Genomic DNA, 114,863 nt, shown 5'->3' with positions numbered 1-114,863 from the left:
AAGAGCTGCTTACCTTTGGAAGGCCTCAGCTATGCAGGGATCTCCAGCAAGAGATGCCCCCACCTCCACCACCAACCCTTAAATGAGGGCTGGGCAGGGGTGGATCCTGGCTCCATCCCTTCCATCACTCAGTGCATTGCATGCACCTGAGCTCCCCTGGGCTGGCCCTGCCTTCCCACCATGGCTCCATCACTGCTTCAGGCCATAAGTTAGCATTTCCACTACAGGAGTGCTGTTCTCTGTAGAAGCCTTTTCCACCTGGGAATTGTGCCCTGCAACTTGGTGAACTGAGGGGCGCAGAGCTGGGAGGGTTTCCAGCCTGCTGAGCCTCAAGGAAAACATGGAATTCTCCTTCCTCTCTGAATCCAGCACAGCCATTGCTGCAGCTGCCCTTTAAGCTGTGCTCAAGGGCCCTCAGACTGGGGACCAGTTCCCCCTCTGGTCTTATGTCTGTTACTCACCTACATCTCTCAGTTGAAGATCCCCACAAGGGCAATCCCTGTTTGTTACTTGTCATCCTCAAGACTTTATGACATTGCTGAACACCCTACAAATAAAGGAGAACAAAGAGCCAAGGGTTTTTCCTTAAATACAAGTCTCTGCTCATGTTTGTATCTGGTGGTGTGATGCTGTAAACACCAAAGGTCAAGGTAACATTCCCCAGATCTTTAGGACAGAATAGGCACTGATCAACAGCTGAGCCCCAAACAGTGACCTCAGTTGTGCCTCCCCCTTGTTCTGGCTCAGCCATCCATGGGGTCAGCAGAAGGAAGGAGCTGTGTTTTCAAGCACTCTCCTCTCAGAATTGCATTCTGGGGCTGTAGGGAAGGAATATCCCAAAGCATCCTTGAAGGCAGTGCCATTCTTCACCATAGATTTTACTTATTTACCAACAGCTCGTTGCCCTTGCTTGGATTGTCCGCCTAGAATTAGTTAAGCAGCATCCTTAACCAGCAGGGAGCAGCCATGTTCACACCTGTTTTACTCTCCTCAAATGCAAAAGCCAAGCAATAACAGGGAGGAGGCTTTTCAGAGCAAACCCTTTGCCTGATTCTCACCAAATTGCTTGCAGAGGGACAGTTTTCTTCTGTGCATGAGCCACTTTTAGAGCCGTCTCTCCCAGGTCAGTTCACAGCACTGCAAAGTGAAGAGCTTCTGCTATGACCATTCAACTCTGGGAGTCTCATTTTCAGAGACAGGTAAACAAAAAGCCACAAGATGTGGGGAAAATGGGTAATGAGAGAGGAGTCAAAGAGGTAGATCTGTCACATCAGCGATGAGCCCAAAGAGGGTTTGTGAAGCAGAGGGTAATGACAGCAGCCTGCCACAGTGTGGAGAGGACTGATTGTGAACATGGGGCAAAAGAAATAAGGGAGGATGTGTCTGAAGGGCTGCAAACCCGTAATCCTTACAGAGCATCAGGGACACTGCTGCCCTGCACTGTTGTCCAGCTAATTCAGATCATGAAGAGGCACCTTTCACACCTTGAGGCGTTTGCGATGGCAGCGAGGTTTGCAGGCAGCTAAGGTAAAGCCCTCCTGCACCATCTTCTCTGGCAACATCTCACTGATGGGTGCTGGAAGACACCTGAGGGTGATGTCAGGGTCCAAGTTTTCCCATCTTTTGCCTTGGAGGTTGCCTGCATTGGTCTGGGGAAACAGGGCTGTGGGTGCCCTTAGCAGCCTTCTGCTGGCTTTCCTGCCCTGGCAGGGTTAGAGAGGGAAGATACACGCAGCAGACCTTGGAGCCAAGCACATGGTTTATTCCCTCTGGATCCCTTGCTGGATTTTGCTCTGGCTCCCAGTCCTGAGGAGACTCCTCCAGCCTAGCTGATCTCACAAGACTGTAAATTCCAGCTGCAAACTCAGATTGCAGCACTTCCCATTCTAAACATTGTCAGTGAATTGCCACCACCCCACCACAGCCCCTCCTGCCAGCCTGACCTCTTTGCACCCCTCAGCTAATTACAGCACTTCCCCATCTCCCGCAGGACACAGATGGAACCCAGCATCCCACTGCTGACCGCCCCTCCAGCCCTTCCCTGCTGGGCCTGCAGCAGAATGCAAGCAGCAAGAGGAGGAGAAGGGCTCTGCATATTCCACCCTTGACCCTGCAGAAATTCAAACGGGACCTCTCCAGGAGGGGAATCAGGACATCTCCCCAGGGCGCTCCTAGCTATTGTGACTCCTCTCCTCCACCCCAGGCAATGTGTGTTTGCAGTTACCAAATGCAAATCACATTTCCCACCCTCCTGGTGGAATCTCTCCCTTCACAGTATCCTTCCCCTCTTTTCTTCTCCCCAGCTCGTTTTGCAATGCTCTGAGGAGTTCGCAGCCCCTCCCAGCTTCACCTCCCTGTGATCTTGCGGTGTGGGGGTGGCTATGGGGAAGGTATTTAAGCAGTCCTCCTAATTAAGTACCTGCATCACCTCTGTACTCAGGTCCTGGGTTGCAGCTGAAGCCTCCCTTTCCGAGGAATGCTGGTGACTAACTCCTAATTGCATTTTAAAAGACAAACAGGAGATAGCTCCTCTGCCCTTGCAGCTGCAGCGGAAGCCTCCCAGCTGTGGCCTTCCCGTGGCTCTGGGAAGGCAGTATGTCAGCAGCCAGACCGAGTCAGTGCTGCACTAACAACTGATAATGATGGTTAACTCACTTGGTTAGCCATGTGAGCGCATGCTTCACCCCTGAGGATTTGGGCTTCCAGCTCCCAGCCTTGTTTCGAGCCGCCTCGGACTCTCAGCTCTTACTCACTGTTCATAGAGAAACCTGGAGCACATTAAGTGGAGGGGATAGTTTACAACAAAAGCTTATGAATTGATTCTGTGACCCAGCTGAGGCTGTTAAAAAATGATTGAATGAATATGGAAATGAGTAATCTTACAGCTGGACTCAGGGCTGAGCACAACCAGCTCCATTCAATGCAAACCACAAATTACACAAGGCGCACGCAAGACTGCCAGAGCCTCTATGTCGTGGTGGGAGCTGCAGGAAGCCATCCTGGGATCTCAGGCACATCTACCTGCACTCCTTGTGCTGTGGGTTCTCCTCAGCACACACGTGCTTAAATTCACCCCTTCTCTCCAAAGGCTGCACGAACTGGAATCTCATTCTATGCAAGCACTTCTCCAACTCTCCTGCTAAAAGCAGTCATGGCAACTGAGGGAAGGATGAGGTGAATCAGGACCCTGTCCTCGATGCACACTGTGCTCCAACCCACATACATGCAGATCAGAAAATGAGCCCCAGCTGCCTCTGTTTCCAGCTACCAGAACCTTATACACTGTGCTTCGCGCTCTCCTTCCAGCCTTGCTCTCTCTGGGGTCAGCTGAATGCCAAGGTGGGAGGAGGTGACACGTAGTTCTGTCACAGAGGCATGTATGGTACATTTATTTAAGCAGCACGCACCGGAATCCCACTGACAGTGAGTCTAAAGAGTTATGCTTATTTCTTCAGGAGTCCCGTCCTCTCCCCAGGCCAGTGCAGCACACCTGGGGCCAGGGGGTGGAAGGAGCAACTTCCGTCAGCCACAGCTGAAGTCTTGTAACTGTGAGACCTGCAGCCATCTCCATGTGGGTCGTGGAGGAAAGCGATGAGTTCCATCTCCTGGAGCCGTCACTGACTCTGCCTCTGCTCTTTGTTTCAGATGCTACAAAGAGCTCTGGAACAGTGTTTGCCCGTGAGGAGGAACATTCAGTGGTGTTGGGTGAATCCACAGCAGAAACCTGGCTCCAGAGGGTCTACCAGGACCCCCTCAACCTCAGCGGTTTTCTTTCTGCAGCCTTCCCCCCATGGACAACTCTTTACCCATCTTCTCATCCATCACTCCTGGCTTTCAGGCCACTGTCAAAAGCCTCCTGCAAAAGGACAATGGCAGTGCAGAGTCCCCATTCACCCCTGGAGAACAGGGCCGAGTGATAAATGGTTGTCCCCAGCTGGAGACAGAGGGCCAGATGCTGATCCACTGCAGGAGGGCAGCCCTTTGTCTCACTCTGGTGAGACAGAGGTCGTCCTCTGGTTTGAGGCTTCCCATCATCACCCAGTTTGAGGTCTTCTGTTGTAGTTCCAGAGTCCAGGCTTGCAGCACAATCCCCTTCAGAGCACTGCTTGCAGATGGTGCCCGTTCCCCAGCTGCACACTGGAGGACTCAACACACGTCCTGCTGCCTGCTGTGATGCCCCACACTATTTACAGACATACCTCTCCACCGGCCGCCGGCATCTCTTGCACAGCACGTAGCAGCACCAGCGGTACTTGCAGTGACACCTCTCCACCACCTCCTCCACGTAAGCGTTGTAGCCGCGGCCACAGCACAGCAGGTCGCAGCCATCACTGCCCGCAGATGTCTTGTTGCACTGCCTGCCAAGGGGGGATGCATGGGTCAGAATGAGGCAGTATGCCTCCCACCCACAGTGCTGGTGCCCACCTGGGCGGCTCTTAGAGCATATTTGCAGCTGGTCCTTACCTGTCCTGTGTCCCCACAGACCCCAGGTGGACATTGGGCGTGCAGTAGTCGGGGGAGTGAATCAGATAAACCAGGTCTGTGTCTCTCATCACCCTGATGTCTGTTTCCGTGGGCTTCAGCTGCTTCCTGCGCCCCACGAGGCGGTGGCTCACCCTGATGGCTGCCAGGTACTTGGATTTGAGCTCGGAGGCAATTTCAGCCAGACTCGGCAGTGCCTTCCAACAGGTCTTCACCAAACAGGAGCCTGAAACACCGTGGCATTTGCACTTGGTATCCAGGGACTCACTCAGCACCTGCAGAGGGTGGAAATAAGAATTTAGTGGCTGCTCCTGGTTCCCACTCCACTGACAGGTTTGTAAGAACATCCATGGTCACTTTCAAGAGATGGGAGAGCTGAGCTGCTTACTGCCACCAGAGAGACTTCTCCTCTCTCATTTAGAGGCTGAAGACAGTGGTGCTGTTGGGACATCCAGAGAGTGCCTTCTTTCAGTGGAGCAACCGAGGACTCATCCTGCTTTGTTCCCTTTGTAATAAGAATCTGACCCTTGGGAAGTGCCCTGGTGGAGCTTGCAGTGGGGTGGCAGCTTCCCCAGCTCTCACAAAGGCTCAGGAACTGTGTCCTCCTCTGGAGCCTACCTCCTTACCTCAGGCACCTCTGCACCCTGTGTCACAGAATCATCGAATCACTGAGGTTAGAAGGGCTCTCTCAGATCCCCAGCCCCAGCCCATCCCTGCCACATCCCTCAGTGCCACATTCTCATGGTTCTGGGTCACCTCCAGGGACAGTGGCCCCATCACTCCCTATGCAGCTGTGCATCACCACTCTTTCCAAGAAGAAATTTTTCCTAATATCCAACCTGAAGGGGCCGTGGGCCGTACCCACCTGCCTGCCTGCCACGTTGTTATGCCAATTCACGGCCCTCAGAGCCTGCAGTCCCAGCTTGTTAGATTTTAGGGGGCTGTCAGCAAAAGCAGCACCGAGCTGGAGGCCGTAGTGCAGGTTGTCCCCGCAGCCACCCCATCTGAAGTCCGGTCCAGGGAGCTCGGAGGGGATGGAGCCACAGGAGCAGAGCGGGAGTGACCCTGAGGCACAGGCTTGGGCAATGGAGTGTGCGATGGCGGCGGCGGAGAGTGCATGGACAAAGGCAGATTCCCTGGTCCCTGGAAAGAAAGGGGGAGATGTCTCATCTCCTGCAGATCGAATGGCACACGATTAACACCGGTGTAATGGCAGCAAGTTTTCTCTTCTTTACCTTTCAGCAGGTCAGGACCGAAGCTGGGGGCACGCTGGATGGAGGAGCAATTCCACCTCATGCTGGAAAAGGTCTTCTGGCAGATGCTCTTGGTTTTGCTGGCAGCCTGAACGATGCTGTGCATGACCTCCAGGTTCCTGCGGCATATCTGGACCTGGTCGGGCACGAGCCCAGCCAGCAGCCGGCAGTGGTGGATTCTGTCCCAGGACACTCTGCTGCCGTTCTCTGCCAATGCTCTGTTGAGAGAGGTTGTGTTGTGAGGGGACCACAAGCACAGGGATGGGGATGAGCGGACGGGGATGATGGGCACTGGGATGGGGGTGAGAGGTTGGGGTCTGCAGGCATTGGGATGGGGACCCAGGGAATGAGGGATGGGCAGACCCCAGGGAACTGCTGCAGGGGACACCCAAGGGATCCTCCTCCTGTCCCCCAGTTGCTCTCCATTACTCACAGCCACTGGATGGCCATGGCGAGCCCCAGCTGGCAGAGCAGCACTGCAGCAGTGAGCACAGCGATGAGTCGGCCCATGGCTGGGGATGGGACTGGGAGCAGGGCTGTGAGCAGGGCCTCTGCTCCCTTTATACCCTCTGGCCTCCGTCCTGCCCACTGGGGAGGGGAACAAAGGCAGTTTTGGTGCCATTCACAGCTCACAGCTGTTGGGGGAGGATGGAGTGGCCACCCCCACTGCCTGGCTCTGGTCCCCAGTCTGGGTTCTCCTGGAGTGGGATCTCACTGGTCAGGCACCCCACTATTGCTGCGGTCAGTTGCTCCTGAAAGAGTTGCTCCTCAGGGAGCACAGAGCAGCTTGGTGCAAAGGGATATCACCTTCAGCTGCTCAAGGAGAGCCATTTGTTTGCAAAGCAAGCACACACTTCTTTTCTCAGCAGATGAAAACTTGTCCCCATAAGCAGGAGATGTAGACTAGTGGGAATCAGGCAGCAATGACATTAGTAAGGGACAAAAGAGATGGCAAGGAATGATACTGATTTCTGGATTATTTTTTTTCTTTTTTTTGCTTGCTGTGAACTCCTCCTAAACACAGCACAGCCAGCTTCCCAACCAGCACGGCCCTGGAAACCTCCCAGCCTGGTACTGTGGGTTGCCTGCATGAAGCTCTCAGTTGCACAGGAGCCGGTGCTGGGTCTGCCTGGATGCTCTGCAGGGCAGCAGCTGGGCTCATGTCTGGCACTTCTCCTTTGGAATTGTGCTTTCTCCCTCACTGTGCCACTTCCCTTCTAGCAGGAGGTGCTTTCCCTTTGCAGGACGTCTGGTGAGCACCCCCTGACCTCCCACTGACTCGCTGTCACGTGAACCAGAGCTGGGATGCACAGTGTGGATGGCTGACCTCCCCAGAGGGCTCTATTGGGATGGAAAGGCCACAGTGCTTTGTGGGGTCCTGCTAGGAAAAGGCTGGCATCACAAATCCCAAGCGTAAGTACAAAGGGCTGAACAAAAAGAGAAAAAAAAAGAAAGGCAGAGAGAGACTGCTGCCACAGCCTCCATGATCAGAGCAGAGAAGCACTGCAGGGCCAGAGGCCATTCCACAGCTCCAGCTCGGCTGCTCCCTCACCAGCCCAGCACCTCCTGCAGCATCCCTGCTGTCTGGGGCAGATGCTGCTTGCTTTGCTCCTTCCACACCTCAGGCTCAGCGCTGCCGTCCTCTGTAAAGTAAACCCACTCTGGGCCATTGACTCCAATCCCAGGTGCTGAGTGGCAGAGAGGAACCATCTGTGAATCCCACCCACCTCTGCCAATGGCTGTGAGGGGACGCATTGCCCCTGGAGCCCCTGCCGTGATGGGTTTGCCATGTAGACACCGCTGCACATGAAGTCTTTGGAAGTCCCTGATATTTCTTGTCTTCCCACCTTCACACCACGGCTTTTGCAGATCCTTCTCTTACCTTGGCCAGAACCAGGTGCAGCATCCACACTTCTCCCTCCTGTGAGCCCAAACGGGCCTTTTGCTCCAACCCCAAAGATTCTGGCGTCGTGACATTTTTCTCTCCGTGAATCCCCTTTTTTCAACCTTAAGGAATGGAGAAATGCCTTGTGCCTGGAGGGGGACATCGGGGGGAAATCTGAGCAGCTTCTGGAGGAATGAGGAGTTTCTTGAGGAGGAAAAGCAGCTTTTGTCAGTGCTGGGAGGTGCTCGGGTGCTTTCTGCTCACCACGTGCTCAGCCTGCAGCGTCCCACCAAGCACACGGGGCAGCAATCACTCAGAAAGGCCAGCAGCTGCCCCTCACAAACATCTGTCAGCACAGCTGTGCTGTGAGGGGATTTGGCCAGGAAGGGCAGCAGCGCCCACAGAGATGGGCAAAGCGCATCCTAACGGGGCGCTCAGTGCCAGCCCCAGCCGGAGGGGCACATTGCCACCTTCTGGCCAACGGCTTTGCTGTTAGGGCCGCCCCTTCCCCTCGGGGTCTCTGCCTTCTCTCTCCTTGGGGCCAGCAGGTCCCACCCTCAGCACTTTGTGCCCCCGTTGGCTGTGTCACTGCCAGGAAAATTGCTTGGGGTGCGGATGGTGTCGTTGGCTGGGATCCGGAGGGGTGACAGGTGGCGGTGGGATGGCACTGGTTGGGCCCTGAGCACCCACGTCTGACATCAACCTCCTGCCTCCCCCTCGCTGCCTCCCACCAGGTGATTTCTACCAACCCCTCTTCACAGAAGTTTTGCGATGACTGAGTAGTAGGAAAGAAAGGATTCCTTTTAAAGCCAAAGCCGCCCTTCGTTTGATGTCACTTCCTCTTTCATGCCTCATCCATGAAGTGAACGCAGGGCAAGTGCTAAAAATACCTCTTCCACTTCCATGTGGAGCTGCCTTGAGGCAGGAGGAGGTGAGGAAGGGGATTCCCAGCCTGGGAAAGGCGTCCCCTTCTCTGCCTGGGAGAAAGTGCAGTGATGCACAGCTGGGGACAGGTTTGGTGTGAGAGCAGAAGGGGGACATCTGTGAAGTGTGGCCTCCGCCCCAGCCCCCGTGCCCACCTCTGTCATGTCTTGGGGTGCGGCTGGTACCGGAGGTGCCCCTGTGCTGGTGATTGTGACAACTGACTTCAGCCAAGCCACCTCCTTCCTCTTTCCGAGGTGTCAGTGACCTCAGCACAGGACGGATGCTCACACGGCTGCGGGAGGCAGCGACCTTCCTGAGGTGCCCATCAGCTGAGCTGCTGGGACACTGACACACAGTGATGATCTGTCCCCGCTTCCCACGGCACTCGCTCAGCTCTGCCTGGGTCGGCGGCACCTTACAGCTGGGGACAGAGACCACGGGCGTGCGGCTGCTGTGGGTGCGGGAACAAAGGGAACAGAGCACATGGGGACATTGCCATGGGGTGACTGTGACAGAAGTGTCCCAGCACAGACTGAGCTCTGCTGCACGCCCTGTCCCCAGGGCACCAGGATGGAAGGTGGCGGGGTGGGGGCACCCAGCTGCACAACAGCTGTCTGCATCTGCACGGCTGCCCCTGAGAATGAGGCAAGGGATGCCTGGGAGCTGCCTTCCCTCTTTGCTCGCCAGCAGCTCTGTGGCTGCCAGAGGGAGGTGCAGGTCCCTGTCTGGCCAGAGCCCCAACAAAGACGAAAAGAGTGTCATGCATGACACGCTCGACCTCACCAATGAGGCAGGAGTGGCTGGCGGGGGTGGCACTGAGTCACGCAGCAGAAGCGGTGGTAGGGAGTGATAATGGGAAGCAGCGGTGGCACCGTCCTGCGGGAGGGAGGGCACAGGGCAGAGGTCCTGGAGGACGTGCAGATGGGGACGGGACGGGGAAGAGGCACTGCCATCAGCCCCGGTCCCATCCCGAAGCCACAGAGCGAACACCACAGGTGCTGGAAACATAAATCCCACCTGCATGCAGTAGGGGGGTGATGGCTTTAAGATCAGCAGCAGCAAAAACTCAAAAGTAGGGACAGCTCCAGCAGCAGCTCTGCCTTCGTGGCCGTGCGTGGCTGTGAGAGTTGGGTGCAACACAGAGTGGGAGCACAGCAGCCCCAAGTGTGTGTTATCCTACAACAGAGCTGGGGGAGGTGTGGGCTGAGCTGTGCCCGTCAGAGGGGCAGCACAGGGTGGACTCTGCCCACTGCATCCCACAGCTCCCAGCCAGGCTCCTGATCCCATGGAGAAAAGGGGGCAAAGCTCAACTGTGCCTTAACTCCAGTTAGTTGCAGACAAGGTGATTTCCACATAAGTTAGCAGAGCAGCCAGTTGGGAACTTCTGATAAAATCTCTTTTGCTTTGAAAATGGCGTGATTCAGTGACATGTGAAAGGTTTCCACTGGAAAGAATTAGTTTTGCTGGATTTCTCAACTGATTCTCTAGAAAATCTGTAATACCAGGGTCTGCCAGTGCCAGCGCTCCTCTCAGACCAGGAGTCGCACTGTCCCACAGCTGGGCACAAATCACTTTGACGCAGCATTTTGACACAATCATTTCAGTTTGGTATCAACCAAGAGAAAGCTCCTAACACCAAAACCATGGGGCTCTCCTGGGAGCAACCGTGGGACGCAGCCCGGAGAGCTGCTTGTTGAATCAGATGCAGATGCAGAGGACCGTGCACCGTTTCCCTGGATTGATTTCCACACCTCAGTCCCTCTTTGTCCTTCTTTGGTTGCTGTCCTTTATTTCTCAGCCCCTTGGCAAAGCCAGCACCCATCTGCTGCCTCGTCCATCCCTTGCTGACCCTATGGGTGCCAGCTGGGAGCCAGGCTGCCAAACTCATGGTGGTGGCACCACGTTCCTGGCTGCAGGGACAATTCCTTTTCCATGAGCAGAGGGCAGAACCTCTCCTGACACTGCTCATGGCCCTGCAGATGAGGCATCTTCCTCCCTGCAAAGAATGGGCTGCAGGGACCCAGCTTTGCGTGCTGCCTATCCAGCACTGGATGTGTGCTATCAGATCTGCAGAACATGCAGTGTGTTGGGAGAGGTGCCTGAAATATAACCATATTAGTAGTATTATTGGCAACACACAGCTGCAGTTGGTTCTCCTGGCTATACTTTGGTGTCGCTGTGTGCTGGCTCCTCCTCGGCCACTCTGTCTGCCTGGGGCCGTGGCAGCAGGATGCCCATCCTGTGGCCCCGCAGCCAGCACACCCTGCAGCCTGCACACAGCAGGACACCCAGCAGGGCTGCCAGCACCAGAGCTGGGCTGCCATCCCAGGGCTGTGGGCACGGCCACGGCGGGTGGCTGCCGAGTGGTGCTGTCCTGTTTGTGACGCTGTGGTGGATGCAGCGTGCGCGGTGCAGGTCGGGCAGTTGCACGCCAGCTGCCTGCAGAGCATCCAGCCAGCCCAGCTCGCAGCAATGGAAGGGGTTCCCTGCCAGGCACAATGCCTGCAGGCTGCGGGTCCACCCCAGCAGTACCTGCTTGGGCAGCGCTGGCAGCTGGTTATCGCTGACATCCAGGCTTTGCAGTGGGGAGCAGAACAAACCCGTGGGCAGAAGGCTTAGGCGGTTGCCCGAGAGGTCCAACACCCTGAGCTCATCCAAGCAAGGGATCTCAGCCCTGCTGTTGTCCATGTGGTTCCCCCGCAGCCAGAGCTGCTGCAGGGAGTGCTCCAGCCCCTCCAGTGCCACCCGTGGCACAGCCAGGCCCTGGTTCTCAGAAAGGTCCAAGGAGAGCAATGGGGTTTGGCTGAAGGTGTGGGGCAGCAGCTGGGTGAGGCTGTTCCTGCGAAGGCTGAGGTGCTGCAGGTGGGGGATGCTGTGAAAGGCGGTGCAGGGTTCTGCCCTTGGAGAGCCCCCTCCTGATATTTCCCCCATGTCACTCCCGCAGGGCTGAAGGCTGTTGGAGCCAAGGTCGATGGCTTCCAGCTGGGGCAGGGCATCAAAGAACCAACGAGGCAGAGCGCGGATGGCGTTGCCATGGAGGTCCATGGAGCGCACGGAAAGCGCTGCGTCCTCCTGCCACACAGCTGTGCCATTCCTGTCCCCATCCCCGTCCCTGGTCGGCAGCTCCATGGTGATGTTCTGGAGGCAGTTCATGGCCACGCTGAGAGTGAACAGGGAGCGCATGGCACGGAAGAACAGCAGTGGAAGCAGCTGCAGGCAGTTGTAGCTGAGGTCCAGCTCAGCCAGGCGGGCCAGGCTGGCTGCGGTGGCCAGCGAGGTGCTGAAGCTCACCATCTCCTCGTAGCGCAGCGCAAACTGGGCTGGGTGGTGTGAGCTGGGGTCCAGCGAAGTGATGGAGTTGTGGGAGAGGTTGAGGTGCACGAGGCGGTGCGCGGCTGGGAGCTGTGGGAAGGAAAGCAGTCGATTGTGGCTCAGGTCGAGCACCTGGAGCAGGTAGGGACCCCGTCCCTCCTCCCAGCCAAACAGTTCCAGGGCGTTGTGGCTCAGGTTCAGGACTTGCAACTGCCGCAGGCTGAAGCTGGAGAGGCAGTGCAGGGAGTTCAGGGCAAGGCTGAGCACCACCAGCTCCCGCAATGCCTCAAACGCTCCCTCCTCTATGTCCATGATGTAGTTGTTGCTGAGATCCAGCTCGCTCAGCCGCGGGGAGCCCTGGAAGATGCCTGCTGGCAGCTGGCTCAATCTGTTTCCGTGCAGGTGCAGCACCCGCAGTGCAGTGAGGCCACTCAGGAACCCCCTCACCATGTGGCTCTCCAAGCCGTTGGCCGACAGGTCCAGCACCTCTATATCCTGCAGTGCACTGAAAGCCACTGCATTGTCCTGATGGTTTTGGTGCAGGCGGTTGGAGCCCAGCAGCAGGGAGTGCAGCCGTGGCAGCTGGGCCAGCACCGACCCTGAGATGGCCTCCAGGCGGTTGGAGCGCAGGTCCAGGTGCTCGAGCTGCCCCAGTGCAGGCAGGCGGCTCTCTGACAGGTTCTGAAGGATGTTGTGGGACAGATCGAGGTGCTTCACTCCTTGGGGAAGGTCCTTGGGAAAACTGTGCAGCCCAGCAGCCCTGCAGGACACCTTTATGGGGCTCTACAGAGAAATGGGGAAACCCATCAGCAGCAGCCGGCACAGTTCCATGCAGAGGAGCTGCTCTTTGTCATCTGCTCTGTGCCTGCAATGGGAAGGGGTGAGGCCACCAGAAGCTGCTCGGGAGACCAGCATGGGGTGGGCTTTCTGGGTGAAGGATCTTGCTTTTCACATCTGTTTTTGTGCGTGGTGCAATCTGCTGGTTTGGGTGCAGGTCATTGCCGGCACTCCTTAGCCTTAAGCCCTGGAGGATAAGTGAGGGAGCAGAAGGCAAAGCCTGCCTGATGGTGCTCCTGGAGATGGGAGAAGCCCCACACTCTGGCCATGTAAGCTGTCCTCTCATGCAGTGAATGAAAAGTTAATGGCATCACTGACAGCGCTGCTCTGCAGAGCCCCTGTCCCGTCCTACCCCCTGGAAATGTTCTCATTGGTTTGAAAGTGACGGGGAGCAGCTGCGAAAGGCTGTGGGCAAACAGCTTGAAGCCAGGAGAGCAGAGGGGAGCAGGAAGGTGGAGAGACAGGACGGGTAGAAGTGGAGGCTGGGTGAGGTAAGTGCCGTGGGGGAGAGGCATGTGAGATCTCCCTTTTGCTGCACAGAGGGATGGGTGCTGTGAACCAGCGCAGAGTGCTGTGACAGCCTCGGGAAGCAGCAGCCTTACCTGCTGGCACGGTGGAGGCCTGGGCTTCGCCTCCCCACCAGCCTGGGTCCTGAGGATGGCCGGCAGCAGGCAAAGCAGCAGGCGTCCTGCCCCACGGACACTCCGCATGGTGGCACCGCCAGCCCTGCTCGCAGCTCCACCGCTCTGCTCCAGCCCCTGCACACAGCCCCATAAATAGGCTGTGGCAGGGATGGGGGAAGGAGATAGCGAGAGCGGGTGTCAGCAGCTGCGGAAGTGGGAAAGGAGACACATAGGAGCATGGAGGGGAAAAACTGCACAAAACCACAAGGAAGGGAAAGAGAAACCGCTGGAGTGGGGGGAGGCAGGGCTGCATGAGGGCTCAGGTGATCCACTGAAACCACCGTGGAAATGAAGCATCAGGAAGGAACGCCGTGCTTGGGAGAGCAGAGGGCTCTGCAGGACTTCTCCACATAGAGCTGCTCTTCCCCTGCCCTGTGCCGGGGATGTGCCCACAGCCTGGACACCCCAACTCCCAGTGAGGATCCCAGGACCACAAGTAAGGAACAAATCCTGCTCCTGTGCACCCTGAGACACAACCACTGTGCTCTCACTGCTCAGCCCTTGTGCGGGGGGGCACAAAGCAAAGCTCTGGGTGGGAGCCGGGGTGGACGCAGCCCTTCCCTTATCCCCAGCAGGGAGAGAGAGCTGTGCTCCTCAGTGACACATCCCCAGTGGGTCTGGAAGAGGCCCCTGGAAGATGCTGCTGTGTCTCAGCCCGAGCTGGGCTGCCTCTGTTATGGGTGCAGCAGCAGAAGGTTGCTTTGTTCCTAGATGTGCCTGGCAGAGTGATAGACAACATTTTCCCCCTACTTGCACATTCCATATATATGTGATTGTATCTAAAGACACAGCAGCCTGACTTTTCCTGGGGTTGCCCTTTGCCAGCTCATACCATGGAGAGCATTTTGTTGCCTCTGGGCTGCGGTTCCTCCTGGACAGACAGACAGAGGCTCTGGACCCATGCAGTGCTGGGGGCTCAGCCCTCCCCACCGCCCACAGTGGATGCACTCGGGCCAAGGGCAGCTGCAGCAGAACAACCCCTGATTGTTCTCAGCGCACATCTGTCCAGATGTGGAACCAGGCAGCTCCACCCAGGAGCCACCGGCCTCTGGCTGAACCCAATCATCCTCATCCCTCTGCACCGTGCATCCTAGGGAGCCCCAGCCATCACCCAAGCCCTGGGTACGGGTCTGCAGAGCACACAGGAAGAAGAAATCAGCCAAAAGTCCCAGATCAAAGGCAGGGACTGGTGTGGAGAACCCCCAGCCGTTTGCATCCTACGCCTGTGAACTCCCCACGTCCCGTCCCCTCTCTTCTGGGGCACTGCTGTAGGGCACAGCCTGCCCCGCTCCTGTCTGAGATGGGGCTGCCACACCACAGGGCCCAGCCCCTCCGTGCCCAGCAACCAGCTGATATCCAGGGACGCCCAGAGATCAGGAAAAAGCTTTATTTGCAAAGAAAATATTGACAATTTACATAAACTTACATCCTAAATTATATACATTATGTATATTTTATATACAGATAGTGTCTTGAATAAAGATGTCGAAGCACAAAACAGCATTGGAATATCTCTGTGCAGCTCAGATAAACGGGAGTGGAGTTGGGCATCTTTTCCCACAGCTCCTCTCCCATTCCTTTTTGGTTGGGGGGTGAGGAGGGGCTTCCTTCCACCCCTGGAAGCCATGAGGGTGGGCAATGCGTGGGGCCAGGCCAGAGGGTGCAGCACCCACACACAGCTGTGCCTGGGCAGGGGAGAGCCCAAGAAATGGGACAAACCCCATCCGGAGGGGCTCAGCCTGCAGTGCTGAGTGCTGGGACCGGTGCCTTCCTGCTCCCATGCTCTGAGCTGGGACAGCATGTCTGGATTTCGTTGGGCTATGGAAAGAGCTCACCTGAGAGCAGCCCCGGGAAGCACCTGCCCTGTACCTCTCAGCCTGGGAAATACAACGCTCAATGCTAAGAGGACAGTGCTGCAGCACTGATGGGCTGCTGGTGATGGCAAGAGCCCCTCAGCCCCCACCCTGGGTGAGGAAGGTGCTGGAGGAAGCACAGTCAGCACGTGTGGGTGCAGAGCCATGAGCTGAAGGGTGTGCTGGGGAGCATCCCTCCTACAAAGGCACCCCGAACACAGAAGCAGAGCTGGCTTCCATACGGGCTGTCTCTGTACTGGGAATCTTCAGAGGGAGAAGGATTTCAGATGCTGAGTTAGATACCAATCGGCTGCTTGCTACATTTCTGCAACTGGAGTCCAGCCGAAGGCTGAGCAGCAGATCTGAGGCACGTGGGTGAGGGCGAACTGAAGGACTGCTGGGAGTTCTGCAGGAGAGACACCAGAGGGAAGGATGCAGCGAAGCTTACAATCTTCCACACCAATGAACCCCCTCCAGCTGTCCTGAGCTGCTTCCAGGCCCTTTGGCTCCAATGACGGAAACGTGCAGAGGCCCCAGAGGCGGTGGCACAGAGCAGTATCAAACAGAAGCAGCTATACCACAGCCTGGGTAACTGTGCCACAGTACTGCATCCGTGAGAACGTGCTGCTGCAGCAGCCACAGGGTTTAAATACAAAGGACTCCACAGCTGCCAGGCGTGGAGCAGCGAGGAAGGACGGCCACCTGCAGCCAGCAGCACCTCCTGCCCTGCTCCTGCAAACATGCCAAGGGATCGTGGCAGCAGTGCCGGGGTGCTCACAGCAAAAGGGATTCTCCCTTTGCCTCCTGCTGCTCACAGGCACATTCAGAAGTGAACCACAGCTCCTGCCAGCGGGGGATGAGGAATGCCAGTGACATCCATCGCACTCTCCCAAGCCATCGTGTTATTTATGCTTGCCCCTAAGCCTCGCTGCTCAGACTGTATTCTAAAGCAATCCTGTTAATGATTTGCTTCATGTTCTCACTATAAGAAGCTGTCCCGATTCATTCTTGTCAGAGGAACATCTCCTTCTTAATTGATTTTAAAGGAAATAAACAACAAAGGCTGCTTCAGTGCCCCTCAGGCTCTCGCTAGCCCAACATGTTAAGGCTAGAAAGGAGGAGAACATATTGAAAAAGAAATAGCAGGCAATTTTTCATGCAGTTATTTTATAAACTGCACGCCTCCTGTGAATAGCAAGGCTGAAGCCAAAGCCGGGTGCCCCCAAGAAATATTTATCTCCCAATAACTGCAATACTTGGCAAGTGAGATCACTCGCTACGGCCGCGGAGAGCAGCGGAGCCGGGAGCACTGCGGGCAGGCAGAGCCTGCAGGGGCACAGCAGTGCTGGCTTACACCGCAGGTGAGCACGGCTGGGGCAGCCCTGGCTGTCACCCGGACCTCGGCTCCCCACGCAGCCGTTTGTGTTTGCCACAGGGGCTGCAATCGCACTGCCCTCCCTTAGCGAAGGCCGCTTACCCAAGGACACGAGCAGGCGCGCACCACCGAGCACCAGGGGCAATTCGTGCTCCGGCCTCCTCCTCAGCTCCAGCACAACTTCCAGCTTCAGATCTCAGCACCAGTCGTGGGGAGGTGACGGGAGAGAGTTGCTCAAGAAGCCAAAAGAAACAATAGCGTCCTCGCTCCGCTATTAGTCACCAGAAATCGAGTTAGGACTAGACCCAGCAGGGCTCAGAGCAAAGAAAAGCGGTGACTTCATGCTAGACCAGGCTTTTTAAATACACATTTTTGCTAGAGACTCCATCGCTGCTCATTGGAGCAATTTAGGTAGGAGGGTGCCAACAGGGACGGGGTGTGGGGAGGAAGGATGAAAACCACATCTGAGAGCAGGGCAGCTGCTATTAAAACAGAAAAAATAATTTCCTGTTGGAATATTTTATTCTTAAACATGACAAACTTCTTCAGAGTGTTCTCACAAGTACTTGTGTCTGCTCTGCGTGCCTCTGGGAAGCCAGTAGAAAAGTGTTCTGGTTTGCAAAATATTAATTAAAAAGACACACATTAAAAAAGCCCGACCCCCAAACAAAAACCACCGGCAGCTGTGACAGCAGCAGTGGGTGACGGCAGCCCCCGGTGGGCAGCGCACAGCTCCGGGGTAACGGCAGGAGCTGGAAGTAGCAGAGGCTCTGGAGCCAGGATTGTCTTTTTCTTTGGGACTTTGTGATTTCTGGAATGCAGAGGCGGTTCTCCGTGTGCTAAGCCTGCTCTAGTCAGCATCCACCTTCCCCTCCACCGCACCGCTCTCACCGCCTGCTTCCCAGCTCTGCCTGAGGCACTTTGCTCTCCTTTCTCCACTCCTGAGGATGAATGTAAACACCACTGACTCTCACCCACCTCCTCTCGCGCCGCGCGCCGCTCCAGTTAGAACTGAGAAGGCAGGAAAGCAGAAACCCCAATCCTCGCTCTCATCAGCGGGCAGAAGCAGGAGCGCCAGGTAGGGCCGCCTGGCTGGGCTCTCTCCTGCTCCTGCCTGGGATGATGCTCGTGCTTAGTGCAACATAAAAGCAGAGAGCCACGTCACTCCCAACAAGCCCCACGTGAAGATCACAGAGCAGAATATCAGTGCAGTAATACTTGAAATACTGAGACAAGGCGGACACAACAGCCTTCCTTCCTCACCACGCTTTTTCAGCTAGCTTTTTGATCCGAGTCTCCGTGCAAGTCACAGAAGACATTGTGCTTCCTGCATTCACATATAGGAATAAATAGCTCTGGATCAGCTTTCCTTATGGCCGGATTACAGAACCCCCTGAAATACTGATACGCTTATGAACAGCAGCACGGTGCAGTTCTGTGAGTCTCCTTGGATGTGCCAAGTTCATCTAGGATGCTGGCGCATCTCCTAGGCGGATGGCCCCAAAGAAAGTTGTGTGCTTGCTCATGTTGATGGAGATGTCAGCGTGGACCATTTTCACAGCGATCTTCTGCCTGGCTTTGAGGAGGCAGACCCCGGCTGTATAGCAGGTATTGAAGTTGGTCTTGCCGGTCTCAATACTCCGAGTGCATTGCAGGAAGGGTTTCTCATCCACCACCACCTCATAGCTGGCAAAATCTGTGAAGTTTATGTAGTATACCTGATGTGAAGCAGGAAGAAGAAAGATTATTAGGCAGCGTGTTTGTGAAGCAGGAACAAGCCCACGCTCCTCTCGGTGCGTATGTAGGCTCCCCCTGCTAACCATCCTCTCCTCAGCCCCCAGCCACACACATTCATGGGAGGCCGACTTGTCTGAATGACCCCCAAGCCAATGAGACATAAGGAAACTCCGTATTTCACTTCATCCTAATAAAAGCATGCAAGTGCCTGTGAATCCAAGCATCTCTATGGCTGAGCCAGGAAGCCTCATGCCAGACCCTGCTGTTATAGGGAATGTACAAACCTGTGCAGGCCTACTTACAGCAGTCTGAGAACAAATCTACCTGCCACAAACAGCTTTTCATCCAACAAACAAACAAAGTTGTTAACTGAAGTCCTCTTGCACTTACCTGGCAAGTCCTGCTTTCTGGGTCCCATGAGCCTCCTTTAGTGCTGACATCAACAATGCCCTAAGATGTACTGGGAGCTGCCTTCTTTGTAACTGGACTTGAGGTGCTCTCAAAGGCATAAGCTGTTACAGGGAAGACACTGTCCCAACCTCCACAGCTTGGAAGCAAATGACCTCACAGTATCTGTACTGATTTAACTCTTAGATCTGGTGACAAAGCCCCCAGGACTGTGCAGCTTGCTGGAACTTAACCATCTCCCACGTACTGATTCTGAAGAACTCCAGGATGCCTGAGAAAGGCCTGCACAGAGAGAAGTCCATCCCAGGGAGCTGCTTCTTCCTGATAGAAGGAAACTACTCAGTTTGGATGCGTCTGCCAGTTCTTCTTAGCCTACGCTGTGTGACCACAGAAGCTAAGCAAGGCTGAGTCCCCATTTTCCTTGATGGACTACAAACAGCAACGGCTTCGGTGGCCAGCAATGAGCACGAAGCACTTGGGAAACAACTGCACTTTGGCCCAATAGAGTTATTTTCCCTGCCACCATCCAAAGTGGACGCACAGCCGTGCCCACAGAAGAGCCCTGTCTAACCTGACGGCCGCAGCCCATCCTGCTGCTGCCATCCCCGTGGGGCTGCCCACTGAATGCAGCCAAACCGTGAGCAGGAGTGCTGAGATCTGTCCCACAGCCTGCACAGTTTTTCAGTCCTCAGGGGTCCGAACACCCTGGCTGCTGTGGAAGGGCAGAACGTGGCATTCATGCTCCGTGTCAAAGACTTGCAAGAAACCAGCAGCAAGGCATTAAATTGACAGAGCACCTCCTGCTTTTTTTCTTTTTTTGAATGGGAAAATTACAGAAATTGTGTCTTAATTAGCTCCATCCTAAGTCATAATACAAGCAATTTTTATTTTGTTCAGTCCTTTCTACATAAGCAGGTCTGTACACCCGCCATTGGTGCTGCCTAATGCAGGCGCTGAGCCATCCCACAGCCAGCAAGGCTGCTGGAGCACAGCATCAGTCTGAAATGTGGAGGCAAAATGGAATTACCTGGGCTGGGAGCCCTATGCTTACAAAGAGTGCCACGGCTGCCCAAACATCCCAAGTCGTGAGGGTTTTGGCACGACATCCCTCTTAAAGCACTGAGCCCAGCTTCCTGCTGGGGCTCTTGCTCTGCAATAAGGTTTAGATTTGCGGCTGAGTGACTGCACAGACAATGTGGAGGGGAAAAAAAAAGGCTCTGGTGGCACATGGGATTTGGTTGGGCTTCTGTGCATGTGTCGCAGTAACCAGGCTCTTGCAGCTGGTGTCGTGGCAGAACGTGTGACCTCGCACTTCCCAACTCTATTAACTTCTTCATCTGACACACATCTCCTAGAGCACGAAGTGGTTAAAAGCACATACAAGTTCTTGGCATTCTCTAGATGTCTGGAGCCCTCTCGTGGTTCATGCAAGGCTTCCATTGGAACACAAGAATAGGAGTTAGGCCTAGGACCGTACTCACTTCTACCTGACTATAGATGAAGTATGTGCCGTCCACCAGTACCTCCAGCTCCCCACTGCGGGCATGCAGCTTAAACACCTTGGGGTTCATAGTGATGCGAGACCAGTCATTGAGGACTCCACCTGAAAGATCTCAGTATGAGAAAACGGCAGTCACTCAGTACCCGTCAGGATGAGAAGCGCAGGAGCACACAAATACAGTCACATTGCAACACAAGCAGCTGACGCAGCCCCACGCGGGAAAGTCAGGGGAACTCGGTCAGAAAACCCCACAGTTAAGCACTGTGCTCTGTTGGCTCTGGCTCCTTCCCATGGCAGCAGCTCTACCTGCACCACCTCTTGCTGCTGTTTGAACGGGGCACCCGCTCTGCTCTGTGCACAGGATGAGCGATCCGATCTCTGCTCGCTTTTGGTTAAGAGCAATTCTCACCCTTGGGATGCAGTGCACGGCCCTCTGCTCGTCCCCTGGGTGCAGACTGACTTGTCTTCTCCCGATACAACCAAGTAGCTGAGCGATTCCCAGCCCCAGTAACATCAAAAGTGACTGCCATCATCCCTGCTGCACAGCAAGGACACTCTGGCACACAGAGACCAGTGCCAGTATTTCTAAACTATTTGCTGTGTTTTCTAAACTAGGCTAGGGTGAGAACTGCGATCCCTGTCCTTATGGGAATGGGACAAAACATGGCAAACCTGCCTGCGTGAAATGGCATCACGTCCCACCACATTACCCTGTGCTGAGATACATCCTCAGCACAGTCAGGGGCATGAAGACCCACCACCCACTCCTCTGTCGCTGAGCCAACTGAAAGCATCAGCAGACACATCCGAGGACATGCTCTGCTACGTGCTGAGGACAGCTTGCAGTCTGCAGGTTGTATCAAAAGCAATCTTTCCCCTCCCAGCCTTTATCTGCTGTTCTGCTCCCTGCCCCCAGCTGTGAGCCAGCCAGGCTGTGCTTTCTGCTCTCTGTCAGCTGGACAGCATTAATGTCAGAGTGCCCGAGGAAGGCAGGCTCAGCATAGCAGATTGTTCCCAAGCAGCAGGGAAGGACAGTTACAGGGTAATTCCCACTCTTAGAGAGCAGTGTATGCTCTGCAAACATAGAAGGGTCCCGTTGATAATGGAATAATTGCTTTTTAAATGTAAGCACGACAGCATCTTTTCCCCTGTGCTGTTGTTGGAAACAGCAGATTTCCTTTTTGCTGCTGGGAGCTTCCCCCCACCCTGCTATAGCAAACACATTCAGCTCCAAGACAGAATCGTGAGAAATGTCAGCTCCAGCAGCTCACGCCTGGTGAGAGACAAACCGAGCCTTCCTACAGGAGCCCTGGCCAGCCCTCACCATCCCACACATGGGGCAGAGGTTGGTGAACCCATTCCTGCAGCCCTGTCCCATTCTTGCAGCCCTGAACCAGAGCTCCCTGGGTCTGGGCAGGGGATGAGGCAGCTCCTCTCCAGTACAGCGAGATATGGCCAGCTGAGAGGCAGCAGCTAAGGAATGAGACCCAGCTGTTGGCAAAGGGAACGCGAGCAGAAATCGGAGATGGGTTTGGGGAGGAAGGAAAAGAGCAAAGAAGTGCTGGTGGATGTGAGATGGCTCGGCAGGACTTGGGGTGGGTATGGATGGGTAGGGATGCTCAGGGGCTGCATGCTGTGTGCCTGCAGCACGGCAAAGCAGGAGCTGGTGGCCGTGCATCTCTGTGTGCTCGCAGCTCCCATTACAGCTGCATTTTCTCCTGACATAAATTAATGGGGAAAATGGAGAAAAGAGCAGACTAACTGGGCTGAGGTGGGAAAAGGACACACTGCAGGCATAGAATAGGAGAAGAAAGAGACTGGGAAAGGAGGCGGCCAGCAGGGGACTCAGGAAAAACTGATGACTTTACAACAGGTGGGAGGAGGTGAAGGGAAAGTGAGATCCAGTAGGGCAGAACTAGTGGGAGATGCACAGAGACAAACCGGGGGATGAGTTTGACTGCAGGAGAAGTGGGAGGATGCTGAGCAGTGGGCTCCTCTGTGGGGTTTGGGCAATGGGAATGAGTCTGTTACGGTCAGCCAGCACCAACCCACATCACAGGGGAGATCTTAGCTCCACATATATGCCTGGGGCTGCAGGATGGGCCCAGTAAGTGCCAATAGCATGAGATCCTTACCATTCTTCACTTGGATGGCTGAGCCTTGGCCTTGAAGGTGGACCACAGCTGGCTGCAAACGAGATTACAGGGATTTAAAGTCGGTCAGAAACACCGTGTCGTCTTACAGTAACTGGGCATAGCTCCACAGCTCTGAGATCATTACTGCTCTCCACAAACACAAAAGAGCGGAGCGGCCAAGAACAGCATCAGCACTGCACAAGGAGTGAGAAACCCAGGGCAGAATAACACAGCCTGCTTCTGAGCAATGAGAAGAGTCAGCTCAGCCGGTCCTTTCGGGGTAGCTACAACACAGCACACACAGGAAGGGTGGGATTTACGTGTTAGTAAACACAGCAGATAAGGTTAGTCAACAAAGCTGGTAACCGGGAAGGAGGCCAACCAACCTGGGTGTCTCGGGAGCCGGCTTTGTCTGTGGCACCTGCAAAATGCAATGCACATCGTTGCAGGGTAAGCCTGAAAGAGCTGCAGTAACTATTCCTTCAGAGAAACCTCCTCTTACCCCACAGTAAGCATAAAAGACACGTTTTTAACAGGAGGACACCAGCAGCTGAGTGGGGTACAGCTCCGTGTCAGAAAGCACCGAAATAAGAAAACGCCTCATCCTGCTTTTTTCCTGTCTTAATCCTGTATTTCTGCCCGGCGTCACTGAAGCATCCTCAGATCACTCAACCAGCTTCCACTGGAAGGACAAACTGCAGCACTCTGCTCCTGGCAGCAGTGCCAACAGAGGCTCTGGGATGCAAACAGCGGTGTGAAGGCAGCAACGCAGCCATCTGCTGCACTCATGCTCTGCTGAAGCTTCTCCGAGAGCCAAAGCTCCGTGACAGAGGAGATGCTCGTGGGCACCATGCGGCAGCACTGAGGACCTGGCACTGCTGCTGGCCCGTGCTCCTGGGGGAGACTGACATCAGCTAAGCTTCCCCTTGATAGCTGTGTGAGCTGTGGGGGGACAGCCCCGGTTTCTCTGAAGAAGCCTTTTGTAATAGCAGCGCTCACCTGAGGGGCCCTGCAGCCCTGGGGGGCCCTGGGGGCCGGGTGGGCCAGGGGGGCCGGGTGGTCCCATCACAGTGGTCCCAGGAATCCCGGGGATGCCGGGGATGCCAGGGGGGCCCTGGGGCCCAGGGGGGCCTGGTGGCCCTTGGGGACCGTTGGGTCCTGGAGGACCAGCCTTCTTACCTGGAAAACACAAGGCCAAGTGTCAGCACACAGCATCACTCATGTCGGAAGAGCCCCCTCTGCTCCCAGCCCACCCAGCACCACATCCCTCAGTTTCACATCCCTCAGTGCCACATCCCTCAGTGCCACGTCCCCACGGCTCTGCAACACCTCTGGGGGAACCCACTGCTCCCCGGGCAGCCATGTGGGTGCGTCAGCACAGGTCATCACCTGCAGTGCAATTACACCTAAACAAGGACTGCACCTCAGGGCCACCCGAGGGACAGAGCATCTGCCCCAGGGGTGAGGATGTGACCGAGGCTTTTTGATGGAAAACAGTTGCAATCTTTCCCAGCTGCTGTATGCTGACGCATTATACATAAACCTTCAGCATCAGCATCACATCACCGCACACCGCAAGAATTTTCAGCTCGCGTGGAACTGGTGGGATACAACCTGGTGCACTGTGGCCACGAACCAGGGATGAGAGACAGCTGTGCTGCTCAGTGCCTCATGGCCATTCCCCACATTGCTGCTCCCTGCATACAACTCACCTCCAGCCTTGTAAATTCTCGGGCTAAAGGAAGCAGAATGTTACCTTCTGAATCAGAGAAGTAAACTAAACTAGCTATGCATAACCAAAATAATATGGCAGTAATGCCAGTATCCTATAAAAACAGGGGGACAAATTGTGACCTGCAATATCTCTGCCCAGATCAGCAGCTGTGCCTTCACACCTGAGCTGGCCGTGCACCAGGCCACGCCAGCAATGCTCCACCTCAGGATGGTGACAGCTCTTGGAAATGAGCAGCTCGAGTCCCAGCTCTCACCTATCTCCCCAGCAGCACGTTGCAAATGCCTTTCCTTCTACCTAGGCCAATGCTGAGGAAGGCTCACACATGGGGCCAGCAGTTCCATGGCTGGCTCCCCTTCTTTCTTTCCCAAGAGGATCACATGCCAGCTGTTTTAACCAATCCATCTCAGAAGTGGGGTCTGCAGCTCAGCGTGCTGCTCGTTCAGCAGCAAAACAACCACGCATCATTCTGAAGCTGCACAGGGATGTGCATTCTGGGCATTCTTGCTCCTTCGAGCAATTTCAACTCCCCCTCCTTTGTAATGGAATCCTGCTCACTGATATCACAAGGCAAAAAGTGGTTATTCACTAAAACACAAAGCTCAATTCACCTTCCAGCTGAGACCACTGCCAGGTGGGTTGCAGCACGGAGCAAGGAGTGCACTCAGCATGGATACACAAGAATGAGATGCTGCTGCTGCTGCTGCTTCCCCTTTCTCCTCTCTGGACTTTTTTTAGAGCCCCTCAGTGTGGCAGAGCTGCTGGTGGAGGCCCTGCTCCCAGGAGCCACATGCACTGCACAGGCAGCACGACCCAAGTGCAGCACAGTCAGCGTGTGCTTTCCCTAATTGCCATTTGCCAAACAATAAGCTCTAAGTCCAAAAAACGGAAATAAATTAAAGAAAATGTGACAACACCATAACAGAAAAATATTCCATGCAGCACTACAGCTGTATGTAATACAGCACTGCGAGATCCCTCAGCTGCTCCAGGACTGCACGAACACCACAGCATCGTTTGCTGTTAGCTCAGCTGATTTAGCAGGGTTTGGGCTTTCAGAGCTCTGTTAGGACAAACTTTGTGAACATGAAACGTGACGCAGCTCTGGAGCACAAACAGCCCAAGTTTCTGAGCACAGCAGCCATCAGCCGTGAGGCTGCATGCAAGGAGCAAGAGCAGAGCGCTGTGCTGTGCTGTGCAGGGGCTGCTGCAGCTCAGTGCCAGGGCCATGCAGCAGTGCAATGTGGCATCCTGGGTGCCCCATCCCCAGGTGCTGTCACAGCCCTGGCTGGCTGCAGCCCTGCGTCAGCAATGAGCACTGAGTGCTGCAGAGACGTCTGGGGGAGCCCCTGAGTTGCACACAGCTGGCACCTTCCTGCTGCTTGCAGGGCACTGTGAGCGTGTGCTGGGTGTGAGATGGGTGGGTGCTCTGATGGGTGCGAGGAGCAGCATGGGGCCAATGGCTGCACTCCCCTAAACCTAAAACCCTAAATGGCTGTTGCTTGGTTTTGAGAACAAGCCTACAAAGCAACCCAGATCTTTGGATTGTGTTCTGGTAGCAGATCCATGCACGACCACTGTGTGTGCCAAGGAGCCAGGCACAAACACAGATGGCACCAGATGCCCCACAAAGCACGGAATCGTGTGCCCAAAACACAAAACACTACACCTCCCCAGTCTGCATTTTGGGAAGTAGGTGCACATTGCAAACAGCTTGAGGAACGTGGTGAGAAAGCCAGGCATCACCTGTGGGCCGACCCACACTCAGCACGGAAACACAAAGCAGAACTTCTGCATTTGGTGCACACAGAAGCTGCAGAGTGCATTCAGAGAATCTGAAGGTCTGAAGGAGGCACCAAGCTGCAGCAGGACCCATGGCAGAGCAGAGGGAAGCTGGAGCTGCAGAGAGCAGGCAGCTTGCCACAGCTGGCACATGGTAGCACAGCTGTTTGTTATGGGAATCACTTCTATACAATGCAATTAAGTTCTCTTTGCTTTTAAAGAAGACTTCAACAAGCATCTCCAGCTCCACAGTGCTGCTGGGGGATGCAGTTCTGCCAAAGTAATGCTGGAGGCATGGGGAGCAGCCCCAGAGTGCTGCATTGGATGCTGTGCCCATTGCTGGGATGTGAATGAATGGTTTTCCCATTCCTGTCAGTTGGAGAACTTGTAGCCAGAACACTAACACAGGTGCACCAAGGGCTAACTGAGGTCAAATTACATTAAAAATCAAAACTTACCCTTTTTCTTGTTTTTTACTGAGCTTGGACCTGCAAAGAAAAAAAAAAAGAAAGCCAGTAAGATTCAGTGATCAATTAATGCTAAAAATCCCCGCTGCCACCCATAGCACTTGGGAAGAGGCTTCTGTCTGGAACAAAACTGGGAACAGAAGCGGTCGCCCAAGGCTGAGCGCCTCCAGCTCTGTGCAGGATGCTCACAGCACTGCCTGACTTCTGCACACAGATGTGCTGCCTGTATCCGCCGAGGTCGCCACTGCAATGGGGCACATTGAGCTTTTGGACAGCAGAAATCCTGAGCCTCAATCCCTGTAATGCAGAATGCTGTGCAGCCACTGCTGGGAGGTTGTGCAGAGCCCTGCTGCCTTGGTGACACAGCGAATGTCCTGGGGAGAGCAGGCTGGGGAGGGAACCCAGCTCAGCTCGTGGCTGAAACATTCCTAGAGAAGCTGAGGCAGGGCACAGCTCTTGAGCATGAGTGTGAAGCACACCCCACTGCTTCCCCAGCGATTCATGATGGATGAGAACGAGACCCCCAGGTGCCACCCTGCCTGCAGAACCCCCGGAGCCCAGGCACACGCATTGCATGTAGGAAATGTAGGGTATCATCTGACTTATCACCTCTATCAATCTGCTCTTTTAAAAAGCTATTTCTTGTGCATTCTGTACAAACATACACCCTCCTATCAGCCCAGCAGAGGCGAGCTGCCAGGCCAACACACCTGGCGGCCACTGCCATGCTGCCCACACCTGCCAAGCACCGCAACACCGTGCTCAGGGAAAGCAAACACTGCAGGGAACATCACCCAGAGAACAACCCAGGGCGGGCAGCACGAGGCGAGCACTGCCTCTGCGCCTCTCCAGACCTCGGAGTCACGAGAGTTTATTTCATGTTATATATATCACACCATTAGCGCCATAACCAGAGTGAAAGTACAAATAGCTGCGGCGAGCCAAACACATTGGGGATGGATGGAACCAATTAGCTTCAAAGATGAATGGGAGGAATGAGAACCACATGCGATGGGGATGTTCGCAGTCTATATTACAACACACGCATCTGTTCCAGGCACGGCAGAGAGAGATGTTATGGCTGTGCAAGTGAATCTTTTGACAAACACAAAAATACTTCTGACATGAAAAAAAACACAATATTATTAGCCCTGGGAGCTTCTGAGCCTCTGGGGTTTGCATCTGTTCGTCTCCCAACAGGGAGGGATGGATAGTTTAATTGCATGGGGAGCCATGGGGCTCATGGGATGCACCAGCAGCCAAAGCTTTGCTTGGTTTTGCTCAGAACTCATCGGATAGCTCTGAACTGACTGCGATGCAGTAACAGCCTCTCACTGAGTTTGGGAGGCACAGTTCCACCCCAGTACCTGCCACAGCACGGGGCTCTTCTGCATTTGTATTTGTGCTCAGCTTCCACTCTTCCTCCTCATAGCCCCACTTATATTCTCCCCTGCAAGCTTTCTGTTCGTGCTTGAGGCCAAACCAAACTGAGGGAATTTTATCCTCCCCTCTGTTTTGCTTCAGCTGAAATGAAATTTGCTCTTACGCTCCTATGCTGCTCTTCCTCAGAAGAGCTCACAGTTCTGTGGAACCCTTTGCTTCAGCAAAGCTGTCAAGAAGCACCAAGACAGAGAAAGGGGCAGCAGAAGGAAGGCCTTGAAGGTCCCAGGAGCGAGCAGGGGATGGGGTTCACTCATACAGGATGCACAGTCCTACAAATGACCCACACACATGGAGTGAAGATTGCTGCTGCCTGGTGGAGCTCCTCCATACAGAGCTGAGTTCAAACGAGAACGTTTTTGTAGAAAGGCTCCTGCCCAAAGGCAACCAAGCTGGAAATGAGGGGGCTATTCCAAACCTCCAGGAGAGCAGCACAGGTCTGGAGGGGTCTGCTGGCTCAGTGTGAACCTTCAGCCCCATAGGGCACTGCCAGAAAGGCTCAACAGTTCATCAGTCCTGTTGGAGAGAATTCTTCTCAAAGGCGCTGCAGGCTGTTAGCACAGAACCACGAAGCAGGCTGCTAACTTGGCTCAAAGCACCAAAGCCGGCAAGCTGAGCTGCTTCTACCACTCGTAATACCCTCCATAACCCCCAACCCAAACACGGCCCTCCTCCTGCAGAGGGTTGGCACAGGGGGGAAACACGGGAGGAGGTCTGGGGCAGCACCAGCAGAATCCCTGCGGCCGCTTCCCAACGCCAAGGGAGGGATTGCAGCAGGTGGGCCAGCGCTGTGCAGGGCAGCACATGTGGCCACGCAGAGGGCACTGCACAGTGCTGCAGGGATGGGGTCCCAACATCTGCTGCATAACCACCACGGGCTGCAGAGAAACCAGATGGTGATGCAACTCGAGGATATTACACATGACATGTTTTCGCTTATAAAGATTAAGAGAGTTTGCTTTTCCCCCCCCCTTGATTTTACTTTTCTGTGTGCTACACGCTGCTGTGATTTGCTATAAATACAAAAATACCCCCACAAACCTCTTTAGGTCATGTGCTGATATAAATAGCATATTTAAAATAACAAAAAACACAAACCAACCTGCGTTCACTTATTAGCTGTGTGTGTGGATTAACGAGAAATAGCTCGAATTCTTTCAGAATGGTTCAAACTGGTCTTACTGACAGGAACAGATCTTTGTAATTACGTTGGTTTGATGTAAAACCTGCAAAAGGCCATTGCAGAAAGCTGTCCCAAGGAAGACTGCTGAGCCACCCTCACCCCAAGGACAGGCAGAACCCAGACCCAGCGATTCCCTGTCCACCTTGCAGACACGTCCCTTCACTTCCAGCACAGTTGCAACCTGAAGATGAGAACAGAAGCAGGAGCTCGGTGTCACTTATCCAGCAGGCCCATCTTCCCAACGTTGTGCACTCCCAAAAACCTGCAGCCTCGTCTTTGAAGCGGGAGCTTCTGGCTGTGGTTGCAAGAGGAATGCCAGGTTTAACAACCGCCTCTCTCAACAGCGATGGGAATTTGAGCAAAGCACTTTTCCAAATCCTGGTAGCCATCTGGTTTAACAAAGAGATCGCTTGCTGGATCCCAGAGGGAGCTCTGAATGCTGCCTGACTCCACCAGAGGCCCCTGGAGAAGAGATGGTTTGCAGAACCCAATGCGCCCACCTGGCCACAGAGGGGAAAGCATCGCTAGAGAAGCAACCAACAGACATATGGCTGCTGGTCAAAGTCCTTCTTGACTTTGGTGTCCCAAAGAGAAGGCTGTGGCAGTCGGTATAACCTTGCATGGTGGACGCTGTCATTTCACAGCAGGTAAGACCACAAGGAACCATGATGATGACCAAGGATTAATGAAGTCCTGCCCAGTAAGCCTCCATCGAGCCCCGTATCCCTCTTTGACTAATACTGGGGGGAGTGGGGAAGAGACCAAGAAAGGCTCAATCACTACTCCAGAGATAAAGTTTTCAAGCAATGAGGAACCCATGACACGCTTTGACACGCTGCCCCAACGGATGAGATGGGAAGGCCCACTTCAACCTCCACAACTCCATCATTTCGTTTGCAGAATGGGTGCACCGATGTTCACTCCACTCACGGGGCTATGAGATATGTGAGGCTTTTCAAACATTTCCAAGTGCTGTGTTATTAATGCCAGACCATGGCGGAGCTGGGGAAAGAAGGATGTTAGCTCCCAACACATGCTTAATCCAGAACACGTGGGTTTGGGGAGGTTTTGAACCAATATGTTTTCAACATTTTCAGGAAATTTGGTCTAGCCAGATGAAAGCTTCTTGGACTCCGCTGAAATATCAGCAATACAAATACTGAAGCAGGATGAATTTTCCCCTTCCCTTGAACAGAAAGTGCTTCTTCACCAATTCCAAAGAGCCAGGCAGCAGCTCTCGAGGAGCAGCTCTTATTTGCTATTATCACTCCAGAAAATAGGATGAATTATAGATGTAGGAAAGCATCCAAGACATAAAACATACCATGCACTGCTCCAAACGTCTGGTATGCTTTGGCAGAGTGGGTTTTGGGGGTGGGAAGAGGAAGGGCAGTCTCCTGCTGGGAGCAGAGGAAAGATGCTGTCAGCAATGGCAGGAGGAAGGGGTGAACCCAAGCGTGGGATGGGATGTCCCAGGTACAAGGCCTGGAGTAACTTCAGTAAATCCACATACACTGAATGTATTACAGAACGGAAAGGGGAGCTCATTGTACAAAGCAGGGGAAAAGGATGAAATCGTGCTGTTTGACGCATAAGCACACAGGGCAGAGCCCCGGGCCATCGGTTATTCTCAGCCACCATTGTTGCCTCTCTCTGCTTTTGTTCCAATGATTTTTTTTAAGCTCACACATGGACACAGTCACCCTCCATTATCCTGTTCTCACTCCTTTGAGATGCTCCACGATGGCCCCCCGCACACCACAGGCCCCACGTCCTACACGTCAGGGGTCTTTGCTTACAAGACAGTGCCACCGTTATCCTGAGCCACACGTTGCTCAGTGCCCAGCCAAGGCTCAACCCCAACTCACATCTGCCACGGCTCCGATCCCCCACCCCTGTGCTGAACTGAACTGACACTCAAAAACCAGTTTCCTCAAGATGATGAGCATTTTGCAGCTCTCCGTGCTCTTTCGAGGCACTCCCTCGGCTCCATCCACTTTTAGGGCCATTCTTCATCTCCCCAGAGGACTTTTCCCACACACCTCCAGGGGAAGCATCCCACGCTGAGGTCTCCTCTGGCACTTCTGGGTCGCTGCGTGCTCGGCCACGAGGCTTTGAGAGCTTCTGCACCAGCGCCAAAGGCTGAAGATCATTTATCTGCTGGTGAATTCGGTACGAGAGCAGCTTTCTGCTGCCTCACTGCTCTCCTCTGAGCAATCTATCAGAGGACAAACCCACACCCATGTGCCGTCCAGATGATCGTTCTGCTCCGGGAGCCCCACGGGTAGCAGCCTGCTCCCTCCCTGCTGCTCTGAGCCCATGCACTGCTGTGGGAGCAGCCCCAGCTCCTTGTGCTCCCCGGAGCCGCACTGTGCTCCTCCTCAGACAGCCTCAGGCTGCCATGACAGCTCATCACCTTGCAGGTTTGTTGCTGTCACCATTGTTTCTCTCTCCTACCAGCGCTTCAGAGAGATTTCTGCCCGGTTTGATGATTAAGAAAGCAAGGCTCTCCACAATGGGAATAACTTGGTCGAGCTCATGAGTGAAAGGCAGGAATGCAGAGATGCTGGCTAACAGCGACAGGCAGCTGTGATGCACTTTACAATGGTCTTTAATCAGATTAAAGGGAAAAAATCATCAGTTAGAGCTGCTCAACTGAACTGAAGCGGAGCAGGAGTGCAACAGACAGATGTAGGAGAGCAGCAGCACAGCATGTGTCACATTGCCAGGTGCAAGCACCCCAACGCAGCAACAGGCCCAGCAGCAAGCCTGCAGGCAGCTCCCAGCTGTCCCTGCTGGCCGTGGTAACCCACCAAGCACTTTGCAACATCCCTCAAAACCATGCTGGGAGAACAGCTGAAACTCAAAGCTTTCATCACACCGGAGGTTCTCATTTGCACTGCTGCCTCGAAAGAACAGAAAAACTTCAGCAAACTGAAGCGTTGAAGGATTGGAGGCAAGAGGGGCCCCGCGGCTGGCAGCAGGGAAGAGCTGAGGTGGCAGCAGGCTCAACCCTCTGCGTGCACCTACAGCACCAGCACGGCACTGCCAGCACGAGGGGTTGTGCAGGATCCCGACCCCATCAGGTGGGAGCACAGCACGGTGCTCCCCAGCACAGACCCCGTCCTGCTCCCAATTAGCTGCAGAGCCACCGCTGCTGGCAGAACATCGCTGCGCCGGCTTCTCAGAACAGCACAGAACCAATCGCACATAAATCTCCGCCCCTCGCAGCTCCGCTCCCACACCATCGGTCCCAGCCAAGTTCCTGGGGCTCACAGCAGAACCTGCGGCCGTCACATTTCATCTCTCCGCACTCTCGCTGGCTATGGAAGAATATGATGTGCTTTTGTTTCCCTTCGGGCGCTGCGGGTGGATTCCAAGAGCTGGATCTTTGAGCCGAGCTGACAAACAGCATTACTATTTCCAATTCGAGGATCTCAAGGCTGCTTTTTGGCTGGCCGGCCTCGCAACGCTTGTTTTCTACACACCGCTGCACCCTATTGCTTACTTTATCAATACCACATATTTGAATGCAACTATTTAAAGCGTGGTATTACAGCTGTGTTTTTATTTTGTTTGTTTTATTCGGTTGTTGCTTAACACAAAACATTCTGACATTTTAAGTCACATCCCACTAAGATAAACAAGTAACATATGTCCCGAATTCCTGCAGGAGCGATTCCCCAGCAGTGCTGCTGCAAGGTTGGAGCTGAGCGGAGGGAAGATGCTCTGCAATGGGTCATTTCCAATGCACTCCAAGACAGCCAGGCCAGAGGAACCAGCGCAGGCAGGAGGAAACCCACCCAGCCCTCCTCTCTCTGCGCAAGCCGACATGGTTCTCCTTCTTCCTGCCTGCAATCTCATTGCACTGCAAACCTCTGCACTGTTCTGATGGTTTTAATGACGCAGAGCTGCGCAGGCTCTGCTGCTGATGCAAACATGCGTGCACGTGTGCTCACGTTTGGAGGAACCTGAAAAGGAGCTGAAAGAAACCCAAGGGAGAGACAGAGAGCGTGTTTTGGGAAGCCTGCACCTTCACTGACAGCATTCTGACCCAGCACAGCGCTACCTGGCTCTGCCCCACTCCATCCATTCACATCACCGCAGTCAGATGAATGAGCACTGAGCTGAGCCCTGCTCACAATCACAGCACCAATAGCTATACATCACAGCCAACAAAGCCCTAATGAAAACATGGAATTGTCGTGCCTCATTCACAGCTTTTTCCCCAAAGAGCTCCTCGCTGGTGCTGTTCTGCAGCTTTGTGCAACTTCTCCTATTTTATGGTGAATGTATCTGGTCTCGTATAACTGAGCGGGTTTTTAACGAGCGCACAGACAGGCCACAACTGAAGGCAGCTCCACAATTCCATCGCCAGAGCTGCAGCTCTGTCTTTGGCTATTCAGTCCCACCCTGACTGCCACGGACTGAAAATAAGTGCATTCATACAATGACAGAATGGCTCAGGCTGGAAGGGACCTCAAGGATCAGCAAGTGCCAACACCTCTGCCACAAGCAGGGCTGCCAGCAAACCAGATCAATACTATTCTGTCCCAAATCTGCAGAAGGCAGAGCGTGCAGTCGCCAAGCAGACCCTGAGCAGCATCCCCAGCCGTTTGGAGAGGTATGCAGCCAACAGCCAGCTCTCACAGCAGCACAACTCAGTGACCAGATGGACCACAGCACCACGCGCCTGCAGAGTGCTGCAGGGCCATGGCCAGCGAGCAAAGCGTGCACAGAAATCAAAGCTCAGCTGCAAACACTTCCCAAGGACAGACAATAGAGCCTCCGGCACACTGTGGGGAAGGAATCACCAGCCACCAGTCCAAGTCAGCCTTTACAATGCCTGGTACGTGGCATTCACGGTCCAGATGCACACATAGCTCAGATGCAATCACACTCCCGCCCTGCTGTAACATCTGTTCTCTTCTCATTAGCCAGGGCCATGCTTTGTAACAGAAGAAACTGAGATTCTCAAGCGTCAGCATTTGACCAGAGGCGTTATGAAAAGCCCCAGTTTTCACAAGTGGAGTTCATATGGAGTCACCAATTACTTCTAATGATACTGGTCCCTGCTCAACACGCAGCTTTAAGAGAAGTTTCAAAGAGTAGTTCAAGTTCCAGCACAGCCTGCTGCAGCACACGGCGCTGGGTTTGCGCTGAGGATCTGGGCAGGACAGGACTGAAACCCATCCAAAAGCTGAATCAGCACAAGGACCTGAATGCACGGCCTGGATGGAGTTCTGAGCACAGAATTCTCTCTCAAGCCTTCCAAGTTTCCTCTGCATCTCAGAATCTTTGCATGCTGTCCTCCCACCTTACCCACACCGGACAGGAGATGAATGGGGAGGGACCAGAGCAAGAGGACACACACACAGAGCTGCATCCTATCACAGCTTTGGGAATATTGAAGAAGCAAGGCTTCTTTTGGAACAGTGCAGGTCACAGCTGGAAGGGATGCTACTGGGTTAGCCATGCACCATCAGAGCTCAGTGAGCACTTTGTGGCTCCATTGGTTTGCAGACCTCCTCACCTCCGATGCAGTACAGCCTCACCCAAACACCACCAACACACACTGCTGGGATGCACCTCCCTGCTGCAGAAAGTGACTCCAAACCCTTTGAGCTGGCATCTCTGCTCTTCCCAGACTCCCGTGGAACATCCCTGAGATGATGCCTCTGCTGCAGGACGGCCAGGGCTGCCCGAGGGAGGCTTCAGCAAAGGTCATTAATGGATCCTGTGATGGATTTGGCCTCAAAGTGGTTTCAGAATTCAAGAGTAATTTCAGAAGAACTGAGCTCCAAGCAGTCTGAGCTGAGGATGAGCTAAAAATGTTTCTGCTGTCTGTGCACTGCCTTACATGTCACACCTGGTGCTAGAGGATTCCTTGAACACAACTTCCACCTCCGTTTGTTTGCAGCAACGGGTCGGTGTTTGTCTGCCACTGCTGCAAGAGAGCTGAGAACCACCACCTGGATGTCACTCTGAGCGTTCCAACAGCTGTTAAGCTTCTCTGGATGCGTCTCTGTGGAAACAGGAGTTAGAACAGCACAGACACCAGGCTGTGATCTACAATCAGGTTACTGCATTTGTAGCCACCAATCTTCCTGGCAGAGCAGTGCCTGAGCTGTGTGAGCCACAGGTAGCATGCCCCATTACAACAAGTGCAGGTGCACCATAGGCAAGGGGCTGTAAGGGATTTGTGGGCTCAGTTTTAACCGTGGTAATACAAAGTACTGACAGCGTCAGCACGGGGAGGTGGCGGCCCTCACACGTGAGGACTCAACGTCTGCTCTGGCATATCTTAACTCCTCCTGGTTTGGGGGAAATCACAGAGAAATTCGGGGGAAACCAGAGAAGATCAAGTGTGTTCTGGTGAGGTGGCTCTTCTGGGACCGTCTCCTCTGCTCCAGTATCCAGGAAATGCTCTTTATTTACGGAGAGCTCATCGCCATGGTTTCCGAGCACAATAAGGCTCTATCGCCCTTCATCCATCTGCGTTTCTGAGAATCCCTGGGCTGCAGGGAATTGCACGGGGCCGGCACAAAGGAACTGATTGTTCTGGGCTCTGCAGTCGGAGGGCTGCATCTTCCCTTTCCAACGGAGAGGAAGCGAGCAGGAAAAGTCCCTCTGTGACCTCAGTGCACAACAGAGCGCCGCGCCGCGCACCGACCTGCGCCGTAACCCGGGGACGGCTGGGCACCCTGCTGACCCTGCACTCTGCAGCCCTGGGTGTGAGTGCAGCAGCCAAAGAGCCCTTGGTATTTCCACCCCAGCAAAACCCACCAGCAGCACTGAAACTCGTTGCTCGTTGAGGACTTTCCTCGGCGGCAACGACTGCCAAAGCAGTAGGAACCCAAGTGTTGTCAGCTAAGGACAGTGCCCCAGCTGCCACGCTCCCCATCAAAGGGCAGGGAACAATCAGCCGTGTTTCTCACCAAGCACACTAGGAACAAACCTAGGAAAGGGATTAAAAAAACAAAGAAGGGCCAACCCCAAACCAAACAGCACAAACCAACCAGACCAGGAAAGCAGCACCGCAGGGATCTCACTGGGAACAGAGATGAAAGTAGGAGAAAAAGAAACTAGTTTTTTGTTGGTTGTTTTTTTTTTTAAGCATGTTTTTTTAAAGAGTCCTATTGACATCTGCTTTGTAAATGTTCTGTCATTATTTATAACCTCAAGAGCACGGAATTGTCTCTGTACTTACAACCATGCTACTCCCATATTCTGGCTTTGTTAGCAAAGAGCCAGCAGCGCTTTTACTGCAGCTCTGGGAATAGAGATCTAACATTTCATACACAGTTTATTTAAAAGTGGACTAATTTAACATTCTTGATGGTTCCTTTTAGCACAACTGTTGCTAATTACCAGCTCCAGAATGATTTGTCCATCTGGGAGCTGCAGCAGTTCCACAGCAGCATAAATACACCGAGATGGAAAGGACGGAGGGGAAAAGAGGAGAGGAGATGCTGCAGAGGGACGGGGTGGAGCAGGGTAAGGCAGGTGGAGTTGGTAGCACAGGGCACTGCGAGGAGAGTGCTGGGCTCCCTGAAGAGCAGAGAGAAGCAGCTGCAGCTCTCAGTGGTGCAAGCTTGATTTTGGCAGCACGAGGATGGGCATCAGGCCCACGGCCAGGCAAGGCAGCCCCATGGCAGCCTCCTCCCTAATCCTCCTCCTCCCAGGACATGAACCTGGCTTTGTCCAGGTGCTTCCAGGGCACCAACCAGCATTAAGCCCATGCACTCATCAGCCGTGAGCATCCCAGTTCCCTTAGCATCCCAGCCTCCTGCCCCAAGGACAGATGGGACCAACTCTGCCCCCTCCTCCAAATGCCCTGCTCACTGCCAAAGCCGTGGAGGCTCATTTTCCTAAAAGAAAAAGAACAACTTTTAGGAAAGCAGCCACATTCTCTTCCCAGTGTCACATCCCGTGTTCCCATCTCGCTGCCCAGTGCAGTGCTGGTGCAGTGGGAAGGGCAGCAGCTGTATGCCACCCTGCCCAGCGCTTTGGGCTGCACATGGCAAGGGGCTCAGAGGGTCCCCAGACCAATTTTGGACAAGTATTCTCAAGGCCTCAATGGCAGGCACACCCCCTTCCTCCTGGGATCTGCAGTGCATCCACTTTTATCTTCTAGGGGCTCTTTGGAGACCAAAGGTTTGAGCAGCTTTGCAAAACTCATGGAGAAAACAGTGATGCCATACCAGTATCATTGGCTTGTACATATATTTTCAAATGAGTCATTTTCCTTCTGTGAAAAACAGATTCCTGCACGCAAACCTAAAACAAACCCCAGCAATCACACAGGGTAGAATGCAGTTTTGTTTGTTTATTGACTTCATGGCTGTTAGCAGAACAGTCCCTTCCCTGGCAGCTGACACTTGTTAAGTGCCTCTCTACCCAATAAAACTGCGATAGCCAAACACTAGCTAATTGCTTGCTAATGTAACCCCTTCTGCTAAGCTCACCAGGACACAACCCATCACTATGGCAACTCTGCCCATCCCCATCACCTCACACAGTCAAAATATAACTTCCAAGCAGACACGGTGGGAGCACACTGCACTGCAGGGGTGGCTGAGCCCTGCAGCACACGTGGGAAGGCTGCAGCAGTGCTACGAGAGGGGCACGCTCTCACTTCGGCGCAACAGTGAGGGAAAAGCCTCCATCAGCTTTCAGCAGCTCCTGCTCACCGCACGGCTCTCTGCACATCTGTCAGCATGAAGCCGGCGTTCTGACAGCCTCGTGGACCAGACTCATCCCCCAAACATCTGCTGGCAGCACCGTGCACGCAGCTCACATGGAGTGGAAGCTGCTCCCGTATCACCCCATGTCCCACGCTCCAGCCCAGCTCCATCACAGATGTCAGCAATGGGCTCCGCCGCCCGTGGCTTCCAGGTTAAAGATTAAACGTGTGCTTTCAAAGATAATCACACGCTTTGAAGCCACCTGAGATCCTCCAGCGTGCTTGAAACCCTATTAGAGAACAGCTAACGTTCTGCGATGCAGATGTTCGCAGTCATTTGATAGACAGTGAAGAGCTACTTGATGATCTACAGCTAACAGACCAACAGAGCAACAAATATGGGCATACAAGTACAAACAGTTACCTGGAATGAGCACAGAGCCTCGAGTATTGTGGAAGAATTAAGGACAAGGACACCCAGTAGCACTACTTTGCACGAGTTCACTAGGCCTATGGACGTAGGAATAGGACTGCTGGAATTAGCACCCTGGAAGGCAATCAAAATCATACAGAAACTGCTATACACCACAAATGCTGTTTGTTTTCTCCTTTACAGACAGAATTCTGCGTATAACCATGATAAGAAGGAAAAGGCCCTTATGCTTGGTCCCTTGGTGAGAAGACAAGGAACACAGCAGGACTCACCATCTGGGCCCTCGCTGCCCTTACTCCTCTTGTTCCGGCGCACACGTCTGCCTTCTCCAACATGCAGCTTTTCTTCAGGGTGAAAGAAGTTCAGCAAGGCCAGCTGCAAGACAAGGACAAGGTTAAGGCTGCTGGAGAGCCCAGGCATGCAAGCAGGCGGGCACATCGACGCACAGCACAAGGCAGAAGATGAAGCTGGGCATTTCCCAACGGGGCTGAGCTGCACCAGAAGAGTTATTTCTGTTCCCTATTTGGTAACCCAGTAAAAACCACCTTGCTGCCCGCAGCCAACACGCAGATCATGGAGGGTCGAGCTGGAAATAAGCAAAAGCCCCAAACGCTGATGCAATCGCTTTTAATTATCCTTTGCAAAACTTGCTCAATCCTGGAGCTCTCACCAGTACTGCTCACTGCCAGTAAGTTTTCCTCTCCCGAGCTCCCTTCTGTAAGCCTCATTAGCTACTGAGATTCAGAGGTCTTCAGGGACCTTTAAATCCAATTCAGCATACCACATCATTAACACTTTAAACCTAGGACAAGTACATGGCTATAACACGGCTTTTGCCAAGAGGGAAACATTTCTCTGCAGCAATCTCCTGTTGGTGGAGAGCACTCACTGCCATCAGAGCCCTGTGATGGTCAGCAGCGCACAGCCCAGCAGCACAGCTGTGGCAGCAGCCCATTGCTGGGGGCATTCCTCCATGCGCTCCTGCTCCACAGAACAGGAGACTGCATGTCAAGGCCAGGCTGGATGGGGCTGTGAGCAACCTGAGCTAGAGGGAGGTGTCCCTACCTATAGCAGGGGGTTGGAACTGGGGTGATCTGAAAGGTCCCTTCCAACCCAAAGCATTCTATGTTTCTGTGGCAGCCACCTCCTTCAGCCTGCACTGCACTGCTGGTGACCTGGATGGGGTTTTCCTCCTCACGCTGAAGGAACTCGGTTGCATTTATTGATCCACAAACACACACCCACACCAAACCAACATGCGCCCATCTAAGGAAGGAACAAAGAGGCTTCCAAAAGCAGCACCAAAGCTTATCAGCACAGAGAACAAAACCCAGCGCATCAAAGCAGCCTTTAAATAGCAGGGAAGAACCAACCCCTTTCATGGATGAGCAGCTACAAGGGCAGTGTATGAAGCTACAGGCCACAAAAGCCCCTGCTAGGGTCAGTTTGGGACCCCTGCTGCAGCACACTGTGCTCACCCAGCTACAAGAGCAAAAAAAGGAAAAAAAAAAACAGTGATTATAAAACCCATTCAAAGTTTTCATTGCCCCACTCCTTCCCCCTCTTTTGTAAGCGTGTGATCTCCAGGGAACAACGCACAAAAGGGGACTGAAGGACAAGGAGGCAGAACAGCTAACCCTGCGGATCCCCTGCCCTCTCTCCATCACCGTACAAAGTCAGTCTTAGGAAAATAACAGAACTTATTGCTTATGGCAGCGATGGCAGCCACAGCAGCTGTGAGCAGTCTGAGAACAGTTCCAATGAAAGAAAGCTGTCTGGCAGAACTGAATGCAGCCTGGACTGCAAACTGACACAACTGGTGCAGGGAAAAAAGATGTACAGAGCAGCCTGGCCTGAGACTGCTTCTGCAACATTCATTAGTGCAAACAGCAGCACTGAGCTCCGGGAAGTGACACAAAGGGGCTTAGAGAGGTTTTCCTCGGGCTGGAGGAGGAACATCAGCACTGCTTTCAGTCACACTGGACATTAGGAACAATTTCTTCTCCACAGAGCGGTCAGGCATTGACACGGCTGCCAGGGAGCAGTGGGGTCACCGTCCCAGAGGAGTTCAGAACTCTGGGGATAGGCAGTGAGGGATGCAGGCATGGACGTGGTAGGGGGGTGAGGATCTGAGAGGGCTTTTCCAGCCCCAGCGATGCTCTGGTTGCACGGAGCTGTGCTCCCAGCAGCACACAAAGCATGGCACAGCCAGAAAAGCTCCAGCAAAAAAGCTGTCCAGAGCCATGCTCCCCATTGCCCCTACCCACCATACAGCTCTCAGACACAGAACTCACACCCACACGGGTGGAAACAGCGCTCGGGTCCAGCACAGCTGTGTGGGGCTGAAGAGCCAGAGATGCTCCTCCCATCCGCCACCCCTGAGATGTGACTAACAGCAGCACATGGCTCACGGGTCTGCAGCTCTCAGCCTGGCCGTTGGGCTGCACTCTGCCTCGAGTTAACCTCACCTACCCTCTTGTTTTCCACTTGTCTCCAACAGCAGAGGCTGTACCAGCAGAAAGTTGCAGGTGTTTGCCACCCAGCTTGCAAAACACAGCGCAGCCACTGGGACAGATGCAGGGAGAGACATCATCTCCAGGCAGAACACTCACCAGGACGGCGTCACAGCACAGATGTACTGCAAAGGACCCTTCCCACCATGAGCAACGAGGGTTGAACCATAGAACATCCAGTGTTGGAAAGGATCGCAAGGATCAGAGTCCAACCCTTGGCTCCATACAGGACCACCCAAAAAACAGCCCTGCAAATACACCTGCAGCCAAAGCAGCAGCAGCTCCTGCTGGACTTTTGCTACAGCTACACACAAAGCTGGAGGCATCAGCACTCCCATGCAAAGGCCTCAAACGGCCAACACCGTGTAAACCCATTATGACTCCCTATGTTTAATCACCAAGATCTCTCTGGGACGCTGAAAGGTCAAACAGCAAAGAGAGGAAAAACCCCCAGGGGAAAACATACCTCAAAATAACCTGCGGAACAATAGCCCAAAGCACGCCCTGCTGCAATGAATCAGTGATACCTTGCTTTCTGTCAGCAGAATAAAGCAAACACAAAGGCGTGCACACAAAAGCACTGGTTTGCTCTGCAGCAACATGCAGAACCTCTCTGGAAACACCAAACAATAACACTCTGGAATGCCATGAGAACACAATAGGAATTACCAAAATAACGTCGCCTGCAGTTACTCAGAAGCCAATCTGGTTTGTAAGAAAGGACTCTGCAAAAGGAAGAATAAAGGCATTTTATTGTATATTATATATATATTTATATACACACACATATATATATATATAAATACATTTTAAAGGTACCATAAATTGGAATCTTTCTTCAGGATATAAGACCCAGATGGAGCATCGTTAGGGCTGGATATATAAACTACAAGCAATATGGAAAAGCAAGGCAGCGCTGGGATATATAAATAATAGCAAAGGTTTGGGGGTTTAATTGCACCCCTGTGCAACACCACGCATCACATCAGAACAAAGACCCACTGGGCACCACGATCCAAAGGGTCAAACTGCTCCCAAGGGGGAAGCAGGGAGGCACCGAGCCCTCCTCATCCTCACCACCAAACGCTGCCCTTCTCATTCAATTCACGCTCTCATTTGCAGCTTTGCAGATCAGCGGCGTGAGGACGGGGAGCCAACGGAGCTCCTCGGAGCCGTTCCCTGTGAGCACTGCTGCTGCTTTTTGGCTCTGGAGGTCAGCAGGCACAGCCTGCGGTTCCAGCAGCAGCTCCCTGAATCGCAGCCCATTGTCCTACAGCAGGAATTCGCCCGTGGTGACACGTGGTGTCAAACCCGAAGGAGATTATTTATTTTCAAACAGGCTGGAAAAAAAAAAAAAAGTTTGGGGAGTAGCTTTGTTGTTTTTTTTTATACCAAAGAAGCCATTCAACATATTTTCGGCTTTGTTTTTTTGTCATCGTGACTCGTTCTTATAAAAATGCAAGGAGAGAAAGAGTAAACAATCCTCATTTCAACATGACAAAACACGACAAGAATTTACACACGCCGTGTTTGTCAGCCCGGCCCCCGAATGCAAAGTTCCTGAAACGTGAGCTATGCTGTGAGCCAACGCCTGGGCAGAGCTGAGCTGCCACCAGCCCACAGCTGCGCCCTGCCTGGGCTGGGGGCTCAGATCCTCCCCTGGGGGGCTGCACACAGCACGATGCTCCATCCCTGGAGCTGCGTCCTGGGCAGCCTGGGAGCTGCTGGCCCACTGCAGGGATGGAAACGGATGGGTTTTGGGGGCCCTTCCCACTGTCAGCCGTTCTGTGGCTCTCATCTCCTTCACAAAGCTTCAGTCACCAGCCTCCCTTGCCCAAAACCCTTCTCGCCTTATTGCTCCATCTCTCAGTGCTCCCTGCCATCCTTCCCCCTGCATGGCAGCTGGGTTGCTGTGCCAGCTATTCATGCTGCAGCCCGAGGTCCCACAGGCACAGAACAGCGGCTCTTGAATTGATAGGGGAAAAAAAAGGCAAAGAAAAACACAATTCCCTCTCGCTCTAATCTGCACATGAGGATCCTCACTGAGGCTGTTGGACTGGACAGCCGTCTTTAAACACTTCACCTCCCAAAGCCACGAGGCAAAGGAATTCTGTAAATAACATTTTGTAGAATCATAGAATTGGCTGAGTTAGCAAGGGAGCTTTAAAGGTCATCTAACCCAACTGCCCTGCAATAAGCAGGGATGTTTCCTACCCGTTTTGAGACATTCTGTGTGGGGCCTGGAATCACAGAATGGCCTGGGTTGAAAAGAACCACAGTGCTCATCCAGTTCCAACCCCCTGCTGCGTGCAGGTCGCCAACCAGCAGCCCAGGCTGCCCAGAGCCACATCCAGCCTGGCCTTGAATGCCTGCAGCAATGGGGCATCCACAGCCTCCTTGGAGCTGCACTTCACCATCATGTGGATCCCTTCCATTTTGAGACACCCCATGAACCACTTCAGGAGATGAAAGCTCCAGAGATGCCACTGAGCTCAGGCCAAGTGATCCGGGCAGACTGTGCTGACGGAGGGATGGAGCATTCCTGCCCATAGCTGAGCAGCCTCTCAGCACAGCACTGCGCAATCATGGCTTTAAACACGAACCCACCAAGTCCTGCTCTTGGGTCTTCGAGGCACTGCGGTAATATAAAGTGATTAGACAACAATAAAAGAGGGAGGGAGCATATTTTCCTAAGATTTTATTGGTATTTTAACTTCATTACTCGGGAAAGCTACTGCGTTTTTCAGCACAGAGCATTCAACAAAGTTGCCGGTTATCAGTTCAAGGCTCGTTACCAGCCAATACTCACACACAATTAATGGTCATTAGAGGCTACAACGCAGCTCATAAACTATCCTGCAGAGCTGAGCTAGGACCGAGCAGCCTGACTCTGCTCCTCCTCAGGGCAGCACTTACTGCACAGGGAGGAGATGGTCGGAACCCACTTGGAGCAGAGGGGCATCCCCACAGGGATCCTGACACCACTTCAAAGAATGGCTTTGGTTGGAGGGGACCTTAAAGGTCATCTCACTCCAACCTGCTACCCTGGGCTGGCTGCCACCCACCAGATCAGGCAGCCCAGGGCCACATCCAACCTGGCCCTGAATCCTGCAGGCATGGGGCACCCACGGCTCTCCAAGCAAAAACAGCCACAAGCATCCCTGTCTTCAAAGCAAAAGCACTTCTCCCTCCACAGTGTGGTGCTGGCTCATGGTGCTTTCACAGCTATTTCAGCTTTGCACAGCTAATCAAAGCGCCTCCTGCACATCCCATAAATTTAGCCGAGTTTAACGTGCAATGTCCCATGTATTTATATTTCTACCATTAACTCATTTCTACTTTTCAAACACAGCTAACTGCTAACTGTAGTTAATGGCACGCTCACGTTACAGAAGAGAGAACAGATGAATGCCTTCTGTATGACTCAGAGCTGCTCACCATCCTGCCATGCTGCAGAACCCCTCAGTGATGCCACAGTGGGGACGGAGCAGGGCAAGACGCTTCCATACCATTCACTGGACACCTCAGCCCAGGGTTTGCAAGTTAAGCACAGACCACTGAGGGATATTTCTTAGATATTTCAGGCTGAACGCCAGCAAGAGCAGCCTGCTGGAGGGCAACATTTGTGCAGCCCTGGGTGCAGAGGTGCCACTGGGATCAGCAATGGGAGTTGGCCTCTGCTGGCTTAGGAAAGCAGTCCAACCCTCCTCCTATGATGGCTCCTTCGTGGCCTGGAGGAATGCAGCTATGACTGCTCATCCATACCAGCAGTTGTTTTTACACAGCTTCAGCCCAGAGGGGGAGTGAAAGCCATACGGAAGCCTCAGCATTGCAACCACGAGCTCCACAGACAGCGCTGAAGGGAACGGACCTTGAGAGCTGCCAAGTGGAGATGGAAACAGACCCATGCCAGCTGCAGAGAACAACAGTGCTGCGAGTCCCAAGGCCTGCCCTCCAGGCGGTGGTGAGGTGATGGAGGCTGTGACTACAGGACCTCCATCCCCACGGGGACAGGAGCTGCTCTGGCTGGCACCTCCATCACTGCCTCTCGTGCTCAATGCAGGCTGGCTGTGCACAAATGCTGATGCTCCAGCCCCACGGCACGCTGCAATGTTGGGTTCTTCAATTGACTGCACCTGTTGGCACGGGAAGGGAAAGCTAAAAACACAACCCAGATGTTGGGGGAGAACGAGGTCAACGCTGAGTTTAACACCACGCAGGAAGACACCTGTGCTGAATTTCTTAATGGTAGCGGCTCTAAGAGGTTCCTGCTGCAGGCAGACCTGCAGAAACCCAACCCCGCTCTGGGAACACGCTGGTAAAAGGGCTGAGAAGAATCAGTGTCAGTGCAAGGTATGGGCCTCAAATCAGTTCCTTTCCTCTCCCAAGGAAATCAGATTTAGCTGTGAACCAGCGCCAGACAGAGATCTGCTGTCTATTAGCACGAATTCTCAGTTTTTCACATTTTAATTAGCCTTCATAGTCTTTTTCAGCCCCATTTTGAGCCAGCTGGGCTGTGTCCCCCTCCATATGGAGGTCACAGTTTCTCCTCTCGCACATCAATAGCAATGCTTTCCTCATCCTCCCACCAAAGCCCTCGCAGGCTGCAGAGCGCAGCGCCACCAACCCAACGCCACGCACCCTTCCCCATTCTGCCTTCCTCCATCTGCACTCTGCCTCCCCACCACTGCAGCCCCAGCACAGCCTGGAGCCACATCAGCTCCTCACAAACTCTGCATATCTTCAATGTCTCAACATCTTTTTTTTTTTTTGCTGTCAACTTTTAAAACTTTTATTTTTTCCCTTTGTTGCTCCGTAACAAAACAAAGACTTCCTGTTGGAGCGCATCTTTACTTTCAGCACGAGGGCTTTCAAACCCTATTTTCTAAATCTGGATGCTCAACCAGGCCCTTGGCTGTGATTAATTCTATGACATTTCACTGGAAGGAGAGGCAGAAGGGAAGGAAACAGGAGGAGGACTTCAAGTAGTCCAAGCCAAACAGTATCACCATAAAAGAAAACCAAGTGCACTGTATGTGTGGCAACCACCAAACACCCAGCCAGGAGCCAGGCCAGCAGCAGCACAGCAGCTGGGGCTGCCATCGGTGGCACCACTGCCCACACACCTCCAATGCAATCTGCACTGGGATGGCTGCAGAGCCACTGGTGTTGGCTGCTGCTTCTGACCCCCGAGGGGCACACAGCAGCTCAGCACATCCTTTCATTCCTTTATGAGACAGGGAAGGTGAACAGCCACTCCCACAGGGTATCGTGGCAAGAGGCAGCGACTGCCAGTTTAATTCTATCAAATTAACCTGCTAAAGAAATCACGCTTTGTTGCCTAATTAATCAGATCCATTGCAATTACTGTCAAAAGAGACTACAGCTGCATGCAAACACAACCAAGAGCTCTGACAGCGCTCACTCTGCCGTGGGGCACAGCAGTGCCAGCAAAGCAAATCCCCCAGCACCAACTGCACTGCTTTGGAGGCAAAAGGTCTCGTGCTTTTGGCAGCTCTCTCACCACAGGGCTGAGATTTGTGCATCGCAGAGAGGAGGGGGAAAGCACTTCCCAGTGGGAAGATGCAGGGAGGATGATCAGTTGGAGGACGGAGGATCACCCGGCATGCACTCAGCTGGGGTATGGGACTGGGGAACGGGAATGGCCCTCGAGGCCCCGCTCTTGAAAGCACAGAGCTCCAAGGTTCTCCTCAGCACACGGCACCTGGGAAACAAATTACCTCATCCACAGATCAAGGCGATTCTTGCCAAAAATCCAAACTGTGTTTGTTTGGTTTCCCCGGCTGCCTGCGCCCTGCTGGAAGCAGTGATGTCCTGGAGCACACCGGACCTCAGCACCAGGGGGAATCCAGCATCCCCTTAGCATGGCCCTACGCCAAGCTGAGGCTGTGCTGTTGAGACCTGCTGGATGCTGGAGGGGTTGGGGGGGCTGAGAGCACCCAGGTGGTCTCTGTGCCCTGCCTGGATCCACAGCCCCAAACAGATACGGTCTGGGAAAGGAGATGTGATCTTGTATGACACTACGGAATCCATGGGAAAAGAGCTGGGAATCCTTTGGGGACTTCAACTCATCCACACCTCCATTTTCCATACAATGCACGCAATCCATGATGATTCTGTGACGATGCACAGTTGGTCCCAGGCACCCACAACGTGCAGAGGCTGAGCCCCAGGGCTGCCCCATGCCTGCTGTGTAAGCTCCACACGGATCTGTAAGCAGAAAAACATCCCCCATTCACTCTGTGCGTGGAGGCCAAGGAGTGCTGCAATCAGGAGACAAGAGCCTCCCACGGCCCAGCAGCCTGGGCAGCAGCCACCAGAGCACTAGCAAGTGCAATCTGGAGCTAACAGAGGAACTGCCTTCTCCTCTGGGCTAATAAAGCTCACGTACGAGGCTCAATCTCCGGCTGTGCGCGAGAGACGCAGCAAAGCTGTACAAGAAAGGAGAGGCGTTGGTTCGTTCTGCTTTCTGCAAGCCAAGCCTTTCTGCTTCCAGCTTTGATGTGCTGAAACAGAGAGAGCACGCCTTCTAAAGAGGCGAGCAGAGCAGCAGAAAGATGCTGTGCACAACGCATCGGCGCAGCTTTCACGACACCGGGGCTGCGGGACGTCAGGCCGGCCAGATGTTCCCATCTCGTGCGCCAGCCCAGCTGCGGCACAGCTGCCGGGAGCTGCTCCCAGGTTTGCACTTTGGGATGCAGACACACAGAGCCTTTGTAGGGTCCTGAGAGTTTGTCAAAGCGAATTTAGATATCGGGGTGTGACGCTGAGCTTGCAAAGGGGCTTCTGCTGCTTTGGGAGCTGCTTTCTGCAGAGCAGCAAAGCGAGGCACGGAAAGGTTAAGTGACTTTCTAGAGGTTAAAAATAAAAGAAAAAAACAAGCCAGGAAATAAAAATTTCATAAACACGGCCCGTGCCAAATTCCTGAAACGACAACTAAACAGGCTCACATCGACTGCAAGCTGGCTCTGAAGCCTTCTGTGATAGCAGTTCCACCAGCACGAGCCCAGCACAGCGCAGTGCCCCTGAGCTGCTCCTCCAGCACAGCCCATCACCCCCCGCACTGCTCCCGCCCAGGAAGCCTCAGCTGCTCTGTCTCTTTAACAGTACATTTTATCGCTATCCTTTCTTCCTTTTTACCCAGCAAACTGCTGGGAAGCAGACGTGGAAGAAGCAAGTGCTGCTATGGATTGCTTTATGGCAGCTGTGAAGCTTCCTAGCCATCTGAGCGTGCCCTCGTGCCCACCTGTACACACACACGGATGCATCTCATACATGTATATGTAGGCATGCACCTCGGTGTGGCACGCATGCTAGAGAGGTCTCATCCAGGCACTCTGCATGCCTTTGCTTAATGAGAAACACTGCTGCAGCAAAGAAAATTAGGAAAAAAAGCCCTCACTCCTGCAGCCAGGAAGCATTTTCCTGCTTTTCTGGGTGAGACCAACAGCTCCATGGCTTGGGGCTGAGGGTAAGAAAAGTTACTGTTTAAAAACAGACTTTTGCAACTGCTCCCAGTGTCATCCCAGGTCACCTCCTGGCCGTGGTGGGGACTTGGAATGGAGCAGAGCCTGGGGCAACGTGCAGCCCCACCTGCAGCGGGGGCAGCCTGCAGCCCCACAGCCCCCAGCACGGCCATGGGTGGGCAGCGCACACCGAGGGGCTCCCGGAGACCTTAGCAGGCTGGAAACTGAAGGAGGATGGAAACTGTTTACTTTTTGCCAGGAAAAAGTATCAAATGTATCCTCACAGGGTTGGTTGCTTTTTTTTTTGGTTTTTTTTTCAGGCAGCTTTGCTTGGGTTTGTTTGTTTCTGAAGCTGGCTTTCTAAATCATCCTAAACAGACAAAGAGGAACGGCGCAATGACCAGATACCCAAACAAAGAAAGGTTCTGCTGGGCACGTTTCACTCCAAGCTCAGCCCACCAGAGCCTTTATTTCCCCTGGCACACATCAGGTGGGCGCTCCTAGGCCACGGCCCCATCCCTGCAGCATCAGCTGGGCACAGCCTGCTTACAGGCATCGCGCTGTCAGATCTCTGCGCAGTGAGGTTTTATTCCCTTGACCCCTGGGAGCAGCCAGACTGGGAAAGGCTCCCAAATGAAAGGGATGTTTTACCAGAACTGTACATAAACAGGCAGCAGAGGAGGCGAGATGCTGCTGGGAACTGCAAAAGGCAACTGAAAAGATAGATAAAGCAGAAGGACGTCTCAGACAGTCGTTTGCATTGGAAAATGAGAGAACAAAATAGGGGATGTGGCCCCACACTCGCTGGAAAGGACCTGATGCAGCCCCAAGTGTGCATCTGCCACTTTCAAGGCAGCAGAGCAGAAAGGCTCTGCCTCCAGAAAACAAAATCTCAGCTCCAGCAACACTGGAGATGAAGGAGCAGAGAGTAAAAACTGCACCCAAGCCAACAATGGGGTTTGCTGCATGTGCTGAAATTTGGGGGGAGAGGTTCTTCAATGGGACCAACCAAAGGACATGAGATGTTCAACTCTTGAGACTGCATGCATACCCTGGGGAAGCCCATGATGGACATCCAAGGACAGCAGAAACCTGCAGCGTTGCAATGGGCAACCAGAACGATTTGGGACATCACTGGGACAGGATGCCCAAACCCACGTGCTAAGATCTCCATATTCTGGAGGTGAGAAACGCTTCTGGTGTTATCAGTAACACAAAGATCTGACCCTGAACATCCCAAAGGACACAATCAGTCTGGATTACACCAGAAGGTCTGGTTCTTAGCACAGGTTTCCCCTCAAAATCCCCCCTTCTCACTCACTTTGGGTTCATAGAGTCGCACTGCAACAACCTAAGTCCTTAATAAGCAACATCCCCTGCTGGCAGGAGGTTCTCAGGAGCTTCTCCCTGGTAGAAGGGGCAGAGCATGGCTCAAACACTTGGGTCCCAGCAGTTGTCCCGTCTGCTCCTCATCCTGCAGCTGCTGTTAGAGTGGGGCTGCAGTGCAGCTCCATCTGCTGCAGGTCTGGTGAGACCTGAATGTTAACCTCCCGGCCCTCCTTAGCATCTCGTGCACACAGACAGCAATTTGTCTTTGGTTGAGGCTTTTTTTTCCTGTTGTTTCTTTTTGCATTAGCAAACCAAAGAACTGCTGTGTGGAGACGGACACTCAGGCCGTGTGAGAAATGAGCCTCTTGTGCTGGACCTCATTGTGCTCACTTCAAAGAAAGAAAAACCCACAGAGCAGCAAAGAATAGAAACTACCCAGAAAAAAAAAGCCTTATAGAACAGATTGTTTTGGAATGGCACCAATATTTATATTGTTGGCAGCTATGGCAGCAATGGCCTATACCTCCAGGAGGCTCTCCCTGAACCACCTTCTCCCACAGGTTCACCTGTGGGTCTGCGCCCCACAAGGAGCACAGCCTGGCAACACTCATTTCCCTATATGTTAATTAAGAGTCCACTGACTTTTCATGGAATTTTATAACCCAAGCATGTTGAAAACATGTTTTTCTCCCAGAGGGTGGTGAGGCACTGGAACAGGTTGCCCAAGGAGGCTGTGGATGCCCCATCCCTGCAGGCATTCAATGCCAAGCTGGATGTGGCTCTGGGCAGCCTGGTCTGCTGGTTGGATGAGCATTGAGGTCCTTTTCAACCCAGGCCATTCTATGTTCTGCGATAAGCTGTAGCTGTTAGCACAGCCCTACAGAGCTTGGGGTACAAAACAACACACATCAAGAGACAGCCAGACCATGCTGTGGGTTTGTAAGTACTTCCCGTTACTCAGAACAAGCCAACATTGACATTAAATACTGTTACAATTACTGGAAAAGACAACAAAGGTATTTGAAAATGGAGGAAAATAACGAGAAGGAAAGGCAATAACTTCAGCTGCTCAGGATGGGTTTTGTCCTGGCTCCAGTGGCTCCTTTTGAAGACAGTAAGGAGGAGGAGGAGGAGGAAGGCACAGGAGCCAGGAGCCCCGTGCTTTGGGGAGCTCCTGTAGCAGCTCCCAGCAGCGGGCTGCTGACAGCTCTGCAAGCACTGAGGCTGTAAGGCAGCTCTCAGCCCCTCGTGCTCATCTTCCTCCCCGGAATCCCACAACATCCATCTTCCAAAGAAAGACACTCAGAACAAGTGCTGAAGCACTCAGCAAAGTAAACATTTACCCAGACGGGGGTTAACCTCTGCCAAGTGTAACCGTGCCTCTTCCCACGAACTCAGCACGTCAACACCTCGCTGCAGAGCTCAGCCAACACTTAATTTGAATCACATCCCTCAGAAGTAAGCGACCTGCAGGTGCCCTGTGCAAGAATGGGGTCACTGAGGAGTTACAAGGGCAGCTTTAATACACGGGGACAATTCTGGATGCTCAGGAGTCTGAACACAACCTAACCCAGAGGTCAGGAGGCACAAGACAAGAGCCCTGCTGTGCTGGACACAAACAGCTCACCACTGCTGGACACCAAGAGAGCATTTCTGCTGCAGGAAGTACAGCATCATCAGTGCTACATCAGAACAGCAGGGTGAGTTCTGGCCCCGTTGTGATGCAGAGCCATGAGGTCTCCATGGGAAGGCAAAGCAAGCTGTGGGTCCTGAGCCATGGCTGTGCCCCACAGCAGCTGCTGGGAGGGCCCTGCAGTGACCACTGGGGCTGGGATGGTGCAGAGGCACAGTGCCAACAGCAGCACAAACAGTGCTGTACCCAGAGTGGCAGGAGAACCTCAAGGATGGGCACCACAGGTATGGAAATGCAGCAAAACGAGCAGTCCCCACCACCTCATTGCCAGGTGCAGACATTAATCGCTTGGATGGAAGAGCAGAAGTCAGACAACATGATGCAGTAAGGTCAGCATTTCAAGGCAGGAGAAACAAAATCCCTCTTTCAACTTTTCTAGTTGAGGTGGGAAGAAAAAAAAAAGAAAAGCAGCAAAAGAACATCTGAAAGGGATGAAGCACGCGCTGTGTCCCAGCAGCACAAACAGAACCAAAATAATGGCAGCTAACTGCTGGGACACCCAACACACCCAGAGGCACAGAGCAGCCCGCACCTCCCGAACTCGCTTCACGTCTGGGATGCTGTCAGTTTTCCATTACCAAGGAGAGCAGGGGTTTATAAAACAGCTGTTTCTGTGCAGACTCGACACCCAGCAGCATGTCCCAACACCTACCCGTCAGTCCCAGCTTATCGCTTCATCCACACACCCTGCAGTGGCTCTCTGTCAAACACCGGAGTGTTGACACATCCTGTTCTGCAGAATTATGCAAAATGGAAAGCCACAAAGGTTGGGCTGCACATGTTTCTGTGGATTAGCTGCTCTCCTCCTAGCCAGGAGCAGCACTGCGATTCCCTTACACGTGCATTAAGCAGAATACCAAACGAGAGGCAGCAACAGTTGAAAGCAGCACATCAAACAGTTGCTGCTCTCGCCCTGCGACTGAGGGGACGCACAGAGCTTCACCAATTGGAAATGCTCAGCTTGGAGTGAAAGAGCAAGCAACCCTGTTTCATTCCTGGATAACAGAACAGCAGAAGGAGCAGAAGGCAGTGATGGGAGCTGCTCCTCCACTCTGCTCTAATTCACCGCTGCCAAACCCGGTTCAGAGCACCTCCCCAGGCCTCCACAGGGCTGCACTGGGACACAGCCTCACTCTTCCACTTCCCAGCACCCCTTTATACCTCTAACACCAGATTTTCTTTTTAAAGAGAGGTTATTTGCTAGCAAGCAGATTTCCAAACATCATTATCTGATAGCGGAGTCTTCCCACGAAGGCTGTGGGGGAAGCTCTGTGCACCAGGGACAGCCCTGCTGGTCTGAGGAGGAGGAGAGACGCAAGGAAAAGCCCCCACCTGCAGCTCAGCCATGCATGGAGGGCTGCCTGCCCCACTGCAGGCACTGCTGGGGGTTTGGGCGCGAGAGGGTGCCCTGATCTCCATCCTGCTTCCCGAAAAGCAGCCAGGTTTGAGGACTACCATCCACATGCATGGCCAGCTCGTAAAGAGCGAACGCCCTGAAGAGCTGCTCTGTTCCCCGTCTGCCCAGACATGCAGCAGTGCACGCGCTCTGCATGGTGATGCCATGGGATCCCTGTGTATCACAGCAGCTGTGAGGCTGCCTGAGGTCCGCAGACGGCAGCCCAACACCTGAGCCGAAACAAAGCAACACAGAAACTCCCCCCATGTCCCAGCAAACCCCCAGCAGGACCTGACCAAAGCCCTCCCACAGCTCACGCTTCCCAACAGCAGCGCTGCTAAATGAGGTCTGAGCACCTCACTGTGCACGCAGAGAAACTTTTCTCAAACAGAACATCCAGCACACACACACATACAAACCTGAAGTCCCACGTCTCTGATGTTCTCCACCAGCTGGTCATGCGACCCAAAACCTGCAGTTCAGTGTTTTTGAGACTCCCTGAAACTTCACAATCGAACGGCATTTTCCCCAGTTGCACAGCTCTCTTTTGCAACTGATTCAGAGGCTTAGATGTCAAAATCCTGAACAGGGCCCTGAAAAGCAAAATCAAACCCAACCAGCAAAAAAAAAAAAAGCTCTAATTGCTCTTCACAGTCAGCACCTAGGGCATGACAGATCCATCTTCACCGAGACTGGCACAGCCCACCCCTCCTTCCTACTTATCCCATTGAAATCACTTGTTCCAAACCAATCCTTACTTTCTGCAGCTCTGTTACCCAACCCTCTTCATCTCCCAGGTGCAGCAGGTAATGCTATAATGGGGTGATAATGGCAGGGTAGCAAAGTCTTTGGCTAAAGCAAATGAGAACAAGCCCAAATGCAGCAGCCACAGATGCAGAAATGAAGGAAAAGAGCTGCTTACCTTCAGAAGGCCTCAGGTAGGCAGGGATCTCCAGCAAGAGATGCCCTCACCACCACCACCAACCCTTAAATGAGGGCTGGGCAGGAGTGGATCCTGGCTCCATCCCTTCCATCACTCAGTGCATTGCATGCACCTGAGCTCCCCTGGGTTGGCCCTGCCTTCCCACCAGGTGCTCCATCACTGCTTCAGGCCATGACTGAGCATTGCCACTACAGCAGCAGGGCTCTGTCTCTCAGATAAAGCACAGACTGTTGAGTGATGCAACCACCACTCCGAGCAGCATTACTGCAATGCACATATGGGCTGGAGATGTGCTCAGCCAGCACGGAGTCACACTGGGTGCAAGAGAATTTAATCAGGAGAAAGAGCAGCACATAAACACAGTGCCTACACAAGCAAAGGGCTGCGGAAAGAAAAAAGAAGACAGGTTGCAGACAGGCTGGCAGGATTTGAAAGAGCTTTTGTATGAGCTGACAGTCTGCTCAGATGAACACAGATAACACATCAACGCTTGGACTTTTAAAGAGCTGCTGCTTGGGGAACAGCAAGAAGCAGAGCAGCAGTGCAAGAGGGCCCTGAAAATGAAAATGCTGCATGAGAAGTGACAGTGCTCCCAGCTGCAGTGCTTGGCAGGACATGGAGCCGGGGTCGTGGGTCCAAAGGATGCTGTGAACTCCCAGCAGCATCCAGGGCTCAGTCCATGCACTGCTGCCATACAAACACTGTCCCTAATGCTGTCTGTCTCTCAGCCACGCAAGGAGTGTATAAAAGGAACAACATGGGAGCTCCCCTCTCGCCCTGCAGCCCACGTTAGGCTTGCTGCCATCTTGCACCTTCCCAGATGTGGGAGATTGATGCAAAAATTAAAAAGCTCCTCTCTACAGACAGCTCTTTGCTGTTGGTTTTCACCCAGAAAGAAAGAAAAAAAGAGATACTCAGGAATATGACTATTATAGTGCTACCAAATTGCCACGGAGGTGGAGCAGCCACTGAGTTTTATCAGTGCCACAACTCTCATCCTAACCACCCACGAGTCGTTGCCTCAAACGTCACCTTTCCCTCCTTGTAGAGCATCAGGCATAAACTCACTGCCAAACCCACCCCTGCAGCAACACAGCAGGCTTTGAACACACACTGCCAGGTCACAGCCACAGAACCACGGAGTCCTTCAGGATGCAGAATCCATCTCTCAAGCCCACGGTGTCCATCACTGCACCCCTCAGTGCCACATTCCTGCAGCTCTGCAGCACTGCTGGGTGGCCCCGCCGCTCCCTGGGCAGCTGGTGCTGATGCCTGATCAGTGTTTGCAGCAGGAATTGCTCCTACCACCCAACCTGGCTGTGTTTCCCCACGGCTGCAAATTGTCCTCCAAAAGCAAACCCTCTGTGCAACAAAACCCCTCGGAGGACTCCAGGACAGAGCCATGCTCACACACTTCAATTTTTACCTGAATTTGGACTAGCAAAAGGACTGCCAGACAGCCCCAAAGGAGAACACACCATCCTGTGGTCCCACAGCAGTGCAGGGACAGCTCATGGCCTCATCCCATACAAACAAGTCAGCTCTAACCACACTAATCACAGCCATAAAACAACAGAACGACAACTCAAAACAACAGAAGAGAATCCCAACATGACCAAGAGTCCATTTTCCCACATCGTAATTTTTTGCCCACCATGTAAATCAGGGCAGAGACGGGTTGGTTGGATGACTCCATTTGCAGATTAACAAGTGGAAGACTCTGGGTCCAAAACCAGCTCTGCCACGTGTTTTTTTCATTACATCCCTCAATCTGAGCAGAGAGCTCTCCCTAAATTTAATTTGAGCTAATCACTTTCTTGCCAAAGGAGAAAAGCGAACTTATATTCTAATGCTATTGCTCGCAAGGCCTGTAAATTTAATTTCTATCTGTGCTTTTGTTTAAACATTTTACAGCGTTAATTACAACAAGCGATGCAAATTAGTTTTCCAGCGTAATAAAAAACCTGTTGTGACGGGCAATGAGAGGCTGAGCCATAAACTCTTCGGGGCGCTGCAGCAGCGCGTGCTCTGACTCACAGGTTCAGCTCAGAATCCTCACCCCCAAGGCAGAGCTCACAATTCCATCGCAGCGCTCTGACGCACAGCGCCGCATTCTTTCCGAAGGAAGATCCTGCAGCAAAGCGAGGTTGAAGTGGCAGAACTGAGAGCTGAGGACCAAAACGTCTGAGCGCTGCTGGGCTCCAGCCGAGCTGTTAGGACAGCTACTTGTGAGCACCGAAACGCTGAGCTCGGTGCAAATAAGCAATCGCTGTGTCCCAGTGATGGACATCCACCAAGCTGCACAGCCTCCATCTCCCCTTCCATTGGACAAGCTCAGCACTCGGTGGCCGTGTGGCTGCATGCTGCATCCCACCCTGACTGCTCACCAGGCTCTGGCCTCTACATGGGACTTGCAGGACCTGCTCCATCCTCCCTTGTGATCCAAAGGCAAGAGGAAGCTCAGCTGCCAACACGCTTACATGCCTGACATCCCATTGACACTGAAGGCTCATGGCTTCCAGCAAGGCACCAGTGACAAATGGGGGTAGAGCTTCCCCAAACCCAATGCAATCCTCCGGTCCCATGGAGCTCCTGCATTGAGGATGCCCATCCACATCACATCAGGACCCAAAACCAAAAGAGAAGCTGAATTTGTAGCTTAACAACAAAGAGTCCTGACCGGATTCTTCGGGTATATAAAGAAATGACAAAGTGCAAGAAAGAGGAACGAGCCAACTTGGAGGAAAGACCTGAAGGGAAACCAACGTTCCAAAGTGAAGTGGCACAGAAAAGAGCAGAGTTTGGCTCTGTGCAGTTGCAGGGGCACTGTGAAGGGCTGAAGAAGGCTGGACACGAACCAAGAGATGCCTCCACCTCGTGGTTCTGGAAACATAAGTCTCATTTATTCTTCCTGGAAAAGTGATGGGAGAGAGATCTGGCAGGTTTGCACTATTAGAAGAGAATGGCACAACACAGTCGAGAAGGAATTTTCCATTCAGAATTAATTTGTTTTCATTAACACCCAATTCCGTTGCTCACCATTAGAAGAAAAGCTCTTTTGTTAAAACTTGTAGGGGCTGAAAAGGCCAATGAGGGGCTGAAAACGCTCCTCCCAGTAACAGTGGATTCGCTACATGAGATTTCCCACAGAAATAAGTAATATCAGGCTTCGTGTTCCTGGTATTTCCAAGGTTAGAAAGTAGGAAAGACACTTGGAAGCAGTTTGGTCACTTTCCTCCACAAACATAGCCATGTTCTTTTGGCTTCGTGGCCCCATGCATTTCATCTCCTGCTCTACACCCTGACCAAAGTGGTGAAGGCCAACTCTGGAGGGTTGGGCAGGAAGGTCTGAGAAACAAACAGAAGGAATTCCAGACACCTCGGGGAAAGCTGCAGCCAGGCAGGGACACGTGTCCCCACCAAAAGGTTCCTTCTGTAACTGGGGACAGCAACCAGAATGAAAAACGATGAGCATCACCCCGCTGTGGTGCAGGAGCAAGGAATGAAGCAGAACGAAACCGCCTTGGAAATGAACAGAAGGAAGATTCTGTCCTTCCCTACAAGGAATGCTCCAAAAAGTGAAGTAAAGCAGAAAAGCTGGGATAGGATAAAGGATAAAGGAAAGAGAAAACGTCACTGATCAGGATGAGCCATTCTGCGCTGCAATCTTCAGATTTGATGGAAAAACTCCGGGAAACCCAGAATTAATTCCAAATATTTGCTCCTGATAAAGACATTTCAGCAAGCAGAGCATTCAGAGGGTAAGACTGTGCAGGACTGAAGAACAGGGCACTGTAATGCTGCAGAGAGCCCCACGCACGGCACGGCCACCAGCTCAGCCACCTCCAGGCGCCATGAGGTTCACTGCTCTTATGGGAGAAACCAGCAAATGCTATGGACAGAGCTGCCACCGGTCACTCTGTGCCCATCTCAGTCACGGCAACGCAGCAGGACCCCGATGGCTCTGCAGAGGGACGAGGTGCTGCTCCCCACAGCCATCCCACGACGCTTCGCCATCAGGACAGGATGCAGAAGGGGAGAGCTCTCCCCCCAGGAGTGCTGCTGAGCAAAGACAGCGACATATATGAAATATTTCCTGGAGCCGCCGTGGGGACACAAAGCTTTGCTGGAGAATGTTTCCACATCACCCACAGCTACACACATCAGCACAGCCTGGGTCAGGCTGGAGCCCAATGCAAGCAGGCACGGGGCTGAGCGCAGCGTGGGGAGGGGGCCTGGCCCACCCCCACCTGCCCTGCACGGCCCGAGCTGCTCTTTGTTAGCTTTTATTACTTATTTCTTTACTATGCTTAAAGTCGTATGCTGTTCCAAAGTTGCCCCGTTTCATGTCATTGTTTGTTGCTGTGTTTGAAAGTTGGCACATATTTGTTCAATTAAAGATTTATTTGCGCTATTTGTTGAATAAAGATTATTCTTGCTAAAAGCTAAATAAAGTTTCATAAAAACTCACACATCCCCATAAACAAAATACAATGTCCCTTCCAAAAAATGGTTGCACAAAACATTTCAAAATCACTCCGTTCATTATACAATAAATCCACACACAAAATAACAAGCCCTTGCCAGAATACATCATAAAACCTCATTACAACACTTTCAGACTCAGGCTTCAAAGCGGGGACACAAAAGCCTCCCTGAACCCCTGGCCTCGGCAGCTGCCAACTTAACAGCTCTGCAGGGCATCCCGAGAGCCCCCGCACCCATGGGTGAGGGCTGGGGGACAGATGGGCACCGTGGGACCCCCACCTCCGCCCCGGGCACCGCGCAGCTGCACCACGGGGATGCTCTCCCAGGGACAGAGCATCAAATGAAAGCACTCCCAAACCACGGCAACAACAGAAGGCGAGCAGCGCTTCCAAAAGCATCATGAGGAGTCAGCACAATTGCCACGCGGGCCCCGAAAGCACAGCTCCAGTCCTCATTAAAGCAGCAGCCGCCAGATTGCAGCGGCCGCGTGGATGCGTGGAGCAGCGCGTGGATGGTCAGGTTGATGGCTGGGTTTTGGTAAACCATTAAGAAAAAAGGAAAAAGAGTATTTTAAACGGTGTGATGGGTTTGAGGGCAAAAAGCTGGGCTGTGATGCAGCGAGGGAAGCCCAGCCATGCAGAAGTACTGTGTGTGCCCTTCCGGACCCGTTGGCATCCTGCGGTGCCTCCCGCAGAGCAAAGCGAGGCACCCACCTGGGGCAGCACGCAGCCCCGCACAGGGCATCCCTACCCACTGCATGGGCAGCAAAGGGGGTATTTCCCACCCTGATGCCCCAAGCGCCCTGATCGCACCCAGACTAAGCACTGTTCAACCCAAAGCTGGATGGTGAGGAGGGGTTTTCCTGGTTTAGTGCCATAAGGGCACAGCGCTTCCACAAAAGGCGAGCACCGTGCAGGAGCCGTACAGATGCACTTCCCTGTGCACCTCTGAGCAACAGCAGTCCACATGCATTCCAGTACCTGCTCCAGAGGAGCAGAGGGAAGCCTTCAGCAACCATCAGGCTGGGATGGAAGGTGGGCTGGAGCATGGCAGCCAAGGGCAATGCTGCTGTGTGCCACGGCTGAGCAGGGGAAATGCAACACCACCAGGAAAACCCTGCTGGGAAGCATGGGGCTGTGGGATGGCTTTCCAAGAAATGGGGAAGCTGATGTTGGGGCCGTGCTGCCCAAACATCAAAGCAGAATCTAAAGAAAAAGCCAAGCCCAGGATGCAGGGATGCCCTTTTGCAAACGCAGGCGCACGCACCCCACACCACCAGCACGAGTCCCTGTGCTGACCAAGGGCTGCTCCCAGGGGACAAACACGGCCAGGTGACAGAGAACAGAGCCCGCTCACTCACATCAGGGAGCAGAGATTTGCCCTCCAGATTTGCCATTTCATGCACTGAGCACAGCAAGTGGGATGAACTCATCGTGGTTTCCCAACCCCAGCTCTGCAAGCTACTGGCAATGCAAATTATAAGTGGTTATGCAAATAAAACCGGACCCAGGCAAGAGAAACACGCCGGCTCCCATCTGCATCCCAGCACGGATCTCAATGAACTTTAAAATGCTTATTGTCACCACAATGGGCAATATTATAGTCGAGTTTGGATCTGTTCCTTCAGAGCATTAGCTCCCATTTGTAGATATTTTTAGATTTTCCTATCCCACTCCTCATTATGAAACGCTGAGCTGCAGATTGATTTATTTCTTAAAAGCAAGTTGCTGTTTTCCCAATAACAGATTTAACAAATTTGTTCCACCTGTTCAGTTATGCTTCCAATGTCTTTTTTGTGGTTTCATTGAAGTTTTTTTTTAATCCAAACCTCAAAGCCTCCAAACTCGGCATTAAAAGACGAGCTCAGCATCACCACCACCACTCGCAACTCAAACGCTGCTCCAAATTACTGCAAGCTTTCATTTGTAAGTCGACACAGACAGCGAGATTATGAAGCTGAATGGCTGCAGGCACCAACACGTGCTTTGCTCAGGACGTTCTCCTACCGTAATGCCCACCTCTGCTGCACTGCTCCACATCACCCCGCCTAACCCCAGCACTGCCAGCAGCGAATTTCAATGCATTCAGTCCTCCATGTGATAACCAGACCCAACTGGATGCTCATTAACTGTCACGTTTGATAAACAACCCCCCCCCCCCTCCAAATAATTAATGTTAATTAAGAATTCTAACGTGGAGTATTCTCTGCTTTCAGATATTGCTGCAGGGAAGAGCTTCAGGTAGGCACAAAGCAACCACAAGTGGCACAAAGTTAGAAGGGGATTTGAACCCTCAATTGCTCAACACAGGACCCGCTCTGGCTGCAGATGGGCAGCAGCACGTTTCCTGTGCCAGCTGTGTGGCTCCGTCCTGCAGAACACCTCCAGAACCAGCACAGAGGGAAGATGCCCAGCATCATCGGAGCAGCTTTAATTGCCATCAGCAGCTCTGCTTGGAGGGATGAGCACCATGCAAGTGCAGATCCCACCTACAGGGCTGTGCTTCCAGGAGTCATCAGCCCAGGCAGAAGCCAGAGGTGGTGTGGACCAGCCCAGCAGTGCATGGGATCTGTGCAGGGCACAGCAGCCACCAGGCTTGGGTGTGAGTCAATGCACACTGAGTTTACACCTCAGATTCCTCCCCAGGTGCCCACAGGATGCGTCTCTGCTCCCAAATCACCACAACGGCATTGGCTGGCTTGATTCTAAGCTGCTGGTTTGGGCCGATTCAGTCACTAGAGCACTAAAAACAGAGTTCTGTCATTTGATAAGAGCATAGCAGTTCATCAAGCAGTTATGGAATAGCCCATCCACGCGTAGCACTAATTCAAAAAGGACCACGTAAAAATGACCACAGAAACCCAAGTTTAGATCATAGAAGGAGGAGGGAGGAAGAAAAAAAAAAAAATCAATATCCCTGCATAGTTTAAGCACTAACAGAATCATTCATAAGACTTCAGGAGTCATTTGCCAGCAAGTATTCTGCTCTTGTTCCTTCTTAGCATGGAACTGGGAAACAGCAAATAATCACCGAAGGACCCTCACAGCACGCAGCACACACAGCAATGGGCCTCCAAGCAGCCAGCAGGAAGACTGAAAGCAATCAGCTCTAGGCATCTGACTTTTACCTACTGTAATACCTGAGGCTCTGAATGAGTGCAGCAATGCTCCAGAGACAAACCCAGGAGCACTGTGCTCCCCCAACACCAACCACTGCTCCCACTAAGCCCATGCAGGGGCTGTGAATGCAGCTGGATGCTGAGCATCGTTGCACCGGGGTCTGGGAGAATCCAGGCAGTGCAAGAGGGACAGCGTAGAGGAGATGCTGCAGACACACAACGCGCACTTGCTTTCATCCCATGGTGAAAGGAGGAGATGCTCGTCCTGCTGTCGGTGCTGGCTGACAGCCACGCAGCTCTGGCTGTCCTCAGGAGGATGCTGGAAGGTGCACTGCTGCCCGATGTGCCATGTTGAGCTCCTCACCCAGCTGTGCTGGCCTCCTGCAGAGGCAGCAGTCTGCATTAACTGCATGAACAGGCATCTCTCCCTTTGCACAGACAACAGCCCTGCAGAGCACAAGTCCTCGTGCAGCTGAACTTCTCTCTGCCCAAGCCAACCAGCTGCCTGTTATCTCTGAGGCAGGACGATGTATGTAGAACTACAAGTGAGCGCCACTACAGAGCATCCACCCATCCTGCAGCTCACCTCTGGAAGGCCTCAGACAGGCAGGGATCTCCAGCAGGAGATGCCCTCACCTCCACCACCAACCCTTAAACGAGGGCTGGGCAGGAGTGGATCCTGGCTCCATCCCTTCCATCACTCAGTGCATTGCATGCACCTGAGCTCCCCTGGGCTGGCCCTGCCTTCCCCCCAGGTGCTCCATCACTGCTTCAAGCCATGACTGAGCATTTCTGCTACATCCCTGCATTCTTCTCACTGGGCCTTCCCTAAAGTACAGCAATAACTCGGTCTGGGGAATGCAGTGCATACTTCTTGTGATCACATCCAAACACTGAATGCTAACAGCACCATTTGTGCCCCAGCTAGAAGAAAGGCATGTATGCAAGGTAACATCCCCCACTGCAAAGCACTTGTGCCTATAATCACAACTGGAGAACCACGCTTCTTAGGCTCCTCTCTGTACAAAAATCCTCCAAGTCCATCCTTAGAAACACGTGCTGCTGCACATGACAGTGCTACCCAGCGTCCTAGACGTACTTTGGACCAACTTCAATGCCAGCAGATCTCTCTATCACAAAAGATAATACTGAAAAGGGGAAGAGCTGGATCAGAATTAGTGCTGCTGCTTCGTAGACTGAAAGATTAACGCTGACTTTGCATGGGATGGTGCCCCCATTTCTCACAAAGGCAGTTTTGCTTCATTCCGCAAGCAAGCTTTGCTTTTTTTTCCTTCCATATGAACCATCTAAGCACACTTGGCCTCATTTTAATTAACGACTAAGTGCCAAGGAGTCAAACAAAGAGCAAAGTAATTTGTTATCTCCAGGCATCTGCTCACAAAACCTGCAATGTTTTCTGCTGCTGTTGTTCTTGGGATTTGGGGTTTTGGAGAAAGCACAGCTAATGATAACAAGATTGCTAGGTAAGTATGTCAACCTCTCCCTTCAGTCGTAGCCCTGGGGCGTCATTTCTGTTCACAGCATAAAAATCTGTGCTATTTGCCAGATTTGATGGAGCAGAGGGATCCAGCAGGAGATACCCGGCTCTTGTAGGCCAAGAGCAGGAGCGTTTAACCATTGAGCGCCCGGCTCAGGAGAGTCAATGGGAGGCGGCGCAGCAACTGGGCTGAGAGCTGAGCGACCACACACCTCCCTGAGCAGCCCCAGCAACCACCACTAACTACCGAACTCAGCACCTCAAGCACTACCCTCTGCTTGCTGAAGGGCAGCCTGGCAGGCGAGGGAGGAAAGAGTTGACAGCTCTTTGCTGCACCGAGCGTAATTCTCCTTGGCAAATTCAGCCTGTTGTGAGAAATGTGCGCCAGACACTTGGATCAGCAGAGCAGAGCCTGCAGGAGCAACGCTTTGTATTTAACACTTGAAGACCTCAACTTCCGAGATCCCATCCCACCGCTCCATACCGGCAAACGCACGAAGGCAGCACATATGGAACTGACTAAGGCTCTTGATGCAGTGCCTATAAATTGTCCAAGCTCCGCAGCCGCACATCAGAGTGCTAACAAGGACTGTGCAGTACACATTTGTTTGAAGTCGGAGCCTGCTTTTATTACAGGCGTGCTGCTTTCGGCTTCAGAGCCGCTCGTGGGCTGCTGCTCCCTGCTACGTGACTCTGACAGCGGCTGCAGCATTTGGAGATAGCGTGAGGCTGAGGGAGCACGGCACGGCACCCTGCTACGGGCACCTGACGTGGGGGCATCTGGCAGCCTGCTTTGGGGTGCTCAGCAGCCAGCCTTAGCGCACGAGGCACCTGATTTTGGAGCACCCTGCACAGGTGTAAGGTGTGGTGCTGGTGAAGATGCTGATGGGTGAGGGATGGGGCAGAGCTGCTCCACACCTTACAAACCTGGCGCTCAGATGTGCCCTGAGCTCACCAGGAGCCCACACAGCACTGCCCAGGAGTCAGTGTTTCCCACTGCCTGGTTGTACCACCAGACCTAAAGCCAAGTGTGGATGAGCAGGATTGGTGCTGAGTCCCCAAGGCCTTCACTGCCCAACTGCCAAAGGCTGCACAGGGCATCATCTCTGCTTTCAACACCTCCTAAACGCCCTGGCTGCATTGTCAATATACCTTAAGCAAGCTGTAATCAAACTGTCAGAAGGCCAGTAACTCTGGCAGCATCATGCAAAGCCTCTTGGCTATCAGCACGGATAGTTTGGTTCAGATTTTTATTTTGGTTTGGGGAATTATTTTTTTTTTTTTATTTTAAATTTTTTGTTTCTGCTTATTCTGCCTTTGCTTCTCCTCCTTCTTTTCAATTGAGATATCACAGCAGTCACTACAACATGATGCAATCTGTCTGCAAGAACGGGCTCAGACTTCAGCAGCACCCATCAAAACGACAGACTGCTGCAACACTGCAGTGCTTCCCTGCACACCCATGCTGACTCCTAGCAGCTCTGGTAGCACCCAGGGGCCCAGAAATGCAGCATGTGCCCCAACCAGCTCCTGCCCCACTGCACCCTTCCTTCCAGCTGCAGGTGAGTACAGCTGTCACCCACTTGCAGCACAGGACAGCACTCCATCATGCCAGGCAGAACTCATTTCTGTGGCTGCTTCCCTGCAGTTCCTGCATTCAGATGCTGCCTTTGATAATACAGCACCTGAGAGGTAATTCTGCTTAGCTCTGCATTGCTCCTTTGCACCCAACCAGCTCACCTTTTGTTTTATTAGTGAATAGAGTGATTTTCCTTTGTAAAAATTGAGCCAGCACTCAGAGCATAGGAAACAAATGCTACTGAAAGAGCAGAGAAACAGCCCTGTGGCTGCCTATGTGCTCTGCTGTGTCACAAGGAAGTCACCACCAGCCACATGTGCTGCTGCTGGGACTGGTCCCAGTGCAGGGAGTTGTGCACAACTTCCAGCAAGAGCAGAGAGAGCAGAGCCACAGGAGAACAGAACTGCAACCAGTGCAAACTCAGAACAAAACAACGTAGGTTTGTGACCTAAAGGGGACCAATCAGCCACGATGGAGTGCAATGCTATAATGAGATAGAAAGTACAGCAATAATAGCAGGGTGGCACAATCCCAGGCTGCAGCTAATGAGAACAAAACAAATGCAGCAGCCATGGACACAGAAACAAAGGAGGAAAAGCTGCTTAACTTTGGAAGGCCTCAGGTAGGCAGGGATCTCCAGCAAGATACCCTTACATCCACTGCCAACCCTTAAATGAGGGCTGGGCAGGGGTGGATCCTGGCTCCATCCCTTCTGTCACTCAGTGCATTGCATGCACCTGAGCTCCCCTGGGCTGGCCCTGCCTTCCCACCAGGTGCTCCATCACTGCTTCAGGCTATGACTCGGCATTTCTGCTACACGTTGTACTGATAAGGAGGCACAGCACTCACTGACAGATGAGGACGGACACCTTTATGCTCCATCTGTTGTCTGCAGAAAAGAAAGGCTCCTCTACACCTCCAACCCAACTGCCATGGCAGCAGAGCACAGTCTGGATGTCCCCCCATGGCCATTGCTCAGTGGCAGCACTGGATTAATTGAGTTCATTACCACTAAAAAGGCACCAACAGCTGCACTTAGAAACTGTTCTCCTTGTGTGTTACCCCCGTGCTGCCTTCACACAGCACACCAATGGCAAACCTGCAATTCACATTCCAATCTCGTTTTTCTGCCTTTGCGGGAAGGAATGAGAGTTAAGGCTTTCCAGACAGAAACAACCCTTCCTAACTCTGGTAACCTCAAGTTCCCAAACCCTCCTCTCCAAGCGGAAGGAGGCAATGGGTCAAATGCACTGACAGCCAGAATCCTAAAACAGCAGTAAAAATACATCTTTATAAACATGAACTGCGTATTCATCTCAGTGTCACAGCGAGCCAGAGCAGCATTAGCTCAAGGAATCGGCTGTAAAGGGTTTACCCTGTTCTCCCATCCCACGGGAAACTGAGGAAACCCCAAGGCTGATGTGTGAGGTGGAAGTAAACTGCTCCACTACGGCTCCCTGGGTCAGAAGCACAGAATACCTGAGCTGGAAGGGACCCACCAGCAGCACCTGTGCTGGGTTAACAGCCCTGAGCTCAGCCCTGGCACTTTAGGGCTTCCTTTGTGCGATCCCCAGCACCATACCCCAAAACCAAGGGCTGAGCAGGCAGGGATGCCCCCCTGGGCCTTTCCCTGATCTATGGAGGTGTGTTTGACTCTGAGCCACGGCTTAAGCAACAACCCTACTGTCTCCATCCCTTGTTATGTGCCTCCGGAGAGATTTAAGGCGCAGAGGTGAATGAATGGCAAAGCTGGGATGAATGGGCACCAAACAAAGGCTGCAGCAGGGATGGATGGGGACCAGCACCCATTGCCTGGGGCACGTTTGGCATTTAATGCTGCTTGATGATGGGCTGAGGCTTTGGGAGCTACTGGCACAGTACATCTGTTGGGAATTGGTAAGAGCAGCAGAAAGAAGTTGCAAGCTGACATTTGCTATCACTTCTGTGGCTTGGTCTATCATCATCTTTGCCTGAATTTAACCCAAATCAAGGCCACGTCTCCTGCACCCTTTCCACACCACAGAGCACCTGATACCGGCTACTGCTAAGCACCAAAGTGCTGCAAAGCTGCACTGCTGCAGAGCCACACACATCACAGCATACAGTGCCCACCGCAGCAATTAAAGACAGACATTAAAGCCCTGCAAGGCACCACTGCACCCCACAAAGCCATCAGCACCATGCAGTGCCCGCAGTACCACACAATGCAACTCCCATGGTGACATCACACCAAGCAATGCCTGTTGGTGCCAGTGCCACTGCAAAGCCATGCACACAACGTCAGCATGCAATGCCATGCAACGCCATTCAGCACACCCTGCTGCAAAGCCACACCATGCAGCACAACACTGCTCTGTGCAATGCCCACCGCTGCACAGCTACGCAGCACTGCGCCTTCTGCACATGGGGCTCCTCACACTGAGCTCTTCTGCCCAAGCAAAAGGCGTGGGGGGCACAGAGCACAGCTTTGCAAGGAACCCTCTCTGCTACAAAAGACAGGAGGTGCTGCACAGGGCCGCATCCCTCGCAGACCCACACATCGCTTCCAGGTGCTGCTCCGTGCCTCCCCATAGCATGAGCCACTGCTGAGGAAGTGCAGAGCAAGCACAGGAGGAGGAGCTGCAGTCGAGGTGCAGCCTGAGCCAGGGATGCTGGCACTTGCCATTTGGAACGCATTAGAGCACTGGCATTTCATCAATACAATCTTGCATATTTAGTACTTTGCACTTACAACAGAATTTTATTTGGCCTTATGGAAAGAGCTCATTTTAATATGCACACATCTGCAAGTAATTATTTGTTATAGTAGCATTCAGGCCCAACTGGCATCAGCACCATCAGCACACAAAAACAGTTCATTTCCCCAAGAGTTTAACAAGAAAGCACTTACAACTGCAGCATGTAAAGTCTAGGCAGGAGCTTTATTTTCCTAACCTATAAAGACAGTTAACTATTTTAAAATTACATCCAAATCTCGCTGCAATTTGTATTTGTGCACAATGAGCTCTGACAGATCCCAGTGCTGAGATGCACTCAGCACTGACGCGCTGCACAGAGCCCATTTAGTGCTTTGCACTCACACACAGGTCACCTTCTGCAGCCAGAAACCTCCAGAAATGACATCCTCTTAAAGTGTTGAAAGACATTAAAACACCAAGTCATTAACATATAATAAGGCAGGATTGGGAGCTTCGCATGCTCTGAACTTTTCAGGGTTTGGCTTCGAGTCAAGAAAAATATATGGGATTAGTATGAGAGCAAAATTAGGATGGCGTGCAGCTTAATTAGCACTACAAGATACTGCATGCGTACGGAGGAGCAGAGATGATTTATAGTACTGTGCAGTGAGAAAAGTCACATTAAGAGGTTAAAATCCCATTGGGCTGATGGAGCACTTGGTGCTGTGACCCCCGTGCTCACTTGCTTTCCATGCCCCCCTGGTGCAAGGGCCAATGGGCAACTCACTCAAAGCAAAGCCCTCCGTGCAACCCACTGGCATGGGGGGAGATTGGGGCACAGGAAAAGCCCTCTCAGATCCCCAGCCCACCCCACCATGCCCATCCCACATCCCTCAGTGCCACATCCCCACAGTTCTGGGACACCCTGGGCACGGTGACCCCACTGCTCCCTGTGCAGCCGCACATCGCCGCTCTTTCTGAGAAGAAACTGAGTTCCTGAGTTCCCACCTGAGATGGAACCAAAGCAGCACCACTGATCCCTACAGATGAACTGGGTTATCCCTGCCCCCTGCAGCCCTCCTCCAACGCTGTGCACTATCTGCTCTTTAAAGAAACGCAGCGCATGGATCGGTGCCGGATTTCACACAGAATATCCCCAGGCTCAGGAGCACAAATGTGTTTCCCATTTGATATCTCTCTACGAGCCCTCCAGGCGTACTGCACCCAAAGACCAACACAGCCTCAGCAATGCTGAACACCGTACAGCAGAGCCCCAGTTTGGATGACAAAGCACAGCACGAGGGATGCACACCATGGAGATGCAGAACACGTCCTGTGGCCATGGCTCAGCTCTCTGTGCACCCATCACACTGTGGGGATGGGGTGCATCAGAGGAGGAGCTTTTTTGTTTTTGGGGGATGCTTCAGGGGCAGTTTAATGGCTATTGGGTCGTCAGCTGCAGCCAACCATCAGCTTGAGGAATAAACCCTTCTCTGTACAGGCTCCGTACTTTGAGGGCACTCATAGGCCCTGTGGCTCTGCAAGGAGGGGCCAAATATGCTTGAGCTGTGTGCTGAACTCAACCCCGTGTGCTCCCTGTGCTTACAGCAGCATGCACTGCTCACAGGCACCATCCTGGCCTCACACTGCCCACACCTGGTTTGCTGATCTTCAGCCACCAGCAGCAGCACAGCACTGCTCGCCCCAAACCAATGGCGTTAGTGAGAGAAGCAGATTGCAGGGCAGGCAGCGTGCAGAGATGGTGCTGCACCCCCTGACCCCCATCCTCAGCCACTGCGAGGTGCTGGGAGGCACAGCAGCAACTCAGGGCTGCACTGAGCACAGGAGCAAACCTAAAACCTCATTTGAGCTCCTAACAAGGAATGGGCTGGGGCCTGCTGCCTGCTAGGAGCAATGCTCACAGCAGGCGTTTCCCACTGTTAAGGCAGCCCTCCCACCTGCTGAGCCCAGCTGAGGATGCTCACATCCAGAGGAGCTCCAGTCCCATCACCCTGCCGGGCTGCACCCCCCCCCCACTGCAGCCATCCTGCAGTCAGAGCATCATTTTGGATGCTCAGCGCCGTGAGGCCACTGCAAAACTCAAGCAGCACAGCAGTAACTGTCTGACTTTGTGTGGGTTAGACACAAACTGCTCCAATCCCCTCTGCCCGCTCTGTGCCACAGTGCCAGCACCCACTGCTAAGGGCTGCACTGCCAGGGCTGCATCCGTCCCACGCGCTGCTCCCCAGCACCACCAACCGCCCCAACCCAGCCAATTAACGCGGCGTTAACAAACTTTTAACCCAGAGGCCAAACTGCTGACGCAACACCCCGCAGCTTCTGGGACAAAGATGTGAAGCACAATGCCTCAACCTCTGCCATGAAAAATTGCCCTTGTATCCTAAATTAGTTACATATTTGAATACCCTGTAAGATAGGGAAGCAGAGCGCTATCGGGCTGCCAAATCTCGCTCCTGTCATGAGGTCATTGCTGGCACAGAGCCCAGCGCGGCTCCTGCCAAAATCCCAGCGCTGACCATCGCGGCCGCCCTCCTCCTCCATGGGTCAGCGAGGAGAAAATAAAACAAAGGGGTCAGCGAGGGGAAGGGCTTCCCATAGCCTGCGTCACCGCTCCGATACAGCACAGCGACCCGGGGGGGTCCCAGGCTGCAGCCCTGCAGTGTCACCATCGCAGCCCTGAGCCGCGCCGGGTGCTGCGAGCTGATGCCTCGGGACACATCTGTGTGCAGTGAGGCTGCAGGAGCACATGGAGGAGTTTTACACCGTCATTAACTCCTCAAGGCAGGCTGTTTGCAAACACCTTGTTTCACTGCGGCCATCCGGAAACGGATGGATTAATGAAACGCTGCAGCATTGAGGGTTGGGTGGTTGGTTTTTGTTTTTTGTTTTTTTTTCCAGTGAAGGCAGTGAGAAAGAGCAGAGAAATGCTCCAAATAAGACGAGCTGCATGCTGTCAGAGCGCCGTGCGGTGCCAGCAGCTCCCTGCCCATCGTGCCAAGCCTGCTGCTCATGGGAACAGGGAACTTTCTCTCGTAACCAACCGCTGCAGCACGGCCAGAAAGCCCTCACTGGACACACAGCAAACCAAGGACCGACTCGCAGACCCTTCTCCGGAGCACGGCGGCTATGCAGAGCGGCGCTCAGGTCTCAGCACAAACTCAGCTCATCTCAGGCTGTAACTTACTCACGCCTCAGCTGTTCCGTGACCCAGCGCTCTGCAGCCCGAGCACATTTCACGTGACAACACGCAGCCGGAGCTCCGGCCATGTGCAGCCACAGGGCAATCCCAAACTCAATCACAACACCAGCAGCTCTCTCCCTTCGCTCTGACACCGCTTAAACACGCACTGCGGGGAGATGCCCGCATTATCCGGCTTCCCCCAATCCAGTTTCCGCTTACGCTTCGTTATCAGAAGCCACGGAACCCAAACGGCGCCGGGAGCGGCACGCAGAGGCCGAGGCTCCAAACCCACGGGTTTTTCCCAGCCGTTCCCGCGCGGTCCCCCCGCACCGACGGCCCTCGGGGGGCTCCGCCCGCAGCCGCTCCGACTTCGAGGCCCTTCGGTGCCAGCGGCAAAACGGGGCGGGGAGATTCCCTGCGGCCAACTGCGCCGCGGGAAAAGCGAACGCCGCAAGCAGCGCGGGCGCAGCGGACGGGCGCTGCGGGCTCCCCTCGCGTGCGTCGCAGCGGCGCTGTCGCAGCGGTGTTTCCGCAGCACGGATCGCGCAGCTCCGTCCGCAGCGCCGCACGTCGGGCCGCGCCGCCCGCAGCAGGTGTAGCGTAACGCGGCGCGTCCCCGGCCGTCGGGGGGCCCCGCGGACGGCCGAGCGGAGCGGGGGACGACCGCCAACGGAGCCCGGGGACGGCGCGAGCTCCAAAGCGGTGCTCCGGCTCCCCCCGCCCGGCCCGCACCCACCTGCTGCCGCCGGTCGCCGCTCTCCGCGGGGCGCTGCGGGCGGACGGCGGGCGGAGCTCCGGGAGCGGCGGCCGCCGCCGTTCCGTCGCGTCTCGGCGGGGCCGCGGGTTGAGGGCCGCGGTCGCGGCGGAGCTCGGAGCGCAGCTCCAGGTAGCAGCCGAGGGTGAGGACGTGCAGAGCCAGAGAGAGGGCGAAGAAGCCGAGGAAGAGGCGCCAGCTCCCGGCGCCGGCACAGGAGCAGCCGCCGCGGGCCGCCTCCCCCCTGCGCTCCGCACCCATGGCCGCGGGACGGAGCGGCGGCGGCTCCGCTACTGCTCCATGCTCGGCCGAGGAGCGACGGGGCGCCGGGGGCAGAGCGGCCGGGGCCGCCCCACCGCCACGCCAGGGGGCGGGGAACGGAGCGGGGCGGGGAATGCGGGCGGGGAATGGGCGGGGGGCGGGGATGGGAGGTATGGGTTGAGAGGGGAGCGGGGAGGGAAGGGGAGATGGGAAATGGGAAAGGGAGAATGGAAATGGGATAGGGAAGGGGAAGTGGGGAAGGGATAAAGGTAGGGGAAGGGGAAGTGGTTGGGATAGGGATGGGAAAGGGAAAATGAGAAAAAAGGTAGGAAAAGAGGAAAGGGAAAATGAAAGGGAGATGAAGGGCAATGGGAAAGGGAAGAGAAATGGGAGGAAGAAAGAGATGGGAAAAAGGAAGGAGATGTGGAAGGGAAAATGGAAAGGGAAAGGGAAGGAAAATAGTGAGAGAAAAGGGAAGAGAAGGAAAATGGGAAGGGAAGAGAGAAGGGAAGAGGGAAGAAATGGAAGGAAGTAGTGGAATGGGATGGTATAGTGTAGAAAGGAGTGGAATGTTAAATAACGGGTGGGAATGGAACAGAACAGAGTGGGATGGAAGGGAATAGCAGAGTTCATTCGGAAGGGGCCAGCCAGGATTACCAAAAAGCAATCCAGGGCTTCATCCCTGGGGGCTTTATCCAAATGCCTCTTGAGCACTGACAGCAAAAGTACACGAGGCAGAGGTGTGGGGTTTGGGAGGGGGGGCTTTGAGAAAGCAGACCTGAGTGGGAGGTGCAGGGGGGGTCGGTGTGGCTGGGAACACAGGGCTGGGGGAGCTGCCAGCTGCTCACAGGGATTAACACAAGGGCACATCTGCAGAACATCCCAGGGCAGAGGCAAGATAGAAAGAATAGCATGAGATCAGCTCGGTCATCTCGGAGACAATGAGGAACACGCACAGAAAGTATAAATCAGGGCCCTTCCTGATGGAGAAGAACAGCACGGGGGCGTGGGGATGGAGCTGCAGGGAGCAGGCAGTGGGAGCAACAGGGAAGGGATGGGGCACAGAGGTGTCTGCAACAGCAAGGGACAAGGGGAGGCATGGAGGTGTCACCGTGTGTGACATGGCAGGGACAGCAGGTGGAGGGGCCCTCTGGGCAAGGAGCTGAAGCAGACAGAAGCTTTGGGGTGATTCTAATGAGAAACGCTCAAAATTGGTGTTTCAGGAACTGCTAACAGCAGCAATGGGTGAGATGAGAAAAAGGAACTAAAGCACGTCCCTCAGTGCCACCTCCCCACGGTTCTGGGACACCTCTGGGCCGGTGACCCCACTGCTCCATGGGCAGCACTGCTGTGTTGGAGGAGCAATCTCTCCTAATGCCCAACCTGAAAAGAAAGCAGGGGGAGAAGTGGCACCATGAGCCCTCTTACCGACGGCAGTGTTTTGTTGGCATCCTTCAGGGATGTCTCTGGGAATTGATGGCATAAAGCATTAGCTGTGCTCTTAGCAGATCGGAGAGGTGCCCAAAGCAAAACAGGGTGCCAGCAGAAATCTGCTGTGACACCGAATGGGACAACCCTGAGTCCCCAAGGCACAGGGGGGGAGGAGGGGAGGGGATGGTGCAGGGACCCCCAGCGCAGCAGCGGCAGGGGGCTGCCCCCCACAGAGCAGGGCAGGGGGATGTGAGGCTCTGAGAATGCCTTGCAAGCACTGGGATGGAGCATGGGGAGCACGGGGGGTCTCCAGCACTCTGTATTTCATGGGCTGGGGCCATAAAGAACACAGTTTGTGCTGCCTTTGGGGAGCTGGATGAACCAGATGACCTCTTTGTACTCCTTCCTAGACTTATTTTTCTGCAATAGGGATTATTATTATTATTTTGCCTTTAAGTTCTGTGCCATGGTCATGGAATTATATGTGAGTCTCTGTTTTCATTTAAGAGAGAAATGTTTCCCTAATATTTGTATAGAAAAAACTGGAAGCATTAACCAGCACCAACCCTGACAGCTCCACAGCAAAAAGCAAATAAAAGCCAACGGACTCTCAGTACACAACACTGCCATTATTTTAGGGACATCTGTAATTATTTGCACACTCAGGGTTGGTCCTGTTTTTCAAGATGGAGATCCAAATTATTTACAAACAGCGACTTCCTCAGGCAGGCTGCAACCTGGCTCTGTTTACAAGGGTAATTCACCTTCCTTTCGGGGTGAATTTTAGAGGTTAAGCGATTCCCTCAATACTTTGTGCTTTCAGGGCCTGCGTGGGGGTCTCCATCCATCCGTGAACCATCCAGAAGAGCTGAGTTGGCCACCTCTGCTGGGATCTGACTGGGACACACATCACACCCTCACAATGAAGCACTGAGGAGCTCTTCCTACAAAATCCCACCGGTTAATGAGAAATCCCATCCGAGCAAGTAGTGAATGTGCCACCCCAGACCTGAGAGCGGCCCTCACGCATGGACCGCACGGCTTTGCAGGGAGCAGTTCTGAACCAGAAAGCAGCATTGCTGCGCAAGGAGGAGGTTCCCCCTGCCTGGATTTTGCCTCTATCTGCAGGAATCCATCGGGCCCAGCTGCCCCGGCTTTGTTTCCCCCTGAACAACAGGGAGAAATCCAGGGGAAAAGGAGACATCCCAGAAATAAAGGCGCTGTTCCTTGCAGCCCGCATAGCCCAGGGGATGGGATGGCTGGGGGCTGACGGGGGAGGAGCACGGAGCCACCTCTCAGCCCGTGGGCTTTCCCTCCTGGCTCCCAGTGCGCCGTTACCCCCAGCACCACCATGCCAGAGCTGCTGTGTCCCAGACAACAGCCGGGAGGAGGAACCTGCAGCAGATCGTTGCTTCAGGTCTCCTTCCTTTGGCAAAGCCCTCAGCACCACGGGGGCACCACAGGGGCAGCGCCAGCGCTTTGCATATTTAGGAGATTAAGCGAATCTCTTCGAGGCATGCTGCAAATAAGTTCCGAGCCCATTTCCCATTTACGTTTTGGCACCAGCTGTTGTATCTGCTGCAGCAGCAGAGTGGATTTTAACATGCGTGACCTAAAAGCTTTGGAATTCATGACTTTCCTTTGAGGAAAACTCCGCTAAACTGCAGGAAAGCCATCTCCTCTGCTCACACAGCGGTGTTAGCAACCCTAATAGAACGCAGCCTCCTGGATCCTGAGATCACAGCGGGCAGGGATTGTGTTCTCAGATGCGTCTGTAAGCCCATAGGACAAAGCATCCTGACTTTCTGAAAGCCTGCAGCCCTTGCTGCAGCTACAGGGCTGACATTTCTCATGTTATCTGCTTTATTTAAGGCTGTACTCCCAGCCATTGCAGGCTCTGACTGTGCTGTGACAGAGGCTGTGTCCGTCTGCAGGGACTGAGCAGCGGATCTGCAAGGGGAGAGCAGCCACAGGGATTCCTTCTTTCCACCACATTCTGCCATTTACATCTGCAGCTGCAGAGCTGCCCTCTCCTTTCCTTGAACCTGCAGTCCTCCCCGGGCTGGTGGTCACTGCAAAGCAGTGCAAAGCTGAGCCCTGGGACTGCCATGGGGGGATGTGCACAGCAGAGCCGGAGCAGAGAGCGCGGTGATGCTGATGGTGCAGCACCCGCTGCAATTCCAGCCTGAGCCATCTGCTCTGCCACGTGCTCAGCATCACTCGAGGGCTCATTTTGCACCGTGAGACGTGGGGAAAGGAAAAGCAAAGCCAGCTATTCTTTATGGATGGCATTTCTGAGCTGCGCTATTAATTATCGACATGCAAAAACAACAACAGCAAAAGGCTCAGGTCTGCTCATGCCAGAAACCAAATCAGTGCATGGACTGGCAGTGCTCATTCGCACACCCTTCCCCCTGCCCTCCTGCCTTCGAAGGACAACCAGCACAGCTCTCCTTCCCACACACCTGGCTTTGCATTGGGATGGGAGCTCAGCCGGATCCCAGTCCCATCACAGAGCACACGGGGAGGAGGTCTGGCCACAGAAGGCTCAGTTCAGCCTAAACACGGCTCCTTCTGGACAGGGCAGCTGGGCCGTTGCTCTCGTTTCTGTCGTATGTTTATTTATATGTTATTTGGTGATAATGAAAAGCAAATGTTCGGAATCTATTCAGTTCTTCAACTTTTATAGACTCATTGTCTTTATTTTTTTCAACTGTGCAGCCGTCTCTCAGCCTCCCCCTCCCTCGGCCGCACGGAACTGCAGCCGGTGACCAACGTCAGCTGTTCTCTTACTCATCCTGGCTGCAGCAGTGATATTCCACTCTGTGTTATACAACGCCTGCTGCTCACCCCCAGCCCTGGGCTCCCAACTGCGGGATGCTGGTGAGTATCAGCCTCGAGGGCCGGCATTGGGATCCACTTTTGGGAATGGAGGTGATAGGATCTTTGTCTGGAGGGGTGTAGGTCGTGCTGCGTGCAAGGCACGCGTTGGGGAGCCTACAGCCTGCTCTGCTCCTTGCTCAGCCCCCAGCAGCCCATGTGAGAGCAGCTCAGCACGCAGCTCTGTGTCTGGATGAAGGGCTGAGGGATGCATGGGCGCTCCCCACCCTGCCCAGTGCCACAGCTCTGGGCTGGTTGCAGGAAAGCCACCTCTCTGCCTCTGGGATGGAGGCCCCCAGGTGCACCTTCACCCCTGCAGAGCAGAGCAGCTCCTTCCAAGCAGGATCTCCCTGCACACGGCGCTCAGGCTGGGGCTCATGCTGTGGTTTCCTCTGCAAATGGTTTTGTCTGTTTGACGTCTGTCTCCGTTAATGCATGGCACAGGTTACCTCTTTGGAGATACGGTCCCAATGAAATTATTCCCCACGCACCGTGGCCTCCAAAGGCACAGAAGGGCTGAAACATGCATGCACACCACAGGGCGAAGGGTTTCCAGGGCACTTCATGGTGCACCACCCTACAGCTGAAGGCTGGAAGTGAGGTCACAGCCCAGGTGCACCAAGCACAGGGCTGCAGCCTTGCTTCTAGATGAGGTGAGACGAACCTCAGCAAAGCAGCTGCCCAAAGAGCTGCAGCTGGGATAACTCCTGCTCCAGGACACCTCAGGGTGAGGAGCCAAAGCTTCACCTTCACAGAGGCAAATCCTAGGAATTGCAGCCCAAGCAGGAGCAGCCCTCAGGTGCACACAGAGCCGCCTGCTGCTCACCCTGTGGTCACAGCCAGCTGAGGGCAGAGGCTCCCGGCTGTGTGATTTGCAGCCTCAGGACCCGCAGCGTGCCAGCAATAACCCGGGCAAGGAAAGCCCGAATGCTTGTTCTTAGATGTGTCCCAACAGCCACAGATTTATGCGAGGAGGAAGATCACAGGGCTCAGACGTAATATCCCGTGGTAACACGGCCTTAAAGCAGCAATTTCCTCTTCAGACTCCGCGTTGGATCAGGGTTTGATGAGGGACGCTTGGACGGCCGGTGGAGGATTTGGAAGGAGGCGGCAGCCATTCGTCATGGCACGCAGCGCTCGCAATTAAACCGCTTGTTAGGAGGCATATTTCAGGCAGCCAACAGATAGGGCTGTAATGAGAGCCATTCGTCTCCACCCCCCATCGCCCGGCCGCAGCTCCCTGTTCCCAGCGTTGGGGAGCGCTGTGCTGGAGCAGCCAACACCAACATGTGTGTTTCATCTCGGAATTAAAACAAAACAAAAAAAAAAGAGATTGAAAAAAAAATAGCAAACCATGTAATTTTTGTAATGAGTAATTCATTTGTGATGTTAAATGAAATGCTTTTGGATGCGAAGGCCGGCTTCTCGGATCAATTGGATGAAGACATCTGCTTCGTTTCAAGGAGATCTGAAGAGGTAAAACTTGACAGTTCTTTGTTTGAGCCTTCGCTATCTCTTTGTATATCTAAATTACGCTTATTGATATACAATGTTGACGTTTTTGTAATACTTTTAAGTCTCATAACCTTCTGTTTCAAATTCACAGTCTTCTACCACTTAAGCTATTATTATTTTTACCAGTCCCAAGGGCGTGCTCCAGCCTCTTTGGTACAAATTAGAAGGGCTTTTATGAAAAAAAAGAAAAAAAAACCTTAGAGTTTATATAAAGAGGTTCTCGTTGGCTTCCCGGCTGCACCACAGCCGATGCCAACGCAGTCACAGCTCTGCACGTGGGCTCACCCCAAGCACAGCTCCTGGATCTGGCACAGCCGCAGCCATTCCTCCAGCAGGAAAGAAAAGCTGAACGCTGACAGGGTGACGGATGCCAACATGTGACGGGGTGGCTGGCAGCAGATGCTCGTGGCTGGGCTACCTGCAGCTTCCCTGCGGGGAAGAGCAGGAGTGCTCCCAGAGGGGGCAGAGCAGCAGTGGGTTCTGCAGAGAGCAAACGCCCCTGGGGTGGGAGCATCGTTTCATACCGATGCACGAAGGAGACTGCTGGGGGCAGGGTGTGAGTGGGCAATGCGCCCAGCGTGACGCCAAGACACCTCTCCCACACGCAGCGTTGGCACACAGCAGCTCCTGCCATCCTGTTCAGGCCTCGTCTTGGTTGTTCACGGTGAAGACGGTTTGGATGCAATCCAGCATCCTTTGGGTTTAGCGGGTCAGAGAGGCTCCGTGATCCTTGGTAGCACATCACCTTGCCCTCCTCAAAGGGAAGAGAGCACCTCCTGCACTTCTCCCTGCAGGATGCTGCCCCAGGGCAGCGTGAGGGCTGGGTGTCCCAGCACAAAGCATCGGACACCTGGTGGCACAGCACAGCCACCGCTTCTCCAGCACCACCAAATTCACCTCCAGAATCTCATTCTGAGCTCTCACCTTCACCAGCTGAAGGCTCTCCATCACCCTCACCAGGAGTGAGCTTCTCAGAGTGCCACGGCCTACATAGCAAGGAACAGCGGCTTGCTGAGGATGGCAACTAGAGGCAGACCTTCCCTGGTTGGAGCTGTGCTGCAGAAGGGAAGACAGCTTCAGCCCAAGAAAGCGGTTAGAGTTAATTCAGATAAAGCTGAATTAAAGGCACTGATGTTGCCTTCACTGAGAACATCGATGTGATGGAGCCTTCCTTCCAAAACCAGTCAGGATGCTGAGTGCCACGTGCGGTGCCTGGGTGATGAGTAAAGCAAAGCAGAGCCCAGGCAGGAAAAGCAGAGCAAAGCCCCATCTGGATCAGAGATCTCACATGGATCCACCTACAGCCCATGCAGGCAGTGCCTGCTCTGCTATGGCAAAGGGGCTGCTAATGCAGAATAAATTGTGAGCTCTTACTTCACACAACTTTTAGACAAAGAAGAGAACAAAGGAGTCCTCCAGGCAAAAGTTGTGGGAAATTACGATCATTAATAATTTCTTCAGCTCCAGCTACAAGAGTTTCATCGGTCCTCTGAGGAGGCATCACGCCAACTTTCCAGCCACAGAACCCATCACTCAACACAAGGTACCTGTTTGATCCTCAACAAAACCAAATAGAGATGAAAAGGAACCGATGATGAAGGGCTCATCCCAGCAGCAGGGCACGATGCTCTGAGCATCGCTGGTGCTCAGAGGGCCTGAAACAGCCAGAGGCTCCCTGCTCAGCACAGAGCAAGGAGTGCAGGGAACAACGGCTCACAGGCATCACTTTGGGATTCACCATTTCGTGTCCAAGCGTTGATGTCAGTGATGGAACCCACGGTGACACACAGCCCAATTCTCGCAACTCTGAGCGGCCGCACACGCAGAGGAGACAAAGCAGCTTCAGGAGCTCGGAAAAGGTTCTGGAGTAGAACTGTGATGTTGGCGTGATGATGTCCGCGCTTGAAGACCGCACCGCTTCCTTCCGATGCCTCCTTGCGACACGCGGGAAGGCCGAGCCCCGCGCCCAGCCGTGCCGCACATCGCGGTGCGCAGCCCGGCCCCTGCAGGTGGGACCTACGGGCGGCGCGGTGCTGCCCCCTGGCGGCCAGGCGTGGTACTGCACATCATGGGAGCGCCCGCACGGCCCCGCAGCATCCCGAGCTGCTCCGTAGGGACACTGCCGCCATCCCCGCAGATCCCATTAACCGCACGTCGACGCTTCAGGAGCGGTGCTGCGGAGTGAATGCCCGGAGATGGGGCTCGAGGGAACGGCGAGCTGAGTTGGGAAGTCAAAGGAAGGCCCCAGAGGGCGGTGGGCACGGCACAACTGCCCAGGGCAGCAGGCACAGCCTGAAGCTGCCAGACCTCAGGGAGTGCTGGGACACCACTCTCAACCATAGGGTTTGGGCGGTGTTGTGTGGAGCCAAGGGTTGGACTCTGTGATCCTGTACATCCCTTCCAGTTTGGGACGTTCCACGTTTCTGTGACTCACGTGGTGGCTCATGGCCTGAAGGAAGTGCTGACCCTCAGCTCATCTCCCAAGAAGCACAATGCATTGCACTGTGTCCTCAGCCCATTGACTGCACCTGAGAGCTGCTCTGGACATAGACCCCTATGTATGCTTTGCTGAGTCTAAGCATGGTCCCGTCTACCCAAGTGATAGGAGAACCCCCCACTGCTGACAGCTATGCTTCTCCACCAGCAGCTCCTGCACACTTCTCCTCGTGGAGACCATTTTGATTTGGCCTTATTTTCATACGTCAGGGGCACCAGGTTACACTTCTGACCTCCTACAGGAGGGAGCTCTAAGGAAAGTGGCATGGCCCCCTCTTACATAATCTGTTTGTAGAGTTTCTCCCTTTCCTAAGCACCTGATTTGTTCCAGGCACCAAACAGCAGCAAGTTCTGCACCAGGTGACAAATGGCCACATCCTTACCTGGCCAGGGAGGTGGAGGAGGTGGTTCATTCTGGTCCATGTGGGCTTCCAAACAGCCTGTGCCAGCAGCACAGCCTAGGGCTCACGCAGGGCTCTGCAGATCCTCCTCAATAAGAGGGGAGGGATGGAGCGGTGTGAAGGAACCCAAGTGCACAGCAAGGGCTCTACCTGCACACATCTGCTTTCCAGGTTCTTGGTAAGATCAAAGTGACGAGCATGGAACAAACCAGAACAATGAGCATTAGGACTGAGGACCCACCAAGCTGCATCACAGCTCCAGTGCTCCCCGTGACACCACACCAGAGCAACGAGGTTACCTGGGAACTCCAAACGGAGCTCGTGCTGCTTCTGAAGCGCCCTCCAAGAGGAACGCAGATGGTTTGCTTCTTCAAACCGAAGGGGGGTTGGTGCCCCAGCAGCACATCTATGCGGTAAGGCTCGTTGCTGGCAATTGCAGACGGCTGTGGGAGGGAAGGTTGTTAGCACACTTGTGCTCAGCTGCTGCCCCCTGCGCCGTGCAGCAGCTCGGGGGCTTTCCGCGGCATTGAGCAGTACGGCGCCAGCCCCGCTCAGCTGCCCGTGCCCCGTTAGTGCCCCCGCTTTTCCCCATCTGCTTCTCCAGCACCCTGCGGTTGTCTTTTCTGCACCGATCGCCTTTTATCCTTAATTCCCCCCTTCTCTCTCTCCATCTTCCCGATCTCAGAGCTCGCAGCTCAGGGTGGGGGCGGCCGAAGCGTAACTTCAGAGCTTTGCAGGCGGGCACGCAGCGCTCCGTTTGGGGCAGAGAGCCCCGGCTCCGCTGCGTGCCGCGATCTGTCGTGCAGATGAATTAATTCCAGATTACACGCGGGTGTGGGCTTCAGCCGGGCATCGTTCGGATACCCCGGCTTAGTCACTGCTCCGTGATGGATCTCGTGGTGACAGCCCTCGCCCCTATTGTTCCGAGGTGAGCCCCGTGGCAAGAAACGCGAAGGCGAGAAACAAAAGAAATACAAAGGAAGGTTACGAAAGCGGACCCGGCTCCGCCGGCAGCCACGGCCGGAGCGCAGCGCGGACCTGCGAGCCCCGAGCGAGGCACAGAGAGCGGCAGGGGATCGTCAACTCTTAACATTTTATTTCCGTACTGGGTTAAACAAGGAGCGGAGCAAACCTCTGCCCCGGATACAACAGAACTGAAAGCATTACAGGTACAGAGACTATTGAACACAGAGAGTAGTAGGATAATATTTTTAATACAACGGAATTATAGCATGGTTTTGTGTTGGTTTTGTCGGTTGGTTTTGTATTTTTTTTTTTTTTGTCTTTTTTTTTTTGTTGGTTTTTTGTTTGTTTGTTTGTTTTTTGTCAAACCGGTTTGGAAAATAAATGTAATAGGAACTAGTGCAAAAAAGTTCTAAACATGAAGCACAGTGTATAAAATGGCATAAGAAAACCGTCCCCTCGAGGACACAGTCACTTTCTTATGACAGAGGGGAGAAAGAGAAACAGAAGGGGGGTGGGAACAGAGGGAGGGCAGGGGGGAGGCAGAGGACGAAAGCTGGAAAGAAAGAGAAAACCGGGCGGGGGGGGGGAATTAGAAAGTACTTTGACTTCAGCAGGATGGTTGGTTCACCTCGCGGCGCCGGGAGGCCCCGCAGGTCGAGGCCCCGCGTCCACCGACGGCCCCGAGCGCGTGAGAAGGGTTCGGTCACCATCAGCCCCCACGGGCCGCCCCGGCCCCTGTTCTCCCCTCTGCTCCCTCGGGTCGCTCTTTGCAGCGCTTGCTTTTCCCCGTGAGCCCTGCGGTTCCCTGCCGGACCCGCGGGTCTGATTCCTTCCTATTTAAACTCCCTGGACAACGCTCCGGTTTGAGGGCTTCCCATCGGTGCCGGAGGAGTGATGTGCGGGTCGGGAGGAGCTGGGAGGCAACGGGCTGGGGAAGAACGGAGCGTGGTCACAGGGGTGGCTGCGGGAGGCCGACGGCCACCGGGGCTGCAGTGGTGTCTGCAATGGAGCATCTCTGCAGCCACAGGTGGGACGTCAGGTCTGCAGCTCTGGGGATGGAGGGAGGGAAGACGGGAGGAAGGAAGATAGGAAGGGAGGAGAAAAGAGAGGAAGAAGGAAAAGGTGAAGGGTGGGAGGAAGGAAGGAAGAGAGGGAGGAAAAAAAGGAAATGAGGACGGGAAGAAGAGAGGGGGAGGAAGGAAGGGAGGGAGGAAAAGAAAAGAAGGGAGGAAGGAAAGAGGGAAGAAGGAAGAGAGGAAGGGTGGGAGGAAAAAAGGAAGGAAAGGATGAAAGAAGGAAAGAAGTAAGGGAGGAGGAGAGGAAGGAAGGAAGAGAGGAGAAAGAAAGAAGGAGGAAAGACGGGAAGAAAGGAAGGAATGGAGGAAGGGAAGGAGGAAGGAAGGAAAGAAGGGAAAAAGGAAGGGAGGAAGGAAAGAAGGAAGGCAGGAAGGAAGGAAGCTCTCCAGTTTGCTTTCACCACGGCGCTGCTCAGCCCACTGCCCCCGAGAAACGGCTGGGTGCTGTTTTGCTATTTTGAGTCGAGCTGGTTGGAATTCCTGACAAATTGCTATTCTCTCCAAATCCACCGCCACCAGTTCCAACTGCGAGCAGAAAAAGTGTGATTGATTTTTGTTCTTCTTTCTTTCTTTCTTTTTTGGAAAATGAAACGTTTTGTGGGAAAGGGCAGTTCTGGATACATTTCTGAATGTGAAAAAAAAAAAATTAGTGCTAATTATCAATATGCCTCCTGATACATTTCAAAATGAAAAGAAGAAGGAAACAACCCAAAAAGCCATCTGGCTCGAAACGGCTTTTTGTTTTGCAATTCAAGCATGGACAGCTCCCAAATAAATGCATTTAAAAATGGCAAAACCAAACCCAAATTTCATAAGCTGGAGCCAATTTGTAAAGTAAATAAATAAATATATTGAAAAATTTCGGAGGGTGAGTTTCACTTTACAGCAAGCAAAGTTAGAGCCATCCCTGCAATGGGGCGGCCATGAAGGGCCCATGTTCTGAATGCTGGGGAGGTGGGAACCACACAGCACCATTTCCAGTGCCCCGAGCTGAGCTGCAGCCCAACCCTATGGACATCCAACACTGTGTGTGCAAGGAACTGTGACAGAATGCTTGAGGAATGACCCAGATGGAGCCTGAAGGCCCTGAGCTGCCGGGATCCAGAGCGCAGGGCCGGAGGATTTAAAGTGAGATGGGAGGTTTGGGTTGGATATGAGGAGGAAGTTTTTCACTCAGAGGGCGGTGAGGCACTGTTCACAGGTTGCCCAAGGAGGCTGTGGATGCCCCATCCCTGCAGGCATTCAAGGCCAGGCTGGATGTGGCTCTGGGCAGCCTGGGCTGCTGGTTGGTGACCTGCACACAGCAGGGAACTGGATGAGCATCGTGGGCCTTTGCAACCCGGGCCGTGCTGTGATTCTAAATATACTTGGAATAATGATTTATGCTCCCACGGATGGAAATTCATAGGGCAGCTCCAAAAAACAAAAACAAAAACAAAAAAACCTATAAACAAAATTGCTGGACATGTTGCATAGATTTTCACAGCCGTTTTCTCCGGATAATTTTTCTGTTTCAAATTTGTCTCTTAATTTCTGGGGGTGCTCCTTCCTGGGGTGGTGGCCACGGATCAGATCGTGCTGCAGCGTGAGCTGAGGACGGGCATCCAAGGATGCAGGGAGGGCAGCGGGGAACAGGGCTGCCGTGGGTGGGATGGAGGATGAGAGATATGGGACGTGGGATGCAGAACGTGGGATGAAGGAGAGGGGATGCGGGATGAGGGTGCAGACAGGCAGCCGTGCAGAGCTCCGGGCCGCTCCAACGTGGCAGCACCACCCTGCCCCTGTGCTCACAGCAGCACAGATCGGGGCTCTCAGTTCTTTGCAGAGGAGCCGTCTCCCGGCATCGCCCGCAGCCCTGAGCGGCAGTGAATGAACTGCCCTGACATCTCCTATTGAAGCGAAGCAAAATGTGTTGAACAAAAACCATTTCAAGATGTTTTCAGAGTGTTGCCAAGTTACTCAACATGTTCTGCTTTAGTTGTCAGATGCTTTCAAAGCGATTTCCCTAACTCAGAGCACGAATGGTGAGGGCTCTCCCTGGGAATCTTTTGCCTGGGGCTACCATGGATCTGTATTTTCATAAGAAAAAGGCTCAACTAATGATTAATCTTCACCAGAGGAAGCGGGGCCTTTCTTTGGGATTTTTCTTCAGTTATTTTTAATTAATTTGTACAACTGGCAGCGACATTAAAGCGCGGTGCAGAGGGCTGGCGCAGCAGACGGGCCGTGGCCGCATCCCTGCAGCACCATCCGACCCCCAGCACCGGGGGGGAGAAATCAGATCGGTGAGTGGAAGGAAAGGAGGAGCTCCGTGGGCTGAATTCCTGCATGGGCTGCGTGGGGCTGCGCTCCCCTGGGGATGCTCTGAAAGGGGAACCGTGGGGTTATCAGCTGAGCCTGCACCCGGTCTGCTTTCTGCTTCTCTCTTCTAGCCAAGGCTGATGCGGAGGGTTATCGGGGTTGCAGTGTCAGGGCAGAGGGAAGATTCTTATCTGCTGGCCCTACAGTGTCAGACTGCGCCACGCACCGCTCCCAGCTGCTCCGTCCCGCTCCTCAAACAGCCACGTCTGGATTTGTTTAACGCCATTGGCAAAGCGTTGAATACAGCATATGGTGCCCGAAAACCACAGAACTTATTGACAGCAGCCCAGACTTGCTAAATAAAAGAACTCCTTCCAACAGCCCCGCTCTGTGAAGACTCAGCACTTTCCTCGTAGTCACACTAGGTAATGCCACGGCCCCTCACAGCAGCACCCTGAGCTGGCTGCTCCCTGCCTAGGATCCCCATCCCCGCACCCAAACGCAGCGTCCCCAAGCTGTCCCCGCTGCTGTCACTCTGTGTAGCCATGGGGCAGAGGCCCAGCACCCCCAGCAAGCTGCGGGCAGAGAAAGAGCAGAGCTGAGTCAGGGCCGCATGCTGATGCAGGGCCACGCTTTCTCCCAGATTGGACACAGCCTATCTCAGGGAGAGGTGCCTGGAATCAGCTTCACTCTTGGCAGTACATGAAGAATCTCATTTCCTTAAGAAGGAATGGGACGCGGCTGCTCTCCCTCCTTCGCTCTTGCTGAGTGCCTTCGCTTTTCCCCACAACGCCGCGGTGCCGCAGCGAACGGAGCGGCCCCACTCCTGTTTGCTGAGCTGCTGCACGTCTGAGTTCCCAGCTTGGTGTAAACCAGACTGCAAATACAGGGATGCTGCCGTGAATATTCAAACAAGAATCTCCCTACCTATCCATCCTGGGTGCCATCCATAATAGAATCTGCCTGGGAAACGCTCTGTGCCTCCCACAGGCGTGAGCTCTCCTGCCCGACAGCCCTGCACAACAAGTCCATGGGCTCTGCATCCTCAGGACTTTGGTAACAGGTAACTGGTAGTGTGTAAACATCTCCCCAGAGCTCTGAGGTTCGAGTCGAAGCACAAGTCACACATTCAGCTGCTTTTCAGAGCCTCTTTGGTCTGTGAATGGGCTGGAAACATTGGGAGCAGCCTTTCCTGCAAGGTTCCTGGTGCTGCCCTCCTCCAGGTCAGAAGCAGCACTGTGGGCTTTGCTTCACCTCGCCAGACCAGGAACCAGAAATGCTCACCGCCCTGAACCTCCCCACTGCTCCACAGGGCCCTGGCACGGGTCTGGGCACAGCAGGACAATCCTCATGCCTTCCACAGGGCCACCCTGACCCTACCCTGAGCTGACCTGAAGGGGCAGGGATGGAAGCAGCAGGTGTGCACCCGTGCTGTGACCGCAGCGCCCTGCAGCTGTCTGCAGCCTGCTTCCCCACCTCCTCCGTGCTGCCTGCAGAGCCCTGTGGGCGGATGGAGAATTTGGGAGCTTCGTGGCAGGGAGGGACCTGGTGTCTGTTTGGGGCCCAGAAATGCTGAACTCAGGTATAAAAAGTCTGCATTGACTGAGGCTGCACCTTGCCTGAGCAAGCGCCGCTGCCCCGGGTGGGCTCCTCAATGTTCTCTGATCTGGGGGCAACTATTGATAAAAAGCATTTGGGAGAACTCCCTTCTCCAGCTGGGCCTTATTAGCGCCTCTGCTCTGTGTGGGAGACCATCCCTACCAGCCAGATTTCTCCAGCCCTTCACCCAGTCCTTCTGCCATCCAGTAGATGATTTGTGGCCGCGAAGCATGGAAGGATGCCCTCTGAAGCCTTTCATCCAATTGTTACCAGCCTTGATCCCACTGCAAGCTGAAGACACCCTCAGCTTCACCACGTCTCCCTAACGCCTCCCCGAGAGCAGCCTCTCCCATGGGGAAAGCAAGCAAGAGATGGTAAATGGAACCATCATGTTACAAAGCAGGGAGCGCTGGGCCGAGCGACACCAATCCCACCAGCACCACAGCGCAGCATCCTCCTGCCCCACCGACCCCACCAGCACCATAGGGCAGCATCCTCCAGCCCCACCAGCACCACCAGCAGCAGAAGAAGCCCGGCCAGGCCGTGTAGGGACTGCTTTGCCTTGTTGGGTTTTCCCCAGGGACGGGAAGAGGAGGGTTGCGGAGAGATGCTGTCTCCATACCTTCCCACCCATTTGGGACCACGGGGTGCTGGGCTTTATGGACAGAAGAGAAATGGGGGTTAGGCTGATTTCCACGCTCCTGGCACATAGCTGGTGGGTACCCAAGGCACATGTGGTACCCATGGGGCCACCTCCCGAGGGGTCCCACCCCCTCCACTCCCCATCCCGCCCCACACCGAGCCACCTGGCTGCTGCTGACTGAACCCTTCTCACCGCCGAGTCCCGCAGCCCTGTGCGCATTAGAGACTCTTCATCACGGGGATGCCCCGCGGCGAGCAGCTCTTGGGGGTAATGTGTGGGGGTGTGTCTGTGTGCGTCACCCCCGATCCCGTGCCTCCCATTGGAGGAATAGCATGTGCCCCCTTTCGTGGAAAAAGATCTGGCGTTTCCTCTCGGAGGTCGGCTCTGCCTTCCGCATCACTCGTCCCGCGCCACGCTCTCATCCAAGGAGGGCAGGGTCTCTGGGCCGAGCCCCCCGCCGCCGCCGTGCACGCTCGAGAAAGACACCATGGTGTGGAGGAGCATCAGAACCAGCACGCACAGCCGGATCCTGCTGCTGCCCAGGCGAGACCCTGCGGAGACCGGCAGCAAGGACGGGGAGTGGTGGTACTGGTGGTGGTGGTAGAGATGGTAGTGGTTCTGCCGCTGGTGATGGAGGTGGGGGTCGTGGCGGTGGTAATGGAGCGACTCTGACGCCGTGGATTTGGGGGATGTGTCGGAGCTGCTGTCCGGGGGGTGGTCGCAGGAGTCCCATTGCACCTCGCAGCACTTGGCCTCCTCCTCAGGCAGCTGGCTCTCCAGCAGCCCTGTGGGAAGACCGGGGTCAGTGCGGTGGCACGGAGGGGACCCAGCCCAGGAACCTCCTCCTCCCTCCCTCCCTCCCAAAGAGACTTCAAGACCATAAAGCTCTACGGGCACCCCTGTGAGGTGCACCTCCATCCCTCGCAGCCCCGCTGTTCTTACCCGTGCAGATGAAGCCAGGCAAGCCTCCATAGATCAGCTCGTCGTTGTCCGGTAACACAAACGGGCACCTGGTCTGCACCTCCAGGCAGTATTGCTTGCATGGGATCCGGTGTCGGCACTGTTGTTGCGTCACGTTGAAATACTCGGAGCACAGCCAGGCCTTGTAGACAGCCTAGAGAAAGTCACCAAGAAGGACACGTCACTCCCCAGCACCCCAGAGATGCAGAGAGCTGGGTTAGCAGGAAGAGGGCCCCAATCTCACTTGGAAGTTCTTGTCGGCACGTCTGGGCTGCTTACTGAGCTAACCACCGACTAAAGGAGAACTTGAGAGGCTGCAGAGCTCATCTAATGAAATAAAAATCACCACACAAGTGAACCAACCACACGGCACCAGCCACGGGATGGGCAGGGATGTGCCGAGCTGCTGGCGCCCTCCCCATGGAGCCGCCCATCTTTTGGGCATCTCCGAGTTCTCTGCCTGCTGGAAAAGCCACTCACAAGCACACAGTCGTGCCCACCTCAGTGCCTGCTGTAGCTGCAGAGACGTGGGGCCGGGCACAGCCCTATGGCCACAGTGCAGAGCTCAGCCCCACATCTCCCAGGCACTGGGCACGGGGGAAAGAGCCCATCTGCACTGGAGAAGAGCTCTGAGCAGTGAGCTTCCTCAGGCTGCACCTCCCCAGCATTTCCAGCTCATCCACAAACGTATCATTTAGCAACAAAATGAAGGTCACATTAATGACCACATCCAACTTCCTTTGAAACCAACTAGAAAGGGCTCCCCGCCATTCAAAGGGAATGAATGTCCCTCCTGAGCGTGCTGGGATAAACCCCATGCCCCTCCTTCCAGCTGGATTTTTATTTTCTGGAGGCTTTAAAAACATCTCTTCTTTGTTTCCCCATGTTTTCCATAGATCCTTATCATTGTCTGTTTGGACCATAGTAGTGTCTCAGGATTAATGCTGGTTGGGAAATGCTTGGCAACTTCTTTCTATTGCTTTTCACCCCCCCCCCCCCCCCCTTTTTTTTTTCCTGGAAAATGCCAATTCATGAAAACTAGAATTTTCATGGAAGCGTGCTTTGCTGAAACTTTCATCAGAACAAATTTACTGGGGGCCAGGACGCAATACATGGAGCAGGCAATAGCCCTGTGGCCAGGGCTTCAGCTGGGAAGTGGAGCTCCAGCTGCAGCCCTGCTTTTTCTCTCTGGCCCTCTGGATGTTAATTATTTAGACAAAGTGGAACAGCTCCAGAGGAGGGACTGGCTGTAATCAGCCCACGAGGACACGGCCAGGAGGGAGAGCTCAGAGCTCTGCTTCTGGATCTGCATCTGCCTGAGCTCATTCTCTGGGGCCGAGGAGGAGGGGAGATGGGCAGTGAGCCCATCCCCAACCCCACCGCCTCCTCCTTCTCCTGAACCTCCTTCTCCATGGCTCAGACATGGACTTAAAGGGCTGCAGACCGGGTTCTGTAAGGCTGCAGATAAGCTATTATAGGACTGCAGGTAAGGATAACCAGCCTGCATTCCTCAGGGCCGGCGCTGGGCAGCGGGGAGCCGGGAGGACGAGGCCCAGGGAAGCACATCGCACTGAGCTGCCCCGCGGTGCTCAGCAGGCACGTGGGTTCTGCTCAGAAAAAGGAGCGCCTAGCACTGCTGCAGTGCGACCTCGGCGACACTCAGCAGACCGTTAAGCATTTCGGCAGGTAACGATATGTTAAATGAGGCAGGAAGGAGAACGGGAGAAAGCATCCACTGGCCAGACAGGACAGGACGAGACAGATGATCCGTAAGGTCCAATCTAAGCCACCCTATGACCCTGCAGCTCGGCAAGTCCCCACTTCTGCCCCACAGCCTTGACGTGTGGGTGCAGGCGGGCACGCAGTCCGCATCAGAAGCGGGATCCCGGCGCTCCGTCCCGCCGACGGCTCGGCGCCGTGCAGCCCGGCCGGGCGCGTTCCCCTTTTCCCCGTTAGGGGGCACGGGCGGCACGCACTGCGCTCCGCGGGCACGGAGCGGGCGAGTCCGGGGAACCGGGGGCAGCGGGCATCGGCCCGGCTGTCAGAGCAACAGGAAGAAAAGGCAGCGAGAGCAGCAGCCTCATGAAATGCATCCCCTGCCACAGACGTGCCCCAGTCGAAGCGTTTCAGTCCGCTAGGTGCTCGGGACTTGATTTCTGACCTTCTAAAATAAACTCGTTATTGCGGCTGTCATCTGAGGCAGGGGCTTGGGCTGCACGTATAGGAGGTGCTGCTCCTTCCCTGCTGAGGATGAGTCGCCTAGAGGCACACCGGTGGGCTGGGGAGCAGCTGAGGGATGTGTGAGGCCCGTGGGGACGCACGTGGGGCCGGCCAGGAGCTCAGTGCCCCACACTACATCCAGCCAGGCTGAGTGCTGGGCAGCTGCAGGGCTTGGTGCCTGACAGCCAGCATAGATCAGATGCTCCAAATGGCTGAGGTTGGGTGGGATGAGTTCTCCTGAAAGCCAGAGCCTTTCTGGGGTTACAAACAGGATGCGCTGACTGCACCATGAGCAGCCGAGCTGCACGCAGTGTGTGTTAGTGCATGATCTATGAATATATGGATGTTACAATTAAGAAATGTACAAGAAAGTCAGGCTAAACAGGTTATCATACTAAAGAAGAATGGAGGGAAAGCTTACCCATGTCCTGAGCTCACTGAGAAGACTCCAAGAGGAGCAATCTCCAGAAGAGATCCTTCCCCACTGGCAGTCAGCTCTTAGATGGGGTCTAGGAGAGGTGCAGCCAGGCTCCACCCCTTCCAGTAGCACAGAATTGCCTTCACCTGTGCTCCCAAGGGCTGACTCATGGCTCACCCCAGGTGCTCAATCCGAGGTTCAGGCCGTGATTCAGCAGTTCCCATACTGTTAGGTAAAGCTCATGAAATGTCTCAGGGCAAAAGAGGGTGCTGAGGCACTGTTCACAGGTTGCCCAAGGAGGCTGTGGATGCCCCATCCCTGCAGGCATTCGAGGCCAGGCTAGATGTGGCAGCCTGCTCTGCTGGTTGTTGACCCTGCACACAGCGGGGGGTTGGAACCAGAATGGTCACTGTGGTCCTTTTCATCCCAGGCCATTCTATGACTGTATGATTCTATGAAAAGTGAGCCTGGAAGACAGCAGATAAAGCCTGAGACGCCAGGACTAAAAGCACAGATCCGCTGCCAGACAGCTCACCACTTGCTTTTTGTGAGCGATCTTTTGGGCTTTTCCCCTGAAGCCAGCCTGCCAACAACACAGCACAGAAAGCCACTGAAGCCTCTCTTGCACACTCCCTTCCACGCTCCATGGTTACAAATAATAAATAGCAAATAGGTGACGAGCACAGCTCCTATCCAGCACGCTGCGTTACGCTGAGATCCTGCTGAAGCGTTCGCCAGCCGTGCACACAGCAGCAAACCATCGCCTCCACCCCCATATGGTGCAGGAACAGGAAAGGGACCAAACTGCACACGCAGTGCACGGCCCACACGTGGCCTGCTCTGCTCTGGGAGGACAACATCACCCTGCTGCAGTGGGTCCCCACTTCCCCCATGGCATTTAGCCCCACTGCTGAGGAGGAGCTGCTCCTGCTGCCGGCAGTTATCTCGATGCCTGCAAGTTCTCCTCACTACTTGACCTACATTTTCCCATCCAAAAGTTCATTCCCTTCAATCATCCCATAAATCATCCCTCTCCCTCCTCTGTGTTTACACATTTCTAATATTTGCAGATGTATCACACTCCCCGTTTAGTCATAACTTAGGCGAGCCTGACTGATTTACTGTCACATTTCTTCCCTCCCTTTCATCATCCGTGTCTCTTTCCTGTACTGCTGCTCAGAAGCAGTGACCACCCCAGCTGTGAGCAGACAGGACCCACCGACCACACTGCCCCCTAAGTAGCACTGCCCCAGCCCTGACCATGCTAGGAGAGAAGGAAAAGCAGCTCCACTCAAACCCATGGTCTCCTCCAGACCATCCTCCAGCCTCCACATGGCCACGAGTCACCCAGGGGCACACTGGTGGGCTGGGGAGCAGCTGAGGGATGTGTGAGGTCCATGCAGGATGCACGTGGGATCAGCCAGGCTGATCTCTACCTCCAGCCAGGCTGAGCGTTGGGCATTTCCAGGATTTGGTGCACGCCAACAAGAAGGCTCCAGCATCTTTCCGTCACAGCCACGGCTCCCTGCGCTAAGCACTGAGCTTACAGCTCAGGTTTTCAGCAGCTTTCGATACCTCTGGGCTTATCTCATGCAGCCTGCTTCCTCTTGCTCTTCTAATAGACTTGTGAGAATTTAGGACAGGTGGAGATTTATTCTCTGCTTGACTCACCACGGAGAGCTCGCCCATTTTTCCCTGTCCTCTCGTTTCTGTAGGCAGCAAGTTGGGCTGTGGTGGGTGTTTCTTCCATTCTGCTTTTGCTTTTGGCCGATCTCCAGCCCATCCAAGTGAATACAAGCGATCTGGTCTCCCAGAAGTTCAAAGCACTGCCTGGATGACCATGAAAGGACACGGAGCTCTGCTGCTGAGGAAAGGGGCAAGCACCCGACGCCCCATTTATAGGCAGTGAGGAAGGTGAGCTTACCTGCCTGCACTCAAATCCTGGAGGTGCACAAGAACCCCCCCAAAAGACAGCCTTTCCCTGAGAATTTCCACGCAAAACCAGATAATGGTTCGTTTGTTTGTCTTGAAGTAATCTGATAGGTTTTGATGTCAGTGTTTTGCCAACAGCAGTGAGGGCTGTTGGACTATCCCAGCTACGTTTGGGAGGACCAACGCAGGGATGGAGGAGCATCCCTGGCACTCACCCGGGTAATGGCTGTAATTAACCCAACAAGCAGCTGCTCTCCCACCAGAGCAGGACACGGAGCTGGAGATGAGTCCTGGGAAATTCTGCTTGTGGCTCAAAATCTGCTTCTCCACACAGGGATTTGCAGACCGAAGGGGAGAGAGACAACGAGGGCAGGGAAAAAAGCAGGAAATCCATCTGCAAATCTATCTTGCCCTGCAAAGACAAGGCAGACCTGCTGCCATCGCTGTGCCTGAGCAAGGCAGTGTGTCCCTGTGCAGGTGAGCAGATGCTGCCCTCCTGCTGCACAGGAGGCCGGCAAGGAGTGGCTGCAATCAGCTGTTCTGCCAGCTGCAGGCAAATTGGGGGCTTGGAGAAACCACGCCTGAGTTTAGAGCTTGGCAAAGCTGCTCAGAGCAGCACTTAATCACAGTAATATTGGGCAGTGCTGGGAGAAGGCACCGAGGTCAGCTCTGCAGAACAATCCAGGAGCGCTGGGGTGGATCTGCTCTGCACGCTGCTCTGCGCTCGTGCCCTTCCTCCTCCTCCTCCTCCTCCTCACTGCTGGTGCCACTGAGCTCATGGCAGCTGTCTGTCTCTGGGGCCACAAAAACAGCAGCAGTGCCACTGCACCCAGAGCCAGCAGGTCGTGCCTGCGGTGCCCCATGTCCCCATCCTGAAGATGGAGCTGCCCGCACCGGAGGAGCCGCTCTCAGCACTCGCCTCTCCACCACGGCCTGCCATGAGCATCTGGAGTGGCTGCGCCTCATTAATCTTGGACACAGGGAAATGAGTACTGCTAATGAGCCGCTTGGGCACCTCTCCAAGCTCTGGCACATCAGGCTGCAGCGGGGGAAGCAGGGCTCGGCAGGGGGAGAGAAGAGCCCCCTGGATGGCAGAGGATTAAGGGAATGCTCGCTAGCGGCCGGCCAGGAGTCACAAACACAGCCTGCAACGTCCAATTAGCGCTGTATTCAATTACCGCTGCCTGCAATTCTGACATTAACGATGTCGAGCTTTTTAAGCAGCGTTGTATTTTTTTCTCATTAGCCCTGCTATAGGCTGTGCTCACATCATATCGGGAACAGCTGTTTTTTCGGTAACTTTGATATTCCCGGAGCTGTGCCGTGGCCGCGTTAGCCTGGCTCTGCCACATTCACGAGCTCTGCTTTGGGGTGGGAGGGGGGGAACTAAAAACACAACTTTGTGCAGTTTCTTTTTTTTCTTCATGCTGTTTTTTACGGTGTTTTCCCGTGCCTGGTGCTGACAGTGCTGGAGCCAAGCATCCTCCGTCTCATCCAGGGCGGCGGCACCATGAAGGAGAGCCATCTGCACCCCAGGAGCAGACCTCACCCCAGCCTCACCACCCCAGGATTACCCCACAGCACTGTCCGTCTGCTCCCAGCACTGCTGACCTTCGTGACTGCAGGAAGAAACACGCTTTTAGCATCTTCACTTGAATGCCCAGTTCTTGGAATAAAGAAGCCAGCATAAAGCCCTTTCTTTTATAGATGATACAGCCTCCCTAGTAAGAAACCCTCCTCAGAGCAAGCCAGAGACATAAGTGGCCCCCTGAGCTCATCTCTTTCAAAACTCAAAGAAAGCAGCTTTTCAGCACGACCTCCATGCACCTCCACTGCTCGGAGAAATCCTCTCTCCGCACCGCAGATCAGATGCAGACACGTGGACAGGGGAATAGCAACCCCTGGATCTCTGCACATGCATGCACGCATTTGACCATTGTGGGGATGCTGGGAAAGGGGAAAACGTGGGGCTTAGGTTGTCTGGTTCACCCAAAGAGAAAGACATGAGAAGGACAGACCTGGGGCCATACGTAGCACTGATGCTGCAGGATGCATCCTGTGCAGGGCAGCACTGAAATCCCCTCGGCTCAGCCCCAGCTCAGCACCAACAAACCGAGCACAGAGCAGCACTTCAGCCCACGCTCATCCCAGCAAATGAGGGATCGCTCTTATTTGCAGTCTGTATCAGAACAGGAAGCATCCCCTGGGAATGAGGCTGGGTGTGCACTTTGGGGACACAGCCCTGGGTACCTCAACCACCTCAACCTTACGGTACGGCTCCTTAACGTCACCACTGGATGACGGGAGAGGCAGCAGCCCCTGCACTGACAGCAGGCAGCCCGGTGCAGGAACCAGGCAGCGTGGGACCTCAGACCACTGCTCCTCCATCACAGCCCCCAGTTTGCCCAGCGCAGCCTTGCCACGGTGGCCCTGCTGCCACCAGGGTCTGGCCATGTGCCCCTGCTTTTGATACCACCCCACTTCTTCAGACCACTCTGATTGCTAAGAAACAACACTGCCATTTAATTACTCAATGCCACCTTGGGGTAGACGTGTCCTTCCTCCCAGTGGGGACTCGATGGGGTGGAAGAGCTCCTGAGAGTGCAGACCCCAGTCTGTGCCATGCCTCTGTGATGCCGGCGGAGCGCTTGGTGCCCGCAGCCAGCTCCGTCCCCTCTGCCCACGCTCGGGCAGCGTCTGGGACAAAGTGGCCCCAGTCTTGGTGGGCTGCCTGCAGGCAGTGCTGTAAAACAAATGTATTGAACGCAAACAAAATGCACACTGAGTCTTATAGAAGCAGGCCCCATTGTGCTGCAGGACGCGGGGAGCAGACAGGCGCTGTCCTGAGAAACTTCAGATGCACATGAACCCGAGAGCAAAGGCAGAAGGCAGCAGCGCTCCCACGCAGCAAGAGGGGCGGCCGTAAATCCTGGCAGCTGCTTTCTGTCCCCTTTTAGAAGGAGTTTGGCCAGGCTTGAGAGGGGAGAGGGGCAGCAAGGCAGCGCGGCCTGGGGAGCGTGAAGGTATGTGTGGGAAGGGGATGGAGGTGGGCAGCAGGCAGGGACGTGCAGCTGGTGGCCAGCGAGTGGGGACTGGGCTGTCTGGAGCCAAGACGGGGCATCCTCAGGGCTGTAGAGATGGAGGGATGGGAACACTGGGATGGATGGCACTGCGTGCACCAGGTGTGCCGAATGCAGCAGTGCTCCCCAGCCAAACCACTGCTCCCTGGGCACATCTGCACCGTCACCGGGGGGGGGGGGGAGGGGACATCACTGCATCCCCCCTCCTTGGCTGCCCCGCAGCTGATCAGCACCAACACACCGGGACACACGCAGGAGCCCGCTGATCCTCACTGGGATTCCCCACCACTTGGGCACCCAGGCACAGACCCTGGCATCCAGCAGGCACCGTTCCTATTGACAACAACCATCCACAAAGCCTGACTCCAGGGACGAACAGACCAACGTCACAGCAAGGCCCAGACGTGCAATGAAGTTACCCCGGCGCACAGCCGCTGCCTCCCTGAGCAGCTCTCCCTGCTGCAGCTGCTGGGGAAGTGCCGGGGAGCTGCAGCCTCGCTGCTGGCTGGCTGATTAGTGACAAAGTGATTAAAGACAGTTATGGAGATGAAGATGATGATGATGGCAGAGTCGGGACAGATGGAAAAAATCGGGTGCCCGCCGTCTATTAGGAGCGCTTGAGGAATTCACCCCCATTAGATACTGCTGCAGCTGGGATTCAAAAGCAGATTAAACATTTATACAGATAATGAGAACATCCTGTTACATTAGATAGGATATAAAAAAATAAGGGCTAGACACTTCAGTGCCACACACGACAAATTACCCACGGCAGGCTGCAGCCAGGAGAAGTCTCTCCGGCACAGAGGGGTCTCCTCGGCTCACCAGGCTCACCCTGGCCTTGCTCAGGAGCTTGATGGTGTTGAGCACCCTGCATGGCCCAACTGCTGTGCCCCTTGCTGTGATGCAAGACGGGTTTTAAGGCACACACCACCCACATGCAGAGAACCAGACTGCACAGCGCTGTGTGAAGATTCATTACCTCCTGTGATTAATGGCGGCGCCACCCCAGGGAGCACTGGGGAGAGAAGTCCAGCAAGATGCCACCGAGGCCAAGACCACAACCAGCTCCAGCACCTTCATCACTGTGCAGGAGAACCGCCCGTTAATTGCATGCACTGATGCTGCCCAGCAAGGAGTTGCTGCAAACTGGTGGGGATCCACAAAAAAAGCACTGCTGCACGTGGCATCAGCGACACAGCAAGGACCTCCCCAGCAGGAGACATCCCCCAAAGCACCCAGGGCTGGGATACAAGCTGGAGGCCGTGGCTTATCCCCCCACTCAAGTTCTCGCAGCATTTTCCCATTCCTAGCTGCCCCTGCCCAGTACCCATTTACCAGCTGCTCTCAGAGGCTGCCGTGCAGAGATGTCAGCTGTGATGCCCAGCACGTGCCTTCCTCCTCGGGGATGCGTGGGGCAGGCGGTGCTTCCTTCCCCAGCAGCACTGCGATGCTCACCGGGCAGAGATCTGCAATGCACGAATCCTGCCAGGGATGCCACTGCCACATCGGCAAAAGCCCAGGGAAGAGAGAAGGGGAAGGGGAGCAGGGCCCGCGGGCAGGCAGGGTCGGCTCCTTCCCACCCAAGCAGCCTCCGTGTCTCATTCACAGCTTCGCTGTCCCTTAGTCATTGCCCTTCAAACGACAGCGGAGCCCTGCTTCCTCCGTGCAGAGCCACGCATGAGCCGCATCCTAATGGCATCCCGGTGACAGCCCAGGTGCATCCTGCCTGCTGCCAGCACAGGAAAACCCCGCGGGCATCGCCGCCACGGAGCCCCGCTGCCTTTGGGGCTTCACGCCCTGCCATGAGCTCCCGCACCAGGCGCAGTGCCTCGGGGTGCCACAGCGCATCGGGGCTGCACGAGGCAGCGTAACACTACCAGGTCCCCTCGTCTGCAGCGACAGCACGTCCGGCTGCCTGTCACACAGCCCCAGCATGAGGTGGCCCCGCTCCAGCCCAGCAGCTCGCCAGCACGCAGCCTGCCGGCACGGGGCACGTTCTGCTGAGCTCACCGCCCGCTGCCCGCAGCCCAGCAGCAGCTCACACGCCGGATGCTCTCCAAAGCCATCGCCTCCAGCTGCCGGAGGCTCGGGGAGCTGCTCCAGCCTCGCCCCACATGTCCTGCTTGGAGGCGCAGGGCTGCTCGGCACCACGGCACGCGCCTGCAGCACGCAGGCACTGGAGCAGCGCTGGCACCTGCGTCACTTGTAGCTGCCCGGTGACGGCCGATGGACACGGAGCTCTCACCCTCCCATGCACCATTTGCTAACCCGGCTGGTGCTGCACAAAGTCTGGCTGCGGTCAGAAACTTGGATCGGTTTTCTTTCCTTTTTCCTTTCTGCCCTGTGGGATTCACCAGCAAAATGCCCCCTTTGCACGACACGACAGCCCATTCATTTTCTGCCTCTCCCGTTTTACTTGCAGAAGTCCCTGCCCATCTCTGATGTGAGTTTTCAAAGGTCTTGCATGAGGTGTATGAACTGTGCCTCGGTTGCTGCAACTGCACACCAACTGCTCGCCAACTGCACGCTCCTTTGGTTCAGATTCCTTCTTTTTAATCACATCGTGGTGCAGGGCTGAAAGAGATTACCTCTGTTTATAGGGGATGGGCGTGCAGGGCTGCGCTGCATGCTCGGCTAAGCCCGCACATATGGCCTCTGCTAAAATTGCCAATTTAAGTACTGCACTGATCCACTGCTTATTTGGGATTTTTTTTGTTCACCTCATGAAATGTGAGTAATGCCGTCACCAGCAAAAAGCAGTTCTGGGGAGGACACACCACTTTTCCTTTTGTTTTCAGCTACCCAGGGTCATGGCTGTCAGCACACCTCTCAGGGCACCTCAGACCCCTCCTGCTGCAGGTGGCTGCTGCAGCCTCTGCTCCCATCCCTCCACTCTGTCCCCCTGTGCCAGAGCAAGAAAACAGCGGGGCAGAAGTGCAGCTGAGCCAGGCCATCCCCACGCCGTGTCCCGGCTGAGGAGACCAAACTCCATCTCTCATTGCACTGCCTGAAAACCTTGGAGGGGAGAGGGGGGTTGTTAAAGCTGTGCCCTGCTCCCTAGCAGATAATGAGGAAATTATGGGGACGGAGCCAGGGCTGCAGGGTGATGCAGTGCCAGCCCCGCACTCAGAGAAGCCCTGCTAATCTAATCTGCCTTGAGATGCTACAGGTCCTGCCCAGGCGGCTGCCCGGCATCGCCCAGCAGCTCCCGCCTGTCAGGCTTTCTCCCTCTGCAGCTTTGTTTCTCGCAGCTTAATGAGTCCCTCCATCCCATAGATCTTTATTTGCCCTAACGAGGGTGGGGATGCGTGCTTTTCGGAGTGCTCTCCGGGCGGCGATTGGCTGCGTCGGGCAGCACACGCGCAGTGCCACCGCCTTTAAAGCAACAAACATCTCATTTCACGGCAGCTCAGCGAGAGGCAGCGCTGCATTCTGTCTATCCAGAAAGACAAGAAAACAAGGGAAAAAAAATCAGCCTGAAGGATCCCACGGGACGGCGGCTCAAAGCAGCAGGGGATTCCCCCTGCTCTGCATCCTGCAAAGATGGAGCGGATCGCTCGCGTGCGCAAAGGCTCCCGGTGCCCCGGGCGTCCCCAGGGGGATGCGGCCACAGCACCCACCGTGCTTGTGGGTCTCCAGCTGCCAGAGCCCTTCTGAGCACAGCCACCGTGTGTGCAGAGCCCCTCATGCCCCGCAGCCACAAAGGGTACGAGACAAGCAGGAGGAGGGCAGCAGAACTGACACGCTCACCCAACACACGGGGAGCCTCCAGGTGTCTGAGTGGCACCCACACTTCAGTTAAAGCAGCACAGCCCACATCTCCACGCTGGTTCACTGTTTCCCAGTTCCCCAGTGCTGCTCTCTGAGCTGTGCTGCTCCCTGGGGACATCACTGCTGGGGAGGACTTGGCCCTGCAGCGGGACAGCGGCTGAGGAGTGCACAGGTGAGCAGGATGGAGCTGCTGGCATCCCATCTTCCAGCCCCTGCTGTGGAGCAGGAAGGTATGAATGGAGGCAGGGTCAGATTGTTGGCCACCTCCCTGTTGTATTTTTCTCCTCTCACTTTTTGCTGTCACTGACCCGTGCATTCTGCCACCACTGGGCAGCAGCTCTCTGCTGTTGCTGCACGCAGGCATTCACTCCAGCAGCACAAAGCCAAAAGCAGCATCAGAAAACGCGATATTATTCAGTGCTTGGGCAGAGGTTGCAAAGCCTGGCTGTTTCAAAGTCCCGCCAGGCAATGCTGCCAGCCCAGCCCTGCTGAGCCACAAGGAAACAGGGCCAGAACGCACCAAACTGAGTCTGGACCCACGCATACAGAGAGGGCAGGGCTGAGCTTTCCATTGCTGAAAGCCCCCAGGCAACTCAGTGCAGACAGAAGCACCTCAAACAAGCAGCCTGATGCTCACCAGATGCTGAAAAGAGAGGGAGAGCCGAGAGATTGCGTGGGCAATTGCAAAATTCAGGCATGGGAAACTCCCTGCATCTTGCACGGTTGAGTGCTCACAGGTTGCACGTGCTGCTCACACCCTCCTGTTGCTGCCCAGAGCTGTGCTCACAGATGCTGCAAGGAGGAGAGTGTGTGTGACAGCGGGTGAGTTGGGAGCTGCCTTCAGCTCTGCATCTCCCAAGCTCGCTTCCTGCTTTCTCATTGAGGATGCTCAGCCCACGGACACCGAAGGAAAACTCATCCGAGCCAGGCTCTGTTTCTAGTGCTCTGGAGTCAGTGAGAACCCCTCCTTACCATAGACCAGGTCTATTTTCTCTTTCTGATCACTGCTCTCGAGGTCTCTGTACCAGGGAGGTCCATCCTGGGGAGCAGGAGTAGGGAGCTCTGCCGAAACCCCACCTCATACATTGTGTTCAGGCTCCTTCTGCTCTCCTAAAAAACCAACCTCTTCTCACCATCCTTTAATGCCAGTGGGATAACACTGGGTGAAGGAACTCCCCAGCGGAACCACTGGTGCCAGCTCGGTTTGTACACAAGCTTGCCCACGTCCCCATGCCCCTGGGCATACTCAGGCACCTTGCAGAGCCTGCTCCATCCCTCCAATCTCCTCCTGCACTCCGCTGAGCCCACTGGGCACCATTGGCACACACGTGGCATGAGGTACATTGCCTCCTTTGCTGCCAGGAGCAGAGCAGCAACACCAAACCCTTTGGTGCAAGTGGAGTACTAAGGAGCTGCAAAACCACAGGGAGAAGTTCAGTAAGCAAATTGCAATTACCTGGCTTGGCACCAGCCCAGCATGCCAACACCAGCTGCCTCCCAACAATGGCTCCATGCAGGAGGTGCTGAGAAGCCCAGCAGCACCACACGGCCATGCCCTCGGTGAAAGGCACCACCCCCAGCAGGTCTGTGCTTCCCCAGGAGAAAACAATGCTCCAGGAGCTGCTGTGCAGCTCCATGTGTCCCTTGACATGCTCCAGGCAAGGGGCAGCCCCATCCCACTCCCAGGAATGCTGTGCCTGCAGCCCTCTGGGGTGATGCACACACACAGTGCCTTGCTATGGCACTCCTGCTGCACCCAGATGCTGCAGGTTAATTACTGGGACCGCTGAGCTTCCTGGAGACAGCACTGAAGGGAGGGGAAGGAAGAGGAACGCCCAAGAGGTGCAACATCTAGCCCATGAGATGCTAGGAAAGCAGCCCTGTGACTTTAGGAAAGTGGGCTGCCCTGCAGACCTCTGCTGTGCTGACAACAATGCCTGCAAGACTCGGGCTCTGCTACCTTCTACGGGTGCAGCAGGGCATGGAGATGGGGCCACACGTTGGAGTACAGCCCCAAAGGCAGGGCTGGTGATACCTGCCCCGGAGCGAGCTCCCGGCCCCCTGTACCATGCATCCTGGGCTGGGGCAGCAGGTGATGCTGGGTGACACCAACCAGTCCAACCCCCAGGACAAGGGGGTGAGGTGCTGGGAGATGTCTGAGCACCCACTGCGCCCATGGGGAGGGGGCTCTGCTCTGTGGTTCATCTCGGGTCACTGCCGTCTGTACATCCTGTACAGCAGTGCACAGGGAAGGCCCTGCGCTGCCCCAGTGCTCTGTGCAGGCCAGAGGCAGAGATGAGAAGTCCCACACCTGATTTACTCAACCTGCATGCGTTCCTGAGGTCTGCAGTGTGTGTGTGTGAGAGTGGTGGGTGCGAGGGGATGCTCAGCACTGTGCCACATCCCAAGGCTCCAGTCCCACACCGTGGATTTAGGGGCCAGTATGGGGACATGAGGGCCCGGAGCTCCAGCACCCCATGCTGCCACGGCTAGGACCCCTGCCTGGTGCCCCATCCCTTCCCCTTCCCCCTCCCCACGATCCCGGCCCATTTCACACAGCCGCACGGCAGAGAACCCTGGCAGCGCGGCGGGGCCCCGCTCCTACCTTGCAGTCTCTGATGCAGGACCTGACCGAGTACTCGTCCGACTGCAGGTACTTCTCCAGCAAGAGGTCGAACTCCTCGTATTTTTCCTGAGCGTGTTGGTCCAGGCGCTGGTAGGCCTGCACGCAGCTGCTGCACGCCTCCCCGCCCAGCGCGCCTGCCGCCGCCGCCACCAGATCCACCATCAGGTTCTCCACGCTGCAATCCAAGCTGTCCGGGCCTCCCATTTCCCGCAGCAGGTCCCAGATCGTGTAAGTATCACAAAAGGAGAGGTTGAAGTTCCTAAAGTACGCCTGTAAGAAGTTCCTCTTGGAGGAGGGCGAGGAGAAGAGGGCGGTGGCGGGCGGCGAGCGCAGCGGCACGCCGGCGAAGGAGCCCAGCAGGCGCTGCAGGGAGTGCAGCCGGGCGCACGCCGAGTCCAGGTCCGCGCGGGCTGCGGGGCACGGCGCGGGGCCCGGCGCGCGGCTCAGGTTGCCCAGGAACGCCTCGCAGCTGCCGGCGGGCGGCTCCTGCAGCGCTCGGGCCGTTCGGCCCCGCGGCCTCCCCGCGCCGCTCCGCTCCCGCGCGCGCAGCTTGGCCCCGGCGCAGAGCCACAGATGGTCGGAGAGGAGCACGGTGAAGAAGAGGAGGGAGGCCAGCGAGAGGCGCCATTTCTGCGCCCGCTCGGGGTCGGCCACGGGTTTGTCGCTGCGGCGCGGCGCGCAGCACACCGCCCCGCCGCCGGCGCCCCCGCGGGGGTACATCCAGGCGCCGCGGATCATGCCGCGGGGGCGGCGCGGGGGTCCTGCGGCCGCGCTGCCGCCAATGTCACCTGCGGCCGCCGCGCCGCCGCCGCTCCGCCGCCGCCTCCATGCCCGCGCCTACAGGCCGCCGCCGGCCGTGGCATGGTGCGGCGGGAGGAGGAGGAGGAGGAGGAGGAGGAGGAGGCGGCGCCGGCTCGGCCCCGCTCCCGGCTCCGCTCCCGGCCCCGCTCCCGGCCCCGGCCCGCCGCGCGGGGGCATGCCCCGGCCCCGCTCTCACTCGGCTTTCCGCTTCCCCGTGGGCTGCGCCAGCCCGCCGGCCCCTCCGCCGCACCCACCGCCGGGCCCCATTGCCCTCAGTCTGTCGCCATCTTCGGCCGCGCCGCCAACACCTTGAGGAGCCGCGCAGCCCTGCGCCTGCGCGCCCGCGCGGCCCCCCCGCCGCCCGCCGCCCATTCACTGCCCGCCGGCCCCGCGCGGCCCCGCAGCGCCCGGAGCGGCGCCGGCCGGCAGGTGCCGTGGTGCTGAAGGACAGCTCCGCGCCGCCGCTTCCCGCCCGCCCTCCCGGGGCGCCCCGCACGGCCCGGCCGCGGACACGGCTGTGACACGGGCCGAGCGCTGCGCACCCCCTGCCCGCCCTGGGAGGAGCCCATCCCCGAGCGCTGGGTTTCCGGGCAGCGCTGAAGAAGAGTCGAAGCTAACGGGAGAGGGGGGGGGGGTGGTCACTCGCTGCGCCCCCGGCCCTGCCAGCACGCCGTCAGAGGGCTGGTGGAACGCGAGGCTCGTGCAGCCGGCTATCGGCTTCCCCGGGACGTTCCCCGAACGGCGCTGTGCCACGAGCCCCGCTGGCGGAGCCGCTCCCAGACTCCACCGTACACAAACCCATCCTCACCCTCGGGCGCTAACCTGGCTGTGGGAACTGGTTCAAGTGTTCCTATTTATGGGGCTTTCATCAAGCTCTGTCCCCAGATGAACTAACACAGCACGCCCAGCGGCGCCAGCAGCCCTTGAGAAGCGGAGGGGCTGGCGCTGTCCCTGTTCGTTGCAGGGGAGCTGGACCAGGTGACCTTTAAAGGACCCTTCAAACTCCAACGACTCTACGATTCTGAAGTTCTCTGCTGGCTGCCTGGGGTCTCCCGACTGGCTGGGGCAGGTGGGATTCTGCAGGGATGGATGAGCATAGGGCTGCCTCTCACCTGCCCCAAACCCAGCAGCTCAATCCAGGCAAATTCCCTTCTAAAGCTCTGGGTTTTGGGTTTTCCAGCTTCTGCCCTGGCTGCTCTCTTCTTTCTTTCTCTCCTTTCCTCCCCTGGAGGACAACAAGCACTGTGTCAGGAGGGGAACCGAGGAGGAGAAAGCTGCCCCACAGGGCCTCTTGTCACCTGGATCCCAGTGTGCATTAACCATCAGGTCCAGCGTGCCCAGGCTGCGTGCGCTCTTACAGGTAGCTGTGCTCCAGCTGAGGCACTGAGGTGAGAAAATAGCTGGGGAAGAGCCAAGAGAGGTTTTACAGCCGGAACGAGCAAATGGCAAACATCACTGAGAGTGATGTAGGCAAAGCTGCAGGCCAGGCTGGAGGATGGGCTGTAGCATGAGTGTCTGTGGCACTTGCAGAGCACTACAGAGCCCATGGCACAGCTTCCCTCTGACTCTCCCCTCTCCTCCCTTCCTGCTCCTCCAGCTGGGCAGGAGACGCTGGAATAGATGGAATAGTGGAGTCCCTTGAAGGCTGTCATACCCCAAGAGATGCTGCTGATAGCAGAGTGCTCCACATACTTGCTTTGGGCACTGTGGCAGTTGGTGGAGCACAGAGGAACATGACCACATATCCCATGCCAGCACTTCTCTCTGCAGGAGACATGGCAAGGGAGAGTCCTGCACCCAGCTGATCCCAGGCTCTGCTAAGGGTCAGCTGGCTGCCAATAAAAGTTCCTCACATTCGGGTCAGCAGAGTGGATGTGTTTTCTTTTCTATGTTCCACTTCTTCCCAGGCCAGAGGACTCTGCATCCCTTTGGACGCTTGAGATGGGTGCATGTGGGCTGAATGCAAGCAGAAGGACAAGCAGCAGGAAGGGCTTCCAGGGGAGGAAAGCCCTGGCAAAGAAACCCAGGTCAGCCCCGATCTTCACATCTCTGCCCAGGCACATCTTGCTCCAGGCTTTGGTGGGAGCTCACAGCACCTCTCCTTGTTGGGAGCAGTCCTGCTGCAGAGCCTGCTCAGCATCACCGAGCTGAGATAAGGCTGCACAAACACGGCCCTGTTTGACGAAGGGGCCGTTTCCAGGGTGCAGGGCTATTTCCCCTGGGAGTTTCCCCTCGCTGGGAAAACATTAACTGCTCCTCCCAGCCCCTGCTCTTTTATTGCAAAAATAATGGTTTACACACAGCCCTTGTGAGCAAAAGGCTCCGATTGCTCAGCCTTCCTTGGACTTCTCTGCATTTACCACCGATGCTGTTTTCCAAGGGCCAATACCAGCATTTCTCTTACACCAGGCAGAGATGCAAAGGCTCAGTTTTCTTAGCAATCGCCTCTTACTGCACACAGCCAGTCTGGGTGTGTGTAAGGAGATGGGATGAAACTTCGAATGCTGATTTACTGGTTTCTACTACAGGTGCACCAAAGGTACACGGGGCCATGCCTGTAATACAGGGAAACAATTTCTGATTGAAATCAGCTGAATTAGAGATGGCTGTTCTGGGCCCTGAACTGCCAGGAGAACAGCATAAGCCAGGGCATGCCCTAATTTCTGTGAGAGCCCTGGTTTTGTTTGGCCCCAAAGGAGAACTTGGACAGGAGAATCACTGCTGCCCCATTCCTATGGGCAGGGGGGGCTCAGGCTGTGCCACTTGCATACACGTGAACCCCTGCTCCTTGAGCCCATTCCTGCACTGCCCCTTATGCACCCTCCCCAGTTGGTGGCAGGGAGCAGACACCAGTAGGATGCATGGGGGGCTGTATCTCACGTGAGAAATGCATCTCACCTGGAGCTCTTAGCTGACTGGAGCAGCAGCAGCTGTAACAATCAGCCCAGTCTCTCACCAGCCCATAGGTCTGAGGGTGGCCAAGCTGCAGATGAGAAGTAGGACTGGGGAGGGCTGTGGGGCCCTCTGCTCTCCATGCACCCCGCCACCTTGCCAGCTGCCTTGGGCACTTTCCAATTCTTTCTCTGACATTTCTTATCTCCTGGAAGAGACCAGCACGAATGCACTTTACAAGGGTCCTTACATAAACTCCGGGGTGAGAAATTTGATCCTTGTCCAATTTCTAGTTTCAAACATGCCCCACCACCCTCAGCATCCCATCGGGGCAGCATCCCTTTGTGTTACTATCTATCCCACAGGGGCAGCCCAGTGCAGCTCCCCTGGCCCAGGCAGGCTGCAGCCCCATGCTGCTCCCAGCTGTGAGCACTGGGAGTGAGGGAGGGGAGCAGGGAGCAGGTTTTACAGCCCACAAAAGCAGATGTTGCTAATTGAGCCTTTGAGCTGCGTGCCAAGCCGTGGCATGGAGGCTCTGCCCGGGTTTCAGAACGGCTGCCAGGTCGCTGGCTTTGAAGACAGTGGGGGTGGGAGAGGGGCTGGTGAGGGGGGGCTGTGAGTGGAGATCGCGTTCGGCATGCAGGGCTGGGAATGCACAACCGGTGGGGCAGAGCTCCTCGTATCCGAGCCTCGGCCACGGCCGGGCTGGGACAGGGCAACGCCGTGGTGGTGGAACGCAGGCGGAAGCAGCAGCAGCGCTCCGCTTTCCGGGTCCTTTCTGGGTCCAGCCGAGCGCGCAGCCCAGCAGGGAGGCATCGCCCTTTTCCAAGGCAACCTCTGAGGAAGCGATGCCGAGCCAGCAGGGAAATCTAGCAGGGATGGCCGCCCCCCCAGCAGGGCGAGGCTCCCGGCCCCGCGCCGCGGATGCCAGGCGGGCACCCAGCGCCCGGCCGAGCGCAGCCCCGCGCGACCCCGTCCCGCTGCTGCCCCCTCGTGGTCGCGCTCCGCCCCTGCACAGCGACGTCGCCGGGGCTGGGGGAGGCCGGCAGGGCCGGAGGGGTCACCCGGCTCGGTTTTTCTTCCTTCTTCTTCCCAAATAACCTTTCGTCTCTGGGTCTTAGGGGCGGTGCTGCGAGACCCGCCCCGTGCTGAGCCCCCGCCAGCATCGCTGTGAGTAGGGGAGCCCCGGAGAGGCAGCAGCTGTGAGCAATATGAGCTCTGCCAGCTTGCTTTGTGCAATGAAAACACTGTGTCCTGCACCCCCCTGAAGTACCAGAGGTAGAGGATGAACAAAGGCAAAGGTTGAAAAGGTGGGGGCAGAATCAAAAAGGGTGGACGTACCAGAAAAAGAGTAGAGGCTGGAAAAGAGTGGAGGGTGCAGAAAAATGTACAGGTAAAAAAATATATGTATATAAAGTGAACGGGTGGCCTGGAAGAGATGAGAGGCTGAAAAAAAGGTTAGAGGCCAAAAAAAAAAAAAAAAAAAGGGTGAGATGCTCAAAAAAAGGGGGGAGGGTGGAAAAGCAAAAAGCAGAGAGGCTGAGAAATGGGGGGGTCCTATAAGAGAGGGGAGGACACAGAAGTGTAGGAGGCTTAAAAGTGTCAGGAGACCAGAAAGAGTGGGGTCCAAATGGGGCTGGGATGCCGGCAGGTAACGAAAGGCCAAAAAAAACCACCCCACAACCATCCCCAACCATCGGCGCACAGGAAAACCGGGGGCTGAAACGGAGCGGGAGGCTGAGAAGCGGAGGTCGGGCTCCGCAGGGCCGGGTCTGTAATTTCCGTTTCTCTTTCCCCGCCCGGCCCCGCCGTGCCATAGAGCCGGGCGGGCGCTAGAGGACAGCCGAGCTCCACGGAACGGCCGCCAGGAGCCCGCAGCCCCGAGCATCGCCGCAGCCCCGAAGCCGCCCCGCGGGGCTCACGCGTCTCCCAGACCCAGAGGTGGATGGGCTGGGGCTGCTTGCAAACACAGCGCCAGGTGAGCCATGGAAAAGGAGGAACGGGGGGAGATTTGGTGCTTCTGCATGCGTGTGGGGTTGAGATTTGCTTTATTCAAATCCAGAACTGGGAGTGTTACTCTGAGGAAGCTGTTGAGAAGGTTCCCACTCACGGATCTGCCCCGGGCTGCTGCTGTTGCATAGTAAATATGGGAAATGCTTCATTTCTCCTTCGTTTCAGGTCAGACAGGGTGGGGTGGGCACCTTCGGGCTGCAGAGCTGCAGCAGGTCCTGGTGCTGGGAGCTGCTGCCTGCTTTGAAATCAAGGAAGAAGAAATGGAGATGGGGAATCCCAGGTGTGGTGGTGCACCTGGAGCCTCCACGTCGCTGCTGGAGCGTGGCTCTCCCAAATGCACTCATGCCCAATATCCCCACGAGGAGGGGATCCCTGGGGGGTGACCCCAAGGCACAGAGCCACAGTCCAGGAAACCGTAGCAGGATAAAAAAATGCTACAGCACCAGGCACAGCGTGAGAGGCACCCCGTGCAGAAGTGCCCTCTCCTGTGCCTGCTGTGCTGAGGAACCCTGCAGGCAAAAGGGCCTCCGGCTGCAAGGCCTGATGGGGGGTGGGGGGGCCTCCATGGGCGGGGGTTGGGGTGCGTGGGGTGAGAGGAGCAGCTGTGTTTACTTTCCATCTGCTGGAGGGAACAACAGGGGATTTTTGTGTGTGTGTGTTTTATTCCCTTTTCTTCTTCTTTTTTTTCCCCTTCTTTTTGGAGGCTTTGTGTGTCCTTCACCAGCAAGAAACCATCATGTAAACATCCGCTGTTCTACCAGGAAGGGAGCACGGATGTGGGGCTGTCGGGATGCTCAAGGATTCCTGCCTCCCTCCCGGCACACACCTGGGGCCAGGTGGCAGCAGAGGCTGTGCTGTCCCCTCCCAGTGACCAAGAGGGACCCGTGCTCAGGCAGCTCCCCGGGGTCCCTTGGGATGAGGGATGCAGGGGGCAGCAGGATGCAGACTTTTGCTCTGTGAACATCTCTGATCGCTGTGCCTGTGCAAGGGGGGGAGGGGGCACAGGTGCTGCCTCTGCCAAGGCTCAATCAGCGGGTTTGTTCCAAGCTGTGGCCGGCCTGATTGATGTGGGCAGCCTCTGCTGGGATGCTGATTTCAGAGCCTGCAGCTGAGAGCAAATTTCTGGCTATTATGCACTGAAAATAGTTTGGGTTGTGGCGGAATTATTTGTGTCCAGGGGAACGGAGCAGTGCCTGGGTGGGACCAGTGCCCACGGCTGGCAGTGGGACTGCAGGTGTCTGAGGGCTGTGGCACAGATCTGTGGCTCAGCAGCACGGCAGCATCGGGGGAGGTGGGTCCTGAGTGTCTCCAGCCAGGAGGAGAGGAAGAATCCGACTTGGAGGAAATATTACCCTCCGACCCCTGTGCTCAGGCCAGCTGTTGAGCCATTTAACACCCCGAGAGGCTGAGGAAGCCCATGGTCAGGCAGTGCTGCTCTCCAGCTGCCTCCTGCAGAGGGGCAGGAGCTGCGGTGCTGCCAGGCTGGGCAAGGATGACCGTGTGCCCGGACACGCTGAGCTGCTCTCAGTTGTCCCACAGCACCGCTGCAGCCATCAGGGCAACGCCACCAGGGCAATACTGGAGAGAGCATCCCCGTTTTGGGGTGTTGGGGCTGGGATGGGGCCGTGGGGCCGTTCAGCTGCCAGCCCTGCAGCCCCAGCACCCAGCCAGGCGCAGCGGCGGCGGCGGATTTGCTTTGTTTACTCTGCAACTTTGGCTCTGGCTGGAGTTTGTTAAGGGGTCAGGCTGATTGGGTTGTTTTCCTGCACTTTACAATTTCCTATGTGGTACTTTAATAGACGTGAGGGCGCCTACAGCTACAGAGAGGCACTTTATTTTATTTTCGAAATGGAAGTAAATAAAGAAATAAATGCACCCAGCCACCACCTCCCCCCTCTTAATGCCTTGCTATCTCTCTGCAGCCCCTTCCCCAGCTTCCTCTGGCTTGGGGGAACCTCTTTTCAACCGACCGCAATATATATTTTAACGAGGGTTGTTAATGAGCCCCGGCCCCAGCCTGCTGTGTGGAGCAGCATGGCAGAGGCTCTCTCCTGTGTGCACAGTGTGAGCCAAGGATGCCCTGCATCACTGAAGTCTCTTCAGGGAGGAGAGGTTTCAATGGGATGGGGCAGAAGGACCTGGAAGGACAGGTGGGGACAGCAGTGTGGAGGATGCCAGCACCGGGGCAATGTGCTCCTGTTGTGGTGCATTTAATCGGGGTCCAAGAACGGAGGTGACATTTTCTGCTGCTCTTCTCATCCCTACGAGCAGGCAGAGCACAGCCCCGTGTCTGGGGTGGCCACACAGTGTTGGCATCGCAGCAGCGGTGACGTGGCCCCTTGGTGACACCTGGCACTTGGTGGCATCCTGGGCAGGGCACAGGGACCTGCCACTGATGCTGGGCATTGCACAAACTGCAGGGCCGTGCTTGATAAGGTGCCAGCGGTGCCTTTCTCTGGGCCTTTCCCTGCTCTCCCGAGCCCCGAGGGCAAACATTCCTGGCATATTTGTCATGTTCGGCTCAATACAGCATCCTTCAGAGCAGAAAAAAAAATCAAATAAAAGAAAATCCGGTTCTTCCACTGCTCCCTTTAGCGTTCTTTTACACTTAAGCTTTTTAATTCCAGCCCTGAATAACACTCTTTATGGGGAGGCCTGAAAAGCCGCGAGGGGCTGAGATCCAGCAGCTGGGGGGGGGGGGTGGAGGGGAGCCCTGGGGGTGGCAGCACCCCCAGCTGCAGGGGTTGGCAAGCAGCAGGGATTTCACTGGGGTGAATGCGAGGGGCCTTAATGCCAGGAGGCTCCGCCAGCCCTTGGTTCCAGCGATGCTCACTGTGGGTCTGGGGCTGCTTTGCAGGTTAGGGCTCTGGATACCCCGCTGCCCAATGGTGCTGGCGAGCGGCATCTCCCCACCTGCAGCCACCACACCTCCAACCACCCGCACCCTGGCACCACGGGCACAACCCCGTGCCGGCTGCAACTTGCTCAGTGCTGGGGCTGCCCCAGCATTACAAAGGACACCTGGCTTCAGGGGCGAGCCCCACGCTGCCTCACAGCACGGCAGAGCCGGAGGAAAAGCCTGCCAGGCTCTTCACCAGCTGCTCGCCGCCCCACAGCTCGTAGGTCAGTCCTGCTGTGGGCACAGCGCCTGCTGCGGGGCCTGGAGTTGCTGCGGGTGGAGGCTGAACCCAGAGCCCTGTGCTGGGGTTGTGGGGCCGAGCACCCCAGGGTGCAGTGTTTCCCATCCCCTTTTGCTCACTCCTCCCCCTCCCCTCTCCAGGAAAGTGATGTTTTTGGAGAGGAATGAAAGAGAACCTGGGAGCGCTCGCTGTGCTCATTCTGTCAGGGAGCCAGGAAATATGAAGCACCCTTTGTTGGTTTTTTTTTTGTTTTTTTTTTTTTCTTTTTTTTTTTTAAGCAATTATCCTCTTCCAGTTGGCTTTTGGTATCTCTGGGTGTGTAAAGGCAACCATTGTGGCCTCTCTGACTGCAGCAGCACACTGCCCACCCTGCCCCGTGCTCCTGCCCTGCAATGTTCTGCTGGGCCCCACCAAAGCAGTGCGGGAATGGCCCCATGGTAGTGGTGGCCTTGGTAGGAGTAAAAAGCAGTTGGTCTGTGGTTCCCAGGATGATGATGGCTTGTCCTGTTCCTTTGGGTTGTAAAAGCAAGCACAAATCCCCATCCAGCTCCATCTGGCAAATTGCATCTGCTGTGGGAAGATGCTGTGATGGAGTGTCCCTCTCCTCTCTGCTGGCCATGTGCTTTTGCACCTCCTTGTGGCACAAACCCATTTCATCCCACGTTGCTTCAGGACAGAGACAAGGGAAGAGCTGCAAAGCTCTGGGGGCTGCTCGCGGAAGGATTGCTGGGCTGGGAGCAGTGAGAGGCTGGGGGGCACAAGGGGAAGGGAAGCACTGCGTGTTCTGTCCTCTCCTTGTTCTCCAGCTGCTATGTGCTCCCATCACAGGTGTGCGCTGACCCCAGTGCTGCACATTTGTGTGTTCCCATAGCCTGACCCCATGCGGCCCCTTGGTTAAGACGTGGCACCAGGAACCCAGCTTGCAGCACACCTGGGTTCCCTGGCTGAAGGACCCCTCATCTCCCTCCCATCCGGCAGAGGACCTCCAGACCCTATGATCACAGAGAGCGTGCTGGGGGGGCTCTGAGCATCCTGTCCAGTGCAGCTGTGGGGCTGGAGGAGCCACGGCCGCATAAACAAGCTGCGTTCCGTGGGCCTGGATCCAGAGAGCACCCTCGGAAGGACCCCCCCAACCCTCCCAGCTGCAGAGGGGCCAAGGGGCTGAATGGGATGGGAATGGCTGCATCCATCCTGGGCGCTGCCTCGGCTCCTCACATCATTGCCAAGAAGGGCTGCAGGCTGCCAGTGGAAGAAAGAGAACACTGTGGCTTCAATTTGATTTTCATGTCGCTCTGAAGGTGCTTTGTCCATGGTTGGGGCTGTGATCCTGCATGAGCACTAATGGGAATGCTGTGGTTTGGGGGCATTGGGTGGCAGTTACACATGGCTTTCGGTTCCAAGGACAGCAGGCGACCAGCTTAATGCTGATGGATGAACCCCCAGCCTGCTCTCGGGCTGCCTGGGGAAAGCGGTGAACCCACTTCATGTTGTGAAAGCTGGGGAGGGCAGAACCGCTGCCCACAGCAACATAACATGGACAGAAATTAGCCTGCATGTGCAGTGAGCTCCCTGCATGAGGGGATGTGAGCAGAGCCTGGCGGGGGGTGGGCAGGAATGGGCACAGCAGCACCAGAGTGATGGGACCGTGGGTGCTGCACTGCATGTCTGCACGGGGCGTCTGTCCTCATCACAACAGCCCGGCTGAACCCCGGCTCAGATACTGACACTGACAGCTGACAGCTCTGGGGAGGGGGCTCCTGGGGGGGGGGACAGCTGTCAGGGCTCGGCCGTGCCCTGGGGACATCAGGCTCTAATGGCAAATACAGGCACACACACCCAGGTGTGAGCCAAGGAGCTGCTCCATGCTGACATGGCATTGTAGTGCTCCCAGTGCCCACAGAGAGCACTCCTGGCCGGGCTCAGAGGGCAGCAATGGGGCCGGAGGTGTTGTTCCAGGGATGTCTTCCCCTGTACAGCCCCCCCGGGGCCCTACAGAACACCCTGATCTCTTTTTCTTTTCTTTTCTTTTAACTTTCTCCAATGGAAGTGGAAACAAATGCGCAGCTCAGGGCGCGGGGCCGCAGCAGGGCTCCACCGCCTCCAACAAAGGGCAGATCTGTCCCACTGCCCACACGGGGCTGCCCGTGCTGAGAGCAGAGCTGCGGCCCGGCCCTTTGGTCTGTGCGAGAGGCTCCATCTGGAAGCACTAAGGACAGAGGGGAAACTGCCTGTCCAATATTGTGCTTGGCTGCGCTCGTGTTGTAGCGACCGCTGTTCATGCAAATCCTGCGTCGGTTTGCTCCATCCTGCACAGTGCAGAAGCATTTCACTTCAGATGGAGCTGGGGGCTGCACCCCGTATGCTGGGGGCATAGAGGCATTGCAGCCCCTGCAATTCACCCCCACCATGAGGGAGGAGAGCGTGAGGGCTGCACCGTGCCCTCCTGGCACCTCCCGTTTGCGTTGTTGGGATTGGTGAAGTGTGTTTGCGAAGCTGTAAGCAGCTGCTGTGCCCAGGGGATGGACACCCCCAGTTCATCACCCCAAAGTGGTGCAGATGGAGGTGCGTGGCACAGAAGGAGGACACATTGCCCCCCTGATGGTGATGACACGTGGGAGGTTTGGGCGGCTGTGCCTGAGCCCACCGAGGGCGCTGCTCAGCTCGGGCTGAGCTCTGCAGAGCTTCAATGGGAAGGAGGAAAATTCCTCTGACGTGGGGAGCGAGCACCAACACCTCTCTGTAACCTCGGCCCGGAGCTGCCGGGTGTGAATGAGGGCTTCTGCCCCCATGGCCCCTCTGCTGCCCTGCAGCCGCCCCTCCCCGAGCCCAGGGCAGGATCAGGGGCAGCAGGTGACAATTTGAGCAAAAACGGATCCCGTTCCTGGTCCTTGAAGTCAGCTCGATTTTGTAATGTGCTAATTCCTGGGCCTGAAGAATAATTGGTTCCAGACATCGGGGCGTTTCTGCAGGACAGCAATGGCTCTTGGCAGCCCTTCCCACCTTCAGCAGGACCTGCAGTCGTGGAGCCACGCATGCCTCAATGTGAGGATGTCCCCGGCCACTGGAGGTGTCCTTGCATCTGCACATGCCCTCCTCTTTCCCCCTGCTCCCCAGGATGGAGGTGTTGCTTCAATCTTTCTGAGGGTTAAGGAAGGTCAAAGACTTTTTCCAATGGTTCCCATCGTGCTGCAGCTCTCCCTCATCGCACCAACACTGCTGTATCTGCTGCATCTGACCCTGCTCTGAGCTCATCCCTTGGCTGTGATGTTTCCCCTCCCCTAGGAACCCTGCTAAGGTCTACTCACCCATCCGCTGAATGTCCCAAGAACTCCTTGAGCCCCACACTTTGTGGATGTCGTCACACCACCATCCTGTCCCCCTTTTCCATCAGTGCTCATTCCCTTTGTGCTAAGCTTCCCGAGGATGCGACGCCCTGGGGACAAGCAGGGGACGAGCCGCTGCTGATGCCATGGGAATGGCAGCCCCGTGCCCCCCTGCATAAGGGGGGAGGGGGCAGCCAGACCCACAGAGCTCCAACCCACAGCGCCCCCGAGCCCTGGGGGAGCCTCCGAGGAGCCGGGAGCTTTCCTGGTGAAGACAGCACTCGGGCAGAGTCAGCTTACGTTTATTTTTTCCTCTAATAAAAAACTAATAAAGGAGAAAATGAAAAAATAATTTTCTGGAATTTGTCTGTGTCTGCCTGGTTTCCTTTGTCCGATCAGCAGGGGTGCGTTGTGCTCGTGTGAGACGCAGGTCACCGCAGTGTGGGTGCAATTCCTCCCCTTCTCCCCTTCTCTTTGCCTTTCTCCCTCTTTCCCCCTCTTCTCTGCTCCCTAGGTGTGGGGCAGGGGGGCAGGAGGCAACGGGCGCTGGGTGCTGCCCCATCCACACCTCACCCCAGCCATCGCCTATCGCTCCAGCTGTGATTTCCCCGAGACACAATTTCCCTTTTAAGGCAAATAGATCCCAAACCACGTGGGGACAAAGCTCCCTCTGTGCCCCTTGTTGTTGTTTGGGGTTTGTGCCTCTCTGGCGTAAATCTCAGCAAAGGGCCCATCCTGTGTTATTTATGCTCACAGTGGGACCTTCGCGCTCTTTTATCCCGCCTTGTTAATATGAACCAGAGATGTTTTTGGCTGAAAAAAGCCCACTGTGCTCCCGCTCCTTCCCCCGCCCAGCCCCGCTCCTTGCAAGTTCAGATAAGGGGAAGATTTATAAGGGTGAGGAGGGAGGCGGCGAGCAGGGGGTTAAGAGCGAGTCGCTTTTGGGGGTTCTTTGAAGATAAATTTAACTTCTTCTTATCTGCTCTCTGTGCACTCAAGAAAATGTTAACACCGGGGAAGGCGGCTGGGAAAGGTGGGGGCTGGTTTCCATCTTTGCCCCGTTCCATTTCGGGTTGGTTACAACAGCATCCATCACTGCGCAGAGCGGCGGGCAGGTAAATGGCAGCTGCGTGCTATTGCCCAGCGCCGGGCTGCAGGCAGGCAACTGTGGGTGCTGGGAAGCGTGCAGGGCTGCGGGCAGGATGCTTTGTTCCACCTCTCTCTGCTATCGGGGCGGCTGGGGGGCTCTGATTGAACCCACACACCCTCACCCGCTGACAGCACTGCTGGGCTAATGAGAGCTGGGCTCATTACTGCCCCACGCTCTCG

The 114,863-nt window shown here is 55.0% G+C and overlaps 4 protein-coding genes and 1 long non-coding RNA gene across 11 annotated transcripts; 1 reads left to right on the top strand and 4 right to left on the bottom strand.

Annotated features, from left to right (window-relative positions):
* Nucleotides 1-2,708: 2,708 nt before the first annotated feature.
* On the bottom strand, nucleotides 2,709-7,862 carry LOC125699737 (protein Wnt-11b-like). 2 transcript variants are annotated; one of them, XM_048959572.1, is made up of 6 exons: nucleotides 7,618-7,862; nucleotides 5,718-5,953; nucleotides 5,348-5,625; nucleotides 4,465-4,757; nucleotides 4,200-4,358; nucleotides 2,709-3,856 (listed from the first exon to the last, which is right to left on the bottom strand). In XM_048959572.1, exons 1-6 carry the CDS (start codon nucleotides 7,710-7,712, stop codon nucleotides 3,835-3,837), a joined length of 1,083 nt encoding a protein of 360 aa, XP_048815529.1. In that variant the 5' UTR covers nucleotides 7,713-7,862; the 3' UTR covers nucleotides 2,709-3,834. The 2 variants fall into 2 exon arrangements, with proteins under 2 accessions (XP_048815529.1, XP_048815530.1); XM_048959573.1 differs by having other exon boundaries at nucleotides 2,709-4,358.
* Nucleotides 7,863-10,704: 2,842 nt separating this feature from the next.
* Nucleotides 10,705-13,403, bottom strand: LOC125699853 (transforming growth factor beta activator LRRC32-like). Its single transcript, XM_048959837.1, has 2 exons — nucleotides 13,296-13,403; nucleotides 10,705-12,639 (listed from the first exon to the last, which is right to left on the bottom strand). The coding sequence occupies exons 1-2, from the start codon at nucleotides 13,401-13,403 to the stop codon at nucleotides 10,705-10,707; spliced, it is 2,043 nt and encodes a 680-aa protein (XP_048815794.1).
* A 1,344-nt stretch (nucleotides 13,404-14,747) lies between these two features.
* Nucleotides 14,748-71,153, bottom strand: EDA (ectodysplasin A). Of its 4 annotated transcripts, none has more exons than XM_048959585.1 (8): nucleotides 70,769-71,153; nucleotides 38,381-38,483; nucleotides 26,358-26,387; nucleotides 23,385-23,564; nucleotides 22,772-22,806; nucleotides 22,386-22,437; nucleotides 20,237-20,361; nucleotides 14,748-18,322 (listed from the first exon to the last, which is right to left on the bottom strand). In XM_048959585.1, exons 1-8 carry the CDS (start codon nucleotides 71,045-71,047, stop codon nucleotides 18,071-18,073), a joined length of 1,056 nt encoding a protein of 351 aa, XP_048815542.1. In that variant the 5' UTR covers nucleotides 71,048-71,153; the 3' UTR covers nucleotides 14,748-18,070. The 4 variants fall into 4 exon arrangements, with proteins under 4 accessions (XP_048815542.1, XP_048815545.1, XP_048815543.1 ...); XM_048959588.1 differs by having other exon boundaries at nucleotides 20,273-20,361; XM_048959586.1 differs by having other exon boundaries at nucleotides 20,231-20,352.
* A 6,340-nt stretch (nucleotides 71,154-77,493) lies between these two features.
* Nucleotides 77,494-102,120, bottom strand: NALF2 (NALCN channel auxiliary factor 2). The gene is made up of 4 exons (XM_048959655.1): nucleotides 101,345-102,120; nucleotides 87,298-87,469; nucleotides 80,070-87,140; nucleotides 77,494-79,944 (listed from the first exon to the last, which is right to left on the bottom strand). The coding sequence occupies exons 1-3, from the start codon at nucleotides 102,101-102,103 to the stop codon at nucleotides 86,752-86,754; spliced, it is 1,320 nt and encodes a 439-aa protein (XP_048815612.1). The 5' UTR covers nucleotides 102,104-102,120; the 3' UTR covers nucleotides 77,494-79,944; nucleotides 80,070-86,751.
* A 4,121-nt stretch (nucleotides 102,121-106,241) lies between these two features.
* On the top strand, nucleotides 106,242-109,497 carry LOC125699719 (uncharacterized). 3 transcript variants are annotated; one of them, XR_007379668.1, is made up of 4 exons: nucleotides 106,242-106,336; nucleotides 106,878-107,036; nucleotides 107,121-107,198; nucleotides 107,775-109,497. It is a non-coding gene; the product is annotated as an uncharacterized LOC125699719 (long non-coding RNA). The 3 variants fall into 3 exon arrangements; XR_007379667.1 differs by having other exon boundaries at nucleotides 106,253-106,368; XR_007379669.1 differs by lacking the exon at nucleotides 106,242-106,336 and adding an exon at nucleotides 106,670-106,709.
* The last annotated feature ends 5,366 nt before the right edge of the window (nucleotides 109,498-114,863 follow it).

The sequence above is a fragment of the Lagopus muta genome, chromosome 13 (assembly GCF_023343835.1).
Source record: "Lagopus muta isolate bLagMut1 chromosome 13, bLagMut1 primary, whole genome shotgun sequence".
In the NCBI taxonomy this organism is placed as follows: domain Eukaryota; kingdom Metazoa; phylum Chordata; class Aves; order Galliformes; family Phasianidae; genus Lagopus; species Lagopus muta.
The sequence above is the reverse complement of the archived record's forward strand: the minus strand, read 5'-3'. Positions and strand labels throughout refer to the sequence as shown.

Coding starts and splice junctions, on each gene's coding strand:
- LOC125699737 (XM_048959572.1), bottom strand. CDS start 7,712: ATGTCACGACGCCAGAATCTTTGGGGTTGGAGCAAAAGGCCCGTTTGG. Junction 5,626..5,717: donor CGGTCCTGACCTGCTGAAAG/GTAAAGAAGAGA, acceptor CTTTCTTTCCAG/GGACCAGGGAATCTGCCTTT. Junction 4,359..4,464: donor TCTGTGGGGACACAGGACAG/GTAAGGACCAGC, acceptor CCCCCTTGGCAG/GCAGTGCAACAAGACATCTG.
- LOC125699853 (XM_048959837.1), bottom strand. CDS start 13,403: ATGCGGAGTGTCCGTGGGGCAGGACGCCTGCTGCTTTGCCTGCTGCCG. Junction 12,640..13,295: donor GGCCTCCACCGTGCCAGCAG/GTAAGGCTGCTG, acceptor ATTTCTCTGTAG/AGCCCCATAAAGGTGTCCTG.
- EDA (XM_048959585.1), bottom strand. CDS start 71,047: ATGGGTGCGGAGCGCAGGGGGGAGGCGGCCCGCGGCGGCTGCTCCTGT. Junction 26,388..38,380: donor GGGCAGCGAGGGCCCAGATG/GTGAGTCCTGCT, acceptor TTTTCTTTGCAG/GTCCAAGCTCAGTAAAAAAC. Junction 22,438..22,771: donor CCGGCTCCCGAGACACCCAG/GTTGGTTGGCCT, acceptor TCTCGTTTGCAG/CCAGCTGTGGTCCACCTTCA.
- NALF2 (XM_048959655.1), bottom strand. CDS start 102,103: ATGATCCGCGGCGCCTGGATGTACCCCCGCGGGGGCGCCGGCGGCGGG. Junction 87,470..101,344: donor CCTGCATCAGAGACTGCAAG/GTAGGAGCGGGG, acceptor GACTTTCTCTAG/GCTGTCTACAAGGCCTGGCT. Junction 87,141..87,297: donor GCCTGGCTTCATCTGCACGG/GTAAGAACAGCG, acceptor GTCTTCCCACAG/GGCTGCTGGAGAGCCAGCTG.